Source organism: Microtus oregoni, unplaced genomic scaffold, assembly GCF_018167655.1.
Source record: "Microtus oregoni isolate MIOR12 unplaced genomic scaffold, Mior012 000016F_ref0000370, whole genome shotgun sequence".
Lineage (NCBI taxonomy): Eukaryota > Metazoa > Chordata > Mammalia > Rodentia > Cricetidae > Microtus > Microtus oregoni.
In genome coordinates, this window is record NW_024543075.1 from 38,115,453 (window position 1) to 38,259,631 (window position 144,179).

General features: G+C 40.5%; 7 protein-coding genes across 7 annotated transcripts; 1 reads left to right on the forward strand and 6 right to left on the reverse strand.

Moving 5' to 3' along the window:
- Nucleotides 1-11,796: 11,796 nt before the first annotated feature.
- Nucleotides 11,797-12,960, reverse strand: Rbmxl2 (RBMX like 2). The gene has a single exon (XM_041667141.1). The coding sequence runs from the start codon at nucleotides 12,958-12,960 to the stop codon at nucleotides 11,797-11,799; it is 1,164 nt and encodes a 387-aa protein (XP_041523075.1).
- A 7,869-nt stretch (nucleotides 12,961-20,829) lies between these two features.
- Nlrp14 (NLR family pyrin domain containing 14) lies at nucleotides 20,830-44,043 on the reverse strand. Its single transcript, XM_041667243.1, has 10 exons — nucleotides 43,968-44,043; nucleotides 41,991-43,584; nucleotides 39,963-40,136; nucleotides 36,840-37,004; nucleotides 33,499-33,669; nucleotides 32,006-32,176; nucleotides 30,484-30,654; nucleotides 27,413-27,583; nucleotides 21,817-21,987; nucleotides 20,830-20,962 (listed from the first exon to the last, which is right to left on the reverse strand). Exons 1-10 carry the CDS (start codon nucleotides 44,041-44,043, stop codon nucleotides 20,830-20,832), a joined length of 2,997 nt encoding a protein of 998 aa, XP_041523177.1.
- A 26,621-nt stretch (nucleotides 44,044-70,664) lies between these two features.
- LOC121457369 (olfactory receptor 2D3) lies at nucleotides 70,665-71,688 on the reverse strand. Its single transcript, XM_041666040.1, is given in 7 exon segments — nucleotides 70,665-70,989; nucleotides 70,991-71,043; nucleotides 71,045-71,149; nucleotides 71,151-71,220; nucleotides 71,222-71,360; nucleotides 71,363-71,604; nucleotides 71,606-71,688. Coding segments are annotated over 7 exon segments (1,017 nt in total).
- Nucleotides 71,689-81,440: 9,752 nt separating this feature from the next.
- Nucleotides 81,441-82,393, forward strand: LOC121457963 (olfactory receptor 2D2). The gene is given in 2 exon segments (XM_041667060.1): nucleotides 81,441-82,067; nucleotides 82,070-82,393. Coding segments are annotated over 2 exon segments (951 nt in total).
- A 10,628-nt stretch (nucleotides 82,394-93,021) lies between these two features.
- LOC121457893 (olfactory receptor 10A4) lies at nucleotides 93,022-93,969 on the reverse strand. The gene has a single exon (XM_041666957.1). The coding sequence runs from the start codon at nucleotides 93,967-93,969 to the stop codon at nucleotides 93,022-93,024; it is 948 nt and encodes a 315-aa protein (XP_041522891.1).
- Nucleotides 93,970-104,629: 10,660 nt separating this feature from the next.
- On the reverse strand, nucleotides 104,630-105,583 carry LOC121457891 (olfactory receptor 10A2-like). The gene has a single exon (XM_041666954.1). The coding sequence runs from the start codon at nucleotides 105,581-105,583 to the stop codon at nucleotides 104,630-104,632; it is 954 nt and encodes a 317-aa protein (XP_041522888.1).
- A 32,428-nt stretch (nucleotides 105,584-138,011) lies between these two features.
- Nucleotides 138,012-138,965, reverse strand: LOC121457911 (olfactory receptor 10A2). Its single transcript, XM_041666980.1, has one exon. The coding sequence runs from the start codon at nucleotides 138,963-138,965 to the stop codon at nucleotides 138,012-138,014; it is 954 nt and encodes a 317-aa protein (XP_041522914.1).
- Between the last annotated feature and the right edge of the window lie 5,214 nt (nucleotides 138,966-144,179).

Sequence of the window (144,179 nt, forward strand, 5' to 3'; positions counted from 1 at the left end):
CGTGTATGGGTATGAGTACTCTTATGTGGTGAGTACATGTGCATGAGGTGTTAAGAGATCAAATCTAGGGGTCTATGCATACTAGGCAACTTACTAAATGAGCAACTTTCCCAAGCCTCAAACCACATACTAACTGTGGCGTCAATGAGATAAAACACAAAAATGTGTTGTAATGGATGAATTTTCTGGCACAGACTCGATAGGAGGCAAAATTGTTTTATATGTAAATGTTACTGAAAAATATGATAGTGGACCATATGAGAGTAGATGGTGTCTTGATGCAAAGGGGAAATTAGGATATATATATCTTATATAAATGGAGTCAATAGGTTAATGACTGTGAAGTAGTTTGAAAATTCAAATATCAGCATGATAGACTTAAGGAGAAGTTTCAATTTATATCCAGACAAATGACACCAAAAAGCATCATAAAAGCTGTGTTCTCCACATCATAACAAATATGAACTTGACTTTCTATTTGATAATACAAATTTACTATATTCTTTGTTTATTCATTTGAGACAGGTCTCAGGTATCCCAGAGGCTAGCCTCAAGCTTATTATGTAGTGGAGTGCTAGGTTTACAGATATCTGTCACCAAACTTGTACAGAGCAAGTTATGGAACCCCAGACTTTGTGCAATGGCAGTCAAGCAGTCTACAAACTGATTCACTGTAGCTTTAAACATCTCAGATTCAATTCAAGATTTACTGTGAGATTTCGTAGTCTAAACTACTACCGTGCTGACAACACAAAAGCCATGAAAAAGTTGTTCATGGTAAACATAATCAAGTAGAGGCCAGGGTAGGTGAAGTAGCTCAACAGGTAAAAGTGCTTGTCAAGCCTGCTTGACCTTAGCTCTGTGGAATCCATATAAAAAGACAGACAGAGTGGCTGATCTAAAATCCAGCATACCTACAGTTGGTAGGGAGTAAAGACAGGAGAATGACATAGAAACTCACAGGTCAGCTAGCTTAGAGTACACATGCAGCTTCAAACAACATGACACTCTCCCTCAAAATGCATGGCATGACTGCTCTAGCACAGGCACCTTCTGATGAAATAGCCAAGTAAATCTCCAGGCTCTAGAGACCAATTATTCTGACTGACATCAATAGTTTACTAAAATAACACTATTTCAGTCCTGGGGAAATTACTTCTCTGGGCCTAAATCTTATCTGTAACGTAGGTATAAAAATGACACCTATTTTAGAGTCATTGTAAACACTAAACTAGGTATTTTCTCATTGTTTGCTCAAAGAAGTTGCTCACAAATATTAGTTATTTCTAATAGTGGGGCCAGGAAGGAAATCTAGAAATCATACAAATCAAAATGATTTTAGTCCCCAAGTCTCTCATTTCTCAAACTGAAAATTATAGGTTTAAAGGGACAAACTTGTTGCCTAATTTCCACTAGTACTTTTTCTTTCTACTAAGCATAAAAGGCCCACCTTTCTGGAACAAAGTCTCCTTTATCCCAGGCTGGCCTTGAGTCCATTATGTGGTAAGCACTATCTTAACTCCTAATCCTCTCAACAGCTCTCAAGTGCTGGAACTAGACAGAACGCTGCCACCCCAGGTTTACGCGTTATAGGGGGTTGAACCCCAGGGTCATACATACGCTAAGCAAGAGCTCTACCAGTTGAGCTATATCTCAAGCCTCTGAGCAGCTGCATTGTAGTGATACTGTAGTGTGAATTTTCACATCATTGATGTGGGATTCCCCTCTGTATGCTGTGAATATATTTTACTATCATTGATTAATAAAGAAACTACTTTGGCCTATAGTAGGGCAGAATAGAGCTAGGTGGGAAAACTAAACTGAATGCAGGGAGAAAGAAGGTAGAGTCAGGAAGACACCATGTAGCTGTCAAAGAAGAAAGACACCAGAACCTTACAGGTAAACCACAAACCTCACGATAAAATATAAAATAATAGAAACTGGGCTAGTTAAGATATAAGAGCTAGCTAGAAATATGCCTGAGCCATCAACAAAGCAGTATTGTAATTAATAGTTTCTGTGTGATTATTTGAGTCTAGGTGGCCAGGAAACCAACATGCAGATAAATTCTGGGCATGTACCTTAGCTGGCAGAATGCTTATCTTCTATGTACAAAGCAGAGTTTGATTCCCAGTGCTGCATAAAACCAGGTGTGGTGGGGGCACGTCTGTAATTCCAGCCCTCTAGAGGTGGAAACAAGGTCATCAGAAGTTCAAGGATATACTCAGCTACACAGGGAGTTCATGGATAGCTTGGGATAAATGAGACCCCGTTTCAAAACAAAATGATCACTTATATATAATGTAGAAAATCCTCATAAAATTCTGATCCTCAACCAAAGTTTTAGTATCAAATCACCACTCAAATTTTGTGTTTTTCCATATGATAAACATGACTTGAATGGGAACATTCAAGGTGAACTTGTATAGAATAGGAAATAACTATGTTAGTATTGTAAAGACTGCTATAATATGGTCAGAGAAGACTGCATTAACAGACAAGAAAGAGTCCATTTTGCTGGCTCTGAAGAAATAAGCTACTAGGCTCTGAGAACAGTCCCTAGTTGAGCCAACAAAGGTACACAATTTTGTAAAAACCAACCAAACAAAAAATACCAAAAAGAACAGTCTTATAGCCAGATAGAAGTGAATACATTAGGACACTGGAGAGATTGCTCAGTGGTTTAGTGCACTGGCTGCTTTTCCAGAGGACCTGGGTCCAATTCCCAGCATCCATGTGGTAGCTCACAACCATTTGTGATTCTAGTCACAGGTATCCGAAGCCCTCTTCTGGCACCCATGTGTACTGCATGCACATGGTGCACTAACAAAGAAAGATACAGGCAAACCTTATACAAAAAATTAAAACAACTAAAAAATTAAAAAATATGATATTCCTTGCTCATCTTATTCCTCCTTCTGCTCTTCACCTGCACCTTCAGGGCTCAGTCCAGTGTGCCGACGTGGGTCTCCCTGTCTCTATCTCCATCCATTACCAGATGAAGGTTCTATGGTGATATTCAAGATATTCATCAGTGTGGCTATGGACAAGGCCAGTTCAGGCACCCTCTCCTCTGCTGTCCAAGGGTCATCCCCTTGGACACATGGGAACCCCTCTAGAGCCAACCTACAATGCCAACCCTAAAATGGCTCCCTTAATTATCTTCTTGCCTCCTCCCATATCCACCTTTCCTCCATCTCAACCATCCCACTCCCCCAAGCTCTCCCCAATCCTCCCCTTCCCCCCATGCTCCCAAGTTTTGCCCAACGATCTTGTCTACTTCCAATTTCCAGGAGGATAAATATATGTTTTTCTTTGGGTTCACCTTATTATTTAGCTTCTCTAGGATCATGAACTATAGGCTCAATGTCCTTTGTTTATGGCTAGAATCCACTAATGAGTGAGTACATACCATATTCATCTTTTTGGGTCTGGGTTCTGTGAGGGGTGCGTCCACCAAGACAGTGTGACTGATCTAATGGGAGCTCACCAAGGCCAGCTGGACTGGGACTGAATGAGCATGTGATCAAACTGAACTCTCTGCATGTGGCTGACAATGGGGGCTCACTGAGAAGCCAATGGTAATGGCACTGGGATTTGATTCTACTGCATGTACTGGCTTTTTGGGATTCTAGTCTGTTTGGATGCACACCTTCCAAGACCTGGATAGAGGGGGGAGGGCCTTGGACTTCCCACAGGGCAGAGTACCCTGCCTTCTCTTAGGACTGGAGAGGGAGGGGGAGGGGGAGTGGAGGGAGACAGAGGGAAATGGGAGGTGAAAATTTTTAATAAAAAAATAAAATTAAAAAATATGATATTCACCAAAAACACATATGACAACTTATGCAGGAAAGGATGTGGAGCCAGAGAACACTCCTCCATTGCTGGCAGAAAATGCAAACATATCAGCCACTTTGAAAATAAATATGGCAGTTTCTTAGAAAATTGGGAATCAATTTAACTCAAGACCCAGCTATATTACTCTTGGGCATATACCCAAAGGATGGTCAATCATACCACAAGGACACTTCCTCAGCTATGTTCATAGTGACTTTATTTGTAATAGCAAGAAACTGGAAATGACCTAGATGTCCCTAGATGAAGAAATGCCTAAAAAATATGGTACACTTACAGAGTGGAGTATGACTCAGCTGTTAAAAACAATGACATCCTGATATTTGAAGGCAAATGGATGGAACTAGAAAAAAATCATCCTGAGTGATATAACCTTGACCAAGAAAGAGGAATATGGTATGTACTCACTTATAAGCAGATATTAGCTGTAAAGGATAACTACGCTATTACCCACAGACCTAGAGAGTTTAGGTTAACAAGGAGGGTTCAAGAGTGGATGCCTGGATCTTTCTGGGAAGGGGAAATAGAAAAGATATTGTGGGTGAACTTGGGGTGGGTAGGGATGGGAACATGACAGATTAGGTTGGGTGGATGGACTGGTCAGGGAGAGTCTGAGGGAGATGACTGGGAAAGGGGGTGCATTTTGAGGTCAGGTAGAAATCTGGTGCAAGGAAAACTCCCAGGGATCTGCAAGGATGAAACCAGCGTAGACTCCCAGCAATAGTGGATAGGTAGCTGAACTCGCCATTTCCTGTGAGCAGATTGGCGCAAAACCCAATTGTCATCAGAGGGGTTTATCCAGTAACTGATGGAAACTGATGCAAAGACCCACAGCCAAACATAAGGTTGAGCCCAGGTAACAGTGCTCCAGAGAGGGAGGACGGATTTTAGGAGTCAGAGAGGTCAAGGTCATCACAAGAAAACCCACAGATCAATTAACCTGAGCTCAAAGGAGCTCAGAGTCTGAACAGACAACCAGAAAGCCCTCATGGGGGCAACCAAGCCCCAGCTCTATATATGCCATATATGAAAATATATATGATAGTTGTGTAGCTTGGTCTGCTTCTGGGATTCCTAACAGTGGGAGCAGGGGCTGTCCCCAAAGCTTTGGTTAGCTTTTGAATACTTATTCCTCATATTGGATTTCCTTGTCCAGCTTTAATACATGGGGAGGTGCTTAGCCTTACTACAACTTGATCTGTCATGTTTTGTTGATATCCATGGGAAGCCTGTCCCTTTATGAATAGAAACAGAGGAGTGGATTGGGGGTGGAAACAGAGTGGGGGAGGGAGAGAATGGGAGAGAAGGAAATGGGATGAGAAGAGGGAAGGAAAACTGTGGTCTAAATGTAAAATACTACATAAATTTAATTAATAAAAATAGGATATTCATATAATGAGAAGTTTAGTGAACTTAAGTAAATGGAGAGTTTTAAATTTTTATATAGAAATATGTTAGTATAAAACTTTCATTTCCCTCTCCTGTTGGATTACAAAATTTGATTACATAAAACTATACCTGTGTCTTCTCAACTTTTGGGTTTTTTTTACATTTAAGAAAATAATTTTTTCAAGATGAAATAGTTTTATAAATAAATAAATGGTGGTTAGCATTAAAATGTGAATGCTTTAATGTTACTAAACTTTGTCCTGAAAGATTTAAAAAACAAGAGGACACAACACCGGGCAAAGAAGAGGAAGGTCAGGGAAGACTTTAGGTACTGGGCTAAATGCAATCAAAACATGTTGTATCAAACTCTCAAAGAATGAATTTTAGGGCTGGAGAGATGGCTCAGTGGTTAAGAGATTCCCAGCAACAACATGGTGGCTCACAACCATCTGTAATGAGACTTGGTGCCCTCTTCTGGCTTGCAGAGATACATGTAGGCAGAACACTGAATACATAATAAATACATCTAAAAAAAAAAGAATGAATTTTAAAACATTTTGAAAAAGAAAAATGATTATGATAGTAAATGTTGTCATATAAGAAGAAAAATCCTGTAGGGTTAAGATGGCTCAGCATGTAAAGAAAGGTACTTGCTATCAAGCCTGATGACCTAAGTTTAATCCCCAGTACCAGTATGATGGAAGGAGTACTGATTCCCACAAGCTGTCTTCTGATGTCCATAGGCATGGCATGTACATGTGTTCATACTAAATAAATATAATTTTAAAAACAGTTCCTTAAACCTGTAAGAGATTCCTAACTAAAGTAAAACTTAGTGGACCTGGAACTTATTTTGGCAAACAATGATATAATTATATGCACTTTACATATGATTTTTTTCAAAGTAGTTACCCAATTTAATTAGCATAAATTCCCCATCTTTCCCTATCAACGTTAGTATTTATTTCTGATTTTCAAGTTATCCAGTACTCACCCCAGGAGAGTTGAAGATGCCCACTTGCCTTAATTTCATCTCATCAGACCTAGAAGGAAGGCATCAGCACCATCTCAGGCATATGCTTCAGGCCCTGTCCCCAATGCTACAGTACAGGTGCATAGCAGGAACTGCTGAGCTTTTGGTGACATCTAGTGGACTGTTCTTATAGGGTAACCTTGTTTGCTGTCAGAAAGCACACCTAACTAGTCAGCTTTTTCAGCCAATAGGGCAATTTCAAACTGAAAATCTAGCCCTTACTGCACATGACAGTTCTCCACCTCCAATCTTCCTCTGGTCCACAGTTCAGGTGCCAGCGAGAAGACACTCAAGTGCAAACTGAGATTGCCACACCTGCCTTCTGCCACAGAGTGCTGAGGACACAGGTATGTGCTACCGTGCCTGCTTTCATTCCCTTTTTCTCATTGGCCCTCATTTGTTAATTTATATTTTGGCATTCCTCATTTCTGCTTTTCTGGTAATCAACCTCAAGGTATGCCCTTAATTAATTTTACTGATTTATATGCATTCCCTTTAGCTTCATCTCCAAGCAAAATTACTCTTATTCAGAGCGCAAGAAAAGCAGTAAGAAAATTTCCTATGTCCTACATTTAAAATTTATTCTCATAGCAACCTGGCACTCATCTTTAGATCATATTTCGGTTATTACCTCTTTAAGGTTGCATTTTCTGGTGTCCTGTGCCAATCTCTTACTGCTATTACCTCATAGTTAACTGTAGCATAATTAAATTTGCATGCATTTGTATAATTTAATCAGCCTAGCATCCCTTCTGAATCTAAGGATTAAGTTATGGCTGGGTATGTTAACTCAGTGGTAGTGTGCCAGCCCGGCATGCACAAAGCCCTGCCTTCAATCTCCAGCACTGTGGGTGGTGGCACATGCCTGTAATCCCACCACTTAGAGGGAAGAATCAAGAAGCTCCAGAGCTCAAGATCATTCTTAGATATAATGCAGAGTTTGGGGCATGCCTGGACTACACGAAACCATAGGTCAGAAGCTCAACTGGTATTTTGTTTAAATCTGCCTGGCTAAGGATTATTTTCTCCAGAATGACTTCCCAGCAGACTGGCCTCCTAGAAGACACCTGATTTTTGTATAGTAGGAAAATTGTTAGGCCCGCTTTTTAAGCCAATTCACAACTCATTCTACTGTTTTAACCAGTTGCTCACAGCTACGTTAGTGTGGTCCCAATACTGAAAGTTGATGTAGGGGAAAACTCCAGACTGAGGATGGCACCTGTGATCAAATGTTGTCTCCATGGGAAAAGGGGGAAGTTGTATTGCTGTTCCCCTGCACCACCCCCAAAACATTCCAACAGGTCTCTTCGGCTCATGGGGTCGTTGCTGCACTGCAGCTCCTCTAGAGTTAAGTTTTATGCTCGATAATGATGTTCCATGTTATCTATACATATTTATTGCTGGGTCTTTTAAAAATATGCCAGGCAGTGATGGAGCATGCCTTTAATTCCAGCACTCAGAAGGCAGAGGCAGGTTGATCTCTGTGAGTTCAAGGTCAGCCTGGTCTACAAAGTGAGTTCTGGGACAGCTAGGGCTGTTACACAGAGAAACCCTGTCTCAGAAAAAAAAAAAGTCTTAGAAGGGCTATCCTGGGATAGAAATTGTCTTTAGAATCAGTATCACTGCATATGCATCAGGCAGATTCTAAAAACATTTTTTTACCTCCACAGGGAATGTATGTATGCAATGAAGGCTGACTCTGCTTGATGACTGCTACATCTGCCCTAAGGAGGAAAACACTGAGAGCAGAATCATTGTCCCTGAAAAAGGAATATATTAAGAAAATGAAAATCACATTGCTTTTAAAATAGAAGCTAAAAGGAAGGTGGGTTTGGGAACCATGTAAAGAAATGTTACAAGGGCCCTAGCTAGTTTAAAATGCTTTCAACATTAAGATTACTATTCAGTATGTGATGTTAATTGCATAAGTTTTTCATTGCTTCCAGAACAAGTTTGGACCTAGACTGGGGAGTTAGCCTACGGTCTAAGCACCTAGGAGACATAAGCACCTAGGAGATAGAGACAAAGAATTCAAGGTCCTCTTTAGCTACTAGAGAGCCTGAGCAACTGTAGGATGTAAGATAGCATCTCAAAAGATAAAACTAAGCCCTGGGGGGGGGGGGCCTGCAACTTCCTAAGATTTGGAATTCAGATATGGAAATTATAGCTGTGATTATCAGAAACTAGCTATAAGTCAGTTTGGAAAGTTTCTAGACACTTAGTCAAGTGCATCACCTTTAACATGATAACAAAGGCACATCACTGTAAAAATGAGTGACATTTTATTGTTTGGTTATACACCATGTACTGTGCAAACCTCTAATTTTTATATTAAAATTTTTACTGTGAAACTGTGTTAAATACAAACCATAGAAATAATTTAGTTTTTTTTCTTGGCTTTTAGAGGCAAGGTTTCTCTGTATAACCCTGTCCTGTCCTGCAACTCTCTGTAGACCAGGCTGGCCTCAAACTCACTGAAAGCTGCTTGTCTCAGCCTGTCTACCAAGTGCTAGGATTAAAGGCAGGCACCACCACTGCCCAGGTTTTTACTTTTAAATTGGAAATATATAGTTTCTCATACACTATATTCTGATCATGATCCCCACCCTGCAACTTCTTCCATATTCTCTCCACCTCCCCATATATTTTAATTCTTAAAAATTTAGTTTTGAGAAAAGGTCTCACATATAAAACTAGGGTGTACTCAACTCATAATCCTCTGCCTCCACCTCAAGGGATACCTTGCCCAGTAAAATCTATCATTCAGAAAAAAAAAAGAAAGCATAGAGCATATGATACACCTAAAACTTACTCCTCTTCCCATCTCCTCCTCCTCACAGTAAATATCCCTATCCTATGTTATCACTCCTAAAATGCTTTTTTGATTTTGTATATTTATACAATTTACATTTATACAATATCCCCCTTCTACCACATACTTTATACTTACCCACGTTGATCACTGAATCTGGTCAATTCACCTTAGCTTCTGGGTGGACCTTCATTCTCTGGGTGAACTGTTCCTGATTCACACCTGTTCACACCCTTTAAACACACCAGAGGGCTCTAAAAGGCCAGCTTTGTGCGCAACTCTTTGTGTACTTGTGCATTTTCTAGGGTCTTTTCTTGACATTTCTGGATCATGAAGTACACACCTTTCAGCTTTACCAGGCACTGTCAATTTACTTCCAAAGAATCTGTATCAACTTCTACACCTACCAGGAAAAGTATGAGTTCTTTTGCCCATTTATTTCTTGTGACTTGCAAAGCATTCTTTTGGAAGTTACTTCAACATGCTTCCAATTTATTTGCTATTTCACTGTTAATAGTACCTTTTATCACAAAATATCGTAATAGTGTGGAAATTGTATCAACATTTTCCTTGTAGGTTTGTACTTTTGTCTTTAAAGAGAATTCTCTACCCACCTATGGTGAATGTATTTAATTTTCCTTCAGTTTTCCTCTTCAGAATTGTTTCCAAACCATCTAGAACATTATTTCTGTGTATGGTGTGAGTTAAAGAATCTGACTTTATCATTTGCAAATCAACAGTCATTTTTAAAATGTCCATCCTTTCACCACTGACTTTTAAAGCTACTTCTATCTTATAACAAAGCTTGTATCTGTAAGTGGAACTGTTTCTAGGCTCCTGGTTTTGGTCTACTGGTCTATTCTTGTCTGTTGTTAATATACGGTTTAGATTGTTAGAGCTTTGTAATAAATCTTGATATCTCCTAATACTTTTCCTCAATACTGTTTTGGTTCTTCGTGCTCTTTATTCCGCCATGTAAATTTTAAGATTAGTTATATCATCCATTATCTTAGAGTTCCTTCATAATTTGTTGATGAAATAAAGCTACTGTTTTATTTTGGGTTTAGCTTGCCAATTATTAATATTGCATCACAACTGATCAGCAATCAATGGTGTTATTAAGGAGGGGAGGGGAGCTATGAAAAAAATGCATTGTGACTTCAGATGAAGTTGCATTGCTTTTTCAAGTTTATCTGGCACGATTGAGAAGCTATGGTAAGTCTTCTCAATCATGAGCAAACATGAAATTTCCATTTGCTTAGTTCTTCTTTTGTTCTTTAATAAATAATTTTTCCCCATAAAAATCTTAGTTTTGCTAGAATAATTCCTGCATTTAAAAATTCTATTTGCTGTAATTCATCTTCTGGGCAACTATATGGCATATCCTTTAATTCATCTACTACATTGTCAAAAAAAACATTCTCTAAGGTTGTGTGTGTTGCACTCAGAACTCTATTTTTTGTTGCAGCTGTTCTTGTGTCCTTTTCCTTGAGCAATTACACTGAAAACAAGTTTTACACCTTTTTTCTCACTCAAGCAGGGGAATTCCACAAGTTATTTCTTGACCCGAGTTTAGGATGAAAAGGAGACTTATGTCTCTCCTGAAGTTTCTTGAAAGAAGCCTCTCTGGTCTTTCTCTGCCCAAACCCCCCTTTTCAGTGGGGAACACTCACCAAACCCTTTGCCTTTTTCAGACAGTTGACCCTGTCCCTTCAAAGCATTTGAGATTCTCAGATGTTGAAATGCAATCTTTCAGGGATTCTCTGACCTCTTCCTGAGAAGCTTCACCCCAGGGGAAGAAGCCCAATTTTCTCCACCTGAACCAGGACCTCAGAGTTAGGAATAGAAATCATCACGATTCCCAAATCCACCATTGGCACACTTCTTTCTTAATAATGTATAATTAATGGTAAAAATAAACACTATCAATTGATAATTTTGAGCTGTTTTGTTTTTCAGCTTTGAGGTTGGTTTGCCAAATTTTAAATTTAGTATTCCATCGCTGTTTCAGTCATGCAAATGCTATTTTGGGGAGTGAGGTGACAGGAGAGTCTGCAGACCCCCAAAGAAAAGGCAAAAATAGTCAAAAAAAAAATTAAAATAAAGGTCAGCATCCATTTGCTTTAAACTCATTGAGCGAATGGCACCTTCTTTACCCAGCATCTGGTCTAAGTGGGCTTGGCTGCCGCCGTTTGGTTTGCTTTTAGTGCTGGGAACAGAGATGGGGTTTGAAAGACACTTTGAAATCCAGTGGCGAACACCACTTTCCCCCCAACTCTTTCTCCCCAAACCCCAGTTTGGTCTGAAGGGGCAGCATGATCCTTTTTCCACTTTAGGTGGCCAAGATTTCTGTGAAAACACCTTAGAACCACTTGCCTCCTTTATCAGGCAAATTTGGAAGAAGCCTTTATGAGAACTACTTTGAACGACAAGGAAGACTACTACTCAGGTTCAAGTCAGACTTTTAACATGAGCTTGTTGAAACGTTTAACAATTCCAAAATGAAATTAAACGAGTTTTAACTTTTTTTTTTTTTTGCCTCTCAAAAGCATAAAAATGCAGAGGTAGTTAACATGGGGGGAAAAGTCTTAAAACGGTAAAAATAAGGAAAACGATTCTTCTTAGTCCTAGTCCTTGGGTGAGTTACCAGGAAACGAATTCTTCTTTTCTTGACTTGGACTTGAGTCCTGAGTCCGAGTCCTGGGGCTCAGTACCTGCTCCGACCTCCACCTCGCTCCAGGCGGCTTCCCACTCGGCCTCCGCCCCTGGGGGGCGCCCGGCGGCCCGAGCGGCTGTACGAGTCGCGCGGGGTCGGGCAGCTTCGTTCCACAGACGGCGGCAGCCCACGCTCCAGCCTGCCCACGCGCTCGCGGCCACTCGAGTAGCGCTCGCTGCGGTAGCTGTCGCGGGCGCCGTAGCCGTCGGGCGAGCACCCGCGGTACTCTTCGTAGCGGCCTCCGCCGTAAGATGGCGGTGGACCCCGGGCAGGGCCGGCGCCCCTCGGGTCCCCGTAGCCGTCGAAGGGGTCTCGGTAGGAGCCTCCGCTGGGGTGCTCGGCGTAGTCGCGCTCGCGGCCCCCGTAGCCGTCACGCTCGCAGTAGCCCCTGGAAGGGCATTCGTCGCGCACGCTCGAGTGGCCATAGTCGCGGTAGCTGTAGTCGCGCGGCGAGGGCGCGAAGTCGCGCGGGTCGCGGGCGCTCCCGTAGTCGCGGCTCGAGTAGCTCTCCCGGGGCGAGTAGCCATCGTCGCGCGGGCCCAGGTACGGGTCGCGGCGCGGCGGCGGCAGCTCCCGTCGCGGGGGGCCTCCGTAGCCGTCTCGGCCCCGCGAGCCCGGGGCCCGGCCGCGGACGCCCGCGCCGCTGCGCGCCGGGCCCGACGGCGCGGCTCTCTTGGGCGGGGGCCCGGCCCGGCGCGGCGGCGGCCCGCGCTTCAGCGGCATTGGGGCCCGCGCGGGGCGCAGGTCGAAATCCCCCGCGTAGCCGCCTTCGTCGGCCGACCCGCCCCGGGACGGAGGGCGCCGCGGGCCGCCGCCGCCGCGGCTCCCGCGCAGGCCCCTCGGGCGGCCGCGGCTGCGGGGGGGCGGGGGCCCGCGCCGGCCGCTCTCGAACACCGGCTTGGTGGCCTGGGCCACCTTGATGGCCTTACCATCCAGGGACTTGCCGTTCATGTCGCGGGCGGCGGCCTTGGCGTCCGCGGGGTTCTCGAAGGTGATGAAGGCGAAGCCTCTGGACTTGGAGGTTTCCCGGTCCTTCATCAGGAGCACCTCGATGATGCGGCCGTACTTGCCGAAGGCCGCCTCGAGGGCTTTCTCGTCGGTTTCCAGGTTGAGCCCTCCAATGAAGAGCTTCCCCGGACGGTCGGCTTCGACCATGGCGGCGGTGGCGAGGCTGTGGAGCTGGAGGGCGGGACGCGGGAGACGCGGCGAGGCGCTGGCTTGGCTTGCCTGCGGGTCGACGCCGCTTCCTACCGGTTGGGTGGCGCAGTGCGCAGGCGGGAGGGCGGAGGGTGGGCGGGCGGGCCCTCAGCTGGGGGGGCGGGGAAAGGGCGCTCCTGGATGTGATTGGTCGGCCGCTCTGCTCCTCAAGCTGCTGTCGCGGGGAGGCGGAAACCAGGTTGGGAGCCTCTCGCTGGCCCTGGCTTCGTGGAAGGGGCTCTGTCCCTGAACCGCGGTGGAAAGAGAAGCCGTTATGGGAGGGAAATGAAGTTCCACTGCTCTTAATGAGAAAAATTCGAAGGCATTCCAAACCTAGTTACCAAAATGGTTTTCAAAAGCAAGCAAACAAGTAAAAAACCCTGGAAGATGAAATTAGTAGTCGTTTAGAAGATTTAGAACGAAATTTGTTTAAAAAGTTTAGTAATGATATGAGAGGGCTCGCTTCATTTTTTTTTTCTCTTTATTTTTGCTTTTGCTGGGAGGGGAAGGAAGTGTTGATAGGTGAAGTACCAGTGAGAGGGACTCATGGTTTGGATTTACCCCGTTTCTTCTTTTGACACATTCTGCTGGATTCGTTTGTTTGTTTGTTCACCTTAGTCTGTTTGGTCTCATGTATACAGTAAAGTGGGTTTTACATTTCTTCTTGCTAGTTGTAATATGCTTTGTACTAACCATGATTATCTCTTTTTCCTCCATTTCTCTTACTTTTCTTATAGGATGATTTGTCTTTATTTTTCCTCAGCAGCGGAAAAAGTTGTGCTTTCTATTTTTATTCTTCTATTTTCTCTTAATCTTGTCTAAGTTTATAAATTTGCTTACCAAGTATTACGTTTATTGCTTAATCTTTCATGTGTGTATTCATGTAACCATGATCCACACATCTAGACGCCTAACATTTCTCTCACTGAAACTCTCACCTGGTGCCTTCCTTCCTCACAACTGGAGTCACTATTTTTTCATCTACTGCCAATGAGTTTTGCCCATAACTGGTGTGGTGGTTTTAATGAGAATGGCCCCATAGAATATTATATGCTTACTCATCAGGAACTATTTGAGAATAGTTAAAAGGTGTGACATTATTTGGAACAGTCGCGTCACTGGGCATAGGCTTTTAAGTTTCAAAAGCCCATGCCATGCCCAGTCTCTCCCTTTCGCTGTCTGCAGCCTGAGGATCACAATGTAACTGTCACCTCTCCAGCACCATGCCTGCTGCCTGCTGCCTGCCACCACACTTCTCACTCCGATGTAAGCAAGCACCCAGTTAAATGCTCTCGTCTGTATGTTGCCATGGATGGTATCTCTTCACAACAATGCAATGGTAACTAAGAGAGCTGGGTTTATGCTAACCATGTAAATGCTGGTGGGGACCTGGATGGGTTCAGTGTGGAAGCTGACCACTTAGCCAAACCAGCAATAAGAACATGAGAACTTTTGTGCTCCTGAGGAGTAGGAAGGGATCAGAATTGAGTTACTTCTAGACTTTACTCATGTCAGGAAAAGAGGAGAGCCCTTTGTGCCTGGAACTTTTGCTCTCTTTTGTTCTAAGGCTCCTCTTAGATTAGTTTGGATGTCCCAGTAGCCTGAAAGGGGTCATTGCAATTCAGTAGTCTTTACTAGAAGCTTAGTGAAAAAGAAAGCAAACTGATTCTTTTAGGGCCAAAGTGGCCACGGTTATAGCCTAGAAGATTGTGAAAGAAAGAAGTAGCTCTCCTTCCCTACTGGCATGTTACAATATAATTTTCTAATGGTACATGGCAGATTTATTCCTACCTCAAGAGTGTACTGAAAATTTAAAAGTCAAAAACTGCTCACTCCTCTTCAAGAACACTGGCTCAGGAGTTGGACTCAGAGGCCAAACAGCCTAGAGACCGAAGACTTGCCTAACAGATTTGAGTGCTAGCATTATTGGAGTTTCAAGAATCGTCAAGGTCTTATGCTTGTTAGGGAAGCACAGATTTAAGTTTAAACTACATAAATTGAGCTCAATTCCATGGAAGACAGAAGTGATAAGTTTTTTAAAGTAGAACAGAATTGATAGGAACATTAGTGTAAACCATTTTTGTGTGATTTAGAATAATGCAAAGCCTGTAAGATTGTTGCTTACAGCCAAGCAGCTCAGACAGACTCGGAGATAAGCACCCTGCCCCCAGTCCTGTTCCTGGCAAGCTCTGTCGTGTTAATGGACCTGCCACCAGGCAACTCAGATACTATCTAAATCCCAAAACAAGTCTTGATATGCTAATGAATTAACCCCTAGGTGGTGTTGATTTGTTAGTACAGACACAGCCAATTGAAATACTAGAAAAACTGGACCAAATTGCCGTATTTCCCAAATGTGGTTTCCCAGTCTTCTGTGCTGCTACACACTGGCAAGGAGGCAAGGAGGCTTTGAGACTGGCCTCTGTGTGGCCCTGACTTTGGTGACCCTTGCACTTTTAGCGCCATTGCTGAACTTACACGTGCCTACTTGTCAGCATTAACCTTTGGCTGACATTCTCAGCGACCTCCTGGACAGCTACTAGTGCCATCCTTCCAGCCCGCCACAGTCGAAAGACTTCACAGTGGACATAGGTTGAGCCTGCCAAGCTTCTGAAGCATCCTTACCTGAGAAGATCCCTGCGGTATTGTTTTCTGCAGTATTGTTCCCTGCTTGGTGAGATGTTTGTTTAACTATATTTAACTATTTTACTAGCATGGTATTATAAGGAGTGATTGTGTGAATAAACCAAGCATATTCAAAAGACAAATCTTATGTGGGCATTCTAACTGCTGGGCACCGTGTGTGTGTGTGTGTGGGGGGTTGCACAAGCAGGAAGTTAACCATAGATATAGATATAAATATAGATATCGTGCTTGACAATTATAAATATATATTCATCCTTACTGGGTTGCAGTAGGAATATGGAACTGAAGGAAAACATACTTACTTAGTAGACTTATCAAGAAGGCTCTTTTCCCTTAGAACTGATTTTGGAATAGTATAAAATAATGATAGATTGTATTGTATGAACAGTGCCTTGTACACAGAACTCAATTGACCAGTAAAGTGTTGTATTTAGGAGTTCTAAGACTATTGGACAGCATCCTGCTTGGAGAGCCATCACTGTGTTTAAAGAAAGGTGCTCTGTGGTTTGAATGAAAATGCCCCCCATGGGTTTATTGGGAGGTGTGGCCTTGTTGGAGCAAGTGTGTCCCTGGGGGTGGGCTTTGAGGTTTCAAAGCTCAAGTCACACTCTCTTCCTCCTGCCTGCTGATTCAGATGTAGAACTCTGGGTTCCCTCTCCAGTACCATGTCTGCTTGCATGCCACCATGCTTAGCTTCAATGCTGACAATGAACTAAACTTCTGAACTGCAAGACGACCCCAATTAAATGCTTTCATATATATATATATATATGTATATATATATATATATATATGCGTATATTTTATGCTGTGGTGTCATATCACAGGGATAAAACCCTAACTAAGACAAGGTGTCTAAATAAAATGCTGTTTTCCTAGCAGTCATGAAGAATTTAAACAATGGTAAAAGCTTTTATGTGTGGGTTTTTACTGTTTCCATGGTGCTAGTCAGTAGCCTGGCTATATGGTTAAGTAGAGGAACAATAGATACCTGGCTTTAAAGGGTTACCTTAAAGGAAAACATCACCATGGGAATTGTGAAGGTACATTAAAATATAATATGTTGATGTCCATAAGAGGAACTTACATGGGAACTAGGTACAGTGGTACAGACCTGTAGTCTCTATTTGGAAGGTGGAGGCTGGAGAATTGTTTGAGCCTGGGAATCTGAAATCAGCCTGGGCAACCTTACCTCAAACAGGGAAGAAAAGGCAAAACTACTTGTAGCTTCAAAAGGTGGGTAGACTTTACCAATGGATAATAACTATACACTTGTTTGAAGTGAGATTCTGATCTGTGAACTGACCCAAATGAGTGGGGGATTATGTCACAGGGAGCCTGCTAGAGAGGACCACACAGACATAGTTTATAGCCAAGTGAAAGTCTTTATTCCAATTGATTGGAACTACACTCAGGTATTTGGGACCCAAGTGTAGTCCCAAGCATTTAGAGCAAGGGGTCTTTAAAGGCAAAAACCACATCCTTGTGTCTCATTCTGCTGCCGCCTCCCAGAGAGGTTTTCTACAAGCAAGTGGTTTAACAGATACAAACATAAGCCCTTAGCAGGCAGTTTAACAGAAGCTGAGGTAAGTTAGCATCTGAACTAGGTAATCTTCCATGGGAGTCTCCATCAAGGAGATCAAATTCTATTTAAATATGAAATGGGCTTAGCAAGAATGCAAGAAGGTAGAACCCTGCACTTTATTGCCCTGTCATAACTACAATAAATGCAGAAATTGGAGAAAGTTAGATCTCTTCATCTTGTGTTGCTGAGGTAGAAAAATCAGTGTTACAGACTCTTGCCAGTAGAGGAGACAGAGTTTGTCCATATGCCCCGTTCCTTGAGAGGAGTCAAAGAACATCATGGTAGGGAGGATTGATTTGGGCCACAAGTGGAATTTTTTCTTTGTTGTTTTTGTTTGTTTGTTTGTTTGTTTGCTTTTTGAAACAGGGTTTCTTTGTGTAACAGTCTTAGCTATCCTGGAACTAGTTCTTGAACACCAGGCTGGCCTCAAACTCACAAAGATCTGCCTGTCTCTACCTCCCAAGTGCTGGGATTAAAGGCTTGTGCCATCACCCGTGGCATGGAATTTTTTCTTTCTTCTTATTTTTTTTTTGTTTGTTTTTCGAGAAAGGGTTTCTCTGTGGCTTTGGAGCCTGTCCTAGAACTAGCTCTTGTAGACCAGGCTGGTCTCGAACTCACAGAGATCACTGCCTCTGCCTCCCGAGTGCTGGGATTAAAGGCGTGCGCCACCACCACCCAGCTCCTTTCTTCTTATTTTTATTTATTTTCCTTGTTTGAGATTCAATCCAGAGCCTCACACATGTTCAGCAAGACCTCTGCCACTGAACTATGTTCTTGACGTTCACCAAGTTCTCTCGATAGAAAGATATATAAATGCTGAGAGTGCGAGGGAAAACTGAAATGTAAGACATTAAAGCAATGGTGAGCTTCAAATTAGAGGCATGCTTACATCACATAATGTCCGCATTGAACAGAGAGATGCTGTTTTAGGAGTACAAATTTGATAGAGATTAGAGACGGGTACTTCAGACATTGTGTAAAGCAGAAGGACATGAAGAGCTGACTCACATCCGTATGCTTCTATCCTCCCTACACAAGGAAGGAAGGCCGATGGAGAAGCCACATAGAGATCCCTCGGTTTTATGGGCGGGTGTTTTGGAGAAGAATGGGAATGCATACCATGCTATTCGCCCACCCATCAATTCAATTTTGTTTTCACTATCTGATGCTCACAGGGATGCAAAGCCAAGTTTTGGAGGATGGATGATTACTACACAAGTCATTTTAAATGTTTTTTTTTTAAATTTTATGTCAGAATTCCTGATGAGGCAGGTTGTAGTGTTATGCCCAAGTTACTGATCCTCAAATGAATTCATGGAGCCTGGTTTCCGATGCAAATTACATAAGAGTATTTAATATCCAAACTCGTTTGGACCACCTCTTTCCAACACCCCAGTGAGATGGGTGAGGAAAAGTATAGTGCTGAGCCCAGGGAGGGGAGAGCTTTTAAAGGGGAAACACCATAATCAGGAGAGATCAAAGCCTCAGGGCAGTTAAAACTCCATCCTTCTATTATGACCTGGGATTTTCTGCTTCCATTTCTTCTGGGACTGAACTCCTGGTCCAACCACCTAGACGTGTAAGCAGTATGGCCCTTTCTGGGCTTCAAGTTCACTGACAATGAAGAGAATGCCCTTCCTATGTTTAAGACTTAGTGTTTAAAGTTGTAAAATGCCTGCCACACAATTTACCTTCTTGCCCATTTTACATATGAAGTCCAGTAAAGCTAAGTGCATCCACATTGTACTTTTGAGAACTTTGCTTTGCAAAATAAAAAGTCTGTCAAGCAGCTTTAAACACTCAATTCCCAGCCTCTGTCAACTCCATTTTACTTTAATACATTTGGCTACTGAGCACTAATGGAAACTCTTAATGTTTCCCCTAGTTCACATACTTCTGTCAGTGAACAACATGTGTCTGCTTTTGGGGAATCAAGTCTGCTGCCAGCCTCTAGGGAAGTGTCTTCAGACTGATTTAAACGGCAAGTTTCCCTTTAAAATTCTTGAGGTGGAAAACTGTGAGCGCTGTCCAGTGTCCTACTCTCTGGCAATGGAAACCTGGCTGGGGCCATCTGCTCCACAGGGGTATTCCTAACCTTCACAAGCCTTCCTCTGAGTCTAGAGACTGAAGGCTGCAGCAAATCTACTGACTCTCCTCTGGCCTGGAGCAGGCCATGCCCCTCCCTCTCTATGCTTCCCTCAGGCAAGGTCTGCATTTTGCTCAAGGCTTCTGAGCTGCCACCTCCACAGGCCCTACCACTCACTCAGGTTGTAGCTTCCACAGCCCCTCCCTTAGCCACGGTCACACACAGCCCCACTCAGGCAGGTGCAGGTAGGCTCTCCTCTACAGGCCTTCCCTGCCAGTTACTCCTACTCCCCTCCAGACTCAGCTTTGACAGCACACCCAGGGAGTTTAGACGGCTTCACTTTGTAGACAGACATTTTGCAGGACTCTCAATTTCCAGTCATCCTTGCCAAGTGGCCTCCAGAGCTTTCTCAACACCAAAGAGACCTTTCCTGAATTGTCATCTGCCATGTCATGTAAGTTAGACAGGGTCGCATGTTATTTCTTCTGAGGCAGAGTTTCTCTAACAGCCCTGGCTATCCTGAACTTACTTTAAGACCAGGCTTGCCTGGAACTCATAGCGATCCACCTGCCTCTGCCTCCCAAGAGCTGGGAGTAAAGTTACTTAAAATGCTCATTCCTATAGAGCCTCAGCTCAATATTCTTTTTCATTTGAGTCTAGCATGGAATTTAGAGATCTACCTTTAAAGATAGACACAAGTGACTTTGACAGCGGCAGTACTCAGTACAAATGTGGATGCCATCCTAGTGGGACAAGCTAGAGCACAGTTATGAACTAAGCCAGGTCTTTGGGGAGTGTGAAGGGAATGAAGGTTGTGAGTCTTCTCTGGTGCTGTGCTGTATAGTTTTATGTCAAGTCCTCCCCTACCCCCACCACCTCTGAGAGGAGGAAACCTCAGTTGAAAAAAATGCCTCCATAAGATCTGGCTGTAAGCGAAGCTGTTGGGCCTTTTCTTAATTAGTGATTGATGGGGGGAAGCCCAGTGCTTTGTGGGTGGTGCCATATCTGGGCTGGTGGACCTGGGTTCTAGAAGAAAGCAGGGTAAGCGAGCCATGTTGAGTCACGTCAGGAAGCAGCACCCACCCCTCCATGGCCTCCATGCCTCCAGGTTCCTGCCCTGTGTGGGTTTCTGCCTTCATGGCTTTTGGCGAGTCATTATAAACCCTTTCCTCCCCAAGTAGCTTTTGTTTGTGGTGTTTCATCGCAGCAAAGGTAATCCTAAAATAAGTCCGGTCATCAAGTTTATTTCTGTACTTCTTCCAAAGATTTTAAGCTCCACAGCAAATAAAAAACATTTGACACTTATAGCATTTTGTGGCTTTTGCTTTATTTTCTCGACCCCTGTGTGAAAGACAGCAAACATTTTACAGAGCAGTGTGTAACTTATCCCTATTAGAAATGCAATTCAGATCTCTGGATAGACCGTATTTCTTACATGTTAAAGACCATACCATTTGAAGTTATGTGTTTGGGTTTTTTTTTTTTAATTTTTAAAGGCACATCAATTTCTTCAGAAATACTGCCACCAGCACCCACTTTCTGTAGCAGAATAGTGTGGCCTAATCACCAATTCTGGATTGTTAATTTTTACATCGTTCAAAAACTTCTTGATTTTCTTCCTGTCAATTTCCCTTTTGTCCAACCTGAGAAGATAAATGAACATCTTTTTTACCTTCTAGAACTTCAGGAGAGAAAAGAAAACAAACATACAACAAAAACCTTTGCTCAGGTTGGGAATTTAACATTGATGGGGAGTAGGAATGAGATGTGGAAGGGGATGAGCACAGTGCAGTGTCATATAGGAGAGGAAAATGACAGTTAACAAGGGCCCCTGGGAGCCTTCTCCTAGGGAGAATAGGGAACACATTCCTGTTTGTTAGACTGAGCATTGTGTCAGCCCGAAGCCTAACAGAGCCTCCTAATAACCCTGTGGCAAATTTTCTCAATTGACGCATTTTACAGATGAGACTTCTTTATGGATATGTTAAAGAATATCCCAAGTTGAACAGAGGCAGGGCCAGAATTCAAATTCAACTAGTCCAGTTCCAGATCAAGCTACCAAAATGTACCAGGTTGATTCTGAGGGCATAAAGGAAAGAATGGGAGTATTTTAAATAAATGCTGATTGGCCAGTAGCCCGGCAGGAAGGAGTGGCAGGGAAACAAGAATTCTGGGAAGAGGAAAGTTTCAGTCTGCAGTCATCACCCACCCAGACAGAGAGGAAGCCAGACACAGAGCAAGCAAGATATGACTGCCTCACCGAAAAAGGTACCAAGCCATGTGGCTAATACCAACAAGAATTATGGGTTAAGTTATAAGAGTTAACAGGAAGCCTGAGCTAATAGGTCAATCAGTTTATAATTAATGCAGACCTCTGTGTAAGTTCTTTGGGACTTAATGACTGTGGGAACCGGGCAGGACAGAAACCTCAGTTAACAAATGGGTAAACCAAATCCCTCAACATATGACATTTTCCACCTGACAAGTAAAGACTTACGCTAGAAACTTCATTTTGCATGTTGGACACCTCAAGACTTTACATAAATTTTTAATTGTGTCATAACCGAGGGCGTTCTTCATTAAGTTCATTTGTACCAAACTTTGGTTGGTACAAAAAAGACTAAAGAGATCATGACAGCAAGCAGAGGTTAAGCCGCAGTTTTCCAATCTACAGGAAGAGAGACAAGAGGGAAAATGAATTTATTTTGTGGCATAGGACACTTAAGAGACTTGTCAACTTTGAAAGATAATTTTAGAAATTAAAAGACACATGAATACAGCTAGAGTAAATTCAAGGACTACAGGAACTTACATAATTAGAGATTAGATACCCATTCTAACATGAATTACAATTCATAATTACAAGTCCTTGAAATGATGCAAAAATATAAAATAACTGAATTTAATTGTGTGTGTGTGTGGGCACATGTGCCCTAGTACATTGCGAGGTCAGAGAACATCTTTATGGAAGCCTTCTGAGGGGTTGCAGAGATCATCAAATTCCAGCTGCACAGTTGGTTAAGTCCCTTTACTCACTGAGCTATCTCAACAGCCCCAAGAGGTTGAAATCTTGATCTAAGGATAAACTAAAATATATCAACGGAAGCAGATTTTAGAAACTTAGTACTGAGTGCTTAAAAAAAAAAGAAATAATAAAACTTCAAGCACAGTGTTGCTTATGTGAATCCACATCCAAGGCTAGCAAAGTAGTTCAGTGGGTGTCTTAATCAGGGTTCCTATTGCTGTCATAAAACACCATGGGGAAGAAATTAATTTGAAGAGGAAAGAGATTCTTCCTCTTAAACTTACACACTCTACTGAAGGAAGTCAGGGCAGGGCCGCAAGGCCAGAATTAGAACAGCGACTGAGTGAAGCAGAAGCTGTGGGGGAATGCTGCTTACCTGCTTGCTCTCCTCTACAAACCAGGGATGGTACTACCCACAATAGGTTAGGCCCTCCCACATGGATCATTAAGAAAATAAGATTCAGTGCTTAAGAGCACTCGCTGATCTTCCAGAGGACTGCTGGTTCAATTCCCAGCACCCATATGGCAGCTCACAACTGTCTAACTCCAGTTCCAGGGGATTCAGCATCCTCACATGCAGGCAAACATGCAGGCAACATCAAGGCACATAAATAAAAATAAATTATATATAAATTATATATAGGTATATATACATATTTACATATGAAAATGCCCAACACACTTGGCTACAAAGGCCTATCTGATGGAGACCATTTTCTCAACTGAGGTTCCTTTTTCAGCCTGTGCCAAGTTGACACAATATATAAATGAAAACACCACCAACCAGGATGGTGGGTAATAATTCTTGTTATACAAACATGGGGATCCCATTTTTAATCCTCAGAACTCACATAAAAAAGCAAGGCATGTAACTCCAGGTAAAGAGCAGAGACAGGAGGCTATCTGAGGCTAGTTGCTAGTTGCTAGCCTAGCTCCAGCTTCAGTGAAAGACTTTCTCTAACAGACTGTCTCTGGAAAATAAGGTAGAGGGTGATACAGAGAACACTTGAAGTCCTCCTTTGGACTCCAAGCACATGCAACACATGCACACAGAGACAGAGAGACAGAGACAGACAGACCATAGAGAGACAGAGACAGACAGACCACAGACAGAGACAGACAGACCATAGAGAGACAGAGACAGACAGACCACAGACAGAGACAGACAGACCACAGACAGAGACAGAGACCACAGACAGACGACAACAGATAGACCACAGACAGACGACGACAGACAGACCCAGACCCACAGACGACAGACCCAGACAGACAGGCAGGCAGGTACAGGCAGGCAGGCAGGTACAGGCAGGCACAGACAGACAGGCAGGCACAGGCAGGCAGGCAGGCACAGGCAGGCAGGCACAGGCAGGCAGGCAGGCACAGGCAGGCAGCACAGGCAAGCAGGCACAGGCAGACAGGCAGGCAGGCAGGCACAGGCAGGCAGGCACAGGCAGGCAGGCACAGGCAGGCAGGCACAGGCAGGCAGGCACAGGCAGGCAGGCACAGGCAGGCAGGCACAGGCAGACAGGCACAGGCAGACAGGCACAGGCAGACACAGGCAGGCACAGGCAGACAGGCAGGCAGGCACAGGCAGGCAGGCACAGGCAGACAGGCAGGCAGGCACAGGCAGGCAGGCAGGCAGGCACAGGCAGGCAGGCAGGCAGGCACAGGCAGGCAGGCAGGCACAGACAGGCAGACACAGACAGGCAGGCACAGGCAGGCAGGCAGGCAGGCAGGCACAGACAGGCAGGCAGGCAGGCACAGACAGGCAGGCAGGCAGGCAGGCACAGGCAGGCAGGCAGGCAGGCACAGGCAGGCAGGCAGGCACAGGCAGGCAGCACAGGCAAGCAGGCACAGGCAGACAGGCAGGCAGGCAGGCAGGCACAGGCAGGCAGGCACAGGCAGGCAGGCACAGGCAGGCAGGCACAGACAGGCAGGCACAGACAGGCAGACACAGACAGGCAGGCACAGGCAGGCAGGCAGGCAGGCAGGCAGGCACAGACAGGCAGGCAGGCAGGCACAGACAGGCAGGCAGGCAGGCAGGCACAGGCAGGCAGGCAGGCAGGCACAGGCAGGCAGGCAGGCAGGCACAGGCAGGCACAGGCAGGCAGGCAGGCACAGACAGGCAGGCAGGCAGGCACAGACAGGCAGGCAGGCGGGCACAGGCGGGCACAGGCGGGCACAGGCAGGCACAGGCAGGCACAGGCAGGCAGGCACAGGCAGGCAGGCACAGGCAGGCAGGCACAGGCAGGCAGGCACAGGCAGGCAGGCACAGGCAGGCAGGCACAGGCAGGCAGGCACAGGCAGGCAGGCAGGCAGGCAGGCACAGACGACAGACAGACGACAGACAGACACACACACACACACACAGACAGACAGACGACAGACACACACAGACACAGACAGAGACAGAGACAGACACACAGACAGACAGACACAGACAAAGAGACAGAGAGATAAGACAGAGATAGACAGAGGCAGAGAGAGACAGAGAGAAATTACACCTTTTGTAAAAATAGTCATAATTATTTATCATGCATTTCAAACTCACTGCCTTGCCTCCAGGTCAGAAAAGATACATAATTAAATCCAACCACCTGATCAGGAGTCCATGCTCAAGTCAATAATAATGTAGGAACTGACAAAATAACTTGAACATAACCTTCTGCACACAATATTCTCCCAATCAACTAATTTGAATTTCACTTTCATCTCCATTTACCCAGTTATAAAATTTCAAGCTCATATAGGTGCTGAGCATATAAACTGTTTCGAAGTTGCTGCTTACATGGAAAAAAAAAGTATGATTAAACTAAAAGCAAAGTGGAATATGGAAAAGAGAAAGTCACATTAATTATAACACAAGGTACAGGCATCACAGCAAGTGCACCTTAAGACAGAGCACTGAAACAGAGCTCTCTACGATTCATCAGGCTTTGTGGCGCACTCCTATAATCACAACACTAGGGAAGCAGTGGAAGGTGGGTCATAATGAGTTTTAGGCCAGCCAAGAAAAGGGAGATCCTGTCTCAAAGCAAAAAACCTCATACTCTCTATAAAATAATTGTGCAGGATGAAGCTATTGCAGTAATTTGAGGGAAAACTGTAGCCTACATATCTGTGATAGGAAAGAAAAGCAAACTGTATGATCAACACCCCACTAAAAGTTTGAAGAATAAGTCAAGCAGTGGTGGCACAATCCCAGCACTCAGGAGACAGAGGCAGGTGGATCTCTTTTGAGGCCAGCCTGCTCTACAAAAACTAGCTTCAAAGCTACAGAGAAACCCTGTCTCAAAAAACTGGAAAAAAAAGAAAAAAAGAATTTTGAAAAATGATAAAATAAACCTACGAAAAATAATAAATCTTAATATTTAAATTAAAATGATTATCAGTGTTACATTCTTTGAAAAAAAAAAGATACAAAGACCAGATTGCCAGTATTAAGGAAAAAAAGATCAATATAGAGTTAGAATTTTGGTAGATAATTATCTAAAATTTGCCAATAAGTTACATAATTTAAATAAAATGGATAAAATATACCAAAAAGAACTCACTACTGAAAACCCAAACAAATTTTAAAATTTATATCTGGAATTACAATATCCTAAATATAAAATTAGTTTCACCAGAAATTTTTATTAAATTCAAAGAATAAATACAGCCTTACAAAATGTTTTAAGAAACAAAAGGGATAAATATTTTTAACTAATTTTATGAAATTAGTGTAATTTAAACAAAATTGAATGACTGTATAAGAAATTAGAACCTAATGTTTTATAAGCAGAGATATTGAAATGTACTTTAGCAAAATAAATTATACAAGGTATGTAAAAGAAATTTCAGCCAAGTTGATTTTAGTTCATAAAATAAAAGGATTTGGTTCTAATATAAAAAGAAGAGCCAAAATGGTCTTGAAAAAAACATGGGAAGACTCGTCCTAGTGGGTGCCACAGTGGCAAAGTTGTCTTCATCAGAGTGCACTAATGAGGCAGGAGATCACACACAAGCTAATGGAGGAAGACAGAAAACGCAGCCACAGATCCATCCACCAGCGAAAGCATGACTGATGGACAAGCTAGCCCTGGAAAAAGTCATTAAATTCTGCTTTTTCCTTTTTTTTTAAAAAAAGTATTCATTTATTTATTATGTATACAATATTCTGTCTGTGTGTCTACAGCCAGAAGAGGGCATCAGATCTCATTTCAGATGGTTGTGAGCCACCATGTGGTTGCTGGGAATGAATGGAGCTCAGGACCTTTGGAAGAGCAGGCAATGCTCTTAACCGCTGAGCCATCTCTTTAAAAGAGGATCTGTATAGAAAAACAGTAGGCTGGATTCTACTGCTAGTCATATTTTATACATGTATTTATTGTGTATGTGTGCATGGGTGGAGGTGTGTGTATACCACAGTGCTAAGACCATGTGTGGCAGTCAGAGGAAAACATTCAGGAATGATTTCTCTCCTACATCTTGGGTTCTGTGAGTTCTGAGAACTGAACTCTGGTCCTTGGCAGCAAGTGCCTTTATATAATGAGCCAACTCACTAGCCCTCCAACTCTAGATTTTAATGGTTCATAATTTGTGTTTTAGTTATTTGACATTTTGGTTTCTTGACAATAAAGTATAATCTCAGAGATCAAAGAGGTGAAGCTGAACTAGCAAATCTCAAAAGTAAAATATTGAACAACCTAGGACTAAACGATCACAAGCATATAGAAAGGACGAGAGATTACAAGCTCCTTAAGAAGTTGGCATCCCACAGAAACAAAATCTTCAATTTAATATAGAAAAATAATCAAGAACAATTGGAATATCTGAACAATGTCAGAACATGGAGATATTATTTACTATTTACCTATCTGAGGTACTAAGAAGAAAAGGGTGAAATGAAGATTCTCTAGCAAAGGGCATACACAATACAGGCCCGTTAATCTGAATTCAGGTCCTTATTTCTGAGACTATCTTGTCTTCGAGCATCATTTAATCTCCATTCCCCACATAGAAAATTACCTTTATCTTCACCAACCACCGACCAGACTGTGTTTTTATAATGGAAAACCGAACTTACCCTAGCCTCTGAATTTGGCAGTTTGGATTTTTTAAAGCATCACACAGAATATGCAGGCCAGAATCCATTAAGTTGTTGTTCCCGAGGTCTAGGCTCCACAGGTTTGGGCTGTTTACAAGAACAGAAGCCAGATCCAGACAACTCTCACTCGTGAGAACACAGCCCGTCAACCTACAGAAAATAAATTAGAGGACGAGAGAGCTCATCAATGGCAAGACTGAACTAAGCTCTTCCAGAGTTGCCCAGACAGTGAACCTCTTTTATGTAGAATGCAACCAGGACACACCTGAGATGGGATGGCTTAATCACCAGGAGAAAACAGAAGGAATTTTGTTGTTTTCCTATTTGTTTTTGTTTTTTATTTCACTATTTAGTTCTGTCTGTCCTGGAACTTGCTTTGTAGACCAGGCTAGCCTCAAATTCATAGAGATCTTCCCTGCCTCTGCCTCAGGTGCTGGGACTAAAGGCATGAGTAACTACCATCTGCCCCAGAAGGAATTTCTTGATGAGTAAAAGAAACTAGTGTGTGAAGAGTTATCTCCCCTAAACAATGCTTTCTAAGTCTAGAGTACATTAGTGGTTTCTTTTTACCATTTTGAAAAAGTTCCCCTGTGGTCTGGCAGTTCTGCCTGTATGCATGTGCACTATATGCACTCCCAGTATTCAGGTAATCCAGAAAACTGACGGATCCTCCAGGTACTGGAGTACAGACAGTTGTGAACCACCAATGAAGTGCTGGGCTCAAACTGGTCCTCTGTCAGAGTGATCAATGTTAATATATCTGAGATCTCTTCAGGCATTAATAATTCTTTAAAACATGAATATAAACTTTCCAAGAAACTTTTCAGTCTGTAGAACTTTATTTTTTTTTTATGTTTGGGAAATAGGCTTGGAGGTCTTGGGATTAATAGGTCAACTATAAAAGCCCTAGGTTCAACCTGCTGCTGCTGCTGCTGCTGCCACACACACTAAAATTATTAAAATTTTGTCTTTTGGCTATGATATGACTGTTGTACTCAGCTCACAGTAGCTGTGTGTGATACCTGCCCAAGACCAAAATGGATGGAAGAGGGACTCTCTAGGCCCCACCTCTGTTTAGTTCTAAGAAGAGGAGTCTTTTCTTTGCGAGTATAGGTGCTAGTAGTTGCCTATGTTCCAAAAAATGACCCCAAACCTTTGCATAGGAGCAGTAGCAATTAGATTCAGTGTGTTCTAAAATAATATTTATTAAAAAGGCAACTTGATATTGGGAGGAAAATTGTTGGGGTATTTGGGAATGGTATTGGATATAATGAAAATCTATAAAATGTTTAAAACTTTCAAAGAATAAAAATGTTGCATTAAATAAACATTAAATGGGGCTGGAGAGATGACTCAATGCTTAAGAGCACTGGCTGTTTTTCCAGAGGACCCAGTTTCAATTCCAGCAGCCACATGGTAGCTCACAACTGCCTGTAACTCCAGTTCCAGGGATCCAACATCTGCACATGGATACACATATATGCAGGCAAAATACCAAGGCACATGAAAAGATAACATTAAAGAAGAAACAAAAAAGCTACAGAAAGATATTTCTTCCATGTCCTCTGCACATTCACAAGCCTTCCCTCACAGGCCACACACAGGTCTCTGGTTTCCAGTACTTAGAAGGATCACGAGATCAAGGCTCACCAGGACTACAGAGGGAGTGCAAGGGGGCAGCCTTAAGTTAGTGAGAGCCTATATCAAAAAGGTATACATGTAGCCGGACGATGGTGGTGCGCATCTTTAATCCCAGCACCTGGGAGGCAGAGGGAACTCTTGAGTTTTGAAGCCAGCCTGGTCTACAGAGCAAGTTCCAGGAAAGCCAGAGGTGTGACACAGAAACCCTGTCTCCAAAACAAAATGAAAAAACCAAAAACTGGTATGCATGTCCCCATGTACCCACCCCTACTATTTCAGAGCTGTTGTAGTTTCTTCACTTGCTTTTCCTTTTCTTCAGCCTATGATATCCTCACGTGGTTTCTAGTGCTGTCAAGAAATCAGGGCTACTCTTTATCAAGGAAAACATTTAATTGAGGTGGTGGTGCACTAAGAGTTATGCTATTGTACAAAGAATATTACCATAAGAAACAGGAAAGGCACGGAAAGTTCAGGGGGAAAGGACTGCCCTCCCAGTAACCTGCTTCTTCTAACCAGGCTCCACCTAGGTAATGTTTCTTTCTATCACTTCCTCAGAGCACCTCTGGCTAATGACCAAGATTTTGGCATCTAAATATTTAGGGTAGGGCACTGGGGAGGTCAATTGGGGCATGAAAACAGAATATAATGACACATCCATCTGGAGAAGAACCACATTACTTTCTATGGAAACATAAATAACTTTTTTATAAAAAGTCTATTGTAGGATTAAGAAAAAAAACAAATTATATTATAATCTAAAAAAAACTTAAAAAAAACATCCTCCAGTTTCTTTGAATACTGACCTAATAGAAAAATTAGTTTAAATATAAACCTGAGGGCTGGGAGAGATGGCTCAGTGGTTAAGAGCACAGGCTGCCCTTCCAGAGGACCTGAGTTCAATTACCAGTACCTGCAATGGCATTTCACAACTGTCTTTGTCTCCTGTTCCAGGGATCTAGAACCTTTTACTGGCTTTTGTGGGCACCAGGCATGCACATGGTACACCTTCATTCATGCAGGCAAAACATTCATATACATATAATACAATAAAACGATGATTTTAAAAAGCAAATACCTCTTGAAAAACAAACCTGAAAGAGAAATTTCAGCTTTGTGGACATAGCCGATAAAAGACAGACCTACTAGGGCATAATCCAAACTAAAACATCTCCTGTTTAGTCTGATGCCTCTGGACCTTTACATCATGGGGACCATAGTAACTGTGGGTTTCAGTTTTGCGTTCAAACAAACAGGCGTCTTTAGCTCATCTCCAACAGAATGGGAAAAAAATCAGATCTATCCTTTCTCTGACACTCATCTCTCACTCAGTTCTTCCTTTCATCTCTCCCCTGCCCTCCAAGACCATTCCTAGTTCAAAGTACCCAACAAGAGAGTCCCAGAAAACCTACTCCAGCTCTTCAAGAGTACAAGTTGGCTGCTGAAGGACGTGACACAGAAGCTTTATTCCACTGTCCTCAAGCCTGTTTCCTCCCAGGTCCAGATGTACCAAACTCCTGTTGATCAGCAGAGCAGTGGAGAGGAACTCACTACCAACCGGAGTGAAAAAGCAACACCGCAACCTATAGGGAAGCACAGAATGAGTTAAGATGGAGTCATCTCTTCCGCCCAGCGCTGGTCTCATCTGCTCCCCAATCCTCAGATCCGACCTCTTACTCCCAGCCTGTCCCATGCGAGTCACTTAGTCTACACCAAACCCTTACAACTGGACTCGTGTTCTTCAGAGCCAATCCCAATGTCTGTTTCCACTTTTCTGAAACAAGGTCTCAACTCTGCAGCACGGACTGACCTACTTCTCACTGTAGGGCCTGCCGGGTTTGAAACTCAGTAATTCTCCTGCTCAATCTCCCTGGTTCTAGGATTGCACCTGGCTCAGCTTTACACACTATAAATCAAATAGTGATCTCTTTGTTTTCCTAAAAGTGCATACAGTACTCTTGCTGAAGAAAAGACATGGAATAGAGAATCATGTCATAGAAATAAGCTAAGTGTTCTTTCTTTACATTTACTAGGGATATTTTTATCAGTAAAAAAGACATTGTACCATTAATAATTTGGGTATAACATGCCTTATAAATGGAGGGAAATAATGATAACTCTTAAGATTAGTTTCAAAAAGGTTAATATGTAAATGTTAAATTCAGAAAAATTTGGAATAATTTCACATATAAATGTTAATAATAAAATTATTAGACAACAAAATTACCTTTCCAAAATATGACTAAAAAAATTTAGGATTCATGAGGCAGAAGGACTTTCAAAAAATTTACACATCTGGGCTGGGTTAATGTAGTACATGCCTATAATCCCAGCATTTGGGAGGCTGAAGCAGTATTGCTAAATTCAAGACTAGCCTAGATTACATGGCAAGTTCAACACTAGCCCAAGTGACACAAGACCGTATCTTAAAAACAATTTTTAAAATATAATAATCTGTAAATTACCATAAAGTTATAAATAGAGCAACAAACTAGGAAAATTATTTCTAGTATATAAAAATAAGTATTCATGATAATAATCAGATATGACTTTTTTTTGTTTTTGTTTTTCGAGACGGAGTTTCTCAATACCTATGGAGCCAGTCCTGGAACTTGCTCTGTAGACAAGGCTGCCCTTGGGCTCAGAGTCTCCTGCTTCTGCCTCCCGAATGCTGGGATTAAAGGTGTGTGCCACCACCATCTGGCAGCAAGCATAACATTTATAATAGAAAACATCCAGAGGAAGCTGGAGTCTTTGAAGAAGCAATTCCTAAGATACGAAAAGCCCTAAATATCTACAAACCATGCTCAAGTGATTTAAAAGTTGTGTTTTTAAAGATTTTATTATGATAGTGTGTATGTATATGCATATGCAAACATATGTATATACATCCATTCTAAACTATGCTGTATTGGGAAGGGGCTAGGCACTCACACAAGGCTCTGGAGAGTACACTGTGGATGTTTCAAGGCATCGCTGAGAAGTTCTATCCCTTCATCTCCCAAGAGGTTGTCTGCCAAGCACAAATGTGTCAGCCTCCTGCTTTCGGTGAGAGCAAAGGAAAGAATGCCACAAACATCTTTTGTGAAGCCACAACTTGCTAAGCTGAAGGAGAAAACAGATGAGAGAGGGACCATTCAGTTTCCACCCATCTTGCCATGTTTAATGAGAAAATTACCTGATACTTCTATCAGTCACTTTTCCTACAGAATCAACCTTGACAGATATTTAAATTGTGAATTGTGCTGTATCTAGATATAGGAGAGAATGACACAAAACTGGAGAAGGCTAGAAGAACATAAAAAATAGTTTTAAAATATTTAAAAACCCAAGCTAAACATAAAAAAGTTGGGCTAAGGAAATAGCTCAGTTGGTAAGTCCTTGCCACACAAGCATGAGAATCACCATTTTGATCACCAGAACCATCTAAAAAGCGGAGTATGGCAGAATGTGGTTATAAACCCAATTCTAGGAGGGTAAAAACAGGTAGATCTCTGGGACCTGTGCTGGTCAGCCAGCTTAGCCTATTTGGTGAGATCCAGGCCAATTAAAGATTGTCTCAAAAACTAAGGTGGATTACTCCTGAGGAACGATACCCAGAGTTGACCTCTTGGGTACTATCAGGGTTGGCCTCCGCGCGCGCGCGCGCGCACACACACACACACACACACACACACACACACATGAATTTATACATAGTACCTGTGCAAGGACAAGTACTGAAAATGCCTTTCAATATAACACATAGACACAAAGAGAGGAAGGTGGAGAGAGAGGAGGGGCAAGAGAAGAGGGATGAGTGGAGAGGGAAACACAAATACAGCAACACACAGAAACAAAAGCAGAGACAGACGCAGGGCACGCCCGCACGCAGGGCACGCAGACACGCTGGCACGCAAACGCGCTGGGCACGCCCGCACGCAGGGCATGCACGCATGGCACGCACGCACACAGGGCGGACACGCCCGCACGCAGGGCATGTACATGAGAGGGAAAAGGGGGGAGGGGAAGAGAGGGAGGAGCACAGGCAGAGACAGAAACATGGAAGAAGGGGACGTGTGGTCATATAGCTTAGTGGTATTGCATGCTTACCATGTTCAAGGTTCTGGGTTTACTCCCAGGACCAAAGAAGAAATCAGAGAAGAGAGCCGGGCGGTGGTGGCGCACGCCTTTAATCCCAGCACTTGGGAGGCAGAGGCAAGCGGATCTCTGTGAGTTCGAGACCAGCCTGGTCTACAAGAGCTAGTTCCAGGACAGGCTCCAAAACCACAGAGAAACCCTGAAACCCTGTCTCGAAAAAAAAAAAAAAAAAAAGAGAAGAGTATGGGAAGAGCTCCGAAGATCATTCAGGATTGATAAACATGCCAGCTAATGTTACCCCATAAATATTTCTATCTAGTTCATAAGTTATAAACAAAGTGACTCACGACAGTCTCTCTAGGCAACAGTTGGGATTTCCAAAGAATTTGCAGAGCGACTTCACTCCATAATTTGTCAGATTGTTGGTGGACAGGTTGAGAAATACCAGGCTGCTGTTCCTTTCCAGAGCCTCCGACAGTTGTTGACAGCGGTTCACATTCACATCACAGGCTTCCAACCTGGAAAGCAACACAGCCCCAGGGAAACTACTCATTTCAGAGAATTACAACCTCTGTTCACTCAAATAGAGGGTGGCAGCCTCCCACTTTTGGAGATCTTGACTGAAAATCTAGCTTCCCTACATAAAACAAAATATTGAATGGCTAAAGCACATGGCCCTGATAGAATGATAAGCGGGACTGGAGAGAACCATCTTTCCCATCCTCCAGGGCCTTAAAAATATGAATGAAAGCAATTTTAAATCCTTAAATGGTATTTTTCCATCAAGAGGAGAGGAGTTTTCTTCACCCGCTGTGTTGGTGTTGTACACTGATTTGTGAAGCAAAGGTGAACCAGAAATCAGGAGCCAGAGCTGTGTCTCCCATGGGTTTTTATTCATGCAGCAACCCACATTTTCTAAAGGACCTAATTTTGCTTTATTTTAATATTAAAAACTTTATTGTAAAGAACTTGTAAATAAAAAGAAACATCACCAGTGATGTTAGTCAGAACCAAGGTCCATACATCTCAGTGAAACTCCAGAGTTAGAAAAGGATCTAATTTTTAAGGATCTAATTTTTAAGAATGAAAACAGGGATATTGCTCCGGTGACAGAGTGCTTGCCTAGCATGCACAAAGTCATAGGTTTTAACCCCACCACTGCATTGTAAAATAGAGAATAAGAAGCAAATCAGAAATAAAATTGCTTCTGAAAAAGAAAGTGCACATGGAGTCCTTCTAAATACCTGCACAGAGGCCTATGCAGAGATGACATGGCTGTGTGCCCAGGTGTATGTAAGACAGGTGTATGTAAGACATTCCTTTATTTTGTTGTTTAAGCAGGGCCTACATTCCCAGCCTTTAAGAGTAGTACCTTTTCACTGAGCCACTGGGTTCCCTCATCAAAAGTCAGAGTTTGGATCAGGAGACAGGGGAGCAGCTCTGTGTCATCCTACCTGCTGTCATGGTGACAAACAACCAACAAACAACTAAGTGGAGGGAAGATTTATCTTGTTCGTGGTTTCAGAAGATTCAGTCCATCATGGCAGGGAACCGGTGGGCAGAGGCCTAATGTGGTGGCCAAGAAGTAGGGGGAGGGAAAAAGGAGGGGGACAAGGAGGGAAGGAAGGGAGAGAGAAGGAAGAGGAAGCAAGGGACTTAAGGTAGTCTTGGTTGGCCTGGAACTCTCTATGTTGGCAAGGATGACCCTGACACTCAGATCCACCTGCCACTGCTGGGATTTAAAGGTGTGCACCTCTATACTAGACTTTCTCTGAACATTTTTAGGAGCAAACCCATTAGGAAATATACAAATAAAACACCTACCAAGAGAAGGAGAATAGGCCTTTCTCCTCTTGAAATATATTTATAGTGAAGCATTTCCATGCAAATTACTGATAATTTTCAGTATGTCCAGATCCAAGATCTGAAATGTCTCTACAATTTAAACTATTCTAAAATATTTTATCTGTATATTTGCAAAATTCTTGCAATAAGGACTGTAGTTAGCAGAAAAGACTGGGAACTATTGTTTTTCAACAGTTTCATGACTCATATCAAGTCAGAAAATATCAAAATGCAATAATAAAAATATATAAAAAGCAAAAACTGGACTAAGGGACATTCATATGTCCAAATCTAATGAGATATAAAGCAAATAGGAGATTGGGTACCAAGATAGATGAACTATTTTGAGGAGGCCTACAATACTATTGATTATAATACCCTGTGACCATCTGCATTTGGAGAACAACCACACTTCCATAATACAGTATTATATTGCCGCAAACTTTGAGAACTTGTGACAAAACAGTCACTTCTGGACCTACTAAGTCATGTCACAAAGTTTCCCACTTGAAAGCTTGCTAGCGAGTTCTACATCGAGCATCATCGGTAAAAGACATTATCCAAATATCAACAGAAAAGGGATCTTATCAAGTCCTGCTATTTCCAGTGCCAAAGCTTTTGTTTTAGATCTACGGTCAATACCTTTTTTTTTTTTTTTTGGTTTTTCGAGACAGGGTTTCTCTGTGGTTTTGGAGTCTGTCCTGGAACTCGCTCTGTAGACCAGGCTGGCCTTGAATTCACAGAGATTCACCTGACTCTGCCTCCCAAGTGCTGGGATTAAAAGCGTGCACCACCACTGCCCGGCTTACGGTCAATACTTTAAGAACATCTTACCTACCAAATAACATTGCAAGTTTTTTGCTATTGACATTTTCTTTTTAGACACAAGAACCAGTGGCATATATCTCACTTGACTCCAGATAATACAGGTTTAATCCTAAATCTACTTGCCTGTTGACTAAGTTTCTATCTCAACCTGACCCACTCACAACTGTACATAACCCATGCTCAAGAATTGCCCATCAACTCCCAAGATGTACTATTATCAAGTGAATTTCATATTTTAAAACCTAGCTAAGACTTTCAAAAACTCGCCAGTAGTCACAAAATTCACCTTCCTATTTTAAAAAGAAGGTCTTACTCTACGCTTTGCCACTTCTCCAGTTCCTCGATTATAAGTCTTATTTGTGAGAAAGCAACTTACCATGTCCCTTTGTGCATTAAAGTTCAGGCTTGACTCACAAATTGTCCGGAGATTATAAAAACATTTAAGATAAACTATTTTTCTGGTTTTATGTGCATGTGAAACCGATTTGACTGACGTTGACTAGAAAAATAAAGAGTTTTCTTAAAAGCTGTCATCCAATGTGCAGACCAGGGCTGATGGCTAAGGTGCTTCTATTCCTGAAGAGCAACTGAAGGCCACCAATAAGAGGGACAGTACATGACAGTGCACACCTTGACGGTTGACAGTTGCCACACTGTTCTTTCTCAGTCTTCTAGGCTTGGTTCTGAGTCACAGTTGAAGATAGTAAGAATTCATTATCAATAATCAAATAGAGCTTTCTCTAACAAGCACGGTTTCTTACTACCATTAGTCAAAAGTACAATATATCCTAGAACTGTCAGTTCCCGCCCTTCATCTGGGAGATAAAGACATAGAATTATATACAATGAAAGGTGTTTCATGGGGAATGAGAGGAGTGAGCAGTCTTGTTGTGAAAAAAAAAATGAACTAGAAAAAGTAGGCTTCCATTAACTAAACATCTCTATGAACACCAAGCCCAGACTTCACCTTTTGTCTATTGGGCAGACAAAAGTTATATTGAAAGCTCAAACTTACCTCAGCACCCGTAATTTACACTGTTGGCATTTCAAGCCTGTGCATAAGCTCCTTAACCCATTGTCTTCTAAGTCAGTATGTTTCAGGTCGAGATGTGTCAGGGTATGGCAGGCAGACAAAAAACTAAAATCCTGACAGCTATTCAGGAAGCAGACCGATCCAAACCTTCAGCAGAAATACATACAAGAGTGTTTATACAGTCAGCTCCACGCACAGCGTCATCATCCCCTTCCAATCATTATTCTCATCTTTTATCTGATGCTGGGTTTCTCATACTACGGGTAAGGCGCCAAAGGAGTTCCAGAGAAGTACTGAGAAACTCAAGTGAGTTTGAATTTGTAATCTGACTACTGACATTCTCAACTATTTGACATTACAGGAAGTGAAGATGGTAATACCAGGAAAGGTAGAGAGAAGCCTCTGAAGGTTTAGGAAGACTATCACAATTACCAGGGTCTTTCCAAATACTTCAACGACAACATGAACTTACAATGCTTAAATCTTTTCCATAATCAAAAGCAGATGAGCAATTAGGATCAACTATCAGATGTGTATCATTAGCAACATACACTGTTGCAGACCTGCTGGTATGCTGTGGGCGTCAGCGAGTGTAGAGGAAATACAAAGGTCACCTCCCAATTTTTCTTTATTTCCTTCTATTCGCATTTGTGTTTGATGTACTTGATTCCCCTGCAATGTCCCTTCTGACTCTGAATTCATCTATCTATGCTGCACCATAACTACTAAGGCCCCTGGAAAGCACGCCCCTCCTCAGCTCATTACACAGCATTCTTTCTTCCTCCATTTCTTCTATCCCCAACTAAGCACCCACAAGAAAATACTTTTATCCAATGCCGATATCGTACCCGCCAACATGGTGAACATTCCTAAGACCCGCCGGACATTCTGCAAGAAATGTGGCAAGCACCAAGCCCACAAAGTGACCCAGTACAGGAAGGGCAAAGATTCTTTGTATGCCCAGGGAAAGCGGCGTTATGACAGGGTGGTGGGCAGACTAAGCCTATTTTCCGCAAAAAGGCAAAAACTACAAAGAAGATTGTGCTGAGACTGGAATGTGTGGAGCCCAACTGCAGATCTAAGAGGATGCTGGCTATTAAGAGATGCAAGCATTTTGAACTGGGAGGTGATAAGAAGAGAAAGGGCAAAGTGATCCAGTTCTAAGCTGATCTTGTTATGAAGACAATAAAATCATGAGCTTTCACTCAAAAAAAAAAAAAAGAAAAAGAAAATACTTTTATTCATTTACAAAGCTAACCGTCCCTCTAAGTTACTATGTAAATATAATTTGGAAGCAATTTTTTTCAAAAGAAAGGGACTTATCACTAAGGAGCCCAAGACTGAGAACAGTCACCATGGCATCATCCCTTGGGACTCTTGTTTTAATAGAAGCCATTAGCCAAAAGGTAGCATTTGTAATAACAAATATTTCCACTGGTGACATATGGAGAAGACAATGTGAGGGAGATGCTTAGGGATGAGTGAAAAGATCTCACAGAACCAGTGGCCTCTCCTCATCTATCTGTAGGTTTAGATAATGCTTGAAATTTGAGGTCAGAGCTCCCAGCCATGAGATTCTAAGGAGAAATATTTGACAGGACTGGAGGCTAGTCTCCAAGATGACATCTATTTGGCAATACTAGGAACAAGGATGTCCTATTTGTTTGGTGTGGTATACATGACTAACCACAAAATAGACATTACACACATTATAGGCGCTAAATGCAGAGGAGTATACAGACAGTTCCATTCCCCAGGAGAGCCAACAGCAAGAGATGTGCAATCATGCGTATTTTAAATGGAGGTAATCTGGAACCAAATTATGATTTTAGAACTGACCAGAGTAAACATGGGCACAGGTAAGGAGCAGGTGGAATATTCATATATTGTGGGCATAACTGTGTTGCAAAACCAGCATGATCTTAACAGATACATCTGTGGACTAGCCAACTCACATTTTAACCAAAGATGTAAAAAATTCACAAACAGCTAAACAATATTCATAACAGCTTCATTTCCAATAACTAAATATTGAGAAAAAAGTTTTTTATTAACAAAGACAAAATGAGCTAAAAATTGCAATATAGTCACACAATGCAATGACAATGCCTATCAGCAATGAAAACAAACTAGTCAAATACACAAAGATAAAGTTTGACAGCATTCTATTGAAAACAGACACAGCCACATCCTATGTTAGTTATATGGTTTCTATAATGAAACACAGCTAGCTGGAGAAGATGGTCGCCTCACACTAGTGACACGGGGTGACTGAATAGGAAGGTGTAGATGGAGCATTTTCATCTCAATGCTCTTCTGGAGTGTTGGCTCTAAAGATGTTTATGATTGTCATTAAACTTATTTGTCATATTTACTAAAATTGATCTTATCAAATATAAACCAGTCAAAAGAAAAATTAATATAAAATAAGTTCTGTGTAATACTTTTGTAAGTATTTTTGTGAGGTAAATTTAAGGTCTTAGTTCTCTGACATTCTTCATTCAGAAAATTTCTAATGCAGTCTCAGAACCACATGCCAACAGCTTCTGCAACCATTGCCATCTTTCCCAGAACAAATGAAGTCATGATCCCATATCTTTAGGCATCTCCATTATTCATGCTCTTAGAATGTTTTGCACAATGATTTTATGTACAGCCACACATTATTTAATGAAGGAAGATTTAACATCATTTTGTGGTTTGGGCCTTGTGAAAACATGAAAGGCTGTCTTTACACATACTAACATTGGTCTGGGTCACTGGGAAACAGAGTGACCACTATCATCCTTCATTGACCAAAAAGTATATGTGTCATATAACTATTTCTAATTACTACTGATTTTCCCTAACAAGGGTAGAAGGTAGGGCAAAAGAAAACCAATGGGAATACTCCCTTAAAATTTCCCCTGTGCCAAAAGACATTGACCCATGCCTTCGATCTCAACACTCAGAGGAAGACAGATTTCTGAGTTCAAGGCCAGCCTAGTCGACAGAGCAAGGTCCAGGACTGCCAGGGCTACACAGAGGAAACCCTGTCTCAAAACAAAACACACACACACACACACACACACACACACACACAACAATTCCTCATCTAAGACTTACTGTAGTTTTTGTAGTTTGCACTTTGGGTGACTTAATTCTTCATTTATAATCTTCATCAATGATTCATCAAGGATGCTTTCATACAGATCCATTTCTCTCAGGGATTCATTTGTATGCAGCACAGAAAACAGATCTTGCCAGTAGTGAGTGATTCGAGCAACAGTATCCTTGAGGCTGTGTAATATGGAAAAAGGAAATACCAGCCACTTTCGCTGCTATTGGATAAGCATATGCTATGAAAGCACTTTAGTTCCATCTTTGTTATGAATAGTCCATCAGGACCTCGACTCTTGACTATCCCAAGATTTTATTTACCCAAGCCTCCTTCCCCTAAAATCTCATCCATTTCCTCCATATATATATAATATACTATATATAATATATACTACAAATATAATATAATATAATATAATATAATATATTCTACAGATACTTCACTTTGGAGGGAGAACCTCAGAATAAAGAAGTCTCATCCACATATCTGTATGTTCTGTTTTTGTTTTGGGTTTTTTATTGTTGCTTTACCTTTAATTTTGAAAGAGGGCTTCCCTATATGTCCCTGGCTAGTCTCAAACTTGCCACATAGTCTCCCCTGACCACAAATCAATAGATCTTCCTCTGTCTCTGCAGTGCTGAGATTAAAGATGTGATCAGCCACATCCAACCTTGTGTGTCTGTTTTCCTCCAGGTGTATGCACTCATGCGGAGGTCAGAGGGCAACCTCAGGTGTTGTTTCTCAGGGGGCAAGCTTTATGTCTCAGACAAGCTTTCTCAGTGACCTGGAAATTGCCAAATAGAATATGCTGACTGGCTAGTGAGTTCCAGGGATCTGCTTGACTCTGCCTCCTCCAGCACTGTGATTACACAAGCATGTCCACTCTGTAAAGTTCTTTTTTTTAAAAATTTATTTATTTATTAAGGATTTCTGCCTCGTCCCCGCAACCGCTTCCCATTTCCCTCCCCCTCCCCCCGATCAAGTCCCCCTCCCTCATCTGCTGGAAGCGGCGGAGCGACACCGCATACAGGAATAAAGTTCTTTTTTTTTAAAACCTGAGTTTAGCTATTGAAATGAATTAATGCTAAACTATCTACCCACCCCTCTGTATTGAAATATGGTTGAAATGAACGAGGTTGGAATGTCACTTCATGGTATTATCTAGCATGCTTTAAGATGGTGAGATTTTAAGTCCCAACTTTGTTGAAGGACAATGTAATGAATGATGCTGCAGAGTGGCAGACTATGACTTGAGCTTCCAATTTGCAAACATCTTAAATGATGAGCCATACTGAGAAAAAGGAATAAAATGTGTTCTCTTAACAGAGGGATGCTTTTCCAATTATGCCAATGGAACAGTTTTCCCAACAGAAAAGTTGAAACTCAAAGACTTAAAATCTGATGGTGACCTCAGTTATGACTATGATTTCGTATAGCTCAGCTTTTTCATTAGTCAAATTGAAAAAGATAGCATTTACCCTGTAGGACCAGTGGAAGAACAAATACATGCTGTATTGAATGATCGGCACCTATGTGAGCAATAGTCACTGCATAATAGTTATTGCTCAATGTATGTTTGAATCAGTAACTATGTATTTATTTTCTAGATAAACACCTATATATCTCAGTTTTGGAAATTTTTGAATTGTAACCTCATAAGTAGTATCTATGTAAGAGTTCATAATTCTCTTGGCATCAAGGATTAAACTGGTTAATACATTAAGCATCCTGTTCACTATATAGCTGTATGACACAGAATAGCCCTTAATTTTAGTTAAATATAGAAATTCCATAGTTCATATTTTCTCACAGGTTTAAATGGGGAGAATCAGAAGAGCCAACTTGATGAAAGGGATAGAGTAAAATCATATAGAGTTGCAGAGATTAGGGGGATACAGGACAGATAGGTGACCTACATATATTAGCCTCATCAAGACTTCCAGATGAATTTTCTAAAAATAGTTACTTTACCTTAGTTGAACAATGTTTCCTTCTGTAAGACCTACTTCATGACTAGTAAACTGAACACTTACCAAGTTTCATCTGTGGGGTCTATGTCCAATATATCTCTTAACTCTGCCTTTATAGTTAGTTTAACAGTTTGTAGAGAGTAGCAGTGCTTAAAGCAGAATGAATATATAAGCAACTGGCTTTCTTCTTCAACCTGCACAGCAATCTTTTGGAAAGAGCTCAGTGCCTGAGTTATGAAGTCATTATCTTGAGTCTCATACAGACAGTGAAACAAATCTAGAAGTCTCATTTGGGATTGATAGGAGTCATCTTTTTCTATTGCTTCCAGACACATAAGTAAGTGCCCTCTTACGTCCATGGATATTGTAAAGTTGAACGTTTCCTCCAGTTGGCGTACTTGCTCTTTATTCAGTAGACCGAACAAAAAGCATTTCATCTGTTCCAAATGAGGGTCCTCAGAATGGTTGCTTTCAAGTAACAGATACAAGCTTTCAAAAGGTTTGAGGGGATAATCATTTTTTTCTGGATTCTCTCTTAACAAGTAGAACAAAGCTCCAAAAAACTCCTGAACATGGAGGTGAGCAAACGTATAGCAGTTTTCATACTCTGTGTCCTCATGAAGAACCTTCGCATCCAAGAAGACTGAGATGTCATTTCTGGTCAACTCATGCTTTCTGAGATTTTTCTTGTAGAGTATATGCTTCATAGTCCAGATACCTTCAGCAGCTGCCTGGCACAGGCTCCTCAGTAGGGTTTCGTTGGGCAGAGTAACAGAGCTCCCATCTGTCTGTGAAAATAAGCTGCAGACATAGCATGTGAACAGAGCTGTGGTGGTTTGGCAGGTCATTGCGATATCGCCACCTTTCTCCACTTGCTGCTTCAGACAAGTACAGACCACCCAGCACATTTGGCAGACATGGCACATGTTGAAAAGTCGTGGATTCTTCCTTATTGAATAGATCACACCCTTAGCCCATTTCTTATCATTCAGAAAGAAATGCTGAATGTAGTCCATCCTTGCATTCTCAGACAGTCCCGGCAGCTCTACGCAATGAGGTTTATGTAACAAAGGCATAAGTTTCTTCCTTGCTGTGGATCTTGCTGTTACTAACAAGAATGATTCAGGAAGCATCACTTTCCTCAGCAAACTACTAATAAGAAAGGACACTGGGTGCTCCTGGGTCCAGTCATTACATAGTGCATACTCTGGCTCTTCAAATGAGAAGTCCAGCTCATCAAAACTATCGATCAGAAAAAGGAGATTTCTGGACTCGGACAGGATCTGTTCAATGGGGACTTCAGACCTAGGCCAGTTCTTGGATATTAACTGAGCAAAGCTTTTCTCCTTTGCTTGACTAATTTCTCTCCCACTGAGATAAAAAACATAGGCAAACTTCTCGAAGAGATTCCCATCTGCCCATTCTAACATTGTCCTTCTCAACAATGTTGTCTTCCCAACTCCAGCATCTCCATAAAGGAGGACTGTTTGTCGCATCTTATAAGTGTTGATATCCGTATCAAATATATTCTTTAACAGCTTTTGGTCTTTCTGAATAATTCCCTGATATAAAGTTGCAGATTCTCCAGTCAAAGAGTTCTTATCCCATGTAACACAAAATTTTTCCTTTATTACAGTTCTGTAGTCTGTTCCATCACCTAAGTCAATTAGAAAAGAACCATACACACATTGAATTATCTTTAATTTCAGTGTTAAGATTCTCACTCCCACCCTTCCTCTTTTCTCTGTCCACCTTCCCTTTTTCTTTCAGCCATATAGGTATTAGGAACTGAACCCAGATCTTCTGGAAGAGCAGCAAGTGTTCTTAATTACTTAGCAATCTCTCCAGCTCCCTAGGCTAACTTTTGACTAGGCATTTCTGAATACTGTTTTCTTGATATCCCAAAGTCAACATAGTTTTGATTTTCACTTTGATCATAAATACAGTTTTATTGACTTTGATTGACAGAACAGTGGTGCATTGGAAGTAAACTGCCCAACTTAATAATGGTCCTTAATGACATCTTAATGCTCAACTGACCAAAGTCTTTGTCCTCAGACAGCATTTTCTCTCGAGAAATTTGGTCTTCCATCACCTCAGCATCCTCCGACTCCATGGTCTTTGTTGTCCCTGCAACAGGTTCCAAGATGAGCTTTATGAATGGGGGCTAAATTTTTCTCTGTTGTGATTCTATTACAATCGGGATTTAGTAAAACTAGAGCTATGAGTTTCAAGCTGCCACAGCATAGCTGAGGAGAAAATTTGGCACAAACTCGGGTGGACCTCTTGCCCTCTTTCTGCTCTATCATCAGGCTCAAAGCTCCCTTGCTTGTTCTGACTTCGAAGGGGGTGTAAGCAAAGTTCAAAGGAGATATTGTGTATGTACACACACACACACACACACACACACACACACACACACGAGCCTTACATATGAAGACTGGATGCTGCTCATGAATTTTAAACATCTAAGATTTCACAAAATAATAACAGTATTATTTGAATTTGCCTTTTTAGCCCATTGCTCATGTCAGCAAATATGTTGATCATATCTGAGAGTCCTCAAAGGTTTTGCCTTGATTTGTAGTTTAGGCACAGGCACTTTCAATTGTAATGCAGATTACAATACAAAACTAAATTACAAAATGTTCCTCAAATGATCCAACGTCCCTACGAAAACAACTTATGCCTACTTCCAGATAGTTCCTTAGCAACACAGTTGGACTTTGTTTTACTCTTTACACGTATCCCTCAGGTTCATCTTACCAAAATGTTTCAAGAGCCATGTTCCAGGTCTGCCCTCTTGGATAGAATTTGTTGATCAAGTAAACCAGTTTCTCCCACTTGGCCTCCACTGTGGCCTCTGGTATTGAGCAGCCTCCAGTATCTACATTCTCCTTTAGGAGTAACTTGAATTTGTTTAGTCCCTCATTGTTCAGTTGAGCCAAATAAAATAGCCCAAATTCAGAAAAGGAAAAAAAAAATAGCATCAATGTGTCTGGATTCAGCTTTGTGGGGAAAAGTGATTTAAAGACAGAATTAATGAGACCTATGAAGAGTGTGAGAAGGAAACAACTCTATACACACAAATTAACCCATCATATATTTACTCTAATCCACTGGACAGGCTCAGCATTGACCTCAAGTCTTCCATATGTTCTATCATATGACAGTCCTTGCCCTCCAGACAGAAGCAGGTAGGCTAACTGCAGATCTTTACTTCTCCCTCTTTAAATTCTGTTCCCAGCTTTGGGTCTGGCTACCTGCTGTGGCCTGTCCCTCCTCCGCGCCTTTACCTCCATTGCATTAGGAAGATCTCCAACCTTCCTCCCCATTCATCCAGTTATCCCAGCCCCCAACTCCAGTAAGCATTGCCTTAGAAGTTTCCAGCTAAAACAAGTAGGCCAGTGAAGCAGGCAGTCAAGCATCAGGTCTTACTCTCCCTCCTCTTTTATATATCCAACCCCACAATTTCATATCCATTTTAGCAGATTACCTGTTATGGCCTCTCCATACTCTCTTCCCTATTCCCAGAGGACTAAGGAGATCCTGGTGGAATGCCCTGTTTCCCCCTCCCATGGAATCCATTGTGCCCCTCCAAGATCATCCCAATTCCTAAGTTTAGTTCCCAAGTATCTAGAAACAAATTTTACTACATCCCCAACTCCACCCAGTGGCTATACCTAGAAGGATTTGAGAGCAATTCCTTATTCAGCAACAATCAGTCACCACATCCTCAAAGAAAAAGAAGAGCCCAACAGATACAAGGAATAAAACACCTAACAAAAACAAGACCAGATATCAACACCTAGAATCACAATCGTACCAAAGCCAGATTCCCAGACTGCAGCACAAAACCACAACCAGTAATAGTCAGGACAATTATGTCTGCACTAGATCCCAGCAACCCTACCTTAGCAGGCCTGAGAAGGACAGCACAGCTGACAAACAAGACAAAGACCTTAAAGCAGCCAATGGATGTTCAAAAACAGAGAATGAAGACATCCCTTAAAGAAATACATGAAAACCAAGAGAACAGTGGAAGAAGTGAATAGAACAGTTTAAGATCTGAGCATGGAATTTGAGCCAATAAAGAAAACTCAAACAGAGGGAAATTTGTGCATAAAATATTTAGAAATTCAAAACATTAGAGAAAAGCCTCAACAACAGAGTAAAAAAGACAGAGGAGAGAATCTCAGGCATTGAAGACATGGTAGAAGAAATGGATACCTTGGACAAAGAAAAGGTTAAGTCTAAAAATAATTCCGGCACACTATCCAGGAATTTGGAACACTATGAAAAAAATTTAAGGACAATAGGAATAGAGGAAGGAGAAGAAACCTAGGTCAAAGGTACAGAAAATACTTTCAACAAAATCACACAAGAAAGTTTCCCTAACCTGAAGGAGATGCCTATCAAAGTACAAGAAGCTACAGAAGAACCAGAATGGATCAGAAAATAAAGGTCCCTTGGCACATAACTGAATGTAAAGATGTATAGAAAAAAGAATATTAAAAGCTTCAAGGGAAAAAGACCATGTAACAAAGGAAGATAGATTAGAATTACACCTGGATTCTCAGTTGAAACCCTAAAAGCCAGAAGGGCCTGGACACATGTTCAGCAGACTCTAAGAAACCAAAGATGACAGCTGAGGCTACTATACATGGCAAAAATTTCAATCACAATTAAAGAAACTAAAACATTCCATGATAGAAATGAAATTTAATCAATATTTATTTACAAGTTCAGTCCTACAAAGGCACTAGAAGGGAAACTTCAACAAAAAGAGGTGAACTGCACACCAGAATCTTAGTTAGGAGACACACGTCTTCAAGGCCAGCCCGGTCTACAGAGCGAGCTCGAGGACAGGCTCCAAACCAACAGCCTGGTCTACAGAGTGAGCTCCAGGACAGGCTCCAAACCAACAGCCCGGTCTACAGAGTGAGCTCCAGAACAGGCTCCAAACCAACAGCCTGGTCTACAGAGCGAGCTCCAGGACAGGCTCCAAACCAACAGCCCGGTCTATAGAGCGAGCTCCAGGACAGGCTCCAAACCAACAGCCCGGTCTACAGAGTGAGCTCCAGGACAGGCTCCAAACCATCAGCCTGGTCTACAGAGTGAGCTCCAGGACAGGCTCCAAACCAACAGAGAAAACCTGTCTTGAAAAACCAAAATACCAAAAAAACAAAAAACATAACATAATAACCAAATCGTATAATAATGATGATAATAATAATAATAATAAAATAACCAAACCGTAGGAAATGATTCTAGGCCAGCAAATAGAAGAGGAAATGTGGACACACACGTAGACAGGAGATACAGAAAGCGAATGAGTCAGGCAGACAGAGTGAGCAAGACAGAAAGAGAGGGCGAGAGGTGGTGACAGGCAGAGAGAGAGAAAGATAAGAAGGAAGGAGAGAGAGGGGAGGGAGAGAGAGACAGCGACACGCAGAGGCACAGCCGACGCAGATGGAGAGACATACGCAGACTCAGAGACATGCACAGATACAGACACACAAAGAGGTACACGCACAGAGATGTGTCCGTGCGTACTGTGCCCACAGACAGGCATTTCCTATTACGGTCTTAATTACAAGGCCCCATGCCTTCCCTTTGTAATAGCATTTCAAAGTTTGCTTAACCCCAGTGCCCCAGGCCCCCTCTTAACAGCCTTACTCGATTTCTTATTCTGCATGAGCACTCCAGATAAATACTTAACCCATACTTCTTCAGCACCTTGATTTTAGCTCCTCTTTGGTGATCTGCCCATCTTCCTCCAAAATTTCCTATCAATCTTTCACAATTCTCCCTCTGTTCTTGGCAATGGTACTTGAAAAGACACAGTGGAAGTAAAAACATAAAGAGCATTTACACGAAAGGTCAACTATCTCAAAGTTCCACTGTAAATTTGTACCTCAGTGATCAGAACCATGGTCGATTTTAGGCTACTTTAATGACTTAATAAATAGAAACTTTTTTTTTCTTTTTTTAGATTTATTTATTTATTATGTATACAACATTCTGCCTCCATGTACGCCCACAGGCCAGAAGAGGGCGCCAGATCTCATTACAGATGGTTGTGAGCCACCATGTGGTCGCTGGGAATTGAAAGTAGGACCTTTGGAAGAGCAGCCAGTGCTCTTAACCTCTGAGCCATCTCTCCAGCCCCATAAATAGAAACTTTTAATTACTTTTAATAAATAGAAATATTTCATCTTAAGGACAAAATCTGACAAAAACAAGTCCTGTTGTAGTTTAAATGAGAGGAAAGGAATAATGAGGAACCTTTAAAGGGACACTAAGTACCCCCAGAGCTACAAGGAACATGGTCAGGGGAAAGGAGACAACACAACACTGTCAGCTTCCTGCCTACTACATCCAGGCAGCACCCTCAGCTTCCTGCCTTTACTGCCTCAGGGTCTTTCTCTACCTTTTCTTTTTGTAACCCCGGAGCTCTCTACCCTGTTCTATAGCTCAGGCCTCCACCTGTGAGCTGAACCAAGAGCAACTGTGTCCAATGTGTTTCAATCTGTTTCCCCCTGGTCTCCGTCCTTCCATTAGCATTTAAACACAGGAAAACCCAGCTTGTTTTTAACAAACATTCCCTTTCCTCCACATGCCCTCTGCCTTCTTAGCCAGAATTCTTCAGAGTTGTCTTTCTCTACTTCACCTCCTCAAATTTACTGCCAACAAAGGATACTTTTGATCAACAATATCCCATATCATTTGGGCTTTTTGCTGAAACTGGCAAGGAATTTTGAATACAACCATCTATCTGTAAGCAAGAACTAAAGGAGAGGCTACGTAGCACTGTGATGATTAAGGAAAGCAAAGGTGTTTAGGTGGAAGCCCCACCACCATCCATATATACCCAAGAAGGTTGGGATGTTGGGGATCTCCAGCTAGAGGCTCCATTCTCCCCACCTTCTGCTCTCACTCCTCCCATTCCAAACCCGACCCCTGACAAAGCCCAACAAAAGTCATCCCCTCCCTGGGCCTTCTCGAGACTACACCTACATGAATCCTCAGAAAACAGAAGAGTGTATTCAGGAACACACGAGCAGCAGCACCACCGCGTAATTTCTAAGTTCTGGATAAACACCCCAGAAGCCCATCTATTGCAGTTGTAAAAGACACTCAAAAACAAAACCAAACCAAGCCCCCAGTATTAGAAATTACAACTCGGGCCTTCTAAAGGCCAGGCAAGTGCCTGGCCTCTGGACTATTCCCACAGCCCTGGTTAAAACCACACAGTGAAATCCTAGGAAGTGGTGAAACTACAGGGCCTGCAGCGGGCCACCAGGATGAAGCTTACAGTGAGAGAGAGCAGTCAAACCCAACAAGATTATAAATGACACAAGCCCATTTGAAAAGATCAGCACAAGGAAAATATACCAGGCTGTGTTGTTTTTAAACGTATTATATTTCAAAAGGGCTAGTGGGAAGAGCGATAGCTTCTACTTCTACAAAAGTCAGTCCATGTGACCACCATGGTGAGTGGGGGAGGGGTGAATGGCGCCCTCTCCCTGCTATTCTCAGGTGCTGGCATTTTAGCCCTTCAATCCCCATGGTTTGCGGGAGTCATCACTTGCTAATCACTTACAAAAGTTCACACTTACGTTCCATAAGCACTTTTACAATTTCCACTACAGTAAAATATCATTTTAAAAAACTTTATGGCATCAGAAAGGCCTGAAACAAACAAATCAGGGTTATGGGGAAAGCAAACATTTTGAGCAAGTGAGGAAGAGCTATCATACACAAGCTGCTGACTGACAAACTTAAGCATCCCAGAAAATGTTCAAACTCTAAAATCCCAGCAGATGAGAAACTAGTGCAGACCAGCATTCTCAGTGACCAGCGTGCCTGAAAACCAATAGCCTGTGATAAGACACGACAACTCACATACTCTACTATAAATGCTAATAAATGCCATAGTCTTGGAAGGTCGAGTGCCTGGAACTACTGAGGATTTCAAAAAATGTGACTTTTCAGCCAATACTTCCTTTAGGAATTTACCCAATGCAAAGAACCCTACAGAAAGGTTTTAGTTTTAAAATAAAATAAATGCATAAAATGTATATGGGCTTCCTCGATTTCTGGTTTTTGTTTTTCAGGACAGAGTTTCTTTGTAACCTTGGATGTCCTGGAATTATCTCTGTAGAAAACCTGGCCTTGAATTTACAGAGATCCACCTGCCTCTGTCTCCAGAGTGCTGGATTAAAGGCATGCTCACTACTGCCCAGTTACTCTTGATTTTTTTTTTTTTTGGATCATTAAAATGGCACAGTCAAGCAATCAATATGGTAAAAAGGCAAAGCCGTTTGTCAAGTCTTCAAAACATAAAAGTGTGACATAATTAACTTGCCAGAAGCACAATCATTGGTAACCACTGAAGCGAAAGCAAATCTAGGCACTGTTGGATTGGTGGGAGTGTGGGTGACAAAGCCTCAAACCACAGCTTTCTAAAATTTTGCTGGAAAGAGAGACATCCTGGTAGCGTGTAGCCTAGGGACCACCATGTTTTGCAGAGGCTTATTTTGCTAACAGTAAGGAAAATTGGCTAAGAAAACTCAGGGCTGAGAAATGCCAGGAAACCGCAGACACCTGCACTTGGCCTACAACAGAGCAGAGGGTGGCTTGGGTCCCCCAGGACTGATGCACAGGGATGCATACCATTTTAACTCAGGGCTTCAGACTGGGAATTCCTAGCCATGCCAGTTAGCCCTCAATGCTAAGGCCACTAAGTAGGAGCGAACCCCAGTTCTAGTTTCCCATTCCACCTGGACCCCAACTGCCAGCAAACCCTCACTCACATAGCCCCTACACATTCCTGCAGGACTGTCTCCCGTGCTAACGCTGTAGGTGTCAGGCACTCCAGGGGTCCTCGCCACCCTTATTCTCCGTCCCCAGGAGCAAGCCACATCCTTTTCCTGTTTGCAAGTACAATATGGGCATTGGAAGGACTCTCACTGAGCCCTTACTAGTCTTAAGAGCTCGCAAAATACACATCCAGAAGGTCATACCTTTGGTCTGAGTAGGAACTGGGGACAGAAGTTAAGTGTGCCTTGAGAAACACGAGTTGAACCAAGGGACTGGTGCTTGAGAAGCCTCAGCAGGTGACAAAAAGAAGTTCACCCCTTTAAGACCTCTCTGCTGTGCTGTTGCCGCCTTTGGGTGGGGCAGGCACTCCAGCAGGGCTTGGTGGGCTGGCTCAGTTGATTCTCACCACCTGCCCAGCAGGTTTTCCTTCTGATTGGCTGGCCGGGTTAAGACACTCTGCTCCTCAGTGTCTATTCCTCTCACTCTTCCTGATGCAGTTCCTTCCTACCCAGGAGAGAATTTCTGTGCTTGGCACATGTGTAGGACTGCAAATGTGTACTAAGCTACAAAGTTTGAGTTATATTATCATGCAATGGTTTTCATTGTTGCTTTATCACCTAATAAACAATTTTATTTGCTGACTATTGATGGTCTCTTCCTGCCTTCCCAATTTGTACCATTATGTCTTTCCTCAGTATGTAAGATCCATCACTTTCTGTGACTCTTAAGTTAGCCTTCAGTTGGATGAAATTTCTGATCTGTTTGCCTATGATCATTTTGTTACAGCACCTTCACAAGTGTTTCTTATACCCTCCAAAAAGATGGATTTTCCTGCTTCCCCCACTCTGTTCCTGTCCTTATATGGGAAAACCCTCTAACTTCATAGTTAACGCAGCTTGTTATTCTCTTTACATGTTACATTAAAGTCTTTCTTTTCTGCCTTTCTCTTTCCTTCCTTTCCCATTTGTGTGTGTGTGTGGGGAGTGGGGTGGAGCGTATGTTTGGGATTTATTATTTGATTACAGTTCTTTCTTGATTTTGTTATGTCCAGTTAGGAGACCTGACTGATGTGAAGTCACTCCCTACATATCTTCAGATAGTTCTATCTCCATGACATTTTGGCTGATGGTCTGTAATGAGTTTATCACAATAGCCTGTTCGGTTGAACAGAGTTTTATAACTTTTCCCATTGCAAACATGAAATCATCTTTTAGTTAATTTACTCTTTTCGCGTGGAAGCTCATGTTTTCTCTTTACCTTTAGAATGTAGAAATTATAATTCATATATCCAGTGTGCTTTTACTCATTAATCTGGAGAAGCCAGTAAATTCCTTAGATCACCAGAATCAAACCTTTAGAAAAAAACAAAACATTCCAACCCTGAGAAAGTTCTGTTGCTTTTTTCAATCACCCCAGTAATTCTTTTCTCCTTCAGGATTTCGGGGACTGCACAGAGCTCTTAAGACCTATAATTTTAGCATTTTCCCTCTTTTTCTTACACTCCTCTGTCTTCTCTTTCTATGCTTTGGGATGCGACTTAAAATTTTACTTTTGATTTATTTCTTATCTATGTGTTTGGGGCACAGTGCACATGTAGAGGTCAGGAGAGCTGGTTGTTGGTTTCTACAGTATGAACTCTGGGACTCAAGAGTCGGGTTTTCACGTTTGCCATCAAATGCTTTTACCTGATGAACCATCACAGCCCTGGGTGCCCACCACTGTTCTCTAAGGACACCTGGGCAAAGTGCCCTGGCGCTCTTCGTAGAATTACTCAGATTGAGGACAGGAGGAGTCAGCCTGTACTTTCAGCTGCTTCATCTTGTGAACGTCATGGAAACCAGTAAATTTTAGTTCTCCTAGGCTTTCCACAGATCTCATGTCAAGGTTTTTGGTTTTCATTTTTTCTCAGAAAAAACACATTTCAGTCCTCACAGCTGGTCTCTGTCCTGCTATTCTCCATATTTATATCCAGTCATAAGGAAGAGGCTAGGAAGACATGCCACACTGGGTCTCTAACTTGGTGCTCAGAGCCCGAGGATGATCTCTATAAACTCCAGTTCTCTGGCTTAAAAGTTGTTAGCTAGCTGTGATCAGGGAGTGCAGGAGCTCATTTAAGGAGCCTTTTCCTAGGCTTCCCTTCATGTATCTTTAACATAGAGTCTGCACGTTTTGGTGATTGATCTTGTGAGATAGGAGAACCTATTCACTTTGTTTTAAAGATGCAACAACTCTGTTTTTTTCTTCCCAGATTTCATCAACTTTGGTATAGGGAAGACACGACTAGTCTTATAGACGGGTGTTCTCAATTAGCAATCAGTTCTTTGAAGCAAAACCCCCAAACTAACTGCCTTGGTTGCAGAGGCAGGCTACAGCTGCAGCGGGAACGAACCATTATTATTATTATTGTGATTTCGTGTGTGTAGTGTGTCAGAGGGCAGCTGTTCTCTATCACGTGGATCCAAAACAGAACTCTGGTCATCAGACACCTTTACCTGAGCAGCCATCTTTCAGCCCATAACCAATCTTTTAAGTCTAGCAAGCCTGTGAACTCAGACTGTTACCATGTCATCTACTGTTGTGCCTATTTACTGCGGCAAAAATGTTAAGTGAATCAGCCCAGGCCACATCAATAATAGGATTCATAATCCAAGAGGTCCGCGGTTTTTACTTACTGCCCTAACCAATGATCCTTTGCCTACTAAAATGTTTGGTTCCCACTGACTGAGGTCAAGTTTGAAGCAAACCGTTGAAAGAGTAAAACAACAATTTTATGACCACATTTTAAACTACATCACTTCATAGTCTTTTTGAGATCCAGGGCACTCTGAAAGTCCTTTCCACCAAACTCAAGGTCAGTTCAGGGACTAGATATTAACAAGGGGGCTGGCGAGGATCCGAAGGTGCAGTCACCCTCGCCGTTTAAAGATGGCTCAGCAAGTCTCCTGCAAACCCTAAAATGGCTCCCTTAATTAATAAATCTTCCCTGCTCCCATATCCACCCTTCCTCCATCTCAACTACCCCATTCCCCCAAGCTCTCCCCAATCCTCCCCTTCTCCCTCCTCTCTCCCCATCTCCCCTTTCTCCCAACCCACCCCCACCCCCTGCTCCCAACTATTGCCTGGCAATCTTGTCTACTTCCAATATTTAGTAGTATAAATACGTTTTTCTTTGGGTTCACCTTCTTATTTAGCTTCTCTAGGATCACGGACTATAGGCTCAATGTCCTTTGTTTATGGCTAGAATCCACTTATGAGTGAGCACATACCATATAGAGGGGTTCCCAGGTGTCCAAGGGAATTTCCCCAGCTAGGTCTGTGGGCAGCAGAAGAGAGGGTGCCTGAACTGGCTTTCCCCCATAGCCACACTGATGAATATCTTGTATATCACCATAGAACCTCATCTGGTGATGGATGGACATAGAGACAGAGACCCACATTGGAGCACTGGAATGAGCTCTCAAGGCCCAGATGAAGAGAAGAGGGGGAGAACATGAGCAAGGAAGTCAGGACCACGAGGGGTGTGTCCACCCACAGAGACGGTGGGGCTGATCTAATGGGAGCTCACCAAGGCCAGCTGGACTGGGTCTGAAAGAGCCATGTGATCAAACCAGACTCTCTGAATGTGAGAAGCCAATGATAATGACACCGGATTTTGATTCTACTGCATGTACTGGCTGTTTTGGATGCACACCTTCTTAGACCTGGATGGAGGTGGGTGCTTGGCCTTCCCACAGGGCAGGACACCCTGACTTCTCTTGGGACTGGGGAGCGAGAGAGAGGGGGAGGGGGAGTGGGAGGGAAATGAGAGGATGAGAGGAGGTGGAAATTTTTAATAAATAAATAAAAAGAAAAGAAAGATGGCTCAGCAAAAGTCTCTTCTAGCTTCCAAACTGCAGGGTATGAGTGTTTGAAAATTCACTCATTTACTCCGGACCCAAAGCACCTAAGGCTAATTTTACAACTGCCCTGCTGAGTCCCGGATTCTCCAGTGTCAGAGAGCTCTGCCCTCCATACAACTGAAAGGAAGGAAATTATTTCAAACTTACTCTATGGAGTCAGCATTACTCTAATTGGAGAAAGAAACTCACACCCAAAGAAAACTATACTCAAACAACCTCATGAAAGAAGACAAAATTTTCAACAGATTATTAGCAAATCAAATTCAATGACAAAATATCATTCACTCATGATCAAGTGATACTGGTTTATAGTACTCATAAAGATACTGGTTTCTTTTTTAGTATCAAGTGATGAGTGATGGAAATTTGTATAAAGACATAAAAAGTTTCTAAACTTTTAATCAAGGACACAAAGCAATTATTCACTGGTCACAAATGAACAACACAAATAACATTAAATTTTTCTTAGAACCCACTATTTTCTCATCTTTTTGTTGTTGTTCCTATAAATGCTAAAAGGTGGAGATAAAACAGCAGATAATGAAGAGACACTTTTCCTACCAAGGACTTTTCAGACATTGGGGAAATCCACTATTGTGCCCTAAGGATATCTACACACATGATCAAATGAATACAATCACATTAGCTTTCTTACACCTTTTACTAGAAGTGACCACTCAAGGATAGATTATGTAGATACATAGGGCCACCTATATGTACTGCATACAGGCTCCTAAAGTTCTCCAGCATCACATCCCTGAACAATTTCTTCCAAACATAGTCCAGCTACCCCCTCTTTTCCTCGCTGAATTCCACAAGCACATCATTGAATATTACTGGTTCTCGAAACACGAAGTTCCTTTTAAACCAGAGACCACTTCCAAAGGCATTACTAGAGAAGGGATTGATTTAGAAAGATCAGAATAGGAACTGGAATATATGAAGAATTGAGTAGATAATGTTTGCACTTTAAATGATAAACACAAAATCATATATTAAGGGATAGCTTGATTCTGATATACTCAGTGATTGCTGCAAAGGGACAAAGAATGTGGTCCTTCGTGTAGATTTGCTCACACTTTGAGGACAATGTAATAATTAAAATAATTGTGGAATAAAACAAAATCAGAAGACAAAGAATATACATATTCCAGACAGAAAGAATTCAAGGTATAGTTAAAGGGAATTCATAATAAAAAAGAGATTCTGCAAGACGATGCAGCAATGCAGAACAGCTGTTTCTCTTAGACATACAGTCTTTCTAAAAGTTACTGGCATGACAGCTCAGACTAGGAATAAATATTTGTTAATGAATAAGTTTCTTGGCTCTCACCATGAATTAAGCAGTCCCTCTCTCTCCAGTCCCTCAACTGTGTTTTTATTAGTACAAACTTTGCAGTCTTGTCTTTCAGTGTTTGTGAATAAGTTGTCTACACTATTTTTTTTTCTACTTCTCCACGTCCTTCTCTTTCTAGAATCTAATGTAACCTGGCTTCTGCCTCCATTAGAAATGAATGGGCAGTACCTCAGCTTACTACTCCAGTAATTTAAAGTGTCTCTCTACCAAGTGTCCCCTTCCTTCGTCCTCCTTAACATAGCATATTTTCCTCTCTATCTTATGTCCATTCCTTACCATAGCCTTTGAGGTTTCTTCTGCTCCTCTATAAATAAGTAACATTGCTCAGGATTCTGCCCTCAGGGTCCTTTCACTTTTAATTCTAAATATTGAATGATGAGTATCTATAGCTTTAATTTTGATCTACATTCTACAGAGAATAGATACACAAAGAACATATTAAGACTAAAAGAGTATTTCCCAAACTCTATCACTGTCTAAAACAGGTTCAATGCCTAAGAGAAAGTAAGAAATGCATGCTGTTGGGTGAAAATATGCTCAACAAAAACTCAAAGACAAAAATGTATATTCTTTTAAGAAACAACTTAGTGACACATTTCCATTAAAGAGTAGGATCCTAACTCACTTGGAACATGTTGTGTTTGTGGCTTACTTTCCATATGCTCTTCCTTGGTGTTTCCCTTCTGGAGGACAGAGTCCTTGCAGGACATATCTGAGGAAGATGAAGGAAAAATCTCAGAGAGACAGATTTTGCCCTGGGGAAACTTTTAATAAAAAAATAGTATTTTAAAATATTATTCATCAGAATTATCTAAAGAAATTTGTAAAAATAATATTAGGCCTAGTGATTAGAATTCCCAAGGGTAAGGAATAGGTCTTTTCTTTTTTTAATGAAAGAAAAAAAAAAGAAATTCCTGCTTCCTCCCCCACCCTCCCATTTCCCTCCCCCTCCTCCCACTCTTCTCCTCCTCCCCCCACTCCTCTCCTCCTCCCTCTCCAGTCCGAAGAGCAGTCAGGGTTCCCTGCCCTGTGGAAAGTCCAAGGTTCCCCCCGCCCCCTTCATCCAGGTCTAGGAAGGTGAGCATCCATACTGGCTAGGCTCCCACAAAGCCAGAACATGAAGTAGGATCAAAACCCCGTGCCATTGTCTTTGGCTTCTCATCAGCCCTCATTGTCCACCATGTTCAAAGAGTCCGGTTTTATCCCATGCTTTTTCAGTCACAGTCCAGCTGGCCTTGGTGAGCTCCCAATAGATCAGCCCCACTGTCTCAGTGGGTGGGTGCACCCCTCGTGGTCTTGAGTTCCTTGCTCATGTTCTCCCTCCTTCTGCTCTTCATTGGGACCTTGGGAGCTCAGTCCAGTGCTCCAGTGTGGGTCTCTGTCTCTATCTCCATCCATCACCAGATGAAGGTTCTATGGTGATATGCAAGATATTCATCAGTATGGCTATAGGATAGGGTCATTTCAGGTTCCCTATCCTCAGCTGCCCAAGGAGCTTACTGGGGACATGGCCCTGGGCACCTGGGAGCCCCTCTAGGTTCAAGTCTCTTGCCAACCCTAAGATGGCTCCCTTAATTAAGTTATGTGATTCCCTGCTCCTCTATCCAACCTTCCTTTCTCCCAATCATCCTATTTCCCCAAGTTCCCCCCATTCTCCCCTTCTTACTTTTCTCTCCCCATCTCCCCTTACCCGTCCCACCCCACCCCCAAGTTCCCAATTTTTTGCCCGGCAATCTTGTCTACTTCCCATACCCAGGATAACAACTATATGTTTTTCCTTGGGTTCACCTTCTTATTTAGCTTCTTTAGGATCCCGGATTATAGACTCAATGACCATTATTTGTGGCTAGAAACCAATTATGCCTGAGTACATCCCATGTTCCTCTTTTTGGGTCTGGCTTACCTCATTCAGGATAGTGTTTTCTATTTCTATCCATTTGCATGCAAAATTCAAGAAGTCATTGTTTTTTTACTGCTGAGTAATACTCTAATGTGTATATATTCCACACTTTCTTCATCCATTCTTCTATTGAAGGACATCTAGGTTGTTTCCAGGTTCTGGCTATAACAAATAATACTGCTATGAACATAGTTGAACAAATGCTTTTGTCATATGATAGGGTATCTCTTGGGTATATTCCCAAGAGTGGTATTGCTGGGTCCAGGGGTAGGTTGATCCCGAATTTCCTGAGAAACCGCCACACTGCTTTCCAAAGTGGTTGCACAAGTTTGCATTCCCACCAGCAATGGATGAGGGTACCCCTTCTTCCACAACCTTTCCAGCAAAGGCTATCATTGGTGTTTTTGATTTTAGCCATTCTGACAGGTGTAAGATGATATCTCAAAGTTGTTTTGATTTGCATTTCCCTGATTGCTAAGGAGGTAGAGCATGATCTTAAGTGTCTTTTGGCCATTTGAACTTTTTCTGTTGAGAATTCTCTGTTCAGCTCAGTGCCCCATTTTTTAACTGGGTTAATTAGCATTTTAAATTCTAGTTTCTTGAGTTCTTTATATATTTTGGAGATCAGACCTTTGTCTGTTGCAGGGTTAGGAATAGGTCTTATAGTTTTAAAATTCTAAAAGTGAGGCTGAGATTCTATCAATGAATACCACCTACTTATTGGCTTTCAGATAACATGCCAAAGTGGTTATAGAGGGTTCAAGAAAATAACTTTGATTTCATCATAACTGAAATCTAACTAAGGCTTAACACTTCAGGCTGCCATTCTACCTGTACCTAAAAATGTTGCATCCTACCAGCCACCTCCTCAGACATTCGGAGTGGGAATTCTAATGTGTGGTTCAACTTGCTCCATGACTATTATACACAGATTTAAGGTCACCTTGAACTTCAAACACTTATAGAACATAAATTTAGAGGTTATCAAAAGCTTTTTTAGCAAGATGTATATCCCAGGTTCATTATTTTTCAGTTCCTCCAAGACTCAAAAGCTATACCAGTACACTACAGATGCCAGGCTACAGACTAATACTGGTCTCTGACAAAATCATCCTTGATTTAGGGATTCAGGGAAAATAAGTAATATAGTCAGTGTGCTATAATTTTACTTATTTAAAAGACTATTTCAATGTTAAAATGTCTTTTCTCTTGTATGGATTTTTAAAATCCCATTCCTTGAAAATATAGTTGTCTAATCTACATCATCCCACCCCCTATTTTTTAAACTTTTAATGATCTTAGTGTTTGTGAATCATGCATAGACTTCTACTGTACTACTGGACTCAAAGAAAACTGAAATTACCTTATCTTTTAAAAACCCTTCTTCATTTCTCAGCAACATGCTTTCTAAATGCTGCAAAAAGGATTGAGGTCTCACTTTTGTCAGGGCTGTAGTACCTTTTAGCGCCCAAGCTGTTCAGTCTCATATTCTCTATGCGAGTCAATATAGTGTTGGTTTTGCTTTTTTGGAAATATATTCAGTGTCTTGAAAAATCACCAACATCTGTATTCTGATATCCCCCTTATTGCTCTCCCTGAACACAGTTTTCTCTTCTTAATTCTCCTTCCTATGTTAACCTTTACAATTGTGTTCCTATTTGGTTCAAAGTACCCATGTCCTGTCTCAAGTTCTTTGTAAAGTATTTGATCTTTGTCATCATCTAAGTCACCTCTAAGCAGCCCAAGGGCTGTTATTTTGAAAGCTTTGATATATTCACACATTCTTATTCCCATTTCTGCACAATAATTTCTCATGTGAAATAATTTTAGTTTGTTCTTTAGCTATTCCATTGCTGTTGTTGTAAATGCACCAGGCTATTAACAATTTTTTTGTGAATACAAATTTGCTTACCACCTCTCTGTATATGAAAAATACAAATTACTGCCCAAGTGAGCCCAGTCTAGTGTGAATGTTCACACCAAATAATTTCATTGCCAATGAAAACTTTATTGGGCTCATATTTCTTTCTACTTCAATTTTTTTATAGTATTTTAGTATACATTTCAAAACCGTCAGGCAAAGTGACAAGATGGCTATATAATTGTATCTAGTAATCACGATCAACCGGTCTACTCCATTGCTTTCTGTTTAGAATTATACTGCTATGAGAATAAAATGTATGTAGCAAGTCCGTTTGAAACTACATCCTCCTATCTTTTAGATATTTGCTTCTCTCTCTCTCTCTCTCTCTCTCTCTTCATTTTTTAAAATCAAGGGCTTACCCCTTGCTGCCCTCTAGCGTCAGAAGAAGGTAAATTTTTCCTGCTGGAAGGGTTTTCTACTCCTAGTTAACCAAGTATTTCAACCACATCCTCTCTGGGGCCATCACATCATTGCTGCTCTCAGGATGCTGTGAGCTCACCAAGCTCGGGTTTTCTCTGGGAGGATGTCTAAGAGCTGTTCCAGCACCAGCAGCTATAGGTTCTGTTCCTTGGTTTGAACCTCTGGTCTCAGCCACTATAGACAAAGACGGCAGGGATGGCTCAGGGCTTTGTGGAGGCCAGCCCTATATAAATCCAGGAAGTGACTGAACTTCTGACCAGATGCCTCAGAGTCACATCTGCCCATGGCAGTCATGCATCTCCAAGTTCTATATGCCCTTAGGACCTCACTTCGTCCACACAGAGCAAGGTTTTGAGATTTCATGACAGCCAGTTACTTGTTTAGAAACAGTATGGTTCACCGTGATTCAAAACTGCCTTTCATTAGCATTCCAGGACATCTGAGGATGGGAATCTTTTTATTACATGGAGGATGATTTAAAAACAGGTCAATGAATTCTAGGAGCTCCAGACATGGGGCCAATATAAAGCTTCCTCAGAGACTGAAAAAATAAAACATAAACATGACCTACTGGTAATATATCTATTAACATAATGTTTAAAATAAGACAGCATAAATAACCGTCCTTAAACTACCTAGTAAAATAATACCATCTCTTTTATGTTTTGCTTGGAATAGGGAAAATATGTTTCCATTCACATCATCTACCCCTTATAAAGACAAACACGGATGAAACAAATGGCAAAGGAGGTCACTTATTAAAAATTAAAAACTTATAAATTAATTGAAATTCTATGCATTCTGAGCCAGCTGACAATTTGTTTTTGCTTAAAAACAAACCAATCTTCAAACAGGATGTTCAGGCTCAGGCTTCAGTCAACGTGTCTGAATACATTTCTGACATTCTTATTAAAGAACCCAAAGTGCTACGGAAAATGTGTGAAAATCTGCAAAAAGCTTAGATCTTTCTTCTTATTCTATGACTTGTAACAAATGTGCAATACAACATAAAATGTTACTTGCTGCAGCCAGAGCAGTGTGGACTTGCCGAGGCTGGCCAGGGGTGCTGGGATTGAGACTGCAGGGGCTTCTTTTCAGGTGGAAGAACAGCAACCTTTATTTTGCCCTGAGTTAAAAGCCTTTTATACCTCTACTGCCCAGCCAGAAAGAACACAAACATCCTTGTCAATTACAGACCACAAGGAACTTCTGCTGTAGGTCAGGGGGAGTGAGGGCGGCTAGATCACAACAACTCCCCCTGTTTTGTTTTATAAAATAAACGGTGCCTGTTTTTACTAAACAGGACTCATTTCTAGCTCTCCCAAAATAAATCCTTCTTGTAATGAAGCTCTCCTGGGGTAGCTCCTTCAACCCTTAATAGAAGCCCATATTTCTCTCTGTTGGTTGAGGCCCACATTAAAATTCTTAAATCTGTCACACCTGATGAATACCCATCATTTTGTGACCTGGCCTCACCAGTTGATTCAGGTTTGTCAAGCTACTTCTGTTTTATGCAATTACATTGTCTCAAGTCACCAATAACGTTCACAAACACCCTCTCTACCTGTTCTAAAGATCCACCATCAAGGCCATCACTGTGTGAGGATGCACAAGGAAAAGGTGACTGCTCAGTGCCCAGCAGGGGAAAGGCCCTGGGCAGGCTCATGGCCCCTGCTGGCATAGAAAATAAATTGGAACCACAGACACACACAGACACACACACGTATATACCTATATGTCTGTAGTTCCATAAATAGTTATGTTATACACACACATTTAAAACAAAACAAGCAAACATAATGTCATGGGAAAAATGTATCAGTGAACAAGATTTGTCTCATCAATTTAAAATTCTGTAGGTGGAAAAGCCCTTAAGAAGTATTATTGAATACCAGGAAAAAAATGAACTATGGTCTCAAATACTTTTTGAAATAGCATTAAAAAACAGAAAGAATGAAAAAGAAAGAAAAAACCAGAAAGAATGGGGATAAAAGCTCACAGTTCTTATATTAAGATAAATAAAGCAAAACTGGGTGTGGTAGTGCATGCCTTTAGTCTCAGCACCTGGGAAGCAGAGACAGGCAGATCTCTGTGAGTTCAAGGCCAGCCTGGTCTACAGAACAAGTTCCAGGACAACTAGTGCTGCCACACAGAGAAATTGTTTCCTGAAAAACAAAAACAAAACCCACACCAACCAACCAACCAAACTAACAAACAGCAACAACAAAAATAGAACAACGCAAGAACAAAACTACAGGTGTAACAGTATACAGTTACTTTAGGTAGAAATAGCAAAGATACTTAGTCTCTATTGTAAATTAGATCAAAACTTAAGTTCAAGTGCATACAAAAAAATCAAGAAACAGAAAAATGTAAGTGAGCTCCTGTAGGCCCATATGGTATGGTGGCCAAGTTATCAAGCCATAGGCCCCACCTGAGGTGGTCCTGTAGCCCTGCCAGACAGGCTGTATCTAACTAACAAAAGGTCAGGATGTTGTTTTGCTGGAGGATGCCTGATAGAGATGCTATTTCAAACCTATGTGACAGCTAGCATACACAGCAGATAGGTAGTTGTGGACCTTGTAATGATTGTTCTGTCTCTTTAAGAGACAAGCCACACGCACTCCTCCCCCATCCACTGAGGCAAGCTGATCTTCAGCTTCCAGCCTGAATTCTAACTCTTTTCCCACCCCCTCTCAGAGAGGCAGCTTTGGCCTTTCTCTCTCTCTCTCCTCTCAATCTCTGTCTCCCTCCTCTCTCTCCTCTCTCTCTCTCCTCCTCTCTCCCCCTCTCTGTTCTTCTCCCCTTATCCCTTTCCTTCCATAACCACTAAATAAATATCCACCCTCACTCTGGATGGCGTGCCTCTGTCTGTCTCTCATCAACTGCAGCCACAAGGCTTGCTGCTGGGGACTAGCCACCTTCGGAGACCTGCCGTGGTCTTGTGCGCTGTGCCTGTCTGGGTGGTGGCTGCTTTCGGGACCTGCTGCCTGCCACCACTTGGGAACCTGCAGTGTTTCTGCTGCCTGTAATTTTTTAATAATCCATTACAGATGTGACTGAAAACCATTTACCTGGTTACCTAGGAAACAGAATGCTAATGTATTTTCCCCCTCAGTTAAGTTTTGGTATAAAGACTGGTTTGGAGAATAAACAGGAGGAATTCTTTAGGATGTGAACTCAGGACTTCATGAGGGACCACTGAGAATCTGCCTCCCGATAAAGCCATGTGAGTTGTGTCTTTATTCCTGCACATCCATGCCCGTCAGGAGAGAGATAGTTTATGTTGGGGTCTGGCCTAGAGAAATAACTTAGGGTCTGGGCTAGCATGGGACCCCAACAAGCTCCCAAGACTTAAAATAAAAGAATCATCCAAAAATAACAGGACAGAACAGATGATATGATGGGTGCAAGTGGACTAAGATACAGAATGAATTAAAAGCTTGACTGTGTCAGAGAGAGGATTAAATGGTGGAGAGAGTAACACCTAATGAAACACAGCTACTGTTAAATATGTCAAGTAACACACCTGAAACACATGCATAGTAGTCCCTGAAGCAAGAAATGATCCAGCAGAAATGGGAGACTAAGCAACTTTCAAAAACCTTAACAGAAAAATTAATAGCAGAGGACATTGAAAATATGTTCCATTTAATAGCTATCTAAAATTAGACAGAATGCAGTTACTATTCAAATACCCTTGAGAATGTCTACAAAAGCTTTCATGGGCCATCAAAAAGAAAACCCTCAATGCATAGAACACAAGCCAAAATAGTGAAGTAGAGATCATTTGTTACCTTAATGAAAACGCATGAACAACACTAAGCATTAAAACAATTACTTCAAAATGTAAAATTTTGCTGCTTCCCCAAATGAAAACCTTGTTAAAAAAATCAAAGGAACAGTGGCAAAACGTCTGAAAATAAAAAAACAATAAAGCATTGTACATCAAAAACTAAATTTAAGTGTCTAAGTTTTAGCCACATTTAACCAAAATGGAGATGATTAGATATCAAATCCAGGGAGTGAAAATCATGCATGTGTATATAGCTGGAAGGACCCAGGATTGAAAAGCACAAACCAATGAAGTACCCCGCGCAGCTCATTATGGAGGCAACAGGCCATGAGGTTGAGGATGATATGCTTGCATTTATATGTTGGCATTTAAACTTTACGAGGGAGAACAGTCCTAGTATCAAAACCAACAGCATTAAACTGTAATACTGTGGTATAGTTCAGTTAATAGAGTGCTTGCCTAGCATGCCCCAAACCCTGCGCTCAATCCCTTAGCACAGCAAAAATGGGGTGAGGCGATGCTAACCCCAAATCTCAACCATGGAAGGGTGGAGACAGAGATCAGAAGTTCAATGTTTAGGGCTGGAGTGATGGGTCAGTGGTTGAGAGCACTGGCTATTTTCCCAGAGGATGCAGGTTCAATTTCCAGTAGCCATATAATGACTTACAACCATCTGTAATTCCAATTCCAGGGGATCTGAAACCCTCTTCTGACTTCTGTGGGTACCAGGTAAGCATGTGATGCACACACATACATTCAGGTAAAATACCTCCTCTAATATAAAATAAAATAAAAACACATAATTTTGAAAAACTTCAAGGCTTACATGAAAGCTTGGTCTCAACAAATAAAACAAGAAATACATTGAATAAACGCCCTTGAAGATGATAGTGAGACTTAAGATAGAGTTGAGGTAAGCCCACTGGCCCTCTGGACCAGAGCAGTGCAAGTGACAGGAATTTGGTTAGATAAATTCAACCAGCTGACAGAAATTGGATGGATTTTATGGCCCAGAGAAACTTGAACAGCTGTTAAGTGTAAAGAATAATATCTTTGAAAATGGATGTTTGATATAATCAGATTGGTCACAGGTGGAGCAATTGACAAACTAGTCTACTGAAAAGCAGAAAATATATAAAACAGAGTATTTGAAAAACGTAAGATACCCGAAGTTACAACATTTGTCAGGAATGGCTAGGAATGTCTGGGAAAGCAAAGCATAATGAGAAATAGTCTTCCAGGGAAGAATGCATGACTAGTTACCCAATACCAAATGATCAGTACTGAAAACATATATATAAGTAGCAGACTGAGAAGATTGTAGTTATGTATTTAGGGAAATATATGTATGTAACAAAAACTGAAGAAAAATAAATCATGAATTTGAAAGTTAGCAATGGGAGGTAGATTCATGGGAGGGCTTGCAAAGAAGGGGGAAATGGTGAAATTATATCAATAATAATAATAAAAAATAGTTCAACTTCCTTTCCCAGGTGACCAGTTCGGTCACACTTCGTGCTTTACTTTGTAAGACATCAACACCAGCCATTCCCAAACTATCAGCTCAGAACTATTTCTGCCAGAGACACAAAGAAACCCGTAGTGAAATTCTCCCAGCACTGGAGAAGCGTATCTAGAAGCACCGACTCTGTAATCCACTATCTCTCTCCACCTCATGCTCTCACGGGTGTCTACTTCTCTTTCTAGCCCCCTCTCAGCTCAGCACCCAGGACAAAGATAAAAACCTGACCTTCTCTTAAGCTGTGACTGCACTCCCTACCTGAACCCATTTTGTGTGATTCCCAAGTTCAGAGTACCTGAGTTCCCATTGCAGAGATTCGGAGACACTTGTCAGCACAACGTGAGTCCAGGGCGCCCTTCACTCACGCAGGGTCCCAGAGACAAGTCAAGAGAACTGCTGGCCTTGCTAAATAAACTAGACAGCAAATCTCTGCCCTCACTTCGCGCTTAAAACACAGACTCACTCAGGAGGCAGAGGCAGGCGGACCTCTGTGAGTTAGAGGACAGCCTGGTCTAAAAGAGTTAGTTCCAGGACAGGCTTCCAAAGGTACAGAGAAACCCTGTCTCAGAAAAAACAACAAAAAACCCACAGGCTCACCACCGCGCCCTCTTGTGGATATGAACTGATCTGCAAGAAGTAACCAGAGTCTTTAAGGCCCTGCTCACTTTAAGGTCCTGCCAGACATTCATTCATTTGAGTTTTCTGGTGGGCCTTTGAGCTGTATCAAACATGCTGGAATTCCCTTCCCCATCTGGAAAAACTGACTCAACACAAACTTCCCCTACTTTCTGCTGCCCCTTATCTACCTGGAACTGAAAAATGGATGTATTTTCCATTGACAAACGTTTAAATATCGAATGGCCTTTATTGATTTATCATTTCACCAGTTCATGAAGTTTTGCGTGGTGGTGAAAAATCTTTGAGGTATTCAGTGTTGGCTTGCTGCATGTAAGATGATTTGTGACTGTGTAAAGCCTTATCACTAGCCACTTGGATTTTGTGGTCTGGAATTTAGGTAGGTCTAGGGCTGGGTGAGTAATGTGTGTGATTTTGGGCAGTAATGCTATTAGAGGAGGAGCGGACAGGGAAGGGGTGAGGGGGAGGAGGATTGGCTCTAGGACAAAATATAGGTAACTTGATAGGGAAGATCAGCCTGAGACTTAAGATGTAAGAGGCCACATGATAGCTGTGGGGACACAAGGGCAGGAAATTTGCTCAGAGAGGGAATACTTAGTAGTATTGTCTGACGATGTGATTGGTGCTTGGATGGATGTACACAGTGCTCCCTGAGCAGAGCAAAGTCAAATTAGTAAATTTAGATCTATGTCAGGAGTTCACTAGGGTAAAAGCAGATGGTACTTAGGAGTGGGTGAGTGTATTTTGTGTGTGTATACACTAATATACTCTACATGCATTATTTTAATAATTGGAGACTTCATCATCTCATTAAATCATCACCACAACACTTAAGATAGAGATTATCATTGCAAACTTTATTAAAAGGAAACAATGGCAGAGCTAGAGTTCAAGTCCATTTTGCTTCATGCTTTCCCAACACCCAGTCAGTGTTTCAAGATTTAGATCATCATTAGCAAAGTACACAAGGGCTGTGGAATGATATTCTATAAAATTGGGGCTATTATATGTGACTTCCATTGTTTGTGAGAGGGATGATCTTTACAAACATATTTAACAAGCGGGACAAACTTTAAAATCCCAACTTGTAAAGGTGGTAAGCAAAGAGCCTTGAGTATGGTCATGAGTTAAAAGCACATACACACTCACAAAAAGGCACAGAGGGTGGGAAAATGACCAGCCTTTCTACTAAGCCCCCTCTGGGAGTGAAGTTTCTCAACAGGTAGCCTCAGAAGGTCCCAGACAGCCTGACAATGCTCTTTGAGGCTTATTTTCAGGTGGTAGTCACCTGTCGGTCCAACTATCTTAGGGGCACATTTTGATAAGGGTTCTGTCTACATACAACTCTCTGACTGTCACTAAAAAGGTAAAGGATCCTAGTGTCCATGGGAGCTTGGAATTGTTTGCTATAATTTCTATTCCTTTCTATCTTCATGAAATCATCTCTTCTGGGTTGGATCCTGACTATGTTTATTTAAAGATACAGAAAAACTTGATTCAAGTCAATAGAGCTCTGACTTATTCATATTTTTGTTGAGACCCTAATATGTGGCAGGTACTATGTGAGAATTTGGAAATTCATTAGTCTGCTTTACTATTTATTGGTAGAATGCTATCTGAACAGCATAAGAGCTATTAAGGATTTCAGCAGAGCAGCTAGTTGTAACTACTTGTACACAACTCCCCAAGATCAGGCCTGTTGGCATTCCCTGATAGAAGTGAGCAGAGAGGGTCCTTAGGTAAGATTAGGGATTCCAGGCACTCTTGCCTACACTGCCCTCTCACCCGTCTATAATTCTGCTAAATTGCATGTTGTTTCATGGTCTTGTGGGGTGCTAAGGTTACAAAGAATGTGGAAGGTCAACTGAAGTGTGGTTGTGGGGATCCCCATCTATGCAACTATGAGGAAGCAATCCATGCTGGGGTCAAACATTTCAGTGATGTTACAGTTTGGGGGTCACTGACACTCCCCAAAATAATGCTTCACTCATGCCCTTACATAAGCACAGAAAACTCAAGTTAGACTTTCATGGAATTGTCATTTTGTCTGCTCTTGGGCATCACCCAAGGCATGCATTTCTTATGCTAAACTATTCCATTCTTTCTCTTGGTGTTATGTCTAACACCAAGAATGCAGTGTTAAATAGATTGTGGATTGCACTGGACACTCTGAAATTCAAAGGCAGTTAAGGCCTAAGTATGATTTTGCTTCCTAGGGCATGTGTCCCATATTTGCCCACGTTAGCTTCTGACCATCTGAATACTTCTTCTCTTGTAGTCCTATGTGAACCTTGGAGGAAGTGAACCTGCTCCTAGGCCTTTACAGAGGCTAAATGTACCCTAAATTCACTTTCTTTGATTTTGCTGTAGAAGGGCACAGCAAATAACAAGAACTCAGTCAAGTAAACACACTTATATGCCAGTAACATACAAAATGAAAATAGGCTGACAATTTCAGCCAATCTTTCTTTTACAAAAAGACTTTATGGGAGATATGCTCAAGATACAATGAATACCTATGAGAATGTCTGTCTGTCACATAGTGATGTGGGAATCCCTTCTGTGTGTTGCTTTTCTTGATTAATGAATAAAGAAACTGCCTTGGCCTGTTGATAGGGCAGAACTTAGGTAGGTGGAGAAGACAGAACTGAATGCTGGGAGAAGGAAAGAGTCAGAGAGATGCCATGGATCTGCCTGAGACAGATGCTGGCAATTTTACCTGGTAAGCCACTGCCACGTGGCATTATACAGATTAATAAAAATGGGTTAAATTAATATAAGAGTTAGCCAATAAGAAGCTAGGGCTAATGGACCAAGCAGTGTTTTAATTAATACAGTTTCTGTGTGGTTATTTCGGGGCTAAGCTAGCCGGGAGGCTGGGACAAACAAGCTGCCTGGCTCTCCTTGCAACAATATAGTGTCATGTAAAACAAAACACTCTATGGAAATCTTTAAAATAGATTATTTTAAATAGAACTTTCAGATTTCCACAAGTTTGAGAAGATAGTACAAAGAGTTCCCATATGCACTAGAAGCTGTGTCCCCTCTTATGTTGCTTACATTATTAAGTATAGTTGCTACAATTAATAACCTTGGTTATATTTTTATCTGAAGTTCAGACATACGTGATCAGATTTCTTTAGTTACTGTATTTGCTTTCCTTGCACCTGCCTGTTAACATTTTCCTAATCTGTGATCCCTCTCAGGTTCCCATATTTTATGCAATTATTATACATCTGTAGGTTCTACATGACTGTGATATTTTATGAATTTTTCCATTTTTTAATAACCTTAACAGTGTCCAGGAAGTCTGGCAAGGTGTTTGAATGTTGTATGTTTGTATGTTTGTTGGAATTATTCTGGTATTTTTCTCATAGTGAGACTGAGTTTATCACCAGTTTCATCACATCAAACTAAATGTTCCACCGACATGCCTAATTATTATTGCTTTAACATATATATCATTGAAACATGTTTTATCCTAGCCATTAATCAGAGTTGGACAAGATAAAATGAAATAATAGTTCAATAAGTACCTTTGAAAATGGATAAATGGATTAAGAAAAGAAGTCAAAGTAGATCCAACGTAGCCTTCCCTGAGGAGAGTCTGTTCTACTGCAGATCCAAGCTGAAGTCTAGGACTCCTCATGCACATTCATGGGAACTTTTATAAGGGCTACTTTAAACACGTGACTTAGCATCCTCCTCAGACATGAAAGTAAGTAGAGATGATCGAGAGAAGTAGCTCCTAGTCTGATCATTTGGACCAAGGGTTTATGAGAACCTGAAGTGGGCTTTGAAAGTGGCCATTCTAAGAAGCTAAGGTTATGGAGGCATCAATTTAGTATACAACTGTCAATTTCTTAAATTCTGATTCCTCTTCAGTTTTGAAAGAAAATATTTTTGTTGGGCTTGTTCAGTGGAAGATGACTATAATGCATGCAGGGCAAAAAGATTCACAGCCCATCGAGGAAACCCAAGGCAGGGACTCAATGGAGCAGGACCCTGGAGTCAGGAGCTGAGGCAGAAGCCATGGAGAAGTACTGTTTACTGACTTGTCCTTCATGGTTTGCTTAGCCTGCTTGCTTACAGAACACTATTTCAGGAAGGGCCTATACTCACAATGCCTGGGCTCTCCTGTATTACTAATTAAGAGATTTCCCTACAGCCAGGCCTCATGGAGGCCGTTTCTCAGTTGAGATTCTGTCCCCTCAGATGACAAGACATTTTGCCAAACTGACATAAAATTGGGATTTGCAGCCTGTGATATTAGATTTAGCTGTGCTAAAACAGGTCCATGGCAGCTGAATTAATTATGTACTCATTAAAATAGTACCTCCCATCTTTAATAATAATAATAATAGTGACAACAATGATAACCCTAATTTTCCACCCTTTTTCTTTTCTTTGTGTTATGTCTTAGAGTGGTCATCATTTCCACAGCATGTTCTTCTGTTTCACGATTCTTCCTGAAATGACTTAATTAATAATAGCTCCCTAAATCCTCCTCCATTTTCAAAGATGTTACCATGGTGACCAAACCCAGACCCACAGGTCTTATGAAAGAAGCACATCCTTGCAGCTAGACTCTCAAAGGCTCCTCTGACATCCTTGTTCCCCAGACTATAAATTATGGGGTTTATTTAGTACTGGAGTACCACTGTGTAGAACACAGATATTATCTTATCAGGCTTCTTTGTAGTTTTGGTGTTTGGCTGCATATAGTTAAATATTCCAGAGCCGTAGAAGAGGACAACAGTGAGATGGGAACCACAGGTTGAAGAGCCTCCCTTCTCCAGACTGCATCTGGATCACAGTGGAGATGATGTTCCAGTTGAGATGAGATGAGGATGAAGGAGACAGGTGCTAAGAGGATCACTATGCCCATTGCAAAGATGGCCATTTCTGTGCTGTAAGTATCTGCGGAAGCCACCTTTAAAAAAAGCAAGAAGTTCACAAAATTAATGTCTGACTGTGTTCTGCCCTTTATAGGGAAGATGGAATGCAGCAGTACTTTATTAGGGACACTAGGAGCCTACTCACCAAAGACCCTAGAGCCAACTGGAGACAAAGTTGTTGGGTCATAATGGCGGAGTAGTGCAGGAACTTACACACACCCACATGCTGGTCACAGGACATCACTGCTGTACATACTCTGTACATCCAATCTGAAGGGTGAGTATTACCTGTGTCACACAGCTTCAAAAAGAAAGAGTTTTCCTTTTTGCAAGGAAGTGGAACAATACTTGAGGAACAACGCTATTTGAGAGACAGAGATCCGCAGAAGAGAAGTTTCTTAGAAAAAAGTACATGGGGGTATGAAGTTGAGAATTCATGAAGATGAGGATAAAGATGAGCAGGCTTCCAAATACAGTCAGCACATCAATGATGAAGAACAAACAGAAGGATCTGAGTTTGTGCATCTTGTGAAAGACTTAGCAACAAAAACTCATCCACAAAAGTCTGTTTTTTTCTTTCCATTGAGATTTATGTTTGTTTATTTGTTTGCCACAAACAACAAGAACACAATATTATTAAGTTTATGACATTAAGTCCTATAGAAAGAGTTTGTGTTAAAACTGACATCTAATTGGATATTTATAGGATTTTTATATTTTTATGTAACATGTTCTAATTAATGTGTATGCTTATTTTTATTTTAATTATTCATGTATAGTTAACATCAACCTCATTTCCCTCCAGATCTTTCTTATAACCACTGATGTTTTTTAATAGATAAAATGCAATATAGTATAAAATCTTCCTGGGAAGGTTGGCGATATGGTTCAGATATTAAGAGCACTGACTGCTCTTCCAGAACACGCAGGTTAAATTCTCAGCACCCACATGGTAACACAGTGTTTTTAACTCTAGTTCTGGAGCATAAGATGCCCTCAGCTAGTATCTTCAAGCATGAGGCACACATATGGTGCACAGACACAAATATAGAAAAAAACACTCAGAATTACACACTAAAAATGTCTCCCAGCTAATTTTGATATGAGGGTTAAAATCTATAAACAAAAAAAGAAGTTAAAATTGTTGTGGTACCTGGTTAGGACTATATTCGAAACAATGGAGGAAAAATGAATTATGTTTGTGAAATATGTGGAAAGGTGTCTGTGAAAAGCCATCCAAACATTGTAGGATAAGCATTCTAACCTGCATTCCATGGAACTTTGTCCTAAAAAGATCATGTAAAATGACACAAAGCAAATATTAATTAATGTAGGAAATTTTAAATAATTTACTATTTTTTTCTGACCACAATAACCTGCAACTAGAAATTAACAAGAGAAACTACAGAACACATGATACTCATAGCAATTAAATGACAAAGAGGTCACTGAAGAAATGAAGAAGGACTTCAAATAATTTCTATAATTTTATGAAAATGAACATCACACATCACTATCTATGAGATAATATGACAACAGACCTAAAAAGGAAATCCATAAATAAAAGCAATTACACTAAAATAATCAGGGGTATTTCAAATAAATGACTTACTTATACACTCTAGGGACTTGGAAGAACAATAACAGCCAAACAAAATCAGTAGGCAGAAATAATTAAGGTCAGGAATGATATAAAAAAAGAAAATTATAAAATAATATAAAATAGCCAATAAACAAACAATTTATCCTCAGAAAAGATAAAGAATGAATTTAGCTAAATGAATTTTAGCTAAACTATCACAAGACAGAAGACCCAAATTGAAAGAGGTGAAATTTGAGACATCATAACAAGTACAAATTCCATTAAGTTGGAATGTCTCAAAGAAACAGGTTAATTAGCATTTTAAGGTCTAGTTTCTTGAGTTCTTTATATATTTTGGAGATCAGACCTTTGTCTGTTGTGGGGTTGGTGAAGATCTTCTCCCAGTCAGTAGGTTGCCTTTTTGTCCTAATGACAGTGTCCTTTGCTTTACAAAAGCTTCTCAGTTTTAGGAGGTCCCATTTATTCAATGTTGTCCTTATTGTCTGTGCTACTGGGGTTATACGTAGGAAATTGTCTTCTGTGCCCATGTGTTGTAGAGTACTTCCCACTTTCTCTTCTATCAGGTTCAGTGTGTTTAGATTGATATTGAGGTCTTTAATCCATTTGGACTTGAGTTTTGTGCATGTTGATAGATATGGCAACCTACTGACTGGAAGAAGATCTTCACCAACCCCACAACAGACAAAGGTCTGATTTCCAAAATATATAAAGAACTCAAGAAACTAGACTTTAAAATGCTAATTAACCCAATTAAAGATGGGGCACTGAACTGAACAGAGAATTCTCAAGAGAAGAAGTTCAAATGGCCAAAAGACACTTAAGGTCATGGTCAACCTCCTTAGCGATCAGGGAAATGCAAATCAAAACAACTTTGAGATACCATCTTACACCTGTCAGAATGGCCAAAATCAAAAACACCAATGATAGCCTTTGCTGGAGAGGATGTGGAGTAAGGGGAACACTTAGCCATTGCTGGTGGGATTGCAAACTTGTGCAACCACTTTGGAAATCAGTGTGGTAGTTTCTTAGGAAATTTGAAATCAACCTATCCCAGGATCCAGCAATACCACTCTTGGGAATATACCCAAGAGATGCTCTCTCATACTACAAAAGCATTTGTTCAACCATATTCATAGCAGCATTATTTGTAATAGCCAGAACCTGGAAACAACCTAGATGCCCCTCAATGGAAGAATGGATAAAGAAAGTGTGGAATATGTAGACATTAGAGTATTACTCAGTGGTAAAAAACAATGACTTCTTGAATTTTGAATGCAAATGGATGAAAATAGAAAACACTATCCTGAGTGAGGTAACCCAGATGAATATGGTTTGTACTCACTCATAAGTGGATTCTAGCCATAAATAAAGGACATTGAGCCTATAATCCATGATCCTAGAGAAGCTAAATAAGAAGGTGAACCCAAAGAAAAACATGTAGTTATCCTCCTGGATATTGGAAGGAGACAAGATTGCCAGGCAAAAATTGGAAACTTGGGGGTTGGGTTGGGGTAGGGGTAAGGGGATATGGGGAGAAAAAAGTGAGAAGGGGGGTGGGAAGAGCTTGGGGGAATGGGACGGTTGGGATGGAGGAAGGGTGGATATGGGAGCAGGGAAGTATAATCTTAATTAAGTGAACCATTTTAGGGTTGACAAGAGACTTGACTCTAGAGGTGTCCCCAGGTGTCCATGGAGATGACCCCAGCTAGATCCTTGGTCAGCTGAGGAGAGGGAGCCTGAAATGGCCCTATCCTATAGACATACTGATGAATATCTTGCATGTCACCATAGAACCTTCATCTGACGATGGATGAAGCTAGAGACAGAGACCCACATTGGAACACTGGACTGAGCTCCCAAGGTTCAAATGAGGAGCAGAAAGAGAAAGAACATGAGCAAGGAAGTCAGGACAGCGAGGGGTGCGCCCACCCACTGAAACGGTGGGGCTGATCTAATGGGAGCTCACCAAAGCAAGCTGGACTGGGACTGATGGAGTATTTGATCAAACCGGACTCTGAAGGTGGCTGACAAGGAGTGCTGATGAGAAGCCAAGGACAATGGCACTGGGTTTTGATCCTACTGCATGTACTGGCTTTGTGGGAGCCTAGTCTGTTTGGATGCTCACCTTCCTAGACCCAGATGGAGGTGGGAGGACCTTGGACTTCCAACAGGGCAGGGAACTCTGACTGCTCTTTGGTCTGGCTAGGGGGTTGGAGGAGGGGGAGGGAAATGGGAGAAGGGGAGGAGGTGGAAATTTTTAAGTAAAAATAAAAAAATAAATAAAAAAGAGAAACGGTTGTGTTTATAGATATATGTGACCTATAAAATTAAATAAAGATAAATAACTTAAGTAGTTCTATATTAAGCACTTAGATGGAAACAGCAATGAATTTACTGTTGAATTCTAACCTTAAAGAATCAGCACAAACACTTTTCAAATTAACATAAAGTAGAAAAGAGGAGACTGTTGTAATTTACAAAACTCTGAAAAGATATGTCACACCATGCAACAGGGCTCACATGGGAGGTTTATTGGAAGAGGAGAGAGGAGGGGCCAGAGAGGGGATCAGAGACTGGTCTTTATGGACAAGAGTAGCAGAAGAGAAAGTAAGAGAAGAGAGGGAGGGGGAGGGGAGGAGAGAAGAGGAGAAGGGAGGGGGAGAGAGAGGAGAGAGAGAATCCAGGCGTACTTTTTTTTTTTTTTCCATTTTTTTATTGAGAAAAGGAGAAAAAAAACAAGTTTCCACCTCCTCCCAGCCTCCCATTTCCCTCCCCCTCCTCCCACCCTTCTCCCCCTCCTCCCACCCTTCTCCCCCTTCCCCCATTCCTCTCCCTCTCCCTCTCCAGTCCAAAGAGCAGTCAGGGTTCCCTGCCCTGTGGTAAGTCCTAGGTCCTCCCATCTCCGTCCATTTCTAGGAAGGTGAACATCCAAACTGGCTAGGTTCCCACAAAGCCAGCACATTACGTAGGTTCAAAACCCCGTGCCATTGTCCTTGGCTTCTCATCAGCCCTCATTGTTTGCCATGCTCAGAGAGTCCAGTTTTATCCCATGCTTTTTCAGTCACAGTCCAGCTGGCCTTGGTGAGCTCCCAATAGATCAGCTCCACTATCTCAGTGGGTGGGTGCACCCCTCGTGGTCCCGACTTCTTTGCTCATGTTCTCCCTCCTTCTGCTCCTCATTGGGACCTTGGGAGCTCAGTCCAGTGCTCCAGTGTGGGTCTCTGTTTCTATCTCCATCCATCACCAGATGAAGGTTCTATGATGATATGCAAGAAATTCGTCAGTATTGCTATAGGATAGGGTCATTTCAGGTTCCCTATCCTCAGCTGCCCAAGGAACTAACTGGGGACCTTGGCTTGGGCATCTGGGAGCCACTCTAGGTTCAAGTCTCTTGCCAACTCTAAGGTGGCTCCCTTAACTAAGAATTGTGCTTCCGTGCTCCCCTATCCAACCTTCCTTTATCCCAATCCTCCTTTTTCCCCAAGTTCCCCCCATTCTCCCCTTTTCCCTTTTCTCTCCCCATCTCCCCTTACCCCCATCCCACCCCACCCCCAAGATCTCAATTTTCTCCCCGGCCATTTTGTCTACTTTCCATAGCCAAGAGGACAACTATATGTTTTTCCTTGGGTTCACCTTCTTACTTAGCTTCTTTGGGATCACCAATTGTAGACTCCGTGACCCTTGTTTATGGCTAGAAACCAATTATGAGTGAGTACATCCCATATTCATCTTTTTGGGTCTGGGTTACCTCACTCAGGATAGTGTTTTTTATTTAAAAAATATTTATTTATTATGTATACAATATTCTGTCTATGTGTATGCCTGAAGGCCAGAAGAGGGCGCTAGACCTCATTGTGAGCCAGCATGTGGTTGCTGGGAATTGAACTCAGGTTCTCTGGAAGAGCAGTCAGTGCTCTTAACCACTGAGCCATCTTTCCAACCCCAGGCACACCTTTTAAAAGGGAATGTAGTGAATGTGCACAGGAGGTGCTCTTAGTGGCTACAACTGGGGACTCATCCTGTCAAACTCTAAGGGCAGGCCGGTATGGACGCCTAAATTCTAACAGAGACTGCTACTAAACTCTCTTCACAAAGCCAGTATCATCTTTGTATCACAACTGAAAATGACACAGCATCCCCCCAGCCAAAAGAAAAAAGTGTAGCCCAATCTTCTTGATGAACGCAGATGCAAAACTTCCCAATAAAATACCTACAAACCAAATTCAAGAACACATCAAAAGATCATTTTTTTTCTCTACATGCTTTTACTACAAGACTACTGAGCATATGAAGGAAATCCATCATCTGATAATTACATCAAAAGCACAGATATTTGAAAAAAGAAAGAAAAAAATTGTTTCATTAAAATATTTGATTAAACCATGAGATATTCTTTATGATCAACTTTGTTTCATACTAGGCATGTAGTGATGGCTAAACATATACAAATCAATATGTATATCAGACAAATATATTCAAGAACAGAAATTGCATGCTCATTTCCATAGCTTTTGACAAAATCTAATATTGTTTCATGATAAAAAAAAAAATCCCGAAGGGACTAGAAATAGAAGGATTGTATCTCAAACCATAGTTCTTTCCACTCACACCAACCTAGCATGCTTAACTTTTCTTAGTAATTGATTTGTGTTGAATTTTCATTCCCTCATCTGGACAATTTAGGATTCTGAAAATGTATACAAAATTTTAGAATAATGCTAAATACATGATATTTGCCCAAATCTCATAGCCCCGATTATAATAGTTAGATGTATTTGTTATGCTCTAATGATAGGCAGACATGCTAATTATCTTCCTGAAATGTTATCTAGGACACACTATCTTCATATTCTGCAGATAAATTTTCTCAGACTCATACAGGGAGTGTATGTTGGAGCTAATCTTCAATCCAATATTCCTTTTCTTCTAGAGATCAAATACTTAATTGGAATTATGTAGTGTTTCTCCAAAGAAGCCCTGAAGGACCTAGTGAGAGGACCTGTAAGCAAGATGAGAGTCATAGGTATGTGTTTTTTTCCCATCCTCGTCACAGCCATTTGGGAGACTTTTGCAAGCAAACACAGCTCAGGACCATTCACGCTAATAATTCAGAATTCTCCTGAGAACTGTAACTGCTCCAGAGGCAGCTTCTAACATCTCCACTTTTTACTTCATTCACCTCATTTAAAAGGAGCTACTGTGAAACAGTATATTCTGAAGACACTGATAAAACTTTCCATACAGCAGGAGGCTGTGAGAGACAGTGAGGATCTTCTTTCCTACCTTGTCTTAGTCTTAATTTTCAAGTTTTGATTAAGCTTTTTGCTTTTATGGAAAGATGCCTGCTCTCTGCTTAGATAATGCCTTAACAAATACCATTCTAGGGCTTTCTCTTCAAGGCTGAAATGTACTTGCTAATTCTGATATGCTAATTTAATCTTTAGTTTTTCTCTAGAAGAGAACATTAGGCAAGATTGGTAAAGTAATAAGACAAGGCCTGAGGTGAACTAAGGTGGGAAATAGGTCAGAATGGGAATGAATTGTTTTTGCTTACATTAGATTCATAGCGTTTACGTATCTTCTGGCTTAGACATAGCCAACATAATTGTTTTTAAAATAGCTCTATCTTATCAAATCATAATTACAACATTAAATTCCCTGTGAAGAAGAATGCCAGTACTCATTATAGAAACATAAGCAGAACTTCCATGGAGTCAGGTTTGGTCTTTGTGTGTGTATGTGTGTGTGTGTTTACTGGAAGGGTGTTGATCTGTAAAGAAATGGATATTTTCCCCCAAACTGTAGAAAAAGCTAAATGAGATGTTAGAAATCTTGACAGTGGAAACGATGTTTTAGAAGAAACTTCTTGGCCTTGGGGACAAGTTTGCAGTCACCGGGGGAACATTTTCACCTTAATATTTGCATGGTAGATTTTTTTTAAGACAATGAGGGATGTTGGAGTAACACTTTGTCATGACATCCTAGAGACAGAGCCCTACCATGTACCAAGTCATAGTCACATTAGCCTTGAACTCACAGTCACCTGTCTCTGAATATTTTGACTCAGGTTAAAATCAGTACAAGAACACCGTAGATTCTTATCATGTACCACAGATATTTGGAAGGCAGCTATGCTCACCACTATACCACCAACGCAGATACCACAGATATTTGATGATATGATTCACATTGTATTTGATGTGAATAAAGGTGATTCTGATGTGGTCACTGTCCTTGGTCAGCTACAGGCACCCAGAAAGGCATAAGTTTTAAAGTATAATTTATTAACATGTACTTAGCAGGTAATTAGATAATGATGCCAACGTATTTGTACATCTGAGAGTAGGTATTGTGAGGGTATGTTTGTGTATATGTGTCTATTGTGACTGGAGGTTTACAGTGGAGAATGAGAAAAGATACTATGAGGAAAAATTCTAAGAGTGAACAGTTGTGGGTAAATGGGATATGGCTATATGCTGAACATTTGCCATATAGGAACATAACAATACTTACTCTTCAATGTCAGCTTGACTGCTTTTAGAAGTCACCGTAGAAGCACACCTCTTTGTGTACCTGTGAGGATATTTCCAGAAAGGTCTGACTGAGGATAGAAGGCCCACTCTGGATGGAGACAGTGCCATTTTGTGGGCTAAGATCTAGGAAAGAATAAATAGGGAGAACAGACTAAGTACCAGCATTTATCTCTTCCCCTGATTCTTGACTATGGATGTAATGTGAACTTACCCATACCCTTACTTCTGTTCTCACAACTTCCCCACCATGATGCACCCTTACCCCATGAGCCAAAACAGACCCTTCCTTCCTACATTGACTTTGTTAGGCATTTTGTCACAGAGACAATAAAAGTATCTGACAGGTTTGGTATGGGGCTCGTGCCACCTTGTCTTGTTAAGAGTGTCTACACTAAGGAACTAAAGCATTAGGTAGTTAAACACAAGTGCAGTAGGACCTTCCCCCTTAGGGCTATCCCAACTTTATTCTTAAAGCCTGTTTTGAGTTGAAACATTGTGTCACTTAGTCTGACAGCTCCAACCAGATGCTAAGAGCCTGTTAGTAGAACAGGTGAGATGTGCTTTTGTCTTTTTCATATTTTAATGCGTTCAGCGGTCCTCAGTCTGTACTAAAATGTGTTCCTTGATCTGGGTGTGAAATTTCTATTTTTGTTTTACTTTTCTCTAACAGACTTTGACATCTTCTAAATTCAGGAACCAAGCTAAACTAGCATTAAAATATCTGACTTTTCCAGCAGTAGAACTCCAAAGTATTTTATATTACATGTATTTGTTGATCATGTCTCTAAATACTTAAAGCTATCATTATTTTGAAATAAAGTTGTTCCAGACCCACCATCATAAATAACAATGTGCTGATAAAGATATATCATATTCATTATTGTGCTGATAAAGCTCAAAGTTGTTGTGTGTATCTGTTTTCTAAAACTATATTGATAACTGTATTTTTAATATGACTGATTTCATTAGTGATTATTTGTATATTTATTTTTTTTTGCATTTTAAAACACTATTTTGAAAACATTTTCCAGATAAAGAATTAGATAACTCAACCCTTTCACAAGACCTTAAACTTTATACTTTAAATTTTCTTTATTTTTGAAAAAGCATAATGAAATTGATTATTATTAAAAATTTATTCAATCTCTCTAAGGATATTAGCACGCTTTCTAAAAACTCTGCTCAAGTATAAATAAAAGTATCTTTATTTACTCAATTCATGATCACAAACTGAACAATAAACTCGATTTCTTCTAAAGGAGCTGGTGAGACTGACATCATTTTCTTTCTTTTTTTTTGGATTTTTTTTTTTTTGAGGCAAGGTTTCTCCACAGCTTTTGGTTCCTGTCCTGGAACTAGCTCTTGTAGACCAGGCTGGCCTCGAACTCACAGAGATCCACCTGCCTCTGCCTGGCTCTGACATCATTTTCAAAGGACATTTCATGTCTTTGGGAGGGGGTAGGTGATAGATAAAGGGAGGAAATGAAAGATGATTGGCTCAATGCAGGGAGTTAGTACTGTTTGTGCATACCAGGAAACCAGCTGAGCTGATGGCTTAAATGGAAGTTCTGTTATGGTGACGATGTGTCCACTGTCTTGGAACTTCATTTGTAACATGCTGATAGAGCTACAGCTGATGCTGTGGATTGCCAAAAGTTATTAATCGGGTTTACCCTTTTTTTTCTACTTAAGAAATCAGTGAGTTTGATAAGATATTTTGGCTCTTTGAATCCTTACACTGTTGTGATTGTCCTTTCAGGGAAGAGACAACATGTCCAAAGTATCTTTGAAAAATTCAAACCATCATAAGATGGATGGAATGTGATGAGAAGAGCATACGCCTCAAGGAGTTCATTGATAATACACTGGAACGTCACGTTGTAGTTTTCAGATTAATGCAATCTGATTCATCATTGCATTATTAGAAATCTGACGTCCAGATGACTCTTCTCGCCTATTCACCACTCGCCAGATGATACCAACAGCAGATGTTCCATCTCACAAAACACTGTCACACAAACCTCGGCAATGTCCAAAGTGCTACAGCATGATAATCTTCTGCACAACTAGTAAAGTGAACTTTTGAAATGTTTCCCAGCAATTGGGGTTATCTCTAGGTCCTCCAAACTTTGAAGCAAATAATGTTTATATTATACACATCTGTATTCAGAGAGCCTTCTTGCTGAAAAAAGATGAACTATGAGACAGGCAAATCAAACTCAGGTGACCGAATTTCTCCTTCTGGGACTCTCTGATGACCCCCACACTCAGATGCTGCTATTCATCTTATTCCTGGGTGTCTATCTGGTCACTGTGCTTGGAAATCTACTTCTCATGTTTCTTGTTCGGATTGACTCTCAGCTTCACACACCCATGTATTTTTTTCTGTGTAATTTGTCAATGGCTGATCTCTGCTTTTCTACCAACATTGTTCCTCAGGCTCTCATCCATCTCCTTTCACAGAAAAAGGTTATTTCATTCAGACGTTGTGCGGCTCAGCTTCTGCTCTTTCTCATTTTTGGGTGTACACAATGTGCCCTTATGGCTGTGATGTCCTATGACCGGTATGTGGCTATCTGCAACCCTCTACATTACCCTAGCATCATGACATGGAGGGTTTGTATCCAACTGGCTATAGCATCATGGACTTGTGGCATTTTAGTGTCGCTGGTGGACAGTACTTTCACACTAAGTCTTCCCTATCGAGGCAGCAACAGTATTGCTCATTTCTTTTGTGAGGCCCCTGCACTCTTGATCCTGGCATCTACAGACACTCACACTTCAGAGATGGCCATTTTCCTCATGGGGGTTGTGATTCTCCTCATAATCACACTGTCTCACTAATTCTGGTGTCCTATGGCCACATCATAGTGACTGTGGTCAAGATGAAGTCAGCTGCAGGAAGACTCAAGGCATTTTCTACCTGTGGTTCCCACCTCATTGTTGTCATCCTTTTTTATGGGTCAGCAATTATCACCTACATGACACCAAAGTCTTCCAAAGAGCAGGAGAAACTGGTTTCTGTTTTTTATGCAATGGTGACACCTATGCTTAATCCCCTCATATACAGCCTGAGGAACAAAGATGTCAAGGGAGCTCTGTGGAAAGTAGCCACGAAGAACTGCTCAAATAGGCTTAGAATCATCCACTGACTCAGCTCCTCTTGACTTCCTAAGTATAACACATGCTAGATAGTCTTCCTTATGAATGTAAGTTATGGTAAAATGTTCATCATTGGGTCTTGTCCATGGACACACACCTTAACATTTATCCCATACTTTCTTTGTGGAGGGAGAAGGAAATAATACATAGAGCGAAAAGGGGGAAGACATGCTTCCTCCTGATATATCCTTTGACAATGAAGACCTTTTAGCTTCTGTATTTTTTGTGTGAATATACAATGTGCCTTTCCAGCAGTGATGCTCTATGATTTGTATGTGGCAATCTCAAACCCTCTGCATTACCCTCACATCATGACCCAGAGGTCTTTTCTAAGAATTAGAAAATCTCCTAATACGAAAATCTATCTTTAAACTATGGCATATGCTGTTGTCTATCCCCGATCCTAATCTAGGTTTTCTTTTGTCGTTTCTTAATTTCTTTACATCTTCAAATAAAAATTTGAAAATATTGCTTAATATCTCACCATGCTCTAGGTACTACTTATGTGTGCATTCATGTGTTATGTAGCTGTGTCAGGGGTGGGTAATGAAGGAACCAGAACACTGAAGTAGAATAAATGAGCCTCTCTTGACTGTTCACATTCTTTTTTAGAGATTCAAATATATTATTTATCAGGATAATCCTCATAAATGTGAATATAGAGATTTAAAACCATTAAGAAATAATGACATTCCTCAAGTATGTAATTAACTCCATGCCTAAAGGACTAAGTGGATGGAACTAGGAACCAGGGAGAGTAGCTGTGTTCAAAATCCACGAGGCAAGAGCTGTGAACTAGGTCATATGTGTGAGCAATCTATGGGAAAAGTTATTTAAAGGTAATTCTCTCCTTTAAAACTGTATTTCAAGTAAAATCCAGAGAACAAGGGAACCTATTTATACAATTCATAAACCTATCAGGTACTCTGAGTCAAATAGAAGGGATTGAGGATAGAAGATGCAGCTGAAAGGGTCAAGAAAGGTGGAATTTACTCTTTTTGCCCTCACCATGCATTTGCTCATTGTCCAGTGATTAATTCATGTTTGTAGTAAAGAGAACACTGGTGTGGGAGGTCCTTCTGTCTATGTGTTACATTTATTGGTTAATAAATAAAGTACTTCTTTGAGCCTATGGCAGGGAAGAACAGAACTAGGCAGGAAAAGCTAGGCTGTATGCTGGGAGAAAGAATGGCGAAGTCGGAGAGAAGCCATGGAGCCACTGGAGACAGATGCTGGGAACCTTACCTGGTAAGCCACAGCCATGTGGCAATATACAGATTAATAGAAATGGGTTAAATTAATATTCAAGTGTTAGCAAAAAGAAGCTAGAGCTAATGGGCCAAGCAGTGATTTAATCAACACAGTTTCTGTGTGATTATTTCAGGGCTGAGAGGCCAGGAACCAATGAGCAGCTCTCTCTCCTTCCTACAACAGAACACCAAATTCCATCAATAACTTTATCATTGTGACTTCATAGTGAGAGTACATATGCTTGATACCTAAAAGGATAGCATTGTCCAGATTTACTCAAAGGAATGAGGAGAAAGAGTGAAAAAAAAAACCATGACAATTGATTAGGAAATAAACCTTTATTTCTGATCTTAGTAATCAGACCTAAACTAGTAATTGTAATGTTTCTTTCACTACAGTGTCTGTATCTTAAGCAACTACTGTCCCAACTGGCAATTGCAATTGCAATTGCAGCTACTAGCAGTGGCCACATGGGCTGCAGTCAGGCAGGAATTCTGTTCCCTCAGGCAATAGCTCTCTGAAGGCACCTAAAGGAAACTTTAAATTTCTATCAGGATTATAATTCAGGATTCAAAAGTTGAGAAATTCTGCTCACTCAGAGAGGCTAAATAGCAAGAAGCTAGCCTTCTCTTCCTGCTCATGTCTCCATAAAAAATGGGGTGTCCTTCTGCTCAGTCCACACTTAAAAAAAAAAAACAAACCGCTAGCTACACTTAGTTTCTCCCTACTACTTCCTGTCAGTTGCTGACTGCCTCCTGACCCCAGGTTAATTTTATTTAGCCAAACAAGTGTAACATGTCTTTGCATCGTTAATCAAAGCAACAGAAACCAATGTAACACACCTTTACCCAGTGAAAATAATATTCTACAACTGTCTTCATGGATTTGTTTCTGCATTAGCCTCTATTTGTGGAAATTTGTTGGCAGTGGTGACCTAAAATTTCTCTCCTGAGAATAAGCTCATAGATTCCTTTTTGTTGTTTTTTTTAACTTCTGTTTAATTAGTGCTTGTGTTCAAAGAAGTGTTAATGATGGTGAATCTTTTTTTTAATGATTCATTTATTTTTTTTTAATTTATCCTTTATTAAGGATTTCTGCCTCCTCCCCGCCACCGCCTCCCATTTCCCTCCCCCTCCCCCGATCAAGTCCCCCTCCCTCATCTGCTCGAAGAGCAATCAGGGTTCCCTGACCTGTGGTAAGCCCAAGGACAGCCCACCTCTATCCAGGTCTAGTAAGGTGAGCATCCAAACTGCCTAGGCTCCCACAAAGCCAGTACGTGCAGTAGGATCAAAAACCCACTGCGATTGTTCTTGAGTTCTCAGTAGTCCTCATTGTCCGCTATGTTCAGAGAGTCCGGTTTTATCCCATGCTTTTTCAGACCCAGGCCAGTTGGCCTTGGTGAGTTCCCGATAGAACATCCCCATTGTCTCAGTGTGTGGGTGCACCCTTCGCGGTCCTGAGTTCCTTGCTTGTGCTCTCTCTCCTTCTGCTGCTGATTTGGACCTTGAGATTTCTGTCCGGTGCTCCAATGTGGGTCTCTGTCTCTCTCTCCTTTCATCGCCTGATGAAGGTTAATATTCATGAGGATGCCTATGTGTTTGTCTTTGGATCACCTTCTTATTTAGCTTCTCTAGGAACATGAATTATAAGCTCAATGTCCTTTGTTTATGGCTAGAAATCAAATATGGGTGAGTTCATCCCATGTTCCTCTTTTTGGGTCTGGCTTACCTCACTCAGGATAGTGTTTTTTATTTCCATCCATTTATATGCAAAATTCAAGAAGTCCTTGTTTTTTACTGCTGAGTAATACTCTAATATGTATATATTCTATACTTCATCCATTCTTCTGTTGAAGGGCATCTAGGTTGTTTCCAGGTTCTGGCTATTACAAACAATGCTGCTATGAACATAGTTGAGCATATACTTTTGTTGTATGATAGGGCCTCTCTTGGGTATATTCCCAAGAGTGGTACTGCTGGATCCAGGGGTAGGTTGATCCCGAATTTCCTGAGAAACCACCACATTGCTTTCCAAAGTGGTTGCACAAGTTTGCATTCCCACCAGCAATGGGTGAGTGTACCCCTTTCTCCACAACCTCTCCAACAAAGGCTATCATTGGTGTTTTTTATTTTAGCCATTCTGACAGGTGTATGATGGTATCTTAAAGTTGTCTTGATTTGCATTTCCCTGATCGCTAAGGAAGTTGAGCATGACCTTAAGTGTCTTTTGGCCATTTGAAGTTCTTCTGTTGAGAATTCTCTGTTCAGCTCAGTGCCCCATTTTATAATTGGGTTGATTAGCCTTTTACGGTCTAGTTTCTTGAGTTCTTTATATATTTTGAAGATCAGACCTTTGTCTGTTGCGGGGTTGGTGAAGATCTTCTCCCAGTAAGTAGGTTGCCTTTTTGTCTTAGTGACAGTGTCCTTTGCTTTACAGAAGTTTCTCGGTCTCAGGAGGTCCCATTTATTCAATGATGCCCTTAGTGTCTGTGCTGCTGGGGTTATACTTAGGAAGTGGTCTCCTGTGCCCATGTGTTGTAGAGTACTTCCCACTTTCTCTTTTATCAGGTTCAGTGTGTTCGGACTGATATTGAGGTCTTTAATACATTTGGACTTGAGTTTTGTGCATGGTGATAGATAAGGATCTATTTTCATTCTTCTACAGATTGACATCCAGTTATGCCAGCACAATTTGTTGAAGATGCTCTCTTTTTTCCATTGTATACTTTTAGCTCCTTTATCGAAAATCAGGTGTTCATAGGTTTGTGGGTTAATGTCAGGGTCTTCTATTCGATTCCATTGGTCGACTTCTCTGTTTTTATGCCAATACCAAGCTGTTTTCAATACTGTAGCTCTGTAATAGAGTTTGAAGTCAGGGATGGTAATGCCTCCAAGACAATCCTTTATTGTATAAGATTGTTTTGGCTATCCTGGGTTTTTTGTTTTTCCATATAAAGTTGATTATTGTCTTCTCCAGATCTGTGAAGAATTTTGATGGGATTTTTTTTAAAGTTCTTTTCAACTGCCTTTCTTTTTTTTGTTTTAATTTATTTATTTATTAAAAATTTCTGTGTCTTCCCTGCCACCGCCTCCCATTTCCCTCCCACTCCCCCAATTAAGCCCCCCCCCCCTCAGCCCTAAAAGCAATCAGGGTTCCCTGTCCTGTGGGAAGTCCAAGGAACCCCCACCTCCATCCAGGTCTAGTAAGTTGAGCATCCAAACTGCCTAGGCTCCCACAAAGCCAGTACGTGCAGTAGGATCAGAAACCCATTGCATTGTTCTTGAGTTCTCACTAGTCCTCATTGTCCGCTATGTTCAGAGAGTCCGGTTTTATCCCAGGCTTTTCCAGACCCAGGCCAGCTGGCCTTGGTGAGTTCCCAGTAGAACATCCCCATTGTCTCAGTGTGTGGGTGCACCCCTTGCGGTCCTGAGTTCCTTGCTCGTGCTCTCTTTCCTTGTGCTCCTGATTTGGACCTTGAGATTTCTGTCCGGTGCTCCAATGTGGGTCTCTGTCTCTCTCTCCTTTCATCGCCTGATGAAGGTTAATATTCAGGAGGATGCCTATATGTTTTTCTTTGGGTTCTCCTTATTTAGCTTCTCTAGGCTCACTAATTATATGCTCAATGTCCTTTGTTTATGGCTAGAAACCAAATATGACTGAGTACATCCCATATTCATCTTTTTGGGTCTGGCTTACCTCACTCAGGATAGTGTTTTCTATTTCCATCCATTTGCATGCAAAATTCAAGAAGCCCTTGTTTTTTTACTGCTGAGTAGTACTCTAATATGCATATATTCCATACTTTCTTCATCCATTCTTCCATTGAAGGGCATCTAGGTTGTTTCCAGGTTCTGGCTATCACAAACAATGCTGCTATGAACATCGTAGAGCATATACTTTTGTTGTATGATAAGGCCTCTCTTGGGTATATTCCCAAGAGTGGTATTGCTGGGTCCAGGGATAAGTTGATCCCGAATTTCCTGAGAAACTGCCACACTGCTTTCCAAAGTGGTTGCACAAGTTTGCATTCCCACCAGCAATGGATGAGTGTACCCCTTTCTCCACCACCTCTCCAACAAAGGCTATCATTGGTGTTTTTTATTTTAGCCATTCTGATAGGTGTAAGATGGTATCTTAAAGTTGTCTTTATTTGCATTGATGGTGAATCTTTTTGATTTCAATCACCCTCTTCCCTGACTCCAGAGTTTTCAGCCGCCCTATTTGTTCTTGGAAATAGAAACAACCTCTAAGGCAGCAATATAATTTTACTCCAGTTTTCTATGATTCTCTCCATTTTTTTAAGTGAAGGCACTTAGTGCTATGAACTTCAGAACTGCCTTCACTGAATCCCTGAAGTTTTGCTATTTTATATATTCATTTTTATGCAGTTTGAGAATGTTTTTAACTTCTTTCTTATTTTTTTCTTAACCAATTTTTCTTTCAGTAGTGATCCATTTCTCATTTGGTTCAGTTTCCTTGGGTTTGCAAGCTTTCTGTTATTTCTGATATCCAGCTTTAGTCAATAGTGGTCAGACAGGATGCATTTGTTATATCTGCTAAGACTTGCTTTGTGTTTGCTATGTGTTTGAGAGGTCAATTTTGGAGAAAGTGGCACGAGGTACTGAGAAGAAGGTATATTTTTTTTTTGTATTTGGATTAAATCTTTGGAAATACCTGTTGGGTCCATTTGGTTTATAATGTCAGTTAGCTCCAGAATTTCATTTTTAGATTTTGTCTGGATGACTTGTCTAAAGACAAGAGTAGGGCATTGAAGCTTCTCACCATCAGTGTGTGAGGGTCAAAATGTGCTCTAAGCTGAGTAGTGTTTCTTTTACAAACTTGGGTGTCTGTGCCTGGCAGATGCCTATGCTTGGCACATAGATGTTAAGAATTGCAATATCTTCTTGATGAATTTTTCTTTTGATGAGCACCTAGTGTCCTTCCTATATCTTCTGATAAGTTTTCATTTGAAGTCTATTTTTTCAGATTTTAATATTAAGATGGCTATACCAGCTTGCTTCTTTGGGCCATTTGCTTAAATGTTCTTTTTCCATCCTTTTACTCCAAGGCAGTATCTCTCCTTTGATGTTAGGGTGTGTCTTGGGTGCTGCAAAAGAATGGATCCTGATTTGGAATCCATTCTGTTAGTTTGTGTCTTTTCATGGGACATTGAGACAATTGATGTTGAGAGATGGCAATGAGCAGTGTTTGTTGATTCCTGATACTTTTTGTTGTATGAATGTGTTTCCTCTCTTTTGACTTGCTGGTCTGTGATTATTTATTCCTTATTTTTGGGGGGGGAATTTTGTTTACCTTTTCTGTAGTTAGGTTAGAATTTTAGTGCCTTCTGCAAGGCTAAATAGACATTGTTTAAATCTGTTTTTTTTTTTATCATTGAGTTATTTTCTTCATTTATTTTGATCAAAAGTCTTGCCAGGTATAGTAGGTTGGACTGGGATCTTTGATCTCCTATAGTTTGTAGAACAAATGTCTAGACCCTTCTTCCTTTGAGGTTCTCCACTGAGAAGTCAGGTTTCATTCTAGCTAGTGTGCTTTTATGTTGCATAGTCTTTCTCCCTTGAAGCCTTTAATATTTTTTCTTTGTTTCATATGTTTTGATTATTATGTGCCCAAGGGACTTTCTTTCCTGGTCTAGTTTATTTGACATTTTGTATGCTTCTTGTACCTGTAAAGTATCTCTTTTGTTAGGTTAGGGAAATTTTCTTCTATTATTTTGTTGAAAATAGTTTCTGTGTCTTTGACCTGAGTTTTTTTTCTTTCCTCTATTCCTGTTTTCCATACATTTGTTAGATTTGGTCTTTTTATAGTGTCTCAGATTTCCTGATTTTTTTTCTGCCAGGATTTTTTATTTTTTTATTTATTTTTTTATTTTTATTTTTATTTTTTTGGTTTTCCAGGATTTTTTAAATTGTAGATTTAACATTTTTTTCTATTGTGTCTTCAATACCTGAGATTCTCATTTCCATCTCTTGTATTCTGTTGGAGAGGTTTGTCTTTAAGGTTCCTGTTTGAGTTTCTGAATTTTTTATTTGTTGATTTCCTTCATTTCAAATTTTCTTATCCATTTTCTTCTGCTATTGTGTTTTAATAGATTTCCTTTAGGTATTTATTATTTCCCCTTTTAAGACCTTAATCCTATCCATAAAAGACATTTTAAAGCCTTTGGCTTGTATCTCAGCTGTGTTGCAAGTCTCAGCACCTACTGTGGTAGGGTCTCTGGACTGTCGTGGAGACATATTGTCCTGGCTATTATTGATTATGTTTCCTTGTTTTCTTTTAGGTATCTGGGCTTGGGAAGATTGTGAATCTAGGTACTGATATCTGGTCTTATTTTTGTTAGGTGGATGTTTCTGTTGCCCTCTCTAGTCTTAGGAGAGTGGGTGGCTGTATGTTGCCTACTAGGGAATTCATCTGAGTTCCTACTAGATGTGGCCACTGTGAGTTCCAGGTAAAATGTGTTTCTTGCTATTGGGGGTAACTCATAGAAATGAGAATGGGCGCAACAGGAGGGAGGATGTTCTACCAGGATTTGCTTAGTCTGCTGGTAATGGGAGCAGAGAGTCAGGAGAAGCCACTATAGGAGCTGAACATGAGACTACGGGATTGTTCTGCCAAGGAGCATGTTCTGCTAAGGAACATGTGACTATGGGGGTGGATATGCAGAAGAGGAGGGAGAGTGAAGACCTCAAACTTGCCTCCCTGCTTTCATGGCCCATTTGTTTGGCAGACTTAGGTGGTAGGTTTCCAAGGAATGCCTGCTGGAACTGGGGGCTGGGATATTGGGGTGAGTTGGATGAAGAAAATTTGGAGGGGATATCCATGTGATACACTGGTAGTGAGGAAGGGAGGCTACAGAGGAGGCCTGCTGCAATGAGTTTGTGGGAATGGATTTGGAAGAGAGGAGGCAAACATGAATGTCTACAGTTAGACAGCTACTTCCCTGTCCATATTAAATTTTCAATAGTGGTTATACTGAATGCGTTTTTGCCATCTTAGGTACTTCTCATTTTATACTTTTTAAGTATCAGATAAGGTACATGTTTTTATGTTCAAATTTTGTTCCCAAATGTTCAAGTTTTTCAAAGATATTGAGTATGCCCTCCTGTGCATATTTTCACAATCTCACTCATGTGCTTGTGTGAATTTAATGTATGACATATGTCCAGAAACCTATGGAGCTCAGAAGAGGGTATCAGATCCCATGGAAATGAAGTTAGAGGGCTTGTAAGCTACACTCGGTGCTGAGAATGGAATCTGGATCCTCTGCAAGAATAGCAAGAACTCTTGCCTGATGAGCCATCCCTCAAGCCATCTAATTTTCAAATGGTCAAAATTTTTGAAGTTCAAAGCCCGGCGGGTAGCACTTTAGGAATGATTCTTTAGGCAGTGCATGCAAAGGCTTTTGTGCCAGGGCAGACCATTCAGCCCCTTGAAGGAGGCAGGAGTCATTTCCTATAGTGCTTTATAATATAGTCCATTTTTAAGCTGGTTTTCAATCCTGTTTTCTTCACCGAGTTATTCTTTTGACAAGACTGAGATCCTAAATGCAGAGATAGAAAGGATGATGCATTTAAAGGGCTCACAAAAATCTTTGCTATACTTGGTGGCCAGCCTTGGTTGCAGTGCCCTTTCTTGGGCCACATCTCTGGCATTTTGATGCTTTTTACATAGCCTTAATTAGTAATTAGTCCAACCTTTTATCCCTTATATCTTGCCTTAAGAATACGATCTTGATCCTCTGCTATAGAGTAATTCATTGCTAATTAATTGTATTATCTTTGGACCTGACAGCAAGCCCAGAATTGATCACCAAGCACCATTTTAAACAAGGGTTGGCTTGAACACTAGTCCAGGCCAGTCCTTATTGGACCATTACCACTACACAGAGGTGTTTTCTTGTAATCAATACAGAGAGAAAAATTAGCACCAATATGTGCATATTTTTTTCTGTGAGTCTTATTGTTTTTGATATGTCTGTTGTTAAATTTTATATATTATATAAGACATGTTCTTATATACATGTTATTGTTGAAAATTAATATATATATTCTATATTAAATAATGTGTTGTACTCCTGTTATTCCTTATTAGAGGCTTTGTTATCAAATGCTGAAGGACAGTTTGTGCAGGAAATAAGTGGTTCCAGTTCCTCATGGCAGAAAGAGGTAGGGCAGATCATAGAGTCAGTAGAGAGAAAAATACCTCTGTAGTAAATGCCACATTGAATTTTCAGGATTGTGTTTCCACACGTGTGTCTGTTAGTATACCAAGGCTGCCATCTGCTGCAAGTCCAGGTTTGTGTTCATAGGGAAGAATCCTGAAGAGAGGACAACTGAATTCACCCACTCACAATAAAGGCGTGGAAAAAAACCACGTTTGGGTTCTGTATAGCAGGTCCCCACAATTCTGTACTTATTCTTAGCTGTAGAGTCTGTGCATCCTTCCTACCAAGGATTATTCATTCTGCCAGGAAACAGTTTGTGATTATGTATGCAGAGCATATGATATTTAGGAGCTTTAAGTGTGGAATATTCTTTCTGTAAATGAGACATATCGCAACTTGGGCAATGGAGGCAGAGCTCTTTAATTGCCAACCATCACAAACCCTGGAGCTTTAAGTTACCTTTTCATTGCTCCTCTTCCTCACTAGGATAAAGTTTGTTGTGCTCATGACTTTGTGTTCAGGGCCTACATGGGTTCTAATGTGGATTTCAGAGTCAAATTGTGGGCACAAGTGAAAAATCAATTGGAAACAATGAGTGAAAACCATTTATTTGTTTTATTAGTATGTCTATTTCAACTAACTGATGAAGGTCCTCTTAAAATATGTTGATAGTGTGTTGGGGCAAATTGAGGGAAATAAAACAGATTCTAGAATGAACTGGATAAAGATTTCAGGGTTATGCTGGGCAGTGGTGGCGCATGCCTTTAATCCCAGCACTCGGGGGTAGGCAGAGGCAGGCGGATCTCTGTGAGTTTGAGGCCAGCCTGGTCTAGAAAAGCTAGTTCCAGGACAGGAACCAAAAGCTACGGAGAAACCCTGTAAAAAGAATTTCAGGGTTAAACTTTTAAGTTTAAATGATGGATGGTAGGAAACTGTCGACTTTCAGAGGATCCTAATTGAAGTAACCGTGAATACCCCCAGGGAACTTACTACCTCAGTCTTGGAGTCAGCCTGCAGTGCCCTTTAGTCTCCGTGTTCTCTTGTTCTCAAATGGATCCTAGTGCAGAGTTCAACCTCAGTAGGTGCACAGTGTCCCCTAAAAGAGTGGAAACTTGGGGAATTCAATGTTCTTTGTTTTGTCCTTACATTGCACCCTTGCCAGTTTCGGCCTAAGTTCATCAGTCATAGCTTCTGAGGACTCAGAGTTCTTCCAATGACCCGCCTCAGTGCAGCCTTCACCTCATTATTCCTTAGGCTGTAGATGATGGGGTTCAGCATGGGAGTGACGACGGTATAGGAGAGTGACACCATTTTCTTGTGCTCAGGAGAGGTGTTTGAGCGTGGTCTAAAGTACATGAGGATGGCAGTGCTGTAGAAGAGGGAGACAACCAGGAGATGGGAGGAGCAAGTGGAGAAGGCCTTGCGCTTCCCTTCAGTCGAAGGCATCCTGAAGATGGTGGAGAGGATCCGGACATAAGAACCCAGGATCAACAAGAAAGGGAAGAGGATGAATAGGACAGTGGCTGTTAGAGCTTCCAGTTCAAACAGTGAAGTATCAGCACAGACCAGGGCTATCACCGGGGGGCTATCACAGAAGAAGTGGTTCACCCTGTTGGGGCCACAGAAAGGGAAACTAAAAATCCATGTGGTTTGCACAGTGGCCACTGGGAATCCTGCGAACCAAGAGGCTGCTGTCAGCTGGGCACAGGACCTGCGGCTCATAATTACTGGGTATCGCAAGGGATCACAGATCGCTACGTAGCGGTCATATGCCATTGTGGCCAGAAGACAGCACTCAGCAGCCCCAAAGAAGAAGAAGAAATACATCTGAGCGCCACAGCCAAGGAAGGAGATGGTTTTGTCTTGAAGTATCAAAGTACCCAACATCTTGGGCACAATGACCAAGTTGAAGCCTATTTCCAGGAAGGACAAGTTTCTGAGAAAGAAGTACATAGGACTTTGCAGGGCAGAGTCAGCTGTAGTAACCAGGATAATGAGGACATTGCCCATGAGTGTGACTAGGTAAATGATCAAAAACAAGAGAAACAGTAGAGCCTGTAGCTCGTAGGACAATGTGGAGAAGCTCACAAGAATAAATTCCCTGACAGTTGTCCAGTTTCCCCAGGTCATTCTCCTGCACATTGGGCAGTCAAGATTCAGGACGGTGAGGAAATCTTCCACATATTCTGTTATGAGCTTTGTGTACTGTAAATAAGGAACCTCATTTGGTTAGAGACTACATTTGTTGTCGTCATTGAATGTCAGGTATCAGGCTTTTCCAAAATGTATAAAATAACTTTAACTACTGAATTTATAGTTTTAGAAGAATTCTGATTTTTCCCCCCAACTTAACTGAGATTCACTCTAACGTAACATGTTTTTGTACGTGTCTAAACTTTTCTCTGTTCTAAAGAGAATGCCCAAAGGCACAGTTCCACTCACCCTCCGACTCTAGCACTATCAATAGGCAGTGCTGCTAAGAAAGCCAGGAGAAGTGTTTTGAAGTCCAGTTGCTCAATTTAAGAGGATGAGATCTGATTGAGTACATTTTGTATAGCAAATGGCCAGGGAATAAACATTCAAGAAACAGCCAGTACAATTAAATGCAAATGATTCCTGAGTAATACTCCTAAAAAGGTCCCAATATCAAGATGCTTAATACTGAGAACGAGTTGATATTGCGGGGAGCTCCACTTTTACATTTGTCAGCACTTACAACACAGAAGTGGATGTATATGCATCTCATGGAGGAAGAACTTTCAGGGACATTGTGCATGAGCAAAGAGAACATAATTAAGATAACATCAGTGTCAGGGGAGAATCCTGCTGTGTTAGGTGTAAGCCTTTACATCATTTCCTCTTGGTTAAGTTGTGCTTGGCTTTCAAGGCATTTGATGGTCACACATTGCATGTCAATAAAGTCCACCTCAAACATCCAGGTGCCACTAGTGAGGAAGACTTTCCATGAAAAAGAAATTAAAGATTTCGTTAACAACCAAGTTTCAAAATTGAGCACCTCCAATTATTTTTGATGATGTTAATCTGACTGGAGCAAAACTCTCTGCTCTCATAGAAGCTGCCTTCTTCACAATTAGACATATTATCAGTAAATTTTGCTAATAGGATGTGTATTATGTGGATAGTAAATAAGAGCAAAGCTACAGAATAAAGTTGTGGGTGAGCAAGGTATGTGAGTGTAGAAAGGGTTTGAAAAGACTGAAAAGAAGACACTCTAGTCCTGTGCAGGTTCAAGAGTCAGGGGAAAAATGCAAAAGGAAATACACAGAAGGGAATACTTAATGATTTTGCTAACTGATATTTGTTTAAAAATACTCTATGTGGGTCTCTGTATCTCTATCCATTTTTGTGCCTTTTCTTGTCTCTTTTTGTTCTGTATATTTTTTCCTATTCCGACGCCTTAGATTTTGTTTTATCTTATTATTATTTTCCCTTAAAGCCCTGCTTGTTTTCTTACTTTTTTTGAAGGGTGGGGGAAGATTCAAGACATGGTTTCTCTGTGTAACATCTCTGACTGTCCCAGAATTCACTTTGTAGACCAGGCTGGTCTCGAGCTCACAGAGATCTTCTTGCCTCTGTCTCCAGAGTGCTGGGATTAAAGGTGTATGTCATCACTGTCTGGCTTTCCTGTTTGTTTCCTGATGAGAGACAGGAAGGTGTGGATCCAAATCAAAGGAATGGTGGATGTGTGGGAAACTGGGTGGGGGGGGGATAGATGGAGAAAACTGTAATCAGGGTATATTGTGTGAGAAAAATATCAATTTTCAATAAAAGAGAAATAAAATTATAAAGAGATCTTTGATACTTGTTTATATAATGGAACATTTAAGAAGTGCTAACTTTAGCTTTTACAGTTTCATTAAAGAGTCAGCAAATGTTCTGGTAAAAACAATATTAAATAATTTAAAAGTAATCCGGTCAAGTGTAACCATGGCCAGTGACAGTTGGAACTACTGTAAGCATGGTTTGGTTTGAAATTTTTTTAAGGACACACAGAAAACAACTCCAGTTAGATACTGAAAAACAAGTGGCAAGGGAGCGGGAAGACTAGTTCTGGCTCTCTGACTTTCTGGCAAGGGTAGACCGCTTTTTAAGTACTGCCAGGGACTGGAAATGTTTAAGTTGAACAAGGATTTAGAAATAATGAAAGGCAAGGTCTTATAGCTATCTTTAAACAGCTTTGTTTTTCTCCTGATCTCTGAAATGCCTCCTGGTGCATCTCCTTAAGGCCCCAAAGTTGCAAGAGACACACAGATAGAACCTGATTTAGGACTTCTCATCTGCCTCCTTTCTCACCCTTGTAATTAGTACACTTTCCTTCCTTTGTCTCAATCTCTTGCTAACCTTCCCCTTTATATTTTCTCTTTTTGAGCTGTTCTTCCCTCTTGTTTTCTTTCACACCTGTCATCTTTCACTTCTGTTTTGAATTCTCTATTTTTCCCACTATGCAGAGAAATGACAGCAGAGAAGTCGCTGGGTAGAATTTGAAAATGGCCTTCCTGTAGCTGAGGTTCTGTTTGTGAGGATGTTACCAGTCCAGGAGAACACAGAGTACACAGCCTTTGTAAACTGTGGCTGTGACTGTATGAGAGAGGAGGAGGAGGAGGAGGAGGAGGAGGAGGAGGAGGAGGAAGAGAGAGAGAGAGAGAGAGAGAGAGAGAGAGTCGGGAGGAGGCAAAGAGAGAGAACATTATACTATAGCAGGAAGTGAAAGAAATGAGGAACTTAGTTGAGGTTGGTAGCTTAGACAGTGACATCTCTCTGTTTGCAGTGTCCATTTTCAGGACTAACACTTTGGAGTTTCTGTGTCTTGTTAAAAACTGATAGGTGCATTATGATGAGTACTTAGCAAAATTTCCACATAATCAATGATTTCTGTTGAGATGGTCTTTTATTGTTGAGGACTCTGTTGTTGTAAGTGCACATCAGAGTTCTGAGAAGACAACTTTTTGAACAGCCATAAAATTGGGCTCTGACATTACTCCGAGCTATGTTTTCTGATATGTAAGTCTATCATTTTATTAAATGCCCTACCTACTTGACAGGGTGATGGTGAAGGGCCACATGAGATAATCTATATGTAACAAACACCTTAAACATTTTAAAGCACATCACACATGTCCTTATTGTTTCACATAATTTCTCAGGACCTATTCTTTACAAGTTCTGTAAAATTCCAGGTGTTTTTCATGAGACTCTGATCTGTCTTCCTGACTCTTAGAAATTTGTAAAAGAAGAGATATTTTTGGTGGTGATCCATCTTCTTTTCACAAGGTTTCAAGTCTATGTCACAATCCCTTTACTCACCTTTTTTTTGAGTGACATCTGTCAATGTAAATTCTGGAAAACTTTCCTCTGTGACAGTCTCTGTGGAGCAGTCTCAGGATATTTGAGAACGAGAGATTCCAGGAGATCCCTAAATTATGGCCTTGAGCGGGCCAGTCATTCCAGATAAGCATCGGGTTGCTCTGTGTCAGTCATTCCAGAGACACTCTGGGTTAGGCTTGCCTCCATTCTGTTTTCTGGTAGACTCTGGATTGTGCCATTGTCAAGGTTTCCAAGATGCTTTATTTCAGGACTGTGACAGTCACTCCAGGTAAGTTATATGCAGTGGCTAAGTCAGTTCTTGTAAGCAGGCTCTGAGCTGTGCAGTGCTTATCACTCCAGAGATACATTGTGCTGGGCCCGTGTTTGCCACTCTAGAGGATTCCAACCTGGGTCTCAAGACTATTTGGTTCTCTGCTGTTTATCATAGCCACATGATTTCCCTCAATGCTTCCTCTTCTTCAGGTGATGTCAATTATTTACTTCCCAACAGATATGAGTTTTGGGAAGCTCTCAGTTCTCTTCAAGAAGAACCCATGATTTTAGAACTTAATATAGGTTTTTGTTCCAGCTGCAACATTTCCTACAATTGTGAAGCCACAGGAAAAGGTGTCAAAACTCAGTGGTCTATCTTTACTTCAAGATCTATAGGCTATGTTCAGAGAGTCCAGGTTTATCCCAGGCTTTTCCAGACCCAGGCCAGCTGGTCTTGGTAAGTTCCCAGTAGAACATCCCCATTGTCTCAGTGTGTGGGTGCACCCCTCACAGTCCTGAGTTCCTTGCTCGTGCTCTCTCTCCTTCTGCTCCTGATTTGGACCTTGAGATTTCAGTCCTGTGCTCCAATGTGGGTCTCTGTCTCTGTCTCCTTTCATCGCTTGCTGAAGGTTAATATTCAGGACTGGACTTCCCACAGGACAGGGAACCCTGATTGCTTTTCGGGCTGAGTGGGGGGGGGACTTAATTGGGGGAGGGGGAGGGAAATGGGAGGCGGTGGCGGGGAAGAGACAGAAATCTTTAATAAATAAATAAATAAATTAAAAAAAAGATCTATAGGCTACAGTAATTAGAAGAAAGTCTCAGTATTGTTTGCATTTCCTCACTTTTGAGAGTTTTCTGGGTGATTTTAACTGGACCGAGGAGAAGTCTTCAGGAACAGGAAGTAGAATCCATTACTCACTATCTGACCCAAGTGCAGAATATTAATGACAGGCATAAGCAGTCAGAGACGTTACTAACCTTCCAGCAAGATGAAGAAGTGGATGTATGACCAAGAACCTCAAATTCTAATCCTTCTGGAGCAATAATTGAAGTTGAGAAAGGAGAAAATCCAATTTCCATTCCTAATTAAGAAGTTATAAACATTCATAACTATTGGGAAAGGGAAAATCAATTTTTTCCCCAATGAAATCTCACTGTGTGCATCTACCCCATGTGAGGGCAAGCCCCATGTCCAGGAATAGCTGGCCAATACAAAACACTCCACATTTTTGTGTACTTTTTGTTTTGTTTAGGTATTTTTGTTGTATTGATATTCTTTTTCTTAGTTTGTCTGTTTTGATTTCTTTTTTTTTTTTTTTGAGGCAGGAAACAAAATGAACAGTGAGGTGTGGAGAATCTGGGAAGAAAGACTAAGATCAGAGTAAAGTACATGAACAAATTTTGTGGTAAAAAGCTTTTAAGAATTAAAGTGAAATCAGTTCTTTGAGATAAATGTCTCTGAGTAATAGGAGCTTTGTACCAAATGCTTAAATTGATGTTCAATCTTTTCTCAAAATGCTTTTGGAGGATGTGTTTGATTGTGAATTTCTCACTGAAAGCATTAATCATATGTGACTTGGTCATTACTGCTTGCTTGGTCTCCAGCATGGTTCCTGCAATCCATGATAATGTGAAAATAGTTCTGGCTACCCAACTTCTCTCTGTCATTCTACCTCTCAGCCTTTTCCTCAACACCATCCTCATTCTAGAGTTTGCAAAAGGATCAGTCACAACACGGGTCCTTATATACAAAGAAGAAATGCAGAAAGTTCACTTTGAAAGTCGTTCATCAATAAGAGTTTATCAGATGCTTATCACAAGTACTACATATTTAGTAGTAAATGGCCACCACTTAATGGGATAGAATGTTTAGGAGTGAAAGCAAACAAAGAAATCTTATAAATACGAAATTACAACTATGATGACCATGTAACTAGGGAAAAATAATAAATCAGCAAAAATAACACTATCATTTTTCTTTTATCTAGACATAAACTAGAAGAAGGAAGGAATAATGAAAAAATTTAAAAGGTCATTGTGAGTCGGCTGAAGACATATTTGTGAATGGGCAAGAAAGAAGCCTTTATCAAATCAAGAGTCTGAGTATTATCTTGGTCACATCCACTGCAAAGGACACTGTATCTAAGTGGGAAATGAGGAAACAGCACTGTCACTGCCTTAAGCAAAGGTTTGTGTGGTTTGAAATCCATTGTGGAAATAAACACATCATAAAAATAATTGATCAAGTAAGGAAACTACTTAGTTCTTATGAGTTATGTTGTATAATTAGTGTTGAGAAATACATATTGTTTAAAATGAGTTTGGATATTTATACTTAGTTTAAATTCATCATGGAAGTATCCATAGAAAACTCATATTGTGGATAGATGTTGAACTTGGAGAAGTAACTTCACACAGCTGTTCTCCATTTAAAGTTTCAGTGATCATTATTTATTTTTTTAAAGAGATTTTGTTTTGTATTCTGGTTAAAGGCTATGTGTGTGTGTGTGTTTCTCCTCTCCTCTCCTCTCCTCCCCTCCCCTCTCCTCCCCTCCCCTCCCCTCCTCTCCTCTCCTCTCTTCTTTTCTTAAATCATAGGCATAGATGATGGAGATTCCTGAAGCAATTATTACAAACAGCACAACTGGTACACTTCTCCTTCAGTCCTCTTGGATCACTCTTTCGCTATTCTGGAGAATTCTATATATGAAATATGATCATACCCACCCATTTCTCCCCTCAAACTCTGCCCATGCACCTCACAATGTGTTCCTTTCCTAGCTTAATTTTTGATAAGCCACTAAGTTCAGTAAGTGTTGTCTATGTGTAGGCCACCCACCAGAGCATGGGAAATTTACCAGTGATGTCACCTTCCAAAAAAAATGAGTTCCCTTCTCCCAGCAGCTATCAGTTGCCAATACATTCTCATTAAGGGATAGGAAAAGAATGGGACTTCTCCACCCATGCTGGAATTTTGACTCTCTTGACCTCATACAGGTCTTTCCAGATAAACACAACTGCTATGAGTTCATTAGTGCAATAGCCATGCCATGTCCAGAAGATAACATTTTACATCATTCCATCCACTCTGCTAGCGCTTACGTTCTTTGTCCATGCCAGCTTTACAGACACCGCGAACCCTTCCTCAGCCTTTACAAACTTTAATTAAAAAAATTCAGGCAATAAACATATTTATGATATGAAAATGTATCACACCCCTAAACTTGGTACAAGTTTTACTTGCAGATTTTCTGGTACCATTAGAAGAATGCTCTTGGATCCTAAGAAACCTCTCTGACACCGAGGTACCTGGAAACTTGCTGTTTCTCAGTTCTTTTCATCATGAATGGGAAGCGAGCATAAAAGCCCACCTCCTATGCCATGATCCAATGTAAACAGAAAGGTTTGCTTAATTTCTTTGTTCCTTGCAGAATCAGGCTAATATCGGAATTTCACATGAAATTGAAGCTTTGTTTCACTTGGTCTCCTCTCTGCTGTACTGGACCTATGCAGCTATTCCTTTAGTGATGTAATCATCTTGACTTTCTGACTCTAGATCAATCCTGGGACAATATGGTGTATGATGATCATCTCCATAGTCCCCAGTAAGCAGAATTCTTGTTGGTTTGGGCAGCAGTGTTTTATGTATTTATTTATTTTTATTTTTTTCTATTAAAAAAATTTACACTTCCTCCCCTCCTCCCATTCTCCTCCCACTCCACCACTCACTCTCCTCCCTCCCCTTCTTTCCTTAAGAGAGGGAAGGGAACCCTGCCCTATGGGAAGTCCAAGGCCCTCCCCCTTCCATCCAGGACTAGGAAGCTTTGCATCCAAATAGACTAGGGTCCCAAAAAGCCAGTACATGCAGTAGAAACAAGTCCCAGTGCCTTTGTCAATGGCTTCTCAGTCAGCCCCCATTGTCAACCACATTCAGAGAGTTCGGTTTGATCACATGCTCATTCAGTCCCTGTCCGGCTGGATTTGGTGAGCTCACATTAGAACAGGCACACTGTCTCAGTGGGTGGGCCAATCCCTGGCAGTCCTGACTTCCTTGCTCATCTTCTCACTCCTTCTGCTCTTCAACTGGACCTTGGGAGCTCAGTCCGTTGCTCTGACGAGGGTCTCTGTCTCTATCTCCATCCGTAGCCGGACGAAGATTCTATGGTGATATTCGAGATAAACATCTGTGTGATAGTGGGGCAAGGCCAGTTCAGGTACCCTCTCCTCTGCTGCCCAAGAACCTAGCCGGGGACACCCCTGTGGACACCTGGGATCCCCTCAAGAGCCAAGTCTCTTGTCAACCCTAAAATGGTTCCCTTTACATAGATACCTTCTTCCCTGCTCCTTTATCCGCCCTTCCTCCATTTCAGCAGTGTTTTAAACAGGTAGAAGAAGGTGTAAGAAAGAAAACACTTAAAAGCTCCTCCTTTTACATAGTTTGTGTGTGTTCTCCAGTCTCTCAGGACACCTGAGTTCTGTTTCAGGAGTCAGTCTTTCTCCAGAAAAATCTCTCAACTTTTGAGTAGTACAATTATCCACATGCTTTCTACCATCACTTCCTATCAATTCTTCTTCAAAAAAATTACTTTGAAGTAATTCATTCTCATACAACTTCATGTCAGAATCATTTCTAAAAGCTGGACTATCCCATCCATTTATCAATTTTTATACTACAAAAATTAGGGATAGGGGAGGTGACTCACTTGACCAAATCTGAGGATTTGTATTTAAATCCCTAGCACCCTTGTAAAAAATTCAGATATGATTACATGTGCCTGTAACCCCAGCGCCGTGGATCAAGGTTGGGTAGATCCCAGGAGCTTGCTAGCTAACTAGGCTATTCAAAATAGTCCTTCTGAGTCAATGACAGTTCTGTGGAATACGAGGCTTTGGATATGTTTAGATGTTTCTAAACAGAAACATCTGTGAAGTTTTAGTTTTCAAAGATTTATAGGTACTTCAAGAGAAGACAATTAAAAACCACACATACTAATTTTATAAATTAAAATAATTGATAAATGTGGAATATAAGAACACAAGAGTAATGTGTCATTATAGTGGGTCATTAAAAGGTTGGATGAATTTGTCCAAACTAATGGTGACAATCATTCAAGACAAAAATGGAATACCAAGACGTTACCTGAGTTAATTATCTCAAGCGTGTATTCAGAAGTTTAAATGAAATGTGTACATTTTCTCTTACACATTCATCTATTTTCCTCATTCCTCAACATTTATTTCATTTAAGCTAAAAATTCATTGAGTTTATTTTACATACAAAATAATCAATGTTCATTGTTTCATAACAAATATTATTGATGTAGTATCAAGGAAACAAGCATACTCAAAAATTGTTGGAGGAAGTTTAAATGGTTTGATTTTCCATTATGCAATGTTATGCTTGTATTTTACATTTGCCCCAGAAATTTCATTTCTAGATTTACGTCTGTCAGATATACCATTAGGAATGTTAAAAACATATCCAAAAGGCTGATCTTGATAGCATGATTTATAACAGTAAATGATTAAATAAAGAAATGATGCATCTATAAAACGAAGTGCCTTGAGATCATAAAAGGAATCTGATTAAAGAAGATCTGTTAGAATCAGGTAGGCTCTAGTTAAGGCTTTGGTGAAAGAAGCAACAGGACTGACAACATTTCAAAAGAGTATACGGATCTACATGTGAGACAGGGTGCATATAGAATTTCAGGACATTCTTCAGTGTTAAGGAAATGGCCATTAAGGTTATTCCGGCATGTTTATGAGGGCTATTGAGCTATTGTTCCTTGCTCCATTCTAGCTATTTTATTTTATTTTATTTTTGGTCTTTTGAGACAGGGTTTCTCTGTGGCTTTGGAGCCTGTCCTGGAACTAGCTCTGTAGACCAGGCTGGTCTCGAACTCACAGAGATCCGCCTACCTCTGCCTCCCGAGTGCTGGGATTAAAGGCATGCGCCACCATCGCCCGGCATCATTCTAGCTATTTTAGAAGAACTAACATTATCTCAAGGGTATGAATAGTGAACCATGGTAATGAAAAGACTGATGTTGGGGGAGGGATCAGGATTTTAAACTGACAAACGAAGAGTCAAAATTACATAAAGGAAGAGAAATAACTATAATTCAGGGTGGGTTTTCTCCTCTTTTCTTGCATATAATCCTATGTTAAAATTATTAGTCATTTTATAGTGTTCAAAATGTGTGTCACACAACAGTAAAAGAACATTGAAATCCTTGGCACTGAACTGTTGGAATGCCAATAGAATCAGTAAGGAAAGAAATGCAAAGGCTTTGAAGATGCTGCTGTCCCCTATAGCCACTTGCTATCAGTTTTGATCAGCTCTAGTGTTCTCTGGTATTGTGGTTGATGTTGAACCCTTGGGCTCCATCTCCTTTAAGATGTTTGCAGAAAAGTTCCAGTAGAAAAAATTTCATACTCTGAGCACTGTAGAAGAACCTGGTAATAAAGTTTCTTTTTTTTCATAAAATTGTTCCAAGATTCATGTGTAACTTCACATGCCATAGTGACAACATCAGCAAGTCCATCCACAGGGAGAAATTTAAAGATGAGCACTTCATCGTGAAGTGTATGGGTCCTGGTATTTTGTCCAGGACATGTAGAGTTTCAAGTTAATCTGCCTTCCCAAGGTGGAATGGTTGGATGACAAGCATGTGTTTATTGAGAAGGTTAAAAGCATGGTCATTTTGGAAGCATGGAGCAATTGGAGTACAGACATGGCAAGGCTAGGAATGAGGTCATCATGGGAAGCCCCAACTGCTGACTTGTGTACATCATAACCACTGGCCAATCCCTTTTAACTCAAGAGAGCCCCACCTCATCTGTTCACAATACTCACAGTTCACCTCTCTGCAGTTCTAAGGGATCCATTGCTTCCTTATTTGCCTCAAAGTTTAGGTGGATTTCAGAGTTAACTTTATAATTATGAATAGAAATTAAATAAAAATAAAGATATGCCATTGTAATGTATAGTTGGCAGGTAAAGGAAACTTTATATATAACAATAATAGATCTAAATTACATTTGTATTTTTCTCATTCTAATGAGATTTCTAAGAGTCATTCATATTGACAACTAAAATTCATCACAATAGAGATAAACCAGAGATAGATATGAATCACAAATATATGTTCTCCATTCAGCAAACATTAATCTTACCTTTTAATGTCTATAAGGTAAAGTTTCTGAGGGTCAGGGCCTTGTGGAGGGTCCGGCTGAGAGCATTCTTCATCTCATTATTCCTCAGGCTATAGATGATAGGGTTCAACAGAGGAGTCACAACAGTGTAGGCCAATGATAACAATTTCTTGTTTTCAGGGGAATTATTTGATTTGGGTCTAAAGTAAGTGAGGCTTAATGACACATAGAAAAGAGAGACAACGAGGAGATGTGAGGAGCAGGTAGAGAAAGCTTTGTGCTTCCCTTTGGCTGATGGAATCTTGAGGATGGAAGCAGCAATGCGAGTGTAGGAACACAGGATCAGCAGGCAGGGTGTCATGATGATCAGAATGGTGCCGACAATGGCATAGACCTCAAACTGTGCTGTGTTTGCACAGACCAGCCTCAGCACAGGTGGGCTGTCACAGAAGAAGTGGTTCACCTTGTTGTTGGCACAGAATGGAAAACTGAAGAGCCATGTGGTCTGCACAGTGGCTACAGGGAATCCTGGAAACCAGGAGGCAGCAGCCAGTTTGGCCCGTGTCCCTTGGTGCATGATGACTGGGTAATGCAATGGACTGCAGATGGCTGCATAGCGGTCATAGGCCATGGTCGCCAGTAGGAAGCATTCAGCCACTCCAAAGAAGACAAAGAAATACATTTGAGTGGCACAGCCAAGGAAGGAGATGCTTGTGTCATGGGCAATAAGGGTCCCCAACATTTTAGGCATAATGACCATGTTGAAGCCAAGCTCTAAGAAGGACAAATTTCTGAGGAAGAAGTACATTGGGCTTTGCAACATGGGATCAGCCAGTGTCACCAGAATGATGAGGCTGTTTCCCAGCAGAGTGATTAGGTAGATGGCTAGAAATGCCAGGAAGAGCAAGGCCTGAATTTCAGTAGGCAGGAAAGAGAAGCTCATGAGGACAAACTCAGTTATTCCTGACCAGTTTCCTGCTGCCATGGCCGTGGACATAAATATCCAGTGTGCTCAGAAGACAGATTCTTGATTGCACAAATCAGATTCTGGATTTTTTTCTCCAAATTACTGATTAGTTTCATGGAAAGAGGCAAAATCAGTATATGGTGGAAGAGGACAAATTCCTAGTGCTTATTTGAGCCATGCCTGAGTGAGCCTCTGAAGTGGATTTCCCCATTTGCACATTCACAAGTAGGAAGGACAAGCATAAGGAGGTCACTGAGTCTGCAGAAGGGACATTGAAGGATACATTTTTGGAAATAAGATGGCTCTGAATATGCACAAACTTTTGAGAAATATGTCCATTATTCATAATTTCAATAAAACCCCATTAAATAGGCATTTACTAAACCTCTGGAAATAGGATTGCAATAGTAGTTAGGCAAGCTGACATTTTTCTACTTTTCATGAATCTTGACTTTGAGAGGCGAGTGGTGTGCAAGCATGTCTTGAAAACAGTTTATGTGTCCCATCTCCCTGAAATTTCTGTTTTCTGTGTGATCACACTGAACTCAGAAACAGTTGAAAAGAAAGGAGGGGCAGGATTTTTCCTCAGAGTGGGTCTCACTGTGTAGCCCAAGTTGGCCTCAAACCCACAATTCTTTGCCTCTGCATCCATCTCAGTGCTGGAAATAAAGATATGCATTACTACTCCTGTAAAAAGCAGATTTTTTAACCCAAACAATATCTATTGAATTGCACACCTGTTTTGATTTCTACTAAATTATATGTTACAGGATTCTGCTTTTACCTGAGGACTTGTTCATTGAATTAATGGAAGTTTTTAAAATAATTTCTAGAAGGATAAAGGAAAAGTTAATGAAGGGAACTCATATCACTAACATCAGCATGTTCAGAAGGTTCTCTAGGCCTAGCTGGATCCTAGCTATATCATATGGTTCTAACTTTGTTGATTACCAGCTAGGTGTCACTATTGCAATCTAGAATATTGAATTATAAAGGAAAAATGATGAGAATTAGTTGGAAAATAAAATTTAATAAACTAGACATGGTGAGGTAATCACCCACCATAGGATAAAAATCTAAAAGAAAAACATTATGAACAGTGAAAGACAGAAAGACAGAGATTTAGATTCTCTGTGTAGTTGTCTGACTGTAATCCCAGCATTTGGAGGCCGATGACCATGAGTTACAGATCAATTTGGAACTCCTGTGAGTGCCAGTCTAGCTTGGACTGGAGAGTAAGGATTGTCTCAAATGTAAAATAAAACAAACAAACTAATTAAAAAACCCACCATATCAAAATTTATGCAAAGCAAAAATACTGATGTTGGTTGGTTGGGTATTTTATACTCCTATATTTTTTTCATGCTAATACATTTGAACTTTATTTTGTAGATGAAGAAACTACCTGAATGTTGGGGAAGTGGAATGACTTGTTCATATATGTCATGTAAAATGATTACTGACAATTGCGAGACCAGGTGGTATAGTGCAAATGAAGGAGAGGGATGAAAGCTGTGTGTATAGAATCAGGTTGCATGCTCACCTTTCTCATGAGTGTTCACTGCCAACCAATTCTGAAGCAATAGAAAAGCTCGATGAAGAAAACTTATTGATAGGTAATGCGAATATCAAGATTGCCTTTAAAATTCCAAAGCATCTACAGAGGAACAGAGAATTGTTATCACAGAATAAGTATGGTCACATGGACCAAAGATTTTCCTGAAGCAGGCAATGTCTTGAGTTTTCCAAAAAAGTCTTATAAAACAGTAAAAGACTCAATAATGCAGCAGAAACTGTCAAGTAGAAACCTTCTTACTGCCACTGAAAGGCAAAAGTCAACTCTGTCATACAAATTATAATTAAAAAATGTTTATATATTGACTATAATACACTCATCTGTATTTTATTTTACTTAATTTTGGGGTGAATAAGTAAAGTTCTTTTAAGTGGCCTGGTTAGAAAAACAATTAAACAATGCAAAATAAATAAAAATATCCATATAAATCACAACTAAGAAAAAAAAAGAAAACTGCTTAACATCACTCATTTTTAAGGAAATGTTACCGTCCTGAATCTGGCATTATATTGCAGTTTTTAAAGCCATTATCTTTGGCAGAAAGGATATACTGGACTTCACTGGCACATTTCCTGCAACTTTGTGCAAAACCAAATTTACCTTGGAAAGTAAAATAAAAAATGCAAAACTGAAGGCTGTATCTTTAAAATACAGTTCATGGTTCAACAAATGGAAGCAAGTAGCTTTGTAAAGAAATCCTTTGTGAGGAGGGGATAACTGGATGTTTGGAAAGATCTTCATCACAATAGTTTTTTTTTTCATAATTGGTGATATCTTCCACAAAACTAACATACTTACTCACATAAAATAATAAACAGAATTTTATGCCAAACTAAAAAAATCTGTCAGATCCAAAATATCAATCAACTTTGAATGCATTTTAAAAGAGGTTCTGCTTAAGCGAATTACTTTGAGTGCTACCTAACAATTAATAACACGGCAATCATAATAATGAAGGCATGATAAATGACCATATCTTACAATGAGTCAATAAGAAGTTTTGCTTTAGAAGATTGGAAATTTCTTTTTTTTTTTTTTTTTTAATAATTTTTTTATTAAGAAAAGAAGAAAAAAAACATAAACAAAAAACAAGTTTCCACCTCCTCCCAGCCTCCCATCTCCCTCCCCCTCCTCCCACCCTTCTCCCCCTCCTCCCACCCTTCTACCCCTCCCCCCATTCCTCTCCCCCTCCCTCTCCAGTCCACAGAGCAGTCCAGGTTCCCTGCCCTGTGGCAAGTCCTAGGTCCTCCCCCCTCCGTCCATATCTAGGAAGGTGAACATTCAAACTGGCTAGGCTTCCACAAAGCCAGCACATTAAGTAGGATCAAAACCCCGTGCCATTGTCCTTGGCGTCTCATCAGCCCTCATTGTTCGCCATGTTCAGAGAGTCTGGCTTTATCCCATGCTTTTTCAGTCACAGTCCAGCTGGCCTTGGTGAGCTCCCAGTAGATCAGCTCCACTGTCTCAGTGGGTGGGTGCACGCCTCGTGGTCCCGACTTCTTTGCTCATGTTCTCCCTCCTTCTGCTCCTCATTGGGACCTTGGGAGCTCAGTCCAGTGCTCCAGTGTGGGTCTCTGTCTCTGTCTCCATCCATCACCAGATGAAGGTTCTATGATGATATGCAAGATATTCGTCAGTATTGCTCTCGGATAGGGTCATTTCAGGTTCCCAATCCTCAGCTACCCAAGGAACTAACTGGGAACCTCATGTTGGGCACTTGGGAGCCCCTCTAGGGTCAAATCTCTTGCTCACCCTAAAGTGGTTCCCTTAACTAAGAATTGTGGTTCCGTGCTCCCCTATCCACCTTTCCTTTATCCCAATTCTCCTGATTCCCCAAGTCCCCCCTCCTTCCCTTCTACCTTTTCTCTCCCCATCTCCCCTTACCCCCATCCCACCCCACCCCCAAGATCCTAATTTTCTCCCCGGCAATTGGGTCTACTTCCCTTAGCCAAGAGGATAACTATATGTTTTTCCTTGGGTTCACCTTCTTACTTAGCTTCTTTAGGTTCACCTATTGTAGTCTCCGTGGCCCTAATTTATGGCTAGAAACCAATTATGAGCGAGTACATCCCATGTTCATCTTTTTGGGTCTGGGACACCTCACTCAGGATAGTGTTTTCTATTTCCATCCATTTGCCTGCAAAATTCGAGAAGTCATTGTTTTTTACCGCAGCGTAGTACTCTAGCGTGTATATATTCCATACTTTCTTCATCCATTCTTCCATTGAAGGGCATCTAGGTTGTTTCCAGGTTCTGGCTATTACAAATAATACTGCTATGAACATAGTTGAACAAATGCTTTTGTCATATGATAGAGCATCTCTTGGGTATATTCCCAGGAGTGGTATTGCTGGGTCCAGGGGTAAGTTGATCCCGAATTTCCTGAGAAACCGAAACACTGACTTCCACAGTGGTTGCACAAGATGGCATTCCCACCAGCAATGGATGAGGGTACCCGTTCCTCCACAGCCTCTCCAGCAAAGGTTATCCTTGGTGTTTTTGACTTTAGCCATTCTGACAGGTGTAAGATGATATCTCAAAGTTGTTTTGATTTGCATTTCCCTGATTGCTAAGGAGGTTGAGCATGACCTTAAGTGTCTTTTGGCCATTTGAACTTCCTCTGCTGAGAATTCTCTGTTCAGTTCAGTGCCCCATTTTTTAATTGGGTTAATTAGCATTTTAAAGTCTAGTTTCTTGAGTTCTCTATATATTTTGGAGATCAGACCTTTGTCTGTTGTGGGGTTGGTGAAGATCTTCTCCCAATCAGTAGGTTGCCTTTAAAGGATCTTCTGGAGGCATTACCATCCCTGACTTCAAACTCTATTACAGAGCCACAGTAATGAAAACAGTGTGGTACTGGCATAAAAACAGAGAAGTCGACCAATGGAATCGTATAGAAGACCCGAATTTTATCCCACAAACCTATGAACACCTGATTTTCGATAAAGGAGCTAAAAGTATAAAATGGAAGAAAGAAAGCATCTTCAACAAATGGTGCTGGCACAACTGGATGTCATCTTGTAGAAGAATGAAAATAGACCCTTATCTATCACCGTGCACAAAACTCAAGTCCAAATGGATTAAAGACCTCAATATCAGCCCGAACACACTGAACCTGATAGAAGAGAAAGTGGGAAGTACCCTACAGGAGCTGGGCACAGGAGATCGCTTCCTATGTATAACCCCAGAAGCACAGACATTAAGGGCAACATTGAATAAATGGGACCTACTTAAACTGAGAAGCTTCTGTAAAGCAAAGGACATAGTCAATAAGATTGGAAATTTCTATAAAATTTCTGCATGTTTGTTGATCAGAATCATAGAATCAGTGACAATATTTAAGTAGCATAACCAGTAATAAACTCATTTGATTTGTTTTCCTTCCTACATATTTAACAACACTCATTCTCTTAATAGTGAAAAAACGTTAACTGAGATACACCGACCCTGCTGCAGCAGGCAGAAGAAAATACTAAAAGATGCTTCGTCTACTACACTGAACTTACAGGATCAGAACAAGCTGAAGCAGATGACAGAAAACCCCTGGTTTAATTATCCTTAGCTGTCTCTCTTTTATATTTGGTGTTAGATGAAGAGATTAGAACCTTGGTTTCCCTCAGGTGTTACTAGACTTTCTTTTATTGCCCATGGGAACTGAACTTTTTTGAATCTATTGTACCTTGAGGATGTGATGAAGTTCCAGTGCCAACAGGATAAACCCCAAGAAAGAAAACCAAGCTCTAGTGAAGGTAAGCATCACCACTATGTAAGAGTCTGTAGCTGAATGTCTTAAATTTAAGCCTTGCTTTGGGACTCTCTGCTTCTGGTGCTTAGCAGTTTTGTTAAACACTCTGAGCTTCAGTTCACTTTTTAGTAAAGATAATTTTCTCATTGGATGCTATGAAATTCTATAGGAATGATGATGCTATGATTAAATAAAATGTCATATATTCATTAAAATGTAACAATTTATAAATTTAATAAATATTTGTATCACACAATATCACAGATCGAGCACTCTTTTACCCATTCAGTTATGCTAGTAAGACAGTTATGGTTCTTTTGCTTAGATGGCTTATACTTTTATTTATTTTCTTTGAAATGGGTTCTCATGTAGTCCAGGATGGCCTTCGAGTCACAAAGGAGCTGGGTGACTTGAATTATTTCTTTTGTCATGACTTACCATGCTATGGACCACCATGCTCAATGTGTACAGTTCCAGGGTTGAACCAGGGCTTCACTTATGCTATGTAAGCACACCACCAAGCGAACTAGATCCCTAATTCCAAGCTTAGTCCATGTGTAGTGGGAATCTCCAGGTGGACTGGAAGTAAGTATGACCCAGTGGCTTCTAGAAGTTCAGCAGGCAAGAGACAGAGAAGTATAAGGAAAAATTGTGCTAAGTATGTAGATGTTTTTCTTTCATTTATCCTGGTGGCATTGGAGGCTTCAGCGTGTCATATAATATACCCCTTTGTCCCATCAGCTTAACTGACAAATGCTCATTGCAATGAGTCACTGGTCTGGGTCAAGGCTTCTGGTTTTTGGTACATCATCCTCATGGGGTTTTCACCAGAGCTCCTCTGATGAATCCTGTGGCATTTTCATGTCTTAGAGATCTTGTGGCTATGGTTCCATCGGACCAGGCCCTTCATGAGCTCCAGAAAGTCCAGGTGGGATAGATGCTAGGGTGGGTCAACAAATGCCATAATGAAAGGGCAGGCAATTACTTTCCCGTCTAATTGCCACTCACAGTAATTAAATAATAATGGCCTTTGTCCCCCGAGAACTAAAAAACAGCCTGCATGGTAACATCTGGCTCCCTCCTACCAGGAATGGAAAGCCAGGCAGGTCAGATAGAGTCACTAGTGCCACCAGCCTAGGGTATTGGGGCAGAGTTAGTTCCCCTACATGCATGCCCTTTGGGTAGGCCCATCCCCAACTGTGGTATGGGATGGGGGCCCTTTCTCCTAAATGCAGGGCCCAGCTCACTTACTATAGTGGCCAGCAAGAGGCAAGACCAGCTTTCCCAGCATAGTGAAGGGTGGTGCCGACTGAGCATAGCCTTCTGTTATCATCTTGCATGGATCCTAAGCCCTACTGAGGTGACACTGGCCATAGACTTCAAAAATAGACCAGTCTGTGGCTGGACAACAGACCCAGACATGGTCCTTGGTAGCAGCCTGATCTAGACACCATGGTCCCAGGTGACAAGCAGACATCCCTTGTCAGTCTACTCCTCACCACCATCACCATGGACTCAGGAGACAAGTTGGCCTCCAATACATGCCCACTGCTTTGTCTACATTTCTTGCTTTTTGTGTCTTTCCATGGTATATGAACCATTCCACTTCTCTATCTCTTTTGTTTCTCTGCCTCATTTTTCATTAAAATGATAAGAGGGCCCCATATTTATTTCTGCCAGTCTGGGCTTAAGTACCCAGGCTGGCTTTCTTCTCATCTGTAGGGGCCTTGAGGGTCGAAATACATAGATCTTAATCTTAGGTTTTTTGATTTTAGTTTTCTTGTTCTATGCTGATCATTCTCCAGGAAAGTGTATATGGAGGAGACATTTGTCCTTAATTGTTCAGGTGACTGGAGGCTATTAGATTTTGAAGGAGCTAGACAACAGTTCAAGACAGAAAAAGAACGGAATCAAATTAATATTTAAGCAATCTTATTTTTTTGTATAAAAATCTTATATTGTAGCTATAGCTGGAGATAGGTTCCTGTGTTCAGAGACCCTGGGGTGGGTTTTAGAAGATGGTAGGTGAGTTCCTGACAGGAAACTTTGAATACCATGTTTCCAAAGGTCAGGGGTCAGGTAGCTATAGGTCTTGAAGATGGCATAAGAGTCTTGATCAAGTTGTCCGGTGTGGACATACAGTCCCTGGCTGAAGTGAAGCATCATCAGAACTGGCCATTAGTATCATCTGAGTTGCCAGTGCCTTTAGGTCTTGGATAAGGTTTATCTGCACAGAGCTACAGTGGATTGTCATCATTTATAGGTTAGTGTGGTACGTGTTTACATTCTCCCTTTACTAGCCTTTGCACAGGGACATTGAGAACTTGGTCAAGGTGACGATCTTACACATGGAGGTAATGCCCTCCTTGAAACACATAATATTCAGTGTGAACCTTGTAATCTCCATAGCAACAAAGGCATTGAACCTGCTCTTCTTCTACACTGGTGTAATCTTCAAAAATCTCATCCTGGAGGGAGACCCACAAGAAAAAGTCAATAATCTCAGATTTCTTGATGGGCATAGAGGGCAGGGACTTGAGCTTCATATTCTTGTCTGCGTGAATAAGCTTGATTGGGATCCATTCCTTGTCTGTGGCCTTCACCAGCATTCTTTTCCTGGCCAGAAATAGACACTGAACATGGCCCAAAAGGTCTTTGTAGAGGCCACTGTCCCTCCTGATTCTTTGGGGCTACACCTGTGTCACCTGTTGTTTGTTGTTTATCAATTAATGCAGAATTAAATATTTAATTTGAGGCTTTAAAAGCATTTTACTACAGATAGCAAAATACCTATTTTAAGTTTCAAAACCATATAAATTCACCATTAAATTTTAAAACAATATAGAAATTATCTTAAATCCACAAGTAGGAGCATTTATTAATTATAAATTTATAACCATAAATATATTATTATTAAAATTAAGATGAAGATCTAGATCTTAGTCACTGTTCTAGTTGTAAAAAGACACCATGATCAAGGCAACTGTTGTGACAGAAAACATTTAATTTGGGGCTTGCTTACATTTTCAGGGGGTTGGTTTGTTATCATCATGATGGGAACATGGTGGCACATGCGGTCCTAGAGCAGTAGCTGAGAACTACATCCTGATCCATTGGCATCAGAAAAAGGGAAAGCTTATTATGGGCTTTTGAAATCTCAAGGCGTACCCCTAGTAATACACTTTGACCAACACCACCACAGCTCCTCTAAGAAGGCCACACCTTCTCATCCTTCTATTCCTTTCAAATAGTTCTATTCTTTGGGGACTAAGCATTCAAATATATGAGTTTATGAGGGTCATTCTTATTCAAACCACCACAATCTAATATTTAGAATTGTCTACTATCTTCTTCTTTGAAAAGAATTAGTGTTCTTTGAAGTACTGGCTGTATTCAGGATTGAGTAGGAATTGTGATATGAACTTGGATGCCCTGATGGTCCAGAGAGCAATGCTAAAAAAAAAACTCAAATGAAATATAACATATTTTATGTGAAAGTGGGGGTTAGAAACTGGGGGTTGAAAAGTCTAAGCAGGGAGATTAGGAATATGGAGGAGAAGAGAGGGTAGAAAATAGGGTTAGCTATCATTAAGGAGAAATGAAATGCCATAAGGAGCACCACTACTTTGTGACGTTATAAAAATATAATTAAAAAAAGATTCTCAAATTACTCCCAGAAGCCATCAGATATTAAACAAAAATAGGGCCAGGAGTGAGATATCTTCTTATGAATTTTTGAGGGAGGCTCTAGAGGCATACCAAATGAAACAGACTATTGATAATGCTCTTGGTTGTCTACCATAGTTAGACAGCATTTAGTTAGGGTTTCTGTTGCTGGGAAAAATCACCATGACCATGGTAACAATTTCAAGAAAAACGATGAATTGAGATGACTTGTTCACAGTTCCAGAGGTTCACTCTGTTATCATCATGGCAATACAGGCAATACATGGCAAGCATGCAGGCAGACTGGGAGCTGGCTACATCAGAAGGCGACTGTAAGTGGTCTCAGTCTCACACTGAGTGAAGCTTGAGCAAAAGAGACATCAAAGCAAGCCCCCACAGTTGACACACTTCCTCCAACAAAACCATACCTACTCTCCAAGGCCACACTTCCTAATTGTGGTACTCCATTTGGGGACAATTTTCTTTCAAACAACCACAGACAGTAACATATTACTTATGAAGACACTCCACACTTTGATTACAGAATCAGATAAATCAAACTGGAACTTTACTGGAATCTTCCACCTGACTATTACATTTTCATGGTGCTGTAAAGTGCTGTGCAGCTACTGGAAGAAGTTTATGCTACAGTACAGACCTTCCAGGTAAGATGGGCCCACAGACAAAATGTGGTACAATTGTGTTGGCAGTAACCAACCATAGTATGCTTGAATTTGAGTCCTCCTAATCTACAGATAGGAATTTGTTCTTGTTACTTCAAAGAGACTTGCAGGGGAAAATGCCTTTAGGCTTAATAGCGACACCAACTAGTGCTGTTTTGTTAAGTGGACATAGGAAACTGCTCTTTAAATACTCATTTTATTCTAATATTTTTTATGTGTGAGAATGTTTTGCCTGCAAGTAGATAGGTTTTATGTGTAGGTCTATAGTCCTTGGAAGAGAGAAGAGGGCATCAGGTCCTCTGGAACTAGAGTTACAGACAGTTGTGGCCCACTGTGTGGGTGCTGGGAACAGAACCTGGGTCTACCTCAAGAACAATATATACTTTTAAGTGCTGAACTACCTCTGTAGTTAAAGCTTATGCTTATATCAGTAGATCAATAAAGCTCTCAGCTGTGGCCAGATAAATTTCTTTTTTCAGTAGATAGAAATTGATGTAAAGATCCATGCCTGGTTGAAGTATGAAGAATAAGTGGCTGTTTTGTTCTCATCCGTAAATGTGACATCTCTATCATCCCCTTCCACCAAGGCTTAGAGAACGTTGTGGAAACAGAAGTAAAAATAATGTAAGATGTAGAGACTGTGGAGAAGTGTGGTGAGATGCTGTCTCCTCATTACAATACAGTCGCAGCATTCATGAACTTAGAATCCAATGTCTGTATAATATTTGGACATCATTGAGCCTCTCAACATAGCAGAATAGGCAATAGGGAACTTATCTGGCTACACCCAAGCTGAGGGTGTTAACAGCTGCTGGAAGAAGTAGGAACAATTTTCTTCAGTGCTGTAGCTGCTGGTAAGTGGCCCATGTTCCCACGAGTAACCTTGCATTCATGCTTGTATAAACCATTCTATTTAAAGTAAGCGTGTCATTAAAAATGTAGAAAGAGACTTATTGGGACTAAGAAGGCATCTAGAAAAAGTGAGTGTGAGCCTGTGTTTGGAATTCTCTTTGGACTACCAGCCATCGCCCAAATAAAGATTCAGAGACTTATTAAATATGATTCCTTAGCCTTAACTTAGGCCTATCTCACTAGTTCTTTTATCTTAATTTAACCAGTTTATATTTATCTATGTTTTGCCTCAGGGCTTTTTACCTTTCTTTCATTCTGCATGTCCTACTTTCCTACTTCCTCTGTGTCTGTCTGTCTGCCCCTGTCATTTCCTTGACTTCTTTATTTCTTTCTTTTCTTGAGTCTAAATTCCTCCTCCTACTTACTCTCTCTGCCTAGAAGTCCCACATATACCTCCTCCCTGTCTATTGTCCCTTCTACATTTTTGAAAACCAATCAGGTGCCTTAGGCAGGCAAGGTAAAATAGCAACACATATTTGCATAATTAAACAAATGTGACACATCTTTACATGGTTAAATAAATGCAGCACATCTTTGTTAAATATTTATTTAGTTAAATATTTCACAACAAAAGCTAAGTAGAGCGGATAAAGAAAGCTGAATATGAATATGGTCAAATATATACATGCATGAAATTATCAAGGAATTAATAACTTAAAATACTAAAAATAAAAAGGAGTCATGTCAAAGAGGCACAGATGCCAGGTGTTCAAGAACTTTAAATGATAGAATTTTAAAAAATTCATCTTTATTATTTTTAAGATTGTATGTTTATGTGTTTGTGCATGTGTACATGGGTGTAGGTTCTGATAGAGGCAAAAGAAATTAGAGACTCTGGAACAGTTGTCAGATGCTCAATGTCAGTGCTGGGAAATGAATATGGGTGCCCTAGAAGAGCAGCAAGTGCTCTTAACCACTGCAAGAACACTTAAGCAAGTGCCACCTTTCCACCTCCAAAGAGTTTTCAATAGGCATAGCTGTAATAATTCTGGGAAAAATAAAAGTAATAATAGATAATAATAATGATTAAAATTACATAAGTGTATATTGATATAAACACAGGGTTCCATGGAGCTTGCAGATGAATAGGTGGGTTTGAGGGCGTGGTGGGTTGGGGGTATATCCTAGCTACAGGAAATCTCTTTGCTGGTTGGCTAGAAAAGCCGAGGGAGTCAGAATAGGATCACTGGGTTTTGTTCCACTGGACAGGTCTAGAGAGTGGGGTGTCTGTCTATGTGGCTGTTGACTCACCTCTTAAGTCCCCTCAGTATTGGAGCAAACTGTTCACACATGCTTGGGTAAGAAAAAAAATAAAATGAAAAGAATCAACACATTTCTTCTGCAGAAAGATTCAAAGAATTTATGTTGACACAAGTGTTACAATGTAATGTCTCACATTTTGGGTTTTGTCTTCTGTGTATATCTATGTGTGTATGACATGTACATGTATAGTGTGTGCAGATGTATGGCCCCATGATGCATGTGAGGAGATCAGAGGACAACCTCAGGTGTTGGAATTTTCTTTTTACATTGTATAAGGAAACAAGGTTTCCTTGTTGTTCTCTGCTATGTATGATAGGCAAACTGGCCTTCCAGCCTCTAGGGGTCTCCTGACTCCACCTAACATTTCACAGTAGGAGATCACAGAAGAGCCCCATGCTACCATGCCTTACATGGGTTCTGGAGATTGGAACTGAAGTCTTCAAACTTGTGTGACAAGAGGTTTCCCGAGGCACCTTTTCAGCCAGTTTCCCCACCTTTTGACTGGAGACTCAGAACAGAGACTTTCCCATAAACAGTGGAGTATGGGAGTGTGAATCTGTGCGTGTGCAAATATGTGCACACAAGTGGTGTGTGTGTGTGTGTGTGTGTGAGACTTTATAAGAGACACCTGACAAACACTGCTTCCACTGGCTGATCAATAGCCCTAACATGTGGATAAGGTGTCCTTGATGGATGCGATGACCGTGACACTTTAATCTTGTAATTCTTCTCTTAAGTCATAAACCCAGTCTCGCTATAGAAAAGACTGCTGAACAAATCCTGAGCATGGGTATTTTTCAAAATACCTGCCTAGAATTACTCACACGATGTGTGAGAAACTGGCACAGCCCGGAGAACCTGTTCATATGAAGGGGTATCCTAGATGTGATCCTGGAATAGAAAAAATGGCACGGAAGCTAAAAATATAGGACTAAATCAGTGACTTTAGTTAACATAGGTGTGATCAGCAGGGCCATCTATGTTGATACAATTTGTTGTGCTACTGAACCGTTTCTGTAAGTCTACAACTTGTAATTTCTTTTAAATCTACATTTTTTAAAAAGTAAAGAAAATGGGTCAGTGATTTGACCCAGGGATGAAAGCATCTTCTGGGGAAGCTGTATGGACTATGTTCAATCTCTAGAAACCATGTAAAAGTGGATGGATGGAGAGATTCGCCTCCATAAAATTGCCCTTTGACTTTGGCATGTACGTCATGACATTCATGTGGTCCCAACACACAACATATAGTGAGAACAACACCAGTAAATAGAATGTAAAGGATAAAGGTAAAGAACAATATAGACATAGATACACTACTAATGTATAAAAAGAAAATAATAAATACATAAAAATTGTTATTAGGAAATTTCAGACATAATCTATAAGAAGTTAGTGGTAGCTGTTGTCCTTGGAAGAGAATCACAAAGTGTTGATAGAGAAATCTTTGTTCAACAAAGGTTTTAGTTTATAAACACATATTTATGTGCATATGTGAGTGTAGTATTCACAATGGCTGGAAGGGAGAATCAGATCCTCTGGAGTTGGAGTTACATGAGATTTTGTTTTATAAATAAAGACACAAGATTTAAGTTGCCCTCACTGTATCCTCTGTATCTCTGAAACACAGTACAATGTAATTTATACTTACTACCCAGCCATACAATTTTTAATTTTAAATGATGTTAGAGTCATCTTGGGGTAGGGCATATGGGATAAAAAGAAGAGACTGTAGTAGGAAAAAGTGAGAAAAGACACAAAAATGTGATAATAAAATATGCTTTCTTTTGAAGACCCACACTCTTCCAAGTAGTGTTATCCTTAATATACATACATATATATGTATATTATATATGTATATATAAATATTATAAAAATATATTTATACACACACATATATATATACACATATATATATATATAAGTTCCATGACCTCAGAGAAATAGTTTTCTGTATACATCAATAGTTCATCTATTTGTATTTAATGGGTTTGGTTAATTTTTTTCCTTCTGACACACCTGAAAAGTTTGACATCCCATATCAGACACTATTATTTTTTTGTTCCTTCCTGTTAGTCTTTGTATATTAGAGCAGAATAAGCTATATTGAAAAGAACACAGGATTTGGGGTAGGTATCCATGGATTTCAATCTAGGCTATGACAGTTTTTACTTTGTCCTCTTCTATACATTTGTTCATATCCAAAAATAGTCTTACACAGATATAGCCCATATTTAGGCATCAATTAAAAGTTAGTACCTTTAATCAATAGTATTCCCTTGATAAAAAAGACCCCAATAAATCATCTATGCTACAATTGTGGCATCATGATAATTGATTTCTCATTCACCTAATGAATGAATGTAATAAGAAATATAGTTGTAAAGAAACTAGAACTGAACTGTAAGCTTATACGGCAGACTAAGAATATTAGTTTAATTCTGAAGAGAGTGAAAATGCATTTATGCATGATATATACAAATTTAGAAAGCATTCAAGGGCAGGTAAGGAGAGTAGATTAAAGGATTTGTAAACTTGCATCATTACTGAAGGCAGCTAGGCCAAATAGTATGCTCCATTCCTGATCTTTGTAGGAAGTAAAGTCAATGCCTGAGATTTATCTTTATAGGGATGATTCATTGCAACCCTGGGAAAGGCTGGGATGTCTGAGAGAAGCATGCAAAAGAGGAATGAAGGCTAGTGGATCCCTAGAACAAAGACTAAAATAGCTTAGGAAAAAGGGACTCTGTGCTTGGATATGAAGGGGAAACAACAAGAGCATCTATAGATATAGAAGACACAACATTAAATAGTTCTGAGAGCAACATCTTTTTTCCACAGCATCCTATGAAGCCTGAAGAGCACCTGACTTCCTTAAGTGTCTCTCTAGACAAAGAGCTGCTGCAAGCCTGGGATCACAGGACTCTGTCTTCCCTTTATGCCACCAAAGTCCTGTATCTCTAGGTCTGTATTTTCAGAGTTACAGTCTCTGGGAGCTGACAAGGACCCTAGAGGTCTAATAATAAAAGTCTGGAGGCCTCCAAGAGAAGTTTTTTCTTTTCACTCTGACCCAGCTACTCTTTGGCTGAGCATTGTTGTCACTGACTTCTGTTCTGAGTTTCCTTATTCTCTGGGGCTGCCGACTACTCAATTTATTAATGAGCAGTCACTGTCCGTGACCTCATTAAAAAGTTGTTAATGAGCCCATCTGCTGCACAGGGAGAGCAGTTGACAGAGGCTCCCAGTGGCCTACAATGGGACCTGGGGGAACCTTAGGTGTATAGCTAGGATCAGATCTGGAGAGGCTAATGGCACAGACAGCAGAAATATATCTCCTGATTAGCTTACCTTGGCAAGAGGCCACCTCCAAATCCCAAGCTCCTGCTGTCTTCAGGTTTAAGGAATGGCTGCTGTCCAGAATGGATTTCCTTTGGGCTCCTGGCTTTGCTTTGTACCAACTCTGATGACTTGTATTGATGGGAGACTTCAACTTCTGAGATAAGGAAGTGACTCTCCTTCACCTATTTCTGCTCCATTACAAAATTCTTTTGATTTATCTGTCTTACAGGCCATTTCCCCTTGTTATCTATGCACTTTTGTGACTGCCAAGGTGATATTTCTAAATATCCAGATCTAACTATTTCTTTTTCCTAACATCCTAAATTAATTTATTATAGTATACAATATTGTTTTCAAACAAGTTGACATATAATCTTTTCAATATCTATTTGCTTGCTACCTCTACATCTTTATCATCATCAAGTTTTCTCTTCCACGGCCCTATCCTATATTATTTTCACTCCTTCACTAATTTAAATACCATGTAATCATGTCACCACAATGACTTACATCCCTATTGAAATTACAATGTGCCTAGAATCATTTTTAAACTGTTTTGCACACACTGACTCAAGAATTATCCCAATGAGACTGTTAAGAAGGAATATGATTGTCATTCTGTGTAGAGAAGAGACTAAAAGGCAAGAGATTCCAAGCAAATTTTTCAGCACTATAGAGCTGATTAACGACAAGATCAGTATCAAAGCCTAGGCATTTTAGTTTCTGGATTAATGTTCTTCGGGTATTTGAAAACAATAGATCATGAGCTAAATTCAACCCTCCATCTGTCCTTATATTATCCATAAGGAAAGACTTTCCACTCATAGGTTGCATAATTAATTAGTATAGTTATAATGGCTATGTTACTAAAACCAAATTTCAAATTCAATGAAATCCCTGTAAGACTACTATTTACAGAAATAGAGAAAACAATCTATATAAAATCCTCTTTTGAAGGACCCAAAATAGCTTAATGAGTCCTGAGCAGCAGCAGCAGCAACAGCAGCAGCAGCAGCAGCAGCAACAGCAGGAGCAGCAGTAGCGGCAGCAGCAGCAGTAGTAGCAGCAACAGCAACAACAGTGTTAGATAGGTCAAAACATTTGATTTCAAAATACACTGCGATGTCTAATAATAAATGTCTATGTGGTTTGGCATAAGAACATACACACATACAAGTAGATTATAGAATCCAGAAATATACAACAACAAAATGCATCTGATTTTCAACAAAGGTGTAAAAGTTATAGAAATACCCATGCTGGAGAGAAGACAGTGTCTTGTCCCCATGCAGAAAACTTAAACTAGAGTTCTCTCTCTCATCCTATAAAAGTCAACACCCTTAATATACACATATGAAAATCTTAAAGTACTAGAGGACAAAGTGGAGAGAACACTTTGAAATACAGCACAGCTGAGGAAGTAACAGCAAGAAGCCACAAATAGTATCACAGGAAATTCCAAAGCTTCTGAAGGGCAAAAGAAATAGAAGAGAATCCAGAAGGTAGACAATCTCTGGTAGTTGTTTTCCAGGAGAAGGTTAATATCCAGAGTAAATAACAAACCAAAAATGTTGATAGCTTAGGAACCAATCTTTCAATAAGTGGGCAAATGATGGACAGAGTACCCAAAAGAAGGATATGAAGGCAAAAATATATGAAAAGTATTCACCATGTTGGCCATAAGGAAATATAAATAGAACTTACAGAGAAAGCCCCTCACTTCTGACAGTTCAACAGAGACAGAGTGTATATGGTCTGAGATTTGTTTGTTTGTTTGCCCAACATAATATTATTATTGTTTATTTGGGAATTGCATGCTAAACATGCAGATCACACTCACTTCCCATTTGACCCATATCCAACCTCTCATCCTTGTCTTCCCCCTGTTGACTGAGTTTTCAGTTCTGCCTAGTTTTTGCAGTCATTAAGTCCCAAAGAAATCACACAGAGGTCTACATTAACCATCAAATGATTGGCCCATTAGCTCGGGCTTCTTATTAACTCTTATAACTCACATTAGCCCATTATTCTTATCTGTGTTAGCCAAATGGCTCAGTACTTTTATCAGTGACGTAGTCAGATCTTGCTTCTTCTGTGTTGGGGCAGGACTGCAGAGGGAGATTTCCTCTTCCCAGAATTCTGCTGTTCTCCTTGACCTGCCTCTACTTCCTGTCTGGTTTTCCCGCCTATACTTCCTGCCTGGCTACTGGCCAATTAGCATTTATTTAAAACATAATTGACAGAATATAGACAATTGTCTTGCACCACTTCCCCAAATACACCAAGTACAATTTGTGTTACCCATATACTCATTGGAGCATCGTCAGACTCTCACTGGCCAGTTTTTTACAGATAACTGATACTTTCCCCACCCTCTAGCCAGAAGCCAACAACTGTGAAGAGCTACACTTGAGCATCTTTATCACACTTTTAAATGACTCTCTCCCCAATGGCAACCTGTCTAGACTGTTTGTTTCTTCTTTGTTGAGGAAGGGGTAGTTATTGCAGAAATTTTCAATGTCTCTTTTATGAGTATGGAGTCATCTATATCACTGTGATAGATGCTTCCTTGAGGGTGTAACAGTCAGTGTCAGTATGGAACATGAACTTCCACATGGCTTTCCATGGCTGCACAGAACGGTAACAACCCACAGGGTCCCTATATGAATCACGGACATCAGAAAGTCCTCTGGAGGCATCAGAGACCACAGATATCAGCATGGGCTCCTGTAACAGTTGTGATCACGGACATGGGCATGGCATCCCTTGGGGAGCCATGAAGTTATGAGTGATCTAGTAGTCTCGGGAGGCTGTGTTGATCAGGGCTGTCACAGGAGACCATATTGATGTCTGTGATCTATGCTGCAGCCGGAGGTCATGTTAATGTCCATGGAAAAGAGATTAAGAAGCCCTTTACTTTGTACACTAACTAAAAGATGAGACAAAGCTCAAATGAAACAAAACAAAATAAAACAAAACCAAAACCCAAAACCAAACCAAAACAAAAACTGCAATAAACTTGTCAGCCACAGGATGGCACTACAACTTCTGTTAATATCCTTGAAGCCAAGAAGAGGAAGCCTTTTCAAAGTTGCTGTCAAGCTTGTGTAGTGAGGCTGCTACAATTATTATTAATTATTACCCGAGATGAATGTTTAGTAAATTATGAATAAAGGAAAACACAAATTAGCCATCTTTTAGAATAAGATAAAAAGAAAAACCTTACACATGCTGTTAATGATGACTTAAAAATATCGATACACTTCATAATAAACAGGTTAGTATTCAGTTTAGTTGTCTGTGAGTGGATAAAAAGACAGAAGATGTGGTGTGTATGAAGAATGGAATATTATCTGTCAATAGAGTAAAATGGAATCCTGCTGTTTGCAGAAAAATGGAGTAAAATAAACCAGATCCAGAAAGAAGAGTAGCAATGGTGCTCATATGCCATCTAGGGAAAGGAGTGGAAAGGAGAATGTTAGGGGAGGGAGTGGAAAAGGGAGGGTGAGTGCAGGGCAGGAGAAAATAATGGGTGTGTATGGTAAAACATGTGGCACACATGTGGGAAAATGGGTCATGAGACCCATTATTTTATATAATCCATGTTAATAGCAAAATGCATTTTTTTCATTTTAATACAACGTAGTTGAAATTGCAGCAGATTGAAGTTGTAGATCAATGAAGGGATTTTTTAAAATCATAATTTTAACCAGTACACAGATGCCATGTTTATTTATCAGAACAATAAATTTCTCAACAAACAATGTACATGCCATTTTTCGCATGTGTGTTTACATCTTTAATCCATTCCATTATCTTCTAGCTTTGTCTTTGTTTGCTAAGAAACACACTGTTAGTTTTTCTACCCCATCTGTATAGTATGGAGAGTGTGTGTCCTTTAAGACTTGTTTAACATTTTCTTTTATTTTTAGTGTTCAAATACTTTGGCCTGATAGATGTAGTAGTAGGATTCTTTTTCTTTAACTGACTTGTGACTTACTACTGTCTCTGAACCTGAGGATTTAGGTATTCTCATTTAGTTATTGACAGATACCCTATCTATCTATCTATCTATCTATCTATCTATCTATCTATCTACCTATGATAATAAAATATAATTAATTAGAAATTGCATGATTCTAAATATCAGCACAAGGAAGGAGGATCTTATTAGGTTAGAGTCACACTCATATGTTTGTGTATTATGGCTGTTTTGCCACTAGAAACCCAAAGCTGAGTGGCTTTGACAGTTTGTCCATTTGTGGGTCTGTCATCTTCTGCCTGAGCACCAAGACACATAGTGTTTAGTCACTACTGGTTTGTGTTTTTAATGCATATTTATGTTAAATAGTATTTTATATATATATTCCTTTTTATTGTCAGTACACCCATCATGACAGATAATAGCAAATGGAGTCTACACTTCCCGAGTGTAGGGGAGTAGGGATCATTTGTTGTCCAACTTGATGGGATAGTCAAGTGCTTTTTACTATGCACATGGCCCTGGATTTGACTCCCAGGGTTATAAAAAAAGAGACAGGCTGTAACAGCAAGTTTATTAAGCTATGTTTAATTGTCAAAACCAAGATGAGTCCAGATAAAATGAATACTTGTGATAAACCCCTGATTCCTGGAGGATTAGAGATTAGGGAGCAGAACCAATCTCTAGCTAGAAAAGGTATTTTTACTGTTTTCAGTGACTCTTTATTAGCTGAGTGATATTACTGATACAAATCACTTTTTAGTGAAAGAGCACTAGCTGAATTTAAAACGTTAGCCATTACATGGAATTGAATTAAGAATATTATTCAAAGGAGGAGGGATTATATGAGCAAGGGGTTGTCAAGATCATGAAGCAGATACCAAAGAGACAACTGACCCACGGACTCTAAACCAAGAGCTGGGGAACCTGCATGGGACCTAACTAGGCCCTCTGCATGTGGGTAACAGTTGTGTACCTTCATCTGTTTGTGGAACCCCTTGCAGAGAGACCAGGATCTATCACTGATGCATGAGGTGGCTTTTGGAACTCATTCCCTATGGTGGGATGCTTGGTTCATCCTTGATGCAGGGGGCAGGGCTTGGTCCTGCCTCTATGTGACAGGCTTTGTTGACTCCCTATGGGAAGCCATACTTTTTCTGAGGAATGAATTGGGGAATGCTGGTTTGGGGGAGGTAGGGGGATATCAGGAGGAGGAGAGGGAGGGGGAACTGTGGTTGGTATGTAAAATGCTTAAAAAGGAATATTACTTAATAATAAATTCAGGAAACATCAACTAGTACAAGTTGATATAAACTACATTCAGGTGTCATAATTCATGGAGTAAGAAAATGGGGAGAGCATGAAACAATTCAGTTGAAAAATTTTGCAGTCATGGAAATGGTAATATTTAAAGCAATTGGGCTGTGAAGTCACGCTTCCCATCCATTCTCCTGTTCTAGCCATGTCTCTGTATCTGTTTTCCTAAACTGGGCATGGTACTGGCATGCTTATCCGCAAAGCTGAACATTCTTAATTAGGAAACCAAGTTTTTTTGATTTCTTTCTCCATGCCTCACCTTTCCCAACAAATGAACTCTTCTTCCTTCCTTTCTGTCTTGATAAAAGGGGCAACTGTGCCATTGGTTGCTTATGCCAGAACTGTGAGAGGAGTTTGTTCTCTCTTCTGCCTTAGTTGTCATAATCTAGCTCAAACAACTTTGTGAACTTCACATAAATGTATATTTAAAATCTGAACTGATTTCTGGTGCTACTATTGTGAATGAGGCCACTATTATACCCGTCTCCCTATTTCAGCTCTTCTTATTTTCAATATGTGCTACCCAGCTACCATTGTTATCTAAGTCACTGTCTTGATCAAAATGTTTCAAAGTTTACTAATTGTGTACAGGTTAAATTTTAAAATTAATAGTGTGATCAATTAAATTTCCTGTTTGTGCTGATGTCTGGGTATGAATCAACTTTATTTTTCTTTTTAAAAACATCTACACATCTTCTCCAATTCACAAAAATTTATCAAAAAAGTATTTTGGGACTGGAGAGATGGCTTAGTGGTTAAAAGTAGTGGTTGTTCTTGCATAGGACTTGAGTTCCATCCCCAGCACACACATGGTTGCTCCCAACCATCTGTAACTCTAGTGCTAGGGGATCCGTATCCCTCCTCTGGCCACCACAGGTACTACATGTGTTTCTATTTTGTTGATTTCAACCCTCAATTTGATTATTTCCAACCATATGATCATTTCTTTAGTTGCTGAAAAAAAGCATTCAACAAAATCCAACACCTCTTCATGATAAGGGTCTTGGAGAAATTAAAAATAAAGGATCATATCTAAATATAATAAAAGCAATATACAGCAAGCTGACTGCTAACATTAAATTAAATGGAGAGAAACTCAAAGCGATTTCACTAAAATCAGGAACAAGACAAGGCTTTCCACTCTCCCATATCTTTTCAACACAGTTCTTGAAGTTTTGGCTATAGTAATAAGACAACAAAAAGAGATCAAGGGGATTCAAATTGGAAAGAAAGAAGTCAAACTTTCATTATTTGCAGATGATATGATAGTATATATAAGTGACCCTAAAAACACTATCAGAGAACTCCTACAGTTGATAAATACCTTCAGTGATATGACAGGATACAAGATCAACTAAAAAAAAGTCAGAATCCCTTCTATATACAAATGATAAAGAAACTGAGAGGGAAACCAGAGAAACATCACCTTTCACAATAAACACAAGTAACATAAATTATTTTGGGGTAACACTAGCCAAGGAAGTTAAAGATCTATTTGACAAGAACTTTAAGTCTTTAAAGAAAGAAATTGAAGAAGTTACCAGAAAATGAAAAAAATCTCCCGTGCTCATGGATAGGTAGGATCAATATAGTAAAAATGGCAGTCCTACCAAAAATATCTATAGATTCAATGCAACCTCCATCAAAATCCCAACACAATTCTTTACGGACCTTGAAAGAACAATACTCAACTTCATATGGAAAAACGAAAAACCCAGGATAGCCAAAAAAAAAAAAAATCCTGTTGGAGGAAATGATGCTTGTTAGTCCCCTCCCACCTGGCTAGCTTAGACCTGAAATAATTACACAGAAACTGCGTTTACTAAATTACTGCTTGGCTCATTAGCTCTAGATTCTTATTGCTTAATTCTTACATATTAAGTTAACCCATCTCCATATACCTGTGCACCAACACGAGGTTGTGGCCTACCAGCAAAGTTTCATCATATCTTTTTTCTGGTGGCTCTATGGCTTCTCCTTGACTCTGCCCTTCTTTCTCCCAGTATTCAGCCTAACTTTCCCTGCCTACCTAAGTTCTGCCTTGCTATAGGTCCAAAGGAGTTTCTTCATTCATTCATGGTAATCACAAAACTCAGAGGGGATTCTCACATCACAATCCTGTACAATAAAAGAACCTCTGGAAACATCACCATCCCTGATATCAAGCTTTATTACAGAACTCCAGTAATGACAATAGCTTGGTACTGGCATAAAAGCAGACAGGTCCACCATTGGAATCAAACTGAAGACCTGGATATTAATCCACACACCTATGAACACCTGATTATTGACAAATAAGTTAAAATTATACAAAGGAAAAAAGAAAGTCTCTTCCATGAATGGTGCTGATATAACTGGATGTCAACATGTAGAAGAATGAAAATAGATCAATATCTATCCCCAAGCACAAAACTAAGTCCAAATGGATTAAAGGCCTCAATATAAACCCAACCACATTGAACCTGATAGAAGAGAAAGTGGGTAGTAGGAGACCATTTCTTAAAGATAACACTAGTAGGATAGATACTGAGAGCAGAAATAAATAAATGGGACCTCCTGAAACTGAGAAAATTCTGTAAAGCAAAGGACACAGTCAATAAGACCAAAAAGGCAGGCTACTGAATGGGAAAAGATCTTCACCAACCCCATATCAGATAAAGGACTGATCTCCAAAATACATAAAGAACTCAAGATATTAGACATCAAAATTCTAAATAACCCAATTTAAAAATGGGGTACAGAAGTAAATAAAGAATTCTCAACAGAAGAATTTTAAATGGCCAAATGATACTTAAGTAAATGTTCAACATCCTTAGCCATCAGGGAAATGCAAATCAAAACAACTGTGAGATACCATCTTATACATGTCAAAATGGCTAAGTTCCAAAACACCAGTGATAGCTTATGCTGGAGAATATGAGGAGTAAGGGGAACACTCATCTATTGTTGGTTGGAATTCAAACTTATGCAACCACTTTGGAAATCAGTATGGCGGTTTCTCAGAAAACTGCGATCAACTTTCCTCAGAATCCAGCAATACCACTTTTGGGCATATACCCAAAAGATATTCAATTATAATACAAAGGCATTTGTTCAACTGTGTTCATAGCAGCATTATTTATAATAGCCAGAGCCTTGAAACAACCTAGATGCCCCTCCACTGAAGAATGGATAAAGAAAATGTGGCACATTTACATATTAGAGTACTACTCAGTGGTAAAAAGCATTGACGTCTTGAATTTTGCATGCAAATGGATGGAATTAGAAAACACTATCGTGAGTGAGGGGTAATGTAGACCCAAAAAGATGAATATGGTATGCACTTACTCATAAGTGGATACTAGCTATAAACAAAGGATATTGAGCCTATAGTTCATGATCCTAGAAAAGCTAAGTAATGAGGTGAACCCTAAGAAAAACATATATAGATCTACCTGGAAAGTGGAAACAGACAAGATCACCTGACAAAATTGGGAGCATGGGGCCTGGGGGAGAAGGGAGAATGGAAGAGGAAGAGAAGAGGGGTGAGGAGAACTTGAGGGAATGGGTTAGTTGAGATGGAGGAAGATGGAGATGAGAGCAAGGAAAGAGATATCTTGATTGAGGGAGCCATAATAGGGTTATCAAGAAACCTGGCTTTAGAAAAATTCACAGGAATCCACAAGAATGACCCCAGCTAAAACCCTAAGGAATAGAGAAGAGGAGGTCCAATCTTGACTTGCCCTTAGTCAGACTGATTAATATCTTAAATATCATCATAGAATCTTCATCCAACAATTGAAGGAAACAAGAGGCAGAGACCCACATCGGAGCACTGCACTGAGCTCCCAAGTCCAGTTGAAGAGTGGAAGGAATGAGAATATGAGCAAAGAGGTCAAGACCATGATGGGTATACTCACTGAAACAGGCTACCTGAGCTAATGGGAGCTCACCAACTCCAGCCAGACTGGGAAGGAACAAGCATAGGACCAATTTATTCCCTCTCAATGTGATTGACAGTTGCATGGCTGGGGCAGACTGTGGGGACACTGGCAGTGGCAACAGGATTTATCTCTACTTCATGTATTGGCTTTTTGGGAACCCATTCTCTTTGGATGGATACCTTGTTCAGCCTAGATATAGTAGGGAGGGCCTTGGCCCTTCCACAAAACAATGTGTCTTACCCTCTCTGAGGATTGGATGGGGGTGGGTTGGGAGCAAATGTGGAGGGAATTGGAGGAGAAGAGGGAATGGAAATGTGGATTTGTATGTATAATAATAAAAAGTACTTTTTTCTTTTTTTATTGAGAAAAGGAAAAAAAAAACAAGTTTCCACCTCCTCCCAGCCTCCCATTTCCCTCCCCCTCCTCCCACCCTTCTCCCCCTCCTCCCATCCTTCTCCCCCTCCTCCCACTCCTCTCCAGTCCAAAGAGCAGTCAGGGTTCCCTGCCCTGTGGTAAATCCTAGGTCTTCCCCCCTCTGTCCATATCTAGGAAGGTGAACATCCAAACTGGCTAGGCTCCCACAAAGTCAGCACATTGCGTAGGATCAAAACCCTGTGCCATTGTCCTTGGCTTCTCATCAGCCCTCATTGTTCGCCATGCTCAGAGAGTCCAGTTTTAACCCAATAGCCTTTGCTGGAGAGGCTGTAGAGGAAGGGGTACTCTCATCCATTGCTGGTGGGAATGCAATCTTGTGCAACCACTTTGGAAATCAGTGTTTCGGTTTCTCAGGAAATTCGGGATCAACCTACCCCTGGACCCAGAAATACCACTCCTGGGAAAATACCCAAGAGATGCCCTATCATATGACAAGAGCATTTGTTCAACCATGTTCATAGCAATATTATTTGTAATAGCCAGAACCTGGAAACAACCTAGATGCCCTTCAATGGAAGAATGGATGAAGAAAGTATGGAATATATACACATTAGAGTACTACGCTGCGGTAAAAAACAATGACTTCTCGAATTTTGCATGCAAATGGATGGAAATAGAAAACACTATTCTGAGTGAGGTAACCCAGACCCAAAAAGATGAATATCGGATGTACTCACTCATAATTGGTTTCTAGCCATAAATAAGGGTCACAGATCACAATTGGTGATCCTAAAGAAAGTAAGAAGTTGAACCAAAGGAAAAACGTATAGTTATCCTCTTGCCTATGGGAAGTAGACAAAATTGCCGGGGAGAAAATTGGGATCTTGGGGGTGGGGTGGGATGGGGGTAAGGGGAAATGGGGAGAGAAAAGGGAGAAGGGGAGGATGGGGGGAACTTGGGGAAAAAGGAAGATTGGAATAAAGGAAGGTAGGATAGGGGAGCACGGAAGCACAATTCTTAGTTAAGGGAGCCACCTTAGGGTTGGCAAGAGACTCTAGGTAGAGTGGCTCCCAGGAACCCAAGCCGAGGTCCCCAGTTAGTTCCTTGGGCAGCTGAGGATAGGGAACTGGAAATGACCCTAGCCTATAGCAATACTGACGAATTTCTTGCATATCATCATAGAACCTTCATCTGGTGATGGATGGAGATAGAGACAGAGACCCACACTGGAGCACTGGACTGAGCTCCCAAGGTCCCAGTGAGGAGCAGAAGGAGGGAGAACATGAGCAAAGAAGTCGGGACCACGAGGGGTGCACCCACCCATTGAGACAGTGGAGCTGATCTATTGGGAGCTCACCAAGCTGGACTGTGACTGATAAAAAGTATTTTTTTTCTTTTTTAAAAAATTAATAAGTTAAAAAAACAAAACCAAGCAAACATACAAACAAAAGTAAAAATAAAAATTCTGAAAAAAATTTTAACCACAGTTTCTTTTGCATTTCTGCCCTGTAAGTTCGTTACCTGGAACTTTTGTGGTTTTGTTAAGTGGAGTCCTATTTCCCCACCTGTTAACTCAATTACAGGACTTAGCTTAAACATCACCAGACAAAGGGCTGGAAAATATTTCTTTGTTTTTATATGTTTGGCAATTATTCTTTCCCCATCCTGGTAATTTAAAAACTTCTAATTCTAGTTGTTTTAAAGATGGGGTTTTATATAGTCCAGATTATCCTTGTATTTGGTATTTAGCTGAGGAGTATCCTCTCTCTTCCCTTTGAGAGTGCTGATATTACAAGTGTCATCACTGTGCCCTGCAGCACTTTTAATCTGAAAGGTATGGTGCCATTCCTTTAAATGCCAGTGAGTCAGCCATGCTCTCGAATTATCCAAAATACCACTGTACTAATAAATACCTTAATAATTGGGCATTGGTGGCACATGCCTTTAATCCCAGCACTAGCAAGGCAGAGGCAGGTGCATCTCTGCGAGTTCAAGGCCAGCCTGGTCTATAGAGTGAGTACCAGGACAGCCCTACACAAAGAAACCCTGTCTTGAAAATAAAACAAACAAATAAAGAAACAAAAACCAAACCAAACACCCTACTTTAACAGTTTTCCTTATTATTTATAAAGTTAAGAGCAACCTGACTCTGTAAATTTCAAGTGCTGTAACAGCTTTTGACGATCACCATAAGATTATAGGTGATTAATTTTTATTTTATCTTTATAGTAATGATTAAATATTGTTAAATTTCCTACAAATATTTTCTAAAAGCTTGAAGTGTCTTAGTTTTGGCTGCACACAGGTAAAGGAGACTGTGGATGTGAGAAGAGGGTATTGCTTGGGGCTTGTAGCTGGAGTTCTGTAAGTGGTGAGAAGTATCCCACAGTGTTGGGGGTTGAATTCTGGTCCCCTGCAAGAGCAGCAAGCACCTTTAACAGCTGAGCATGCTCCCTAGCTCCTGGTGTGTTCTCTCAATCCTATTTTTGGCAACTTTATGTTTTCTTGCTCAATACTTTTTGTGTTTGCTGTTTTTCATTCTGCTTACTTATTTTTGAGAAATGACTTAAGAATTTGTCCATTTTTCAATTCAGCTCTATTTTCTTTCATATCTTAAGGCTTTCTGTTGTATGCTATAGGGCTGTGTTCCTGGTGCCTGGCTCCTGGCCACCAGCTAGCTTTAAACACTGCTTGGCCCATTAGTTCTAGCCTCTTATTGACTAGCTCTTACATACTGATCTAACCCATTTCTAATAATCTGTGTAGCCCACGAGGTGGCTTACAGGCTGCGGCTGTGTCGGGTGGGAGAATCATGGCAACTCACTGACTCAGTTTCTTTCTCCCAGAATTCTGTTCTGTCTATCTGCCTACCTATTTTTCTGTCCTATTAGGGCCAAGCAGTTTTCTCTATTAGTTAACCAATGAAAGCAACAGATAACATACAAGACCCACCTCCATCATTTCCCCTTTTTCTGTTTAAACCAAAAAGAAAGGCTTTAACTTTAACATAGTAAAATTACATACAGCAAAAACAGTTATTAAGCAAGAATCACAGTTACAATATTTATATATATTTTATCTTTTATCATAATTAAGGAAAACTATAACTATAACTAACCATTCTTCAACTCCATCAAAGACTCCAGAAGGATATAATATTACCTAAGCAAACAAGAAATCCAAAGCTCTAGAAATGACAGAGACATCTCACTGCCTGTACAGTCATCCAAAGTTACTGTTGGGGCATCTGTCTTCGGCCTTCAGGCCCATAGTGTCCAGCAGACATTTATGCAACAGTCCAGGCAAGAACAGTTTCTTGCTGAAATGGCTATCCAACTCCATAAGGACCCTCTTTGATGCCCATCTTCCTCTTGAAGTAGCTTGTGCTGCCAGGAGCAGATGTGTCTCATTGTCATGAAAAGCCCTAAGTTATTAAAACATTTAAATGCCATATTCTGTAGTCTTTGAAAGATATGAAGAATGCCTATCTAACTGAAATATATCTAGAAAATCTAACTAACATGACTTCAAGCTTGACTATTATCAATGATTATCCACTAACAACCTATATTTTTTGATTATACATTACATTTTTAAATGAACTACACAATCACAATACCTTAATCAAGATCAGAAATACATATACATATAACAAAATTGACCTTAAAATCCATACCAATGTAAATTATTCATATCTATATCATATCCCCCTTTAAATGTAAAAGAACATTTATAAACAATATTTGGGGAAATGGGCGCAGTTTTTTTTTCTCCAAACTGCTTCCTGCTGAATGGGGGCATCGTTAATTAGGTCTTTCATGGTATAACCTGTGTGCCAGGGTCATCTCAGTTGGCAGTTGAGCGAAGCAATTTTTTTGAAGGTGTTCATAGCAACCTTTCAGGAGGGTGTGGTCTATCATACCATATTGGGATAGATGCAATCCACAGTGTCTCATCCTCTGTGAAAACAAAAGAAGACCCACCTTCATCAGCTTTCTTATTAAATGAATATACTCTCACTTGATTTTGCCTGTTTCATGATATAAACCATTTTATCAACCAGAAGTTGTGCATGTTTTTACTGGGAAATATTACCAAGCATGGTGCTTGGTTTATAGTAACTGAATGCAAGAGAAAAATAGTTAAAATAAGATCTTTCATGTATTTTGGCCCATTAATTCCACATAGTATCGTATATTAATAAAAAAGTCAAACTACTAAAACACTCATCTCATTACTGTTTATATTTGATAAACATATATTTCATAAAAATGTGCTAACCAATCCAGTTGAATTAGAGATAATAATAAGATGTATGAATTAAATAATTACAGCTATACAAGTTAATATGCTTTATATTTTATAAACAACAGATGTTTCCTATTTTTTTTTTTCTTTTTTGAGACAGGTTTCTCTGTAGCTTTGGAGCCTATCCTGAAGCTAGCTCTTATAGACCAGGCTGGCCTCAAACTCACAGAGATCCACCTGCCTCTATCTCCCGAGTGCTGGGATTAAAGGTGTGGGCCACCAATGCATGGCCGATGTTTGCTATTCTTACATACAATTATAGAAGGATAATGAAAATGAAAAATACTTTATGATTAGGTCTTTCTTCATATTGACCATTTAACTCAAATGTTGCTATTCTGGGTACAAATTATCATAGTTATCTCCATGTTTGGATGAGAAAACTTTTAATGTAACAAATAGCTTATGCATATCCAAATCTTGGAACTCTAGCAATGATATTAAGTAATAAACGATACAATAACATCAACCTACATATAAGAAATTAAAACTTACATATAAATCCACAGTGGTCAGAGATTATTAAGTTACATGCAGTAAAATGAAATCATTTTTAGTCCTGTGTAATAAAATTTCGTGTTTTTATTTTTATAGTTCATCCTTTTCTAAATTACAAGTAGTTTTTCAACTATATAACATAAGTGGCCCAATGTCATTCTTCAGCATTCAAAAATTAAGACTAATAAATATTAAAGTGATTGTGGCAACATCAGTTTAAGTAAGACACAAGGTAGTTAATGGACATTAGAGGAAAAGACAGAAGTATGGTGGGGAGAATTGTGTTTATATTACATGTATTTATTCTGGAGAAAGAGAGGACATGAAGGCAAGGTAGTGTTAGATCTTGGGACATCAGTGCTATGTCAAGAAGGTGACAGGTGAGTTGGAGTCAATTTATATGCCAGCATATGTATCAATACAGTGTCCTATTGGGGAAAATAGGTGAAGCAACTTCATAATTAGAACATTGTTTTCTATTTTGATTTCTTTTTAAAAATATCCATGTATTTTTGTAGGTATGAATGTTTTGTCTGTGTGCATGTATATGCATCATGAGCATGCTGGCCTCAGAGGACAGAAGAGGGCATCCAATTCCTTGGAACTGCAATTAGAGGCAAATGTGAGCTAACAAGCTGGCAATCAAATCTGGTCCTCTGCAAGAGCAGCAAGTGCTCTCAACCATTGAGCCGTTTTTCAAGCTCTCCCATTTTGATTTCCAAGCTGTAACTACAGAGAATTTTAGTTTTTAAAAATATACTTCCATTATGAGTGTTCAAATTGCCCAGATTCATGGATTATTCCCAGGAATAAGAGCATTGATTATGAGTCTATTTTTCCAGTGTTGGACATACAAAGGAATGACTTATTTAAAATAGTTCTCTATTAATTATATCCATTAATATAACTTGACCTTAGAAAACAATGGCATAAAATGTTCATTTATTGTTATTCAGTCATATATTTAGTGGTAGCAATAACCTTTCTCTCTTTATTTTGTCATGGAGACATTTATTATTTCCCCAAGTTATAAACACAAAGTGAAAAAGTATTTTCATATTTTCAAAAGACAAGATAGTAGCAGAATATGTGGTTTTATTTTCTACTCTAAGGCTATGAGTTACAAAGCAATTACAAAGCAGATTCTTGAACATTTATTTTGGATTGTTGAAATAAAATATTTATTGCAAGTTCATGGAGCTTAATATCTCAGAAAAGAGTTGATTGCCACCAAAGCAAGGTGACTAAGACAGACTGGGTAAGGGAGTGAACTTGTGTTGAAAGGATAAAGGAGACACCATGTAACTATAGCCTATTTCCATGTCCTTCTCCATCCGGTCCTAACTTCACAAGGTTACTCTATGCAGCTTTATCCTCTATAACCTGCATGTCTACTATCGTGGTTTCTGGTCTCTTGACTTGAACATACATTTCTGCAGTATGTTCTCAATAACTGTCATTTTAGTATATGGACTTATAGTGCACCGTGCTGGCTTTCGTGTGGTGTTAACTGCACTCTGAGGGTAGGACTCTTCTGGCTTCTAATAACACGAATGAGATTAACTGGCTTATGTGAGTGTTTTCTGTAAATTCACTTTTGCAAATATTGCTCCTTTCTTTACCTGAATGCTTGTAGTCTTAAGGTGTGGAAGGAGTGCGGTCATCTTTGTATAAGTTTTCTAGTTTATCCCTGTGCATCTTAAGTGAAGGATGCTCCAAAAGAAGTCTGATCAGCATGATATGCTGTGAAGCTCTTTGATTTGAACTCTTATAAGTTTAGTTGTATTTTTCCTCATGTGGTTGAAGTGTGAATTAAATGCAAGCTCTTTATGTATTTCTCAAACATACTCTTGACCACTCACTTCTCTTTCAATTACTCTTATAAAAGATTGTTTTACAATGACTCTGAACTAAACAATTTCTACATATTATGTGGCACTGAAAAATAATAATCCTGATATTCAAATACTTGGGTTTTAGAAATGTATCTAGTTATACTTGTTTAAATGTCTTTAATTTACTTTCTGCAGTCATAAATTAATTTGCTCTTATCAGTGACTTTATTTGAATGCCTCAATATTAATTAACATAGACACTTGTGATGGGCCTTTGTCTTTTCATCCGGACAATTCACATAACTTTAAAATACAAAGTCAGTAAGCTCAATAGACTGGTGCTCTTGAAGGACTTGTGCTGGCATCTGTAGGGGCCCATGGGAAACCTGCAGAGGACAGTATCATAACAGACTGTGTAAAAATTAACAGCTGTTTTTAACAAAGTGTTAGAGCCTAAAAATGGAATTGGGAGAACTGTAGGCTAGGTTAGTCCACCTGGCCAAAGTAGCCTTTGGGAAGAGCCAATGGCATTGTTGAGGCCATGTAAATATGCATGGGAATTAGTAGTTGGCCCTCCTCTGTTTGAGGTTACAAACTGCCTATCTAAGGGGAAAGTGAAATAAAAAGAAATAACAAAAGAATTATGCACTAGAAGAGTAGGGATGTTCCTTCTTACCTGGAACCAGACTAGTTAAAGCCAAACAAAGGGCCAGGATGACTTTTGATGCTTTTCACTGAATTTTCTGGTATATGATTCCAAGTGCACATTAGAAGGGGTCACACACAGTTCACAATGTATACCACTTTCATGCCTATTTGCAAAATAAATACCTTGAACAAACCTGCCAGAGTACCAAAAATTCAAATTACTCTGGTGAGAAAACAATGTTCACACAATGGGAAGGCAGAGAAGCATAGATGGATATCAATGGCCTCTATGTTCCTTTGTCTCTACTGAGCTTCCTAACAGCCATTAAACAAATGGGTGTCACTCCAGTGGACATTGAAAGAGGGGAAAGCAATTTCATGTGATGTGGCTTCTGAGACCCAGGGCCTTGTTGAAGGTCCTGGTGATAGCATTCTTCACCTCATTATTCCTCAGGCTATAGATGATAGGGTTCAACATGGGAGTCACAACAGTATAGGACAATGACAGCAACTTCTTGCTTTCAGGGGAATTATTTGATTTAGGCCGAAAGTAAGTGAGGCTTAAAGACACATAGAAAAGAGAGACAATGAGGAGATGTGAGGAGCAGGTAGAGAAGGCTTTGTGCTTCCCTTTGGCTGATGGAATCTTGAGGATGGAAGCAGCAATGCGAGTATAGGAACACAGGATCAGCAGACAGGGTATCATGACGACCAGAATGGTGCCGACAATGGCATAGACCTCAAACCATGCTGTCTCTGCGCAGACCAGCCTCAGCACAGGTGGGCTGTCACAGAAGAAGTGGTTCACCTTATTGTTGGCACAGAATGGAAAACTGAAGAGCCATGTGGTCTGCACAGTGGCTACAGGGAATCCTGGAAACCAGGAGGCAGCAGCCAGTTTGGCACATGTCCCTTGGTTCATGATTACTGGGTAATGCAAGGGACTGCATATGGCTACATAGCGGTCATAGGCCATGGTGGCAAGGAGGAAGCATTCAGCCACTCCAAAGAAGAAGAAGAAATACATTTGAGTGGCACAGCCAAGGAAGGAGATGCTTGTGTCCTGGGCAATCAGGGTCCCCAACATTTTGGGCACAATGACCAGGTTGAAGCCAAGTTCTAAGAAGGACAAATTTCTGAGGAAGAAGTACATTGGGCTTTGCAACATGGGATCAGCCAGTGTCACCAGAATGATGAGGCTGTTTCCCAGGAGAGTGATTAGGTAGATGGCTAGAAATGCCAGGAAGAGCAAGATCTGTATTTCAGTAGGCAGGGAAGAGAAGCTCATGAGAACAAATTCAGTTATTCTTGACCAGTTTCCTGCTGCCATGGGCTATAAATTTCCACTTTTTTTGTGAAGACAGATTTTTGATTGCACAAGACAGATTCTGAACTCCCCTAGCTCTCCAGATTGCTGATTAGTTTTATGGGAGAGGCAAAATCAGGATATGTTAAAATAGGACAAATTCCTAGTGCTTATTTGAGCCATGCCTGAGTGTATCTCTGAAGTGGATTTCTTCATTTGCACATTCACAAGTAGGAAGGACAAGCATAGGGAGATCACTGAGTCTGTAGAAGGGACATTGAAGGATACATTTTTGGAATTGTGATGGCTCTGAAAATGTACAAACTTTTGAGAAATATGTCCATTATTCATAATTTCAAAAAACCCCCATTAAATAGGCATTTACTAAACCTCTGGAAATAGAATTGCAATAGTAGTTAGGCAAGCTGGTGTTCAACTTTTCATGAATCTTGACTTTGAGAGGTGATTGGTGTGTGAGCATCTGTTGGAAACAGTTTATGTGTCCCATCTCCCTGAAATTTCTGTTTCCTGTGTGATCACACAGAACTCAGAGGAATAGTAGAAAAGCAAGGTAGGGAGAGGATTTTTCTTCTGATTGGGTCTCACTGTGTAGCCCAGGTTGGTCTCAAACCCACAATTCTCCTGCCTCTGCACCCACCTCCTTAGTGCTGGAAATAAAGTTATGCATTACTACTCCTGTAATAAAGCAGATTTTTAACCCAAACAATGTCTATTGAATTGCAATTCTGTTTTGATTTCTACTAAATTATATGTTACAGAATTCTCCTTTTACCTTAGGATTTGTTTATTGATGCTTCAGAGAATTAATGGAATTTTTAAGATAATTTCAAGAAAGATAAAGGAAAAGGCAATGAAGGTAACCCATATCACTAACATCAGCATGTTCAGAAGGTTCTCTAGGCCTATCTGGATCCTAGCTGTATCATATGTTTTTAACCTCGTTGATTAGCATCAAAGTGTTTACTTAGCACCATTGTTGCAATCTAAAGTATTGAATTCTAAAGTAAAATCATTGAGATTCAGTTGGAAAATTAAATTTACTGAACAAGACATGGTGAGGGAATCACCATAAGAAAAATATCTAAAGGAAAAACATAATGAACCGTGAAAGACAGAGTTAGATTCTTGATGTAGTTGGTCATACCTTTAATCCCAGCTTTTAGGAGGCTGATGGCCATGAGTTACAGGTGAATCTGGAACTTCCATGAATTCCAGGTTATCCTGGGCTAGAGAGTAACACTTGTCTCAAAAATAAAGCAAAATAAGCAAACCAATTAAATACTCATCAAACCAACATTTATGCAATAAAAAGCAAAAATAATACTGTTGGATGGGTATTTTATACTCCTATATTTTTTCCATGCAAATTCATTTGGACTTTATTTCATAGATGACGAAATCACCTGAACTTTGGGGCAGTAGAATTACTTGTTAATGTGCATCATGTAGAATGATCACTGACAATTGCGAGACCAGGTGGTATAGTGCAAATGAAGAGAGGGATGAAAGCTGTGTGTATAGAATCAGGTTGCATGCTCACCTTTCTCATGAGTGTTCACTGCCAACCAATTCTGAAGCAATAGAAAAGCTCAATGAAGAAAGCTTAATGTTATTGATAGATGATGCAAATATCAAGGTTGCCTTTAAAATTCCAAAGCATCTACAGAGGAACAGAGAATTGTTATCACAGAGTAAGTATGGTCACATGGACCAAAGATTTTCCTGAAGCAGGCAATGTCTTGAGTTTTCCAAAAAAGTCTTATAAAACAGTAAAAGAATCAATAATGCAGCAGAAACTCTCAAGTAGAAACTTTCTAACTGCCACTGAAAGACAAAAGTCAACTCTGCCATACAAATTATAATTAAAAAATGGTTATACATTGACTATAATACACTCATCTGTCTTTCATTTTACTTAATTTTGGGATGAATAAGTAAAATTCTTTTAAGTGGCCTGATTAGAAAAACAAACAATGCAAAGTAAATAAAAATATCCATAAAAACCACAACTCAGAAAAAAAAATTTCTTACCGTCACCCATTTTTCAAGGAAATATTACCATCCTGAATCTAGCTCTTTATTGCAGCTTTTAAAGCCATTATCTTTGGCAGAAAGGATATACTGAACTTCACTGGCCCATTTCCTGCAACTTTGTGCAAAACCAAATTTACCTCAGAAAGTAAAATAAGAAATGCAAAATGGGAGGCTGCATCTTTAAAATACAGTTCACGGTTTAACAAATGAAAACTAGCTTTGTAATGGAATCCATTCTGAGAAGGAGGTAATGGATGCTTGGAAAGATCTTCATCACAACAGTTTGTTGACATAATTTTGATATTTTCCACAAAACTAACATACTTACTCACACAAAATCATAAACAGAATTTTATGCCAAACCAAAAAATCTGTCCGATCCAGAATATCAATCAGCTTTGAATGCCATTTAATAGAGGTTCTGCTTAAGCGAACTAATTACTTTGAGTGCTACCTAATAACTATTAACATGGCAATAATAATAACGAAGGCATGTTAAATGACCATATCTTACAATGAGTCAATTAGAAGTTTTGTTTTAGAAGACTGAAAATTTCTATAAAGTATCTGCATGTTTGTTGTTCAAAATCATAGAATCAGTGACAATATTTAAGTAGCATAATCAGTAATAAACTCATTTGTTTTCCTTCCTCTATATTTACCAATACTCATTCTCTTAATAGTTAAAAATGTTATCTGAGATACACTGACCCTGCTGTAGCAGGCAGAAGAAAATGCTAAGAGATGCTTCGTCTACTACACTGAACTTACAGGATCAGAACAAGCTGAAGCAGATGACAGAAAACCCCTGGTTTAATTGTCCTTAGCTGTCTCTCTTTTATATTTGGTGTTAGATGAAGAGATTAGAACCTTGGTTTCCCTCAGGTGTTACTAGACTTTCTTTTATTGCCCATGGGACCTGAACTTTCTTGAATCTATTGTACCTTGAGGATGTGATGAAGTTCCAGTGCCAACAGGATAAACCACAAGAAAGAAAACCAAGCTCTAGTGAAGGGAAGCATCACCACTATGTAAGAGTCTGCAGCTGAATGTCTTAAATTCAATACTTGCTCTGGGACTCTCTGCTTCTGGTGCTTAGCAGTTTTGTTAAACACTTTGAGATTCAGCTCAGTTTTTTTTTAGTGAAGATAATTTTCTCATTGGATGCTATGAAATGCTATAGAAATGATTCTATGATTAAATAAAATGTCATATATTCATTAAAAACGCAACAGTTTATAAATTTAATAAATATTTGTATCACACAATAGCACAGATCGGGCACACTTTTACCCATTCAGTTATACTAGTAAGACAGTTATGGTTCTTTTGCTTAGATGGCTTATACTTTTATTTATTTTCTTTGAAGTGGGTTCTCTTGTAGGCCAGGATGGCCTTTGTGTCACAAAGGAGCTGACTTTGAACTGTTCTTTTTGTCATGACTTACCAAATACCGAGATCATGGCTATGGACCACCATGCTCAATGTGTACAGTTCTAGGGTTGAACCAGGGCTTCACTTATGCTATGTAAGCACACCACCAAGTGAACTAGATCCCTAATCAAAAGCTTAGTCCATGTGTAGTGGGATCTCCAGGTAGACTGGAAGTAAGTATGGCTCAGTGGCTTCTCTAAGTTCAGGAGGCAAGAGACAGAAAACTATAAGGGAAATTTGTCCTAAATATGTAGATTTTTTCTCTTTCAAAAAAACTTCTAGCCAGTTTGGATGTTCACCTTCCTAGATATGGACGGAGGGGGGAGGACCTAGGACTTACCACAGGGCAGAAAACCCTGACTGCTCTTTGGACTGGAGAGGGAGGGGGAAAGGAGTGGGGGAGGGGGAGAAGGGTGGGAGGAAGGGGAGAAGGGTGGGAGGAGGGGGAGGGAAATGGGATGCTGGGAGGAGGTGGAAACTTGTTTTTTTCTCCTTTTCTCAATAAAAAAATGGAAAAAAAACTTCTTTATTGTATCTTTGAGTGTTTCACATCATGCACCCCAATTCTGTTCACATCCAAGTCCACCGATATCCAACCTCATCACTGCAGCCTGTACCCACAAAAAAGACAAAACAAGGTAAGCAAGCAAGCAAACAAATGCAAGAAGAAGAACAACAACAGAAAAACCAACAACCAAAACAGAATAGTTGTGGACCTGAGTATTAGCCAGGAAGGTCAGATGGAGCCACTATGGCCAACTGCCTTTGGTATGGGATGGAGTCAGCTCCCTTACATACATGCACTCAGGGTGGGCTCATCCTCAACTGTGGTGAGGGGCGAGGCCCCTCTTGCCTAAATACAGGATCTTGCTCACTTACTAAGTGGCCAGTGAGAGCAAGGGCCAGCTTTCCCAGCATAGTGAAGGGCAGGGATGACTTAGCATAGCCCTCTGATTTCATCTTGCATGGATCCTAAGGCCAACTGAGGTGACACTGGCCACTGACTTCAAAATAGGCCAGTCTGTGGCTGGACCACAGACCCAGACAAGGTCCTAGGTAGCAGTGTGATCAGGACATCATGATTGGCCCAGGTGGCAAGCAGCTATCCCTCGACAGTTTACTCCTCACCATCATCACAATTGACCCAGGTGATAAGCTGGCCGCCAATATATGCCCACTGCTTTTCTACATTTCTTGCTTTATGTGTTTTTCCACAACATATGACCCATTCCACTTCTCTATCTTTCCTGTTTCTCTGTCTCATTTTTCTTTAAAATGATGAGAGGGCCCCTTGTCTTTCTTTCTGTCAGTCTGGGTCTAGGTACCAGGCTGTCTTTCTTCCCCCTTGTAGGGGTCTTGAGGGTAGATCTTATTCTTAGATTTTCCATTTTTAGTTACCTTGTTCTATACTGATCATTCTCCAGGAAAATGTATAAGGAGGAGACATTTGTTCCCTAATCATTCAAGTGACTGGAGGCTATTAGATTTTGAAGGAGCTAGTCAACAGTTCAAGACAGAAATAAAACGGAATTAAATTAATTTGTAAGCAAGCTTAATTTTTTTCTGGTATAAAAATCCTATATTGTAGCTATAGCTGGAGATAGGATCCTGTGCTTAGAGACCCTGAGGTGTTACAACGAATGGGAACCTTTGTTTGTCCTGGTAGCCTGTCTAGATTACACCCGAAATAACCACACAGAAACTGTATTCATTAAAACACAGCTTGGTCCATTAGCTCTAGTTTCTTAT

Coding starts and splice junctions, on each gene's coding strand:
- Rbmxl2 (XM_041667141.1), bottom strand. CDS start 12,960: ATGGTCGAAGCCGACCGTCCGGGGAAGCTCTTCATTGGAGGGCTCAAC.
- LOC121457891 (XM_041666954.1), bottom strand. CDS start 105,583: ATGGCAGCAGGAAACTGGTCAGGAATAACTGAGTTTGTCCTCATGAGC.
- LOC121457911 (XM_041666980.1), bottom strand. CDS start 138,965: ATGGCAGCAGGAAACTGGTCAAGAATAACTGAATTTGTTCTCATGAGC.
- Nlrp14 (XM_041667243.1), bottom strand. CDS start 44,043: ATGGAGTCGGAGGATGCTGAGGTGATGGAAGACCAAATTTCTCGAGAG. Junction 32,177..33,498: donor TGTTGCCTAGAGAGACTGTC/GTGAGTCACTTT, acceptor TTTCTCCTTCAG/CTTAGCAAGTTGTGGCTTCA. Junction 21,988..27,412: donor TGCCAAATTCAGAGGCTAGG/GTAAGTTCGGTT, acceptor CTCTTCCTGTAG/ATTGGAAAACTGCGGCTTAA.
- LOC121457893 (XM_041666957.1), bottom strand. CDS start 93,969: ATGACCTGGGGAAACTGGACAACTGTCAGGGAATTTATTCTTGTGAGC.